At 39.4% G+C, this 144,179-nt stretch overlaps 1 protein-coding gene across 11 annotated transcripts; it reads left to right on the top strand.

Moving 5' to 3' along the window:
• Positions 1-59,184: 59,184 nt before the first annotated feature.
• SOCS5 (suppressor of cytokine signaling 5) lies at positions 59,185-122,665 on the top strand. Of its 11 annotated transcripts, none has more exons than XM_027113193.1 (3): positions 59,188-59,345; positions 89,878-89,973; positions 118,418-122,665. In XM_027113193.1, the coding sequence occupies exon 3, from the start codon at positions 118,430-118,432 to the stop codon at positions 120,038-120,040; it is 1,611 nt and encodes a 536-aa protein (XP_026968994.1). In that variant the 5' UTR covers positions 59,188-59,345; positions 89,878-89,973; positions 118,418-118,429; the 3' UTR covers positions 120,041-122,665. The 11 variants fall into 11 exon arrangements, 10 of the variants coding, with proteins under 10 accessions (XP_026969001.1, XP_026969000.1, XP_026968994.1 ...); XM_027113195.1 differs by lacking the exon at positions 59,188-59,345 and adding an exon at positions 59,375-59,395; XR_003434049.1 differs by lacking the exons at positions 59,188-59,345; positions 118,418-122,665 and adding exons at positions 59,481-59,683; positions 90,090-90,137.
• Positions 122,666-144,179: the final 21,514 nt, after the last annotated feature.

Raw genomic sequence — 144,179 nt, 5'->3', positions numbered from 1 at the left:
CCTTGGAAAAACAATGGAGGCAAAGATCGAGAAGATGCAAGAAATGTTTAACAAAACCTAGAAGAATTAAAGAACAGAGACAAACAATACAATAACTGAAATAAACTACACTAGAAAGAATCAATAGCAGAATAACTGAGGCAGAAGAACAGATAAGTGACCTGGAAGACAGAATGGTGAAATTCACTGCTGCAGAACAGAATAAAGAAAAAAAAAAGAAAAGAAATGAAGACAGCCTAAGAGACCTCTGGGACAACATTAAACGCACCAACATTCGCATTATAGGGGTCCCAGAAGAAGAAGAGAGAGAGAAAGGACCCGAGAAAATATTTGAAGAGATTATAGTCAAAAACTTCCCTAACATGGGAAAGGAAATAGCCACCCAAGTCCAGGAAGTGCAGAGAGTCCCATACAGGATAAACCAAGGAGAAACACGCCAAGACACATAGTAAACAAATTGGCAAAAATTAAAGACAAAGAAAAATTATTGAAAGCAGCAAGGGAAAAATGACAAATAACATACAAGGGAACTCCCGTAAGGTTAACAGCTGATTTCTCAGCAGAAACTCTACAAGCCAGAAGGAAGTGGCATGATATACTTAAAGTGATGAAAGGGAAGAACCTACAACCAAGATTACTCTAGCCGGCAAGGATCTCATTCAGATTCAATGGAGAAATCAAAAGCTTTACAGACAAGCAAAAGCTAAGCGAATTCAGCACCACCAAACCAGCTATACAACAAATGCTAAAGGAACTTCTCTAAGTGGGAAACATGAGAAGAAAAGGACCTACAAAAACAAACCCAAAACAATTAAGAAAGTGGTCATAGGAGTATACATATTGATAATTACCTTAAACGTGAATGGATTAAATGCTTCAACCAAAAGACCCAGGCTTGCTGAATGAATACAAAAACAAGACCTATATATATGCTGTGTACAAGAGACCCACTTCAGACCTAGAGACACATACAGACTGAAAGTGAGGGGGTGGAAAAAGATATTCCATGCAAATGGAAATCAAACGAAAGCTGGAGTAGCAATACTCATATCAGATAAACTAGACTTTAAAATAAAGAATGTTACAAGAGACAAGGAAGGACACTACATAATGATCAAGGGATCAATCCAAGAAGAAGATATAACAATTATAAATATATATGCACCCAACATAGGAGCACCTCAATACATAAGGCAACTGCTAACAGCTGTAAAATAGGAAATCGACAGTAACACAGTAATAGTGGGGGGCTTTAACACCTCACGTACACCAATGGATAGATCATGCAAAAGGAAAATAAGTAAGGAAACAGAAGATTTAAATGACAATAGACCAGATTTAATTGATATTTATAGGACATTCCATCCAAAAACAGCAGATTACACTTTCTTCTCAAGTGCGCACGGAACGTTCTCCAGGATAGATCACATCTTGGGTCACAAATCAAGCCTCAGAAAATTTAAGAAAATTTAAATCATATCAAGCATCTTGTTCTGATCACAATGCTGTGAGATTAGAAATGAATTACAGGGGGAAAAAACGTAAAAAACACAAACACATGGAGGCTAAACACTACATTACTAAATAACCAAGAGATCACTGAAGAAATTAGAGGAAATCAAAAAATACCTAGAGACAATTGAAAATGAAAACACGACAATCCAAAACCTATGAGATGCAGCAAAAGCAGTTCTAAGAGGGAAGTTTATAGCTATACAAGCCTACCTCAAGAAACAAATATCTCAAATAATCTAACCTTACACCCAACGGAACTAGAGAAAGAAGAACAAACAAAACCCAAAGTTAGCAGAAGGAAAGAAATCATAAAGATCAGAGCAGAAAGAAATGAAATAGAAACAAAGAAAACAATAGCAAAGATCAATAAAACTAAAAGCTGGTTCTTTGAGAAGGTAAACAAGATTGATAAACCATTAGCTAGACGCATCAAGAAAAAGAGGGAGAGGACTCAAATCAATAAAATTCGAAATGAAAAAGGAGAAATTACAACAGACACCACAGAAATACAAAGCATCCTAAGAGACTACTACAAGCAACTCTATGCCAATAAAGTGGACAACTTGGAAGAAATGGACAAATTCTTAGAAAGGTATAACCTTCCAAGACTGAAGCAGGAAGAAATAGAAAATATGAACAGACCAATCACAAGTCATGAAATTGAAACTGTGGTTAAAAATCTTCCAACAGGGCTTCCCTGGTGTTGCAGTGGTTGAGAGTCTGCCTGCCAATGCAGGGGACATGGGTTCGTGCCCTGGGCTGGGCAGATCCCACATGCTGCAGAGAGGCTAGGCCCGTGAGCCATGGCCGCTGAGCCTGCACGTCCGGAGCCTGTGTTCCGCAACGGGAGAGGCCACAACAGTGAGAGGCCCGCGTACCCCCCCCCCCAAAAATAAAGCTTCCAACAAACAAAAGTCCAGGACCAGGTGGCTTCACAGGTGAATTCTATCAAACATTTAGAGAAGAGCTAACACCCATCCTTCTCAAACTCTTCCAAAACATTGTGGAAGAAGGAACACTCCCAAACTCAGTCTATGAGGCCACCATCACCCTGATACCAAAACCAGACAAAGATACTAAAGAAAAGAAAATTACAGACCAATATCACTGATGTATATAGATGCAAAAATCCTCAACAAAATATTAGCAAGCAGAATCCAACAATACATTAAAGGATTACACACCATGATCAAGTGGGATTTATCCAAGGAATGCAAGGATTCTTCAGTATACGCAAATCAGTCAATGTGATACACCATATTAACAAATTGAAGGAGAAAAACAATATGATAGTCTCAATAGATGCAGAAAAAGCATTTGACAAAATTCAACACCCATTTATGATAAAAACTCTCCAGAAAGTGGGCATAGAGGGAACCTAACTCAACATAATAAAGGCCATATGACAAACCCACAGCCAACATCGTTCTCAATGGTGAAAAACTGAAACCATTTCCACTAGGATCAGGAACAAGACAAGGATGCCCACTCTCACCGCTATTATTCAACGTAGTTTTGGAAGTCCTAGCCTCAGCAATCAGAGAAGAAAAAGAAATAAAAGGGATCCAGATTGGAAAAGAAGAAGTAAAACTGTCACTGTTTGCAGATGACATGATACTATACATAGAGAATCCTAAAGATGCCACCAGAAAACTCCTAGAGGTAATCAATGAATTTGGTAAAGTTGCAGGATACAAGATTATTGCACAGAAATCTCTTGCATTCCTGTACACTAACGATGAAAAATCGGAAAGAGAAATTAAGGAAACACTTCCATTTACCACTGCAACAAAAAGAATAAAATACCTAGGAATAAACCTACCTAGGGAGACAAAAGACCTGTATGCAGAAAATTATAAGACACTGATGAAAGAAATTAAAGATGATACCAACAGATGGAGAGATATACTATGTTCTTGGATTGGAGGAATCAATATTGTGAAAATGACTATACTACCCAAAGCAATCTACAGATTCAATGCAATCCCTATCAAATTACCAATGGCATTTTTTACAAAACTAGAACAAAAAATCTTAAAATTTCTATGGAGACACAAAAGACCACGAATAGCCAAAGTGGTCTCAAGGGGAAAAAAATGGAGCTGGAGGAATCAGACTCCCTGACTTCAGACTATACTACAAAGTTACAGTAATCAAGCCAATATGATACTGGCACAAAAACAGAAACACAGATCAATGGAACAGGATAGAAAGCCCAGAGATAGACCCATACACCTATGGTCAACTTACCTATGAAAAAGGAGGCAAGGATATACAATGGAGAAAAGACAGTCTCTTCAATAAGTGGTGCTGGGAAAACTCGACAGCTACATGTAAAAGAATGAAATTAGAACACTCCCTAACACCATACACAAAAATAAACTCAAAATGGATTCGCGACCTAAATGTAAGACTGGACACTATAAAACTCTTAGGGGAAAGCGTAGGAAGAACACTCTTTGACATAAATCACAGCAAGATCTTTTTTGATCCACCTCCTAGAGTAATGGAAATAAAAACAAAAATAAACAAATGGGACCTAATGAAACTTAAAAGGTTTTGCACAGCAAAGGAAACCATAAACAAGACAAAAAGACAACTCTCAGAATGGGAGAAAATATTTGCAAACGAATCAACGGACAAAGGATTAATCTGCAAAATATATAAACAGCTCATGCAGCTCGATATTAAAAAAACAAACAACCCTATCCAAAAATGGGCAGAAGACCTAAATAGAGATTTCTCCAAAGAAGACATACAGATGGCCAAGAAGCACATGAAAAGCTGCTCAACATCACTAATTATTAGAGAAATGCAAATCAAAACTACAATGAGGTATCACCTCAGCACCAGTTAGAATGGGCTTCATCAGAGAATCTGCAAACAAATGCTGGAGAGGGTGTGGAGAAAAGGGAACCCTCTTGCACTGTTGGTGGGAATGTAAACTGATACAGCCACTATGGAGAACAGTATGGAGGTTCCTTAAAAAATTTAAAATAGAATTACCATATGATCCAGCAATCCCACTATTGGGTATATACCCAGAGAAAACCATAATTCAAAAAGACACACGCACCCCAATGTTCATTGCAGCACTATTTACAATAGCCAGGTCTTGGAAGCAACCTAAATGCCCATCGTCAGAAGAATGGATAAAGATGTGGTACATATATACAATGGAATATTACTCAGCCATAAAATGGAACAAAACTGGGTCATTTGTTGAGACGTGGATGGATCTAGAGACTGTCATACAGAGTGAAGTAAGTCAGAAAGAGAAAAACAAATATCGTATGTTAACGCATATATGTGGAACCTAGAAAAAATGGTACAGGTGAACCGGTTTGCAGGGCAGAAATTGAGACACAGATGTAGAGAACAAACGTATGGACACCAAGGGGGGAAAGCCGTGGGAGTGTGGGGGTGGTGGTGTGATGAATTGGGCGATTGGGATTGACATGTATACACTGATGTGTATAAAATTGATGACTAATAAGAACCTGCTGTATAAAAAAAAATTAAATTAAAATTTAAAAAATTTTTTTAAAAAACAAGCAGCCAATATATAAAACTTCAGTAAGATTTGAACAGTACAATTAACTAGCTTGATTTAATGGACACACAAAAGATCATCCCAATAACTGAATAATTTGTATTCTTAAGCATGCCAGGAACATTTATTAAAAAAAAATTAATCACGTACTAAGCCATAAGACAGGTCTCAACAATTTTCAGAAATTTGATATCAGAAAAACCAACCTTTAATCACAATACAATTAGGTTAGAAATCAACAGCAGAAAGATAATTTTTTAAAACTATACAGTCGGCCCTCTGTCTCCTTGGGTGCTACATCCATGAATTCAACCAACCACAGGTTGAAAATATTCCCCCCAAAATTTTTCAGAAATGTCTAAAAAGCAAACCTTACAGTTGCCATGTGCTGGCAACTATTTCGATAGCATTTACATTGTATTTTACAACTATTTACATAGCATTACATTATAGGCATTATAAATAATCTAGAGATGATTTGAAGTTTACAGGAGAGAAGATGTACATAGGTTATATGGAAATACTACACCATTTTATGTAAGGGACTTGAACATCTGTGAATTGTGGTGTGTGTGGGGGGGAGGGGTGTCCTGGAAACAGTTCCCTGCAGATATCAAAGGATGACTGTATTTGGAAATGTAAGACATACTTCTAAATAATTAATGAGTCTGAAAAATCATAGTGGAATTAGAATATACTTAAGATGAAATAATAATGAAAATATTTTATCAAAACTTGTGGGATACAGCTAAAGTGGAATTCAGAGGCTTTAATTGCTTATATGGGAAAAGAAAGTCTGACAATGAGCTAAGAATCGGACTGAAGTTAGAAGACAAATCCAAAGAAGGTAGGGAGAAGGAATTAATAAAAATAAGATCATAAATGAATCACATGTAAAACAGAGATACAGTAGAAAAAATGGAGCTCAAAAAGCAAAAAGTTCATTCTTTGTAAAAACTAGTAAAATTCTAAAACCTATAGCAAGACTGTTAAAGAAAAACATCAGGAATAGTCAATTTTAAGAATAAACAATGGAACATAATTATAGATAAAGCAAAGCAAAAAAAAAGAATATTATGGATGCTTTTGTGCCAGTATGAGTTGAAGAATATTAGATGAAGTGGATATTTTCTTATAAAAATAATAATGATTGACTCAAGAATAAACTAAAAAACCTGAAAGGTCCTATAATCACTAAAGAAATTTTATCAGAAGTCAAACATTAGAATGAGATGGTTTTACAGGTGAATTATACAAAAATTCAAATAACAAGTGATTCCAAACTTACACAGACTTTTTCAAACAAGAGAAAAAGTGGGAATACTCCTCAGCTCACTTATAAGGCTAGTATAACCTTGTTACCCAAATCAGGCAAGTACTGTAAAGAAAAGAAAATTACAGAGCATTATCAGTCATGAGCATAGATGGAAAATATTAGAAAACTAATTCAGCAATGCATAACAGTTGATAATATTATTTTGTGACCAATACGAGTTTATCCCAGGAATGCAAGACTGGCCAACATTTTTTAAAATCTATTAATTCATTACCCACATTAACAAATTAATGAAAAAAACTATGTGATTATTTTTTATAAAATCCAACAAACAATGAAAACTAGAATAGAAATTCCTTAACCTAGTAAAAGGTAACATCAAAAGCCCACAGCAAATATCCTATCAAGTATTAAATGCATTGACTTTAAAATTAGTAACAAGACAAGAATGCCTACTCTTACCACTTCTATTCAACATTGTACTAGAGATTCTAGCAATTGCAATAAAACAAGACAAAGAAGAAAAAAGGTATAGCGATCAGAAGGAAAAAGCAAAACTAATTGTTTGCAGTATTCCAGTATTTTGTGGATCCCAAAAGAATCCACAGCAAACTATTAGGCTGAATAAACAGTTTATCCAATTTACCACAAAGGAGATCAGTACACAAAAGTAGAATGCATTTAAGCATACCAGCAAAAAACAAAATGTAATTTTAAAATATACCCTGTATAATAGAAACCAAAAATATAAGAATAAATATAACAGAAGGTGTCCAAGTGCTTTGGAGAAAGTTATAAAATTTATTGAACAAGATAGAACTCACCAAGCTGATCATAAAATTTATATGGAAGAGCAAAGGGCCAAAAGACACTTTTAAAGAATAATAAATTGGAGGGTCTTGATATACCAAGCATCAAAGTTTTTCATAAAACTGAAGTAATAGGACTCTATTGTACCAACACAAAGACAGAAACAGAGAGACCAGGAGTCAATGAATACGTATATGGGAAGGTGGTATATGACACAAGTGGCATTGTAAATCAGTGGGGAAATTCTTCAGTAAATTCAAACTGGATCCCTGTACACAAAAGTCAAATCCAGAACTTAGACGTGAAAGGTAGTCCTGCTGTCCAGTATCAGAAAACAGTTTTCTAGATTTTGTCTGGTTTCTTAACTGTTTAGAGCAGTAAGGTAAGTTTGGTTCCTGGCAGTCCATCATGGTCATAAGTGGAAGTCAAGTGTAGTTTTGTAGAGTTTTCCTCTTCCCACACAGTCTGTTTCCTCCACGTTGCTTTTATGTTTGTTTAGGTCTCTGTCTTCCTTGTTAGTTTTCTTCAAATATCTGGCCTTTTTTTCTTTCTGCTTACTCTTAATAGTGTGGGGAGACTATTGGAAACTCTGCTTGTGTTGGTAGACAAGTTGACCATGAGTTTCATGTAAGGCAGAGGTTATCAATAGTAACACTACTGATGTTTTGGATTGGATAATCCTTTGTTGTGGGACGCTTTTCTTGTGCATTGTAGGTTATTTAGCAGCATCCCTAGCCTCTACCCACTAGATGCCAGAACCCCCAACCCTACCAAGTTTTGTGAAAATAAAAAATGTCTCCAGACATTGCCATATGCGTCTTAAGTTGAGAATCACTGATTTAGGGTGATTCTATCTAAGCTGTTTGCAAAGGGACTGTTGAAGTCAGTATATTTAGATACTTCTTTTTGAGGTGGCCATATTCTCCACAGAATAGTCCTCCAATTTCTCTTGCCTAAGGATAAAGTGGAAGAAAGCAGGAAGCCTTAGTATTCGATATACAGGCATTCACTTATTTTTCCTGTTTTAAGTACTTCATACCGACCCTCAACTGTGCCTGGTTTTCCTCCATCCAGAAACCATCTGTTTACCCATCTCTGGAGCCTGAATCTCTAGACTTTGGCCAGAGTGTGGGACGGGCAATCACCAGTGATGTGGAGTATGGGGAGGGGAGAAATCCAGGAAGCTACGTGATCCTCAAACAGCCTTCATTCAACCAGTCTTCCTTATTTCAACACCCTGTTTCACCCCACTTCCAGAGGCACCATCAATCCTTGAGTCTTTTGAGGATTCTGGAGTGCATATAGAATTTATTTTTATCTTTACTTAATGTCATTTACAATTTGGTCTTTCAAGTTTGCCAAGTCCATTACTATTTGCTTTCTACCCTCCAAAATTTGGTTCCTTTGGTATCCTCTTTCACTCTCTTTATCCTTAGGATTTATGCCACCCCCTTAAGCGCCTTTACTGTATTTTTATGTGAGGAGATTGAGCAGGATAAAAATTAGATATGTTTCATTCCACTGTCTTTATCCAGAAGCTTCAATTCCATATACTTTTGATAGTTGTCATGTTTCTAATTGTCACCAGACATTTACCCTTTGGAATGTGGGCCGTCAGGTGGAAGGGAACAGATACAGCCTTTATTTCCTTCCCCTCTTTCTATTTCTTATAGATAATATTATAATTGGGAGGTGGGAATGAAGAGAAAGATGTTAACAGAGGATATGAGAGATTAACTGATTGAAACGGAAGTTCATGTTGAAGGGTTATGGGAGATATGAATACAATAAATAGATAAGGTGGGACCAGATTATGAAGCCTACAATACTGATTTGAATATATCATATTGGATCCAGGAGGCAGTAGAAAAGCATTATGGACTTTTCATCTGAGAAGTGATTTGATGAAAGTAGGTTTTATAAATATTAATCTTAAGAGCTCAGATAACAGATGGACAAGAATAGGGAATGAGTAGAGGCAGAGGAGCTTTCCAGGAGACTGTGGCTGATATCCAGATAGAAGTGATAAACTAGGCCATAATGGGAGGGATGGGAATGGAAAGGACAGATTTAAAAGTCATTGACAAGGAAAATTTGATTGTATTTGTTACCTCCAACAGGTATAGAAGTTAAATAGATCACAGTTGAATGTACAGAATCTCATATTCATGGGTGGTAGATCTAAACACATTAAATAAAATGTTGGTGTGGCAGGAAATGTGCCTGTTAGAGCACCGCATGATTCAGTCATTGAGAAAAGGCCCAATCAAGACAGCTCAAGAAAAAGGAAAGGGAGGCTGTTGAGAATTCACAGAGGGGTCTCATTGGAATATAAACATTCCTGAAGAACAACCAGCCTTCTGGGACTGGAATGAAACAGAAACACTTTCTCTGTTTTACTTCGGCTTTTTCCATGAACACATCTTGTACAAGGCCCACAGATGGCTATTCTAATCCCTGAGGCCGTGTGACCTTTCTGGCTACATCTCTACCACCAACTGCTTCTTCCCTCTAGTCTTTCAGTTAAATTACTGAAAGAGAATTTGGACCCAGCTCCACCTTTCATTTTAGGGCACAAGTTACACATACCTGAGCAGCCAGCAGTGACAGAGGATAGGTTGGGGAAGGGGTGGTTACACAGTGATGTCCAGTCAACACAACCACAAACACAGCAGGCACATTGACCCACCCAGGTGAAAGAATTGTTTTAATGAATCTGAATTAGAAAGGAAACGGAAACTTTTTGGTGTATAACCTTACCTTTTAGAGTTGGTGTCAGCTACAGAATCCCCAAGCTACCTTACAAAGCCACCATGAGTGGTGGAAGTGTGAAAAGATTATAGGATTGGCTTAGTGTGCTTATTCCTTCTATGTAAGTAGTTTGCACTTCAGACTAAAAACTCTGTGAATCCAGCACACAGGTCTGCTGCCTGCGAGCCAACTGGCCTCTTTAACCAGACAATCCTCATCCAGGCTTCCTTATGTAATGTTTGTAGAAAAAGGGCACAGTTTGCTGACCAGTAGACCAATACACCGTCATCATGGCCCCACAGAAACTGGTCTGCTGTGGTGCTCCAACGAACTCATAATTTTTTCAAATGAGCTTATAATTTTTCCACATCTGTGCAGTTGTTCAAGATTAAGGGTCAGCAAACTATGATTCACAGGCTAGTTGCCTATTTTTGTATATAAAGTTTTATTGGAACACAGCTATGGCCATTCAGTAATAGATTGTCTATGGTTTCTTTTGTGTACAGTGGCAGAGTTGCAAACCTAAAATATTTACTACCTGGGTCTTTAAGAAAAACTTTGCTGACCCCTGTTCTAGATAGTTCTAGAAATGATCAGCATTTTGGGGAAAACCTTGGGTAGATATAAAAGACTAGCGGCTGCACAGTAGTGGTACAGTGTTTTCCCACACTGCTGCTTTTATTGTTTCTTAGCTCCTTAATCACTTCATGGACCACACTTAGGGCCAGAAGTCACTCAGACATCTCTCAAGATTGTCTTATTGGCCTAAACTCATTATTCTACGTTCATAGATTAAACTATTAAGTAATTTGATCTAGATGACTAAAGCAAATGTCTTTAGTCTGTTCTGATTATTTACCCTCAGATTTTATTTTCTTGCTACATTCACTCAGAATAATAGTATGTAATTATTTCCTGTGTGATCTGGAATGTCGGGGCCTCTTGCCAAATGCAGTCCTTTGATTTGTTTCCACAACATGGAGCTGGCCTTTAGTTGATGTGGTTGAGGTTCCCCAAACAGGATATTAATTTTCGCACAGCTGGAGAAACATAATCCTATTTCATGATTTAGTGGGCCAAAGATCCTTCTGCCTTCTCTCACTATCCTTCATTTATAAAATAAATGTTAATTTGGTTTCTTTGTGGATCGTTTGCAACACACCTGTATTTTCAAGGAACTCACCCCATACTCAGGTGAGCATACTCAGCTAAGGTAGCCCATTTGGAACAAATGAGCTTTGGCCAAGAGTTTAATGATAAAAATACATTGCTTGGGCTTCCCTGCTGGCGCCATGGTTGAGAGTCCACCTGCCGATGCAGGGGACACGGTTTCGTGCCCCGGTCCGGCAAAAGTTCTAATTTCGGTCTCTGGTGTCTCCTGCATGGTTTTGCCAACAAATTCTTCGCCTGAGATACAGCATCTTTCAAGTCAACTGCTATCCCTCTCCAAGAGGTGAGGGGGAGCAAGTTTGCGGCTGTCGCATTGTGAAGGACCCACCCCACCCCCACGCGTTCCTTCCCTAGGCTCCTGATTCAGCACAAATTGAGAAACAGGGAAATGGAACATTCTTGCCTAGGCTTGCAGCACTTAGCTCTTTTGAATGAGAAAAATTTGTGTTCATAATCACCAAATTTGAAATGTATGGCTACCGGAAATTCGGGCTGTTTCAGAGCCAGATCAGATGCTCCCTGAGCCCTCTCCCACAGCCTGTGGCCTGGCCTCTCAGTGTCTGCCCTGCCCCAGAGCCCTGGTGCTACTTCTCTCAAGTTCTACCTGTTCTTTCTTCTTCTACCCAGAAAGGCTTCTCTGACACCTCAAGGCTTGGCTAGGTGTCCTGCCTCAGTGTTTCACTACAACCTGCATTTTCCCCATCATAATATTGGCATTGCTCCTTCTGTCTTTCCATGGGCTCCACCCCATCCCCAACTAAATTATAAGATCTTGAAATCCAGCGACCATGTCTTTTCTGTTCAGCAAGACTCAGATAAATTCACCAAGACTAAAACAGGGTTGCTTGTTCCCCAGTGCATAGCCCAGCATAGGAATTCAATGATTATGAATGAACGAACGAACCGAACAAACTTCAGATCTACCTAGGGCAGGAACATCAGAATTAGAGGTACCTTTCCAACAGCCCCAGGGACAGGGAAGTTCCAGAGAGAGCCGTACCCCGCCTGGCAGTGCATAGCGCCTTCCCTTTCTTCCCATCACCACCCTTCCTCTCCCAACACCCAGTCTGAAGGCTGGAGAGCCTTCATGTACCACAGAGAGAGCTTTCATCCTTCACCCCATCCCTAGAAAAGATCCCTTTATTATTCAGCATTGTGTCTAAAAGTCATTTAGCTCCAGATGCAAGCACTGCAGAAAACATGAAGAACCTTAGAAAAACTGCACCACTGCTGGGGGTCTTATTTTAATTATTCTATAAAATTTCACTCTTTGCTTAGTGTCTGATTTCATTTGGGGCTGGTTTCCTCTCTTGCAGGCCCTGGACCCATGAAATCTGTATTAATTTGTATATGTGGCAGAATAGTATCAGCCAATCCCTTTCCCTGTGTTTAACCACCTCCTTTCTTCCCCTCACTCAGGAAGCTAGCCTAGTTTGTGCTTCTTACCCAGAGGAGGGATGTGATAGCTAGAAGCAGAGAAATGAGTATCTTCCTGGCTTTTGGTCTCAAAAGCTGCCCTTAGAAGAAGAAAAATTACACCATAGACAAAATACTTGGAGGAAAAGATAATAAGAGTAGAAAAGAGCTCCTGAGTCCTAGGGGGATGAATTCATGGGAAAATACCAAGGGCAAGAGACATTGCTAGGTCCTGTGTGCTACTCTACAGGCTCACCATGGAAAGGTGGCACAATCCCAGATGTTTGTATGGGGCCTGGGAATAGAGAAGATGTGTTCCTTACATCCTCAGTAGAGCCCCAGGAAGGTTGCAAGACCTCAGAGAAGAAGTGGGTGCATGGTGGGTCGCTGCTGAATGGGCTTTAGGCAGCAGAATTTTCCATGCCCCAGTGAGACATAAAGCATGTCTCCTTGTGCCCAAGACGATGCCAGAGAAATGGAGGGTGCCTCTGAACCTGAAGGGGTCATGCAACCAGGATAAAGGATGTCTCAATAACTACCAGTGTATTTGGTAGAATGACCTTGAGGACCAGATTCCTCACTCCCTCCACTCCCCCTCCCCCACTGCATACCTTGACACCTCATAAACCCCTCCCAGGAACTAGACACAATCCAGGGGAAAGGGGAGGTTGACATCTACAAATTCACTGAGATTATGTTACTGACAGTGCAAAGAAATGGAAGATTGAAATAAAAATTGGGTTATATTTCTTATATAAATTTGTGGATAAAGACATGTATCCACTGCTCGTATCTTATATTTAGGGATGACATTTCCCACAGAGGAGCAGTGCTCAATTAGCCACTAAAATGGCTTCTTAACAGGTTTCAAGGTTCTAGAAACCAAATGGTGAGTGTACTATCCAACATATGCCATGAAAGTAGAGCCAATAACAGGGGAAAGTTTCTCTCCTAATGGTAAGATGTCCGAATTCTCTGACCCAATCAATAAAGTCAAATGATCTGACAAGTGTAAAGACTGCATTTCAACATTGAAAAAACTGATTTTGCTTAAACTCAAGCTTAATATTAACTCTACTTTTAGTTTCAGCTGATTAAGAAAATACATAACAAAAGGCTAAGCTATATTCAGCAACACTGTAAGATAATTTCTTTTATTCATCATAAAAACACTTATGCATATTTGAGAAGTAATCCATATGGATGAGCACATTTTTCATTCAGTCTACAGACAGAACATGTACGTGGGTTTGCAGATCCTGTGAGGTAACTCTACCGCTCCCAGAGGTCTGAGGTCCACAAGTTGGGACCTGTTGGGCCAATTAATTTGAAATCAGTCTCATTTGGAAAATCCAAAATGTATGATGGTGATGCCTTACAAAAATATCTCTTTTAGTATTCCAGTCTGTGGACTCTGGCAGAAATAATAGATTTTTGCAAAACAGATCACTTTTTTTTTGGCTGCATGGAGTCTTCGTTGCTGCGAGGTGGCTTTCTCTAGCTGTGGCGAGCGGGGGCTACTCTTCGTTTCGGTGCACCGGCTTCTCATTGCAGTGGCTTCTCTTGTTGCGGAGCACAGGCTCTAGGCACATGGGCTTCAGTAGTTGTGGTGCGCAGGCTCAGTAGTTGTGGCACGCGGGTTCAGTAGTTGTGGCTCGTGGGCTCTAGAGCGCAGGCTCAGTGGTCGTGGCCCACGGGCTTAGTTGCTCCGCGGCATGTGGGATCTTCCCGGACCAGGGCTTGAACCTGTGTCCCCTGCATTGGCAGACGGATTCTTAACCACTGCGCCACCAGGGAAGTCCTGATCACTCTTTTTTGTTTGCAAAATCTTCATACCAGCTGAATCACAGCTTGCTTTTCACTTCTCGTAACACCTTGCAACATCGCAAAATATTTGCTGGAGTTTGGGAAGGGCGGCTACAGAATTAGTAAACTGAAAGGAAGCCTGCCTTCACTCCCACCCCTGTCAGCACCTTCTGTTCTAGCAGACCGAAAGGCAGCTTGAGAACTCTGATTGCTTCTCCAGATAAGGACAACTCTTGGCACCGTTGCCTGGGGCAAGAATGGAAGCAAAGGAAACATTAGGGAGTTGTGCAGGTGCCAGTACATAATACTGTCACTTCACAGAATGAAATTTATAACTGACTCCATGAAGGTAAATTGCTATGGCAACCAGCCTTCTCAACTTTTGTATCTGTAAGTGAAGACAATATGGGCCATTTCTATTTGGGAGTATATAATCTGGGTTTAATGAATAGCTACCATGCTCTAACTCCTAGTACTAGGCTCATATAATGCTAAACCAGGACGGGACCTTTGCAAGTATCTAGTTCACATCCCAGGTTTATAGACGGGGAACTGATACTCAGAGAAGTGATGCTACACAGCTAACATGTCTCAGACCTGAGCCCATGTTTCCTCACTTAGTTTTCTAGTGCCCTTTTCCTTTCACCATGCTGCCTTTCTGAATGGACTCACCCAACTTCCATGAGTGGATAAGAGAAATGGGACCACAGTTAGACATAGGGCCACCATCACTTCTTACTGAGATGTCAAATCAAGTATTATGGATATGCTGGTATCTAAGTATATAACTTTCTCCAGAGTTATGACAGATTCCATATTCCAACAATTTTCATTTAGCCAGCTGATACTAAAAGTAGAGTTAATATCATGCTTGTGTTTAAGCAAAATCTTTTTTTTCATTGTTGAAATGTAGTTTTCACACTTGTTAGATCATTTGACTTGATTATTGGGTCAGAGAATTTGGAAACCTTACCATTAGGAGAGAACGTTTCCCCCAGTTGTTGGCTCTACTTTCATGGCATATGCTGGACCACCAAAGGTACTAGGAGAAGACATAGCAGTGTGGGGAGGTAGGTAGTGACCTGAAGAGACTTGATCCAGTATTATGGTTCTATCATACATAGGTTAGCAAAGAATTAGAATGTACCAAAATTATATTGAACAGGTATAGTAGGTAAACTTCTTTTAGTGATTCAGAAAACATCCTTTAGGAATTTTCAAGGCCTAGTCACTTGAACGACAATTTCCATTGCATAAATACATGCAAAGGTGCTTTGGATACCACCACATGCTCGGTGGTATCAAAGCAACTGGTCCTTGGTTTACATCTTTAGAAGAAAGGGACAAGTTTACTTGCTGCCCATCTCTTTAAATGTGTTTTCTGTGGAGGTCAACCCTGACTTTCAGATCTATGACCACCCCAGTCATAGGAATCTTCCTGGCCTCTGAATTCCTAGTGCTATTATTATATAAATCATCCACGAGGCACTTAGGTACTTCAGTGTCTTATGTCCTGTATATGCGTGTCTTGTATCCCCTACTAGATTATAAACTCATCTGTGTTTGCTCAGCCCTCTGTGTGCAACACAGATGCTCAGTGAAGAACTACTGATGACTGATTGATACACTGTATATCATTTACTCCTTCCTCTGAATGCTACACATGCTGTTGGAGGCCAACAGTCCTGGGTTCAGAGCCTCATTATGTCACCTGCAAGGTGTGCTGGATAGTTTTCATGCAGGGTATTAGCTCCATCTAGTGGCTTACTGCTGCCTAAGCTTCCTCACAAAACTCTTCCCCTAGTACATTTATTTATTTATTTATTTATTTATTTATTTATTTATTTATTTATTTATATTTATGGCTGCTCGCTGGCTTTCTCTAGTTGCGGTGTTGCGGTGCGCGGGCTTCTCATTGCAGTGGCTTCTCTTGTTGTGGCACACGGGCTTCAGTAGCTGTGGCTCGTGGGCTCTAGAGCGCAGGCTCAGTAGTTGTGGCGCACGGGCTCAGTTGCTCCGCGGCATGTGGGATCTTCCCGGCCCAGGGCTCGAACCCGTGTCCCCTGCATCGGCAGGTGGATTCTTAACCACTGCGCCACCAGGGAAGCCCCCTTCCCCTAGTACGTTTGATGGTCGTTTGATTCATTCATGCAACAGCATTTATTGAATGCTTACCGTGTGCCGAGCATTGATTTGTCTGCTAAATCTACAGAACAGCGAACAAGATAGACACGGTCCCTGCCTTAAGGGGGTTCACGGTCAGATGGGAAAGACAGAAATTAAGTAATTTGTCAAGTAAATTTATGTTTTTACTTTTGTTTTTTAAATTTTTATTATTTTTAATTGAAGTATAGTTGATGTACAATATTATATGTTATAAGTGTACACTATAGTGATTCATAATTTTTAAAGGTTATACTCCATTTATAGTTATTATAAAATAATGGCTATATTCCCTGTGTTGTGTAATACATCCTTACAGCTTATTTTATACATGACAGTTTGTACCTCTTAATCCCCTCCCTCCTTCCCTCTCCATGCTGGTAACCACTAGTTTGTTCTTAATATCTGTGAGTCTACTTCTTTTTTGTTATATTCACTAGTATGTTGTATTTTTTAGATTCCAAGTAAATTTTGAGTTCAAATTGTGAAAAGCAGTATGAAGTACAGGATCCTGTGAGTTTGTAATAAGGCTTCCCTAGAGAAGTGACACTGAAGAGAAGTTGGCCAAGAAACAACATCAGGCAGGTATCAGGCACCCAGCAGCATCCCTCTGGAGACCTCAACTCCCATTTAGGCTCAGCATCCTGCCAGTCCATTGGGAGCTCCAACCTTGAGCTATGGCCTCTTTCATCAGTCATTTAGCATCTATCAGTCCACCCTATGCAAATCAGTTTACATACATCATCACTAATCTTCTCATATTATTCTTTTACAGACAATATTCAGAGAAGCTGTCATTCGCACAAAGATATAAATTGACATGTCAGAGACAGGATTCACATGCTGATCTTTCTGCCTCCAATGTCCATGTCCTTTCTTCTACTCATGCTGTCTTCCTAATGCCAAGCCCAGATCTCTTTATTCTGCTGCTTGCCTTCCACTAAAAGGAAATCATTAGGGGGAGTGTCTTAGGAAGAATGAAAACACGAAGGGAAAACAAAATAATAGCTTGGTGGGTCATGTGTGAAGGACATCTTACTGAGGGATCTGAATCACTCTTTGTCCCACCTTTTCTGCCTTGGTCTATGACTAAGCCTTTCTTTGGACCTCAGGTTTTGATAACTGCCCCAGCCTGACTTTCATGGGTATAACTTTCATGGCCTAACCTTCAGACCCTCCCAGTCTGGCCCATTTCTAAGATGACCAATCAACATGGTTTGCCAAGAAATGTCCCAGTTTTAAAGCTGCAAGTCCTGTGTTATAGGAGACCTCTTAGTCTTGGGCAAACCAGAATGGGTTGGTCACCCTATGCACCAAACAAACCTGCAGCCATTTTCTGATCCACTGAAGTTTAGCTCCTGGTTTTAAATCACAAGAGGGTAAAGAACATTACTGGGGAGACTTTCTTTACTTTTTTTATTTTTAATATTTATTTATTTATTTAGGCTGTGCTAGCTCTTAGTTACAGCATGCAGGCTTCTTAGTTGCGGCATGCAAACTCTTTAGTTGCGGCATGCATGCAGGATCTAGTTCCCCGACCAGGGATCGAACCCTGGCCCCCTGCACTGGGAGCACAGAGTCTTACCTGCTGGAACACTAGGGAAATCCTGGGAGACTTTCCTTCCTGATGGAGGAATCTCTCCAGTTTACTTTTCTAAAACACAATGATGGACCATAACTAACCAAGCCAGCAGAGCAGTGCCTGGCCCATAAGAATACATAAACTGTCACCATGGCATTCTCAGGAAGAGGAACTCACGTGTCACCCTGTACTGATCACTTCTATAGCTCAGTTTGCCCATCTTTGTACAGTGGAAATCAAAAGCCCTGTCAAAACTTTCATAAGAAACAGAACAGGCCATGATCAACAAGGAAATGGATAGTGGTTAGGAATGTGTGCTCTGGAATCAAACCACCTGTGTCACATCCAGCTCTGCCATTTAGATGTTCATTTGTTATTTCACAAACACTTATGGGCCAGGCACTGTGCGAGCACCTTACACATATCAGCTCACTTAATTCTCTTAATTCTCATAGCAGTCTTATCAGGTAGGTACTGTTATTCTTCCCATTTTACAGATGAGACCGAGGTGAGGCACAGAGAGGTTATTTAACTTGCTCAACTCGTACAAGGAGCCAGAACCTTGGGCTGGTTTGTTGACATCTCTGTTCCCCTAGTTCCCCCAGAAAAGTGGGGCTAATAAATTATGATACCTACTTCACTGGGTTGTTTTACAGATTAGGTGAGAAAATCTATGTAAAGCACTTAGCAAAGAGTCTAGAACATAGTAGGCTCGCCATACTTAAACACAAAGTATGTACTACTTAATTGGAGTGACAAAACACATATTATATGCTATAATTGTCAAAAACATAACCGGCCGTTAAAGAAAATGCCTAAATGAGTAAAGTAGTAAAAGTCTGGGGTGAGGCAGGATACATAAAATACCCTGAGCTTAGGAAAAGGAGGGCAGGCCTAAAGGTCTTATTTGCATGAGAGACAATTCTCCCATTTCTTTGGGGAGAACTGGCAAAGAGGACTGTAAGGATTGACAATTGGTCCCAAAGCTCCAGGCTTTACTTTCCTGAAAGAGGGACAATAAACAAGTCCTCAGTTCTGGGAAGAAGTTCTTGAAAGCCCCAGGTAGGAGAGCTGAGGTACCTGGAGAAGTCCACACCTGGGCCTGGGCTGGGCTGGCCAGGGAGGCCTGTACACGCAGCTTTTTCTGGCCTCTGGCTGTGGAAAGCCTGGGCAGGGGCAGGGCTCCAGCCCACATACCAGATTTCTACCATGACCTGCTTGCCAGTGTGAAGCCACTGTTGTCTTGGCATTATCTCCCTGGCTTCAACCATTTAGACTCCCGTCTTTGGCTCACAGAACTCAGCCCTCTCCTCTTCACCTGTTCTATTTTTGATTTGCTCCCCTGATTCCAGGGAAGACACATGCCCATCTGCCCCAAGCAGGGGGAACTTGAAGGCAGAGGGGATTTAGCAGGGATGGGTGAGGTAAGAGGAATACCTTTGATAAGAGACGTGGCAGCGTTACTCACAAATAGCTCTAGACTCCTGGCAGAGTCCTAGGAACTCGTCCGAGTTCTTCATCAGAGCGGGCGTTAAACTTCATTTCGGAAACCTAGTAAGAGTTGTAATTAGCACCACAGAGAGAACAAGAATCCTCCTCTGGGTTGAGTGACCAGGGCAGTAAGCATTGAATGGACATAGCTTGTCCAGTCAAGCTGTGGTCCCTTTCTTCTTCTCCTGCCTCTTAAAAAGTGGCTGGAGCTGTGGTCTTGGGCTCAGGGAATTCTTCCTGGCTGCACTGCTTTGCCTACAAATGGATTCTCCATCTCTCCTAAGCCCTTTTGGATAGATGACTGGATTGGATGGGATCGGATTTGCATTTCCATTTCTCCCCTGGATGTTGCCCTCTTCAAATCATTGGCACCCAGAATTGGCAGATTCCATTTCTCCCCCTTGTGTGAGTGCTACTCCCTGCCCAGAGTCAGTCCCTCAGGACCCCTGGTCTGTGTGGAGGATTTGGACGTTGGCTGCTGCAACCTTGGTGCCTGGCATTTCAACCTTGGTTTCTGCGGTCTTGGATTGTGGGTAGGAAGTTGCAGAGTGGAGCCACCACACGGCAGAGTGGGGCACAGCAATGAGGAGATTCTCCCACAATGATTTTTGTGGGAGGAAAGGAGCACCTGGGAACCCAGGTAGTGGAAGGCAATTGAGTTGTTGCCTACAAATTGATGTTGCCTGGGGAGACAGCTAAAGTTATCATGTGCCTCTAGGGTTCCTCTAGGAAAGCTTCCAAGAAGAGACTGCAATTGAGCTTCAATTGGGCTTGAAGGGTGGTCCACCCACATTGTGCATTCAGGTCTGCATTTCAGCTCCAAGTGTTGCAGGAAAAAGGAGCGTGAGAGGATGGTCACGTCCCAGGTCTCGGGTGAGTCCCTGGGATGGGCTGCCAAGTGAGGGTCCTTGGCTTTGCGCAGGAAAGACTTCAAGAGTGAGCCATAGTAAAGTGAAAACAGATTTATTCAGGGAGATACACACTCCATAGACAGAGTGTGGACTGTCTCAGAAGGCAGGAATCAGCCCCAGGGCATGAGGTCATCTGGGAAATTACGAGCAGCCCCGAGATGTGGGGTAGTTAGTTTTTATGGACCGGGTAATTTCATAGGCTAACAGGTGGGAGGAATATTTTAACTATCTTGAAGAAGGGGTGGGGATTTCCAGGAATTGGAGAATTGCCCACTTTTTTGGCCTTTTATGATCGGCCTCAGAACTGTCATGGCGCCTATGGGTGTGTCATTTAGCATGTGCTAATGCATTACAATGAGCGTATAATGAGCTTCAAGGTCTACTGGAAGTCGAGTCTTCTGCCATCTTGGATCTAATGCGTTCTAACCAGTTTTTGTCCTATCCTCTCAGATTTGAGGTGAACCTGTCTATGAAGTAAGGTGTGGACTTATTTTATTTTAGTTTATTGTGATTTTAAAGGGCAAGGAGGAGAAAATGCAGACTGAGGCAAGGAATGGGGAACTAGCATTTATTGAGCCCTTCGAGTGCTTGAGATGGCTGCCTCACACGCATTAACTTGTTCTTCCTCACAATGATCTTGGGAGGTGTTATTTATTCCATTTTACAGAGGAGGAAACAGAAGGTACTTTGTAGCACAAAGTACCACAGCTAGTAAACAGAGAAGCCAGTTGCTGATTTGCTCTTTATTTAGTGTAAAACTTAATGAAAATTTTCTGAATAATTCAGTCCTTTTTAAAAAAAAAAAAAGACTTCATGAAGCATGCCATCCAATGAGCTGTGTGACCTGGGACAAGTCAGTGAACCTCTCTGGGCTATAGTTTGAATTTCTATAAAATCAAGAGGCTATTCTGGAGTGATCTACCATCTAAGAGCTTTTGACCCAGTCTTTAATTACCCTTGTTCTCAAAGAAGGACTTCCTCTTGCCCAGCCCAGATCTCTCAAGACCCTAAATCGTACTAATAGGAAGTAAAGGATTAGTACTTATCAGGAGTACATCAGGAATTCACAACCGTTTTGGCTGGACAGCACTTGTACAGCTATGCTGTAACTCTCCTAAATCAGGACCTATGAATAGGCAGGAGGATGAAAAAATATAGTGAGTGCTGAAGGGTTTCTACCTCCCCTGGGTTTCTACCTCACCACTCTCCGACAGCCACTGCAGCCAGTATGCCTCAACTCTGCCGTTATTCCCTGTGCAGCACAGGTGCTCCCCCGCAGCTGGCCACCAGCATCACGGGAAGGGCCAATGCCTACCATGCTTTATCCCTGGGCAGGCCTAGCCAAGACACAGAGGCCGGATTGGCATGACCTCCCCTGCACCCTGGGAGAGCACTGTCCAGGTAGGGGAAATAAGATAATATTTATGAGAAACAATAAAATCTGCAGCAGCATGTGCACCTTGACATTCTAGGAGCCCTGAACTGAAAAGGCACTCCCTGACTCCCCGTGCAATTTGTCCTCACCTGGCCTCGGTGGGGAAGGGATCACATATACACACACATATGCGTGCATGCATGGACACACATGTACACATATGTATTTATATGCATGTGTGCATACCAGCTCTCTCCTTGGGGTTTGCTAAGCCTCTTACATGAAGCATCAACAGCCCTAGGAAACTGTACTTATGAACTCTAATTCGGCTGGAGCTTGCCAGCATTCCAGGGCCAAGTCAAGGCTTTTAAATAGCTGTGGACTAGATTCTGACCTCAGAGCACAGACTGGACAAAAAAGGGCCTAAAGATGCCAGGGAAGCCAAAGCCTACCTTTCTCACCATCCATGTCCCTCTCTCCTCGCCAGCCTCCCAAACCCACCCCGCAATACATACACCAAAAAAGCATTAAATCCCAGAATGAGCAATTGGGTATAAGAGAGACAGACACCAGTTGAAGCTTTGTGAGTGGGTGTAGCTGTGCCCAGTGCTCGATCCAGAGATGACCACCAGAGGCAGTGTTATAATTTAAGTCAAGTCGTCTTTGGCACCCGCCTGCATCTCACAGTTTAGCCTCTTTGTTCCCATCCCAGCCCTCCTCAGGCACCCCTCCAAGCTGCTCTGTGCAATTCAACTAAATTTATAGGACACTCCTCTGCTCGGCACTGTACTTTGAGGAATACAAAGTCATTCTGGTACTAGGTCTGTTGCAAGCTCTGTGACCTTGGGCTTCTCAAGTGACTGTGTTCTTGCTCCGCCTTAGAGAAACCGGCATGATGCAAGAAAGATGACAAGGAACTTGTACTTAGCGGAAAAGCCTAGGTTTCTCATCAAAAGACTGGCAAATAAACCCCTATCTGTATGTTTTAAGTTAAAGTAAGATGCTTAAGGCTTGTGTGTTTCCTTGTCTTATCTGCTTTAACCAATGTTTTCAAGTAACTGATCAACAGTAGTCCCATTTGCATTTGATGAGAGGATCTGCAATGATATCTTAATTCCTTTTTTTATTAACGTCTACAATTTGTAAGGGACTAAGGACGCACTGTGCTGGAACCAAAGGGAGGAGGTACTGGAGGGGTGGGGCAGGGTGGGGGGGTCTTGAGCCAGGATGATTGACAGGAGAAAGGATCAGGCTGGGGAAGGACACATGGACCCAGGTCTGGATGCAAGGCCAGAGTGGGGGGTCAGGGAGGAGATGGGGCTGGCTGGGGCACAGGAACTTGTAAGAGAGTAAACAGTAGGAAATAGAATTGGATAGGTAGAATAGGGAAGAGGGAAAAAAATTAGTATGCACTAATTAGTTTATCATATGATTTTGCATACTATATATAGTTTCATTTAATCCTAACATCCCTGGGAATAGGTGGACCTGGGGATGGTGTTTCCTCAGCCTCTAACAGGGTTCATCAATGAAACTAACTTACTTGCTTAATCTCAAACAGCTAATTAGTGGTAAAACCTACATTCTCATCCTCCATTTCCGTCTCCAGGTCCAAGGCTATTTATTTTCATTTTACCTCACCTACCAAGTTACTACCATGTTAACTTTCTAAAAATATTATATGAAATGGATTATATGTGCAAATGAATATAAATAATATACAAGTATTGTTTAAGAAAATTAAGTGCTTATGAACCCACCCCTCAACTTAAGTAATAAAATATTACCAATATTATTGAAGTCCCATATGCCCCTCTCTTCCCTTCCCACAATCCTGAAATGTGTGCCAGTGATACCTTTGTGCCTTATAATTTTACCACGTGTATTTGCTATGTCATTGCCATTTGCCCCTCCAGATCCATTCTTCAATCTTCTCCATCCTTCCTGGTGCCCCCTGAGGCTGCCCTGTATGGACTGTACCAGGAGGCTCCCTTGATCCCTGGCTTTCTGATGGGTTTGGCTAAAGTGAAGTGCTGACAGGAGATCAGAGGATGAGGAGAATGAGGTTGGGATATTAGCTCCCCTGCCCTTCCCTGCTGGGTCACCCATGATAAGTCGGTTGCATTCCTCTACCAAAGGCAGGCAGCCCTCCATACAGCTCCCTGCCCACCCCTGGCTCCTTCAAGCCTAGGGAGGGTGAAGCTTCTGGACTGTCTTGCCAGCCCCCAGGGCACTACACCATTGTTTGTGGTTACCCAAACCTAGTGTTTCTCAATCTTTTTTTTTTTTAATTTTCACACCTGCCCCCAACCACTACGTAGCCTTTTCAGATTTTTTTCCCTAATCTTCTTCCCCACCATGAAATTTTAATACCACAGACATACTATGTATCTATTTATGTACTATACATATCTCTGCCTTATACATGACAAGAATAATACTTTTTTGCCCTCAAGAATCAATTTTTGCCCCCTTGGGGATAATACTGGCCTCATTGAGAATGCATACCCAACTCACATTTTTTGTAAAGAGTGCCTTTAAGAAGCTTCATCAGCCACCCAGCTTGTGTGTGCCATCTCTTTCTTGCTAGAACACTGACTAGAACATACCTGTGTCCCTGAACAACATGTTTTTAGTTTTCCTGGGTTTTGATCTTTACATAAATGAAATGACATAGTGTATTTTTCTTGGTCTTGCTTTTCTGACTCAATATAGTTTGGGAGATTCATCCATATTGAGGTGTGTAGCTATCGTTCATTTTCACTGCCGTATAGTATTGCATTGAAAGGAACACATCAACATTTACATGTTCATTTAGTGTTGATGGATATTTGGGTTGCTTATTCTGAGCATGTGGCAAAAACATTCTTGTAAGTGTCTCCAGGTTTGGATATGGATATCCATGAATGTGGATGTGGATATAGGTATAGGCATAGATATAAACATAGATAGAGAGTATCTCGGGTACATACCTGGATGTAGTATTGCTCGTGGTAGGGTATGCCTATCTTAACCCTTAGTAGGAAATACCAACTTGTTTTCCTATACCTGTACCAGTGTACACTCACACTAATAAGGAGTTTTGGTTGCTCCACATTTTTTCCAGCATTTGTTTTTGTTAGACTTTAAAATTTTTGCTCATCTGGTGGGTATGAAATGCGTATCTCACTGTAGCATCTTGTCACTTGTTCATTAGCCATTTGTGTTTCCTTTTCTTTGAATGCCTGTTTATGTCTTTTGTCCATTTTTCTACTGGGGTGTTTCTCTTTCTTCTTTATTCATTGGTATCCTTTGTATATTCTGGACACTAATCCTTTGCCAGTTACATATGTTGCAAATATTTTCCCAGACTGACTGTGGCTTGTCTTTTCACTCTCTTTAAGGTGACTTCTGATGAATAGGAGTTTAAAATTGTAAGGTAGAAAAATGTATTAATCATTTCCTTAATGGTTTATGCCTTTCGTGACTTATTTGAGATACTCTTTCCTATCCTGAGTTCCTAAAATTATTCTGTAGTTTTTTAAAGATCTTTTAAATTATGCCTTTTACCTTTAAATTTTTATTCTGTCAGAAATTCGTTTTTGTACATAGTAGGGATCCAGTTTCCTTTTTTTCCTTATGTTAATAGAAACTAATTTTCCAGTCTCACTTACTGAATAGACTCTCATCTCCCTTGCCTACCTTTAGTACCTTCTCAGTCATATATTTATACATGTGTGGCTCTGTTTCTGGATTCTTTATTCTATTCTATTAGTCTATTAATATATCCCTGAACCAATAACACAGTTCTAATTTCTATAAGCTTAATAATAAGTCTTGATATCTGGTAGAGTAAGTCTCTTCTCTTCTTATCTATTCTTTGCTCTTGGCTCATCCCTGTAAAAATTTTTAAATGGTTTGTCAGCTTCTTAAAGGGACTTGTCGTGGGTAAAAGCAGGAGCAGGGAGCAGCATCTACATGCAGAGCAATGAGGACCACTTGGGGCAGAGTAGGTGATGAAAGGTGGTGCCAGTGACCAGGTCATATTTGAAATCCAGTAGCCAAGGCCTCTGGGAGCCAGAACAAGATCACCCAGTATGGGGAAGCTCAGCCAATGTCAAAAAGTGATACGAGGCTGTCTCTACTTATTTTTATTAACCCGGTGGCCCAGGGACATCATAAAGGTACTAAACCTCTGCCTTTGGGGAGGTTTATTAATGAACTGGAATTATTTATTCTGAAAAAAGAGAAAAACTAGGAGTGACTTAATTGTTGAATACTGTTCTAGGCCAAGGAGATAAGTGAAAATGGGAAAAGAGGCCAGAGTTGGGGATTCAGACTCATAGGGCTCAACTAATATCACAAGGAGACAAACCTAGCTGAACCCATAACACCCGCCTGTTTTCTTCCAAAAAGAATAGATGGTTCTGGTACAAATCCATGTCCATTTACTGGTATTTTTGTTTGTTTGATTGTTTGTTTAGACAGCACTGAGCATTTGCCATGGGCCTGCCTCTCTTCCAGGAACTTACCATGTAGTAATTTATTTAAATCCTGCCTACCCCAACCCAAATCAACTCAGAGTGTGTATCCAACTGATGATTTTCCTGTCGGTGTGCTCCCATGAGGAACAGACCACTGAGGGAAGCTGAAGAATTCTGTGTATAGACCTTCCAGAGCCACTCCTCAAGCCAGGCTTTTAAACATTTCCTAGTGATATTGTTTTGTGTGTGTGTGTGTGTGTGTGTGTGTGTTTGTTTGTTTGCAGTACGTGGGCCTCTCACTGTTGTGGCCTCTCCCGTTGCGGAGCACAGGCTCCGGACGCGCAGGCTCAGCGGCCATGGCTCACGGGCCCAGCCGCTCCGCGGCATGTGGGACCTTCCCGGACCGGGGCACGAACCCGTGTCCCCTGCATCGGCAGGCGGACTCTCAACCACTGCACCACCAGGGAAGCCCTAGTGATATTGTTTATTTGACTAAAGCCAGGTGTCAAGTTATGCAGTTTAAAAACAAAAAGAAACAGGATTGTGGTGACAACATTTTCTCTGTGGAAGCAGGCAGAAGGAAGGGGATGAGCAGGAAGACGGGTATTCTAGAACAGGCTGCCTGGAGCAGCCATCATACACTCCACAGAGACTGTATGAATAAGACCTAGCCCTCTGCTACAGGCCAGAAAGCCCACGGTATCAGATTCCAGGTATTGGTAACAAGCGTTTTCCAACAAGAAGGCAGCACCTCAAATCCTTTGTGGAGCAAGACAGGTTATAAATAGACCTATAAATTTTTTTAACTAGAAGGCAACAGGCTTAGCACAGCTATTCTTCCTTGCTGGTCCTCCTCCCTGTGCTGCTTTGCCTATTAAATCCCTGCTACCAGGCAGATCCACCTGCCTCTTAGCCAATCCGCTGCAGCAGCCTCAGGAGTGCTAGGCTGGAAACTGGCTTCTATTGACTCCAGGTTGTGACCTTGCTTGTGGAAAAGAGTAAATCTTCCTATCTTCTCTCTGGCTAATTGGGCAGGAGATAGAGGAGACGAGAATTTATGCTACAATTTGCCACCTGCTGACTAGAACACTAATGTATCCATTTCAGAGGCAGGCTCTGATTTTAGTGACAGGCTGAAGAGAAAAAGGATGTAGGCTGGGTTTCTGGAACATGTAGTGAAGACCTGCTCATAAAGCTTTTAACTACAAGATCCGAAGACTGGTATTTTACTGGTCAAGTTATATGTGGCTTGTGTTTTGTGTGTGTGTGTGAGAGAGAGAGAGAGAAACAGAGAGACTGATCTCATCTCTCCTAACAGATCCAAAGGCATCTGAGCATTCAGAGACTTAGAAATTATTTAGCGCAGGGCGTCTCAAACTTTGTTGTACATCAGAATCACCTAGGGCTTGTTAAACACTGATTGCTAGGTGCCGCCCTCAGCGTTTCTTTTTTTTAAAAATAAATTGATTTCTTTGTTTATTTCTTTTATTTATTGGCTGTGTTGGGTCTTGATTGCCGCACTCAGGCATTTTCTAGTTGTGGCGAGCAGGGGCTACTCTTCATTGCAGTGCATGGGCTTCCATTGCAGTGGCTTCTCTTGTTGCAGAGCACAGGTTCTAGGCGTGTGGGCTTCAGTTGTTGTGGCTCGTGGGCTCAGTAGTTGTGACTCGCGGACTCTAAAGCGCAGGCTCAGTAGGTGTGGCACACGGGCTTAGTTGCTCTGCGGCATGTGGGATCTTCCCTGACCAGGACTTGAACCTGTGTCCCCTGCATTGGCAGGTGGATCCTTAACCATTGCACCACCAGGGAAGTCTCCCACCTCCAGTGTTTCTGACTCAGTAGTTCTGGGTGGGGCCTGAGAATTTGCATTTCTCATAAGCTTCTTGGTGACACTGATGCTGCCAGTCTGAGGACCACACTTTGAAAACCACTGATTTAGCCCAATGTCCAGATCACAGATGAGGAAACCAAAGCCCAACAATTAATAAACGTATGTGTTTAAGGGCCCACAACTGATTATTAGCTAAAGTCGGACTAGAATAGAGACTCCTGACTCCTAATCTGGTGCTTTCCCCACGACTTCAGGCTGGTGCATGGTCAGAGTGCCATTCTAACAATAACCATGTTTTCCTTTATGGCTGAAGCCAGTCTCCACGTTGTTTCCTCTTCTGCTGCCCTCCCCAGCCCAACGTCACTGGTCCTGCTGGCTCAGTACATAAATAGCCCAGCCCAGCCCACTCACTCCACCATCCAGGGGGACTAAGAATCAGGTCCTGTTCCCAAAGCCTGGTGCCTACTCCTAAAGGCTGGTGCCTACTCACTCCCATAATAGCCTCACGGGTAAATGAGTGGAGATCTGAGGCCTCTGCAGTGACCATTGGTCATGCCTATTGGCCCCGAGTTACAGCTCTTCCTACATCCTCCATGTTCACCAGAGCTTTGACCTTGGTGTCTGACATTTAAGTCTTTTATCCTGCTTAGTAACTAAGTCCCCTTCTGAGGCTGGAGCTCTACTCTGAATGACCATCCAGCATTGGGGGACTATGCTTCTGTTGGTCTTCTTCCTGGGCTGGACTGTTGGCCTATTCCCAAACCTGGTGACTGGGTCCTACAGCCCGTGGGCAAACCTCCTACATGGTGTTTGCCCACCCAGAGGTCTTCTGGGCACTAATTGTCTCTTGAATTCCCCAGGGCTGTGCTCTGCCTGCCAGATTGGAAATCCCAGGCTTGACCTGGTATAAATCATTGCTGAGATTTTCATCAAGCTTGGGATGCTTGTCTACCTATCATGGGCCAGCTTCTCCATTGGATCAGTTCCCCAGCCCCATCTCACCCTAGCCACATTCCTTGGTTTGCCCAGTGAGATCCAGCACAAAGATGTCCCAAAGAGGGCAGGTGCTTCGAGTGGGTTTTCCCCAGCGTGGGGAAGGGATACACTGACCCATCCACGATGGTACCTTAGAGGCCTCTTTTCATTTGGAAGTGATGCTCCAGAGGCACAGTCTGAAAGCAGACAAAGAGTTGGCTAAATTATTCTGCATAAGGAATTGGTGGATACTGGAGGTGGTGGAGAGAATACAAAAGAGAGGACCCTGGAGAAGGTTGGAGTAGTTTGAGTGACACAGTAAGATGCTGTAACCTAGGGGGAAAGGAGCCAATAAGAGATTCCCTGTGTGGCATGACCAGAGGACTTATGCTGTTCAATTTTAATTTGTCTGCTGTGGGACAATATGAACTCTTCCCTGCTAAAAATCTGGATACACCTGTACAACTTTTGTGGTGGAGACGTGAAGAGTGAGAGAGCAAGACAGTGTAGAGAAACGTGCTCTGCTCCACTCGCCTCTGCTGAGACTCACGTGTAGCTAGCAGCACTGGATCTCGATTCTAGGCTGGAATCTGCTAGTTCCAGGTGGTCAACACTAGAGGGGTGAGCAGAAGCTAAAATTGGGTCTGGGAGAAGCAGGGAGGAGTCCTTGACACAGAAACAACCGCGGGTAGACTTAGGCAGGGACATGAAACATACCCCCTGTTTGCCAAACATACTGGAGGCTTTGAAGGCAACTCTTAGATGACTGTGCCGGGTTTTTCTGGGATTCATTGTCATTACACACTCACCATTTGAGAGAGCTGGCCTGATATGAGACACTCTAGAGTCTCTTAAATTTGGATCCAATTAACTTGGAATTTGTGTTCCCAGGGTCAGGGGTTTGGGTGAAATTATCTTTTTCTTGTCTGTGAAGAAACAAATCAGAAGTAGAGACAAGATGGTAGGAAACATGTTTAGCCTTTGTAAATTTAGTAATTCTTGGTTTATCGCCCTAGGGAAAAAAATTACAATAAATACATTGATAGTTAATGGGGGTTTACAGTTCTGGGGAAAATTGTTTTTAAAACCCTTGATCCTTTTTATACAATTTGATTTGAGGATAGTTCCAAACCTCTTCCTAGCCACTCCCTCTCCTGTAGAGAGTTGATTCCTTTGTTTCTCCCAAGCATACCTGGCATGGTGAGAAGACGCTATGGAAAGCCAGGTTGCCATTTTAAAGGCTCCCCCAAGCATCCTGGAATGGGACAAATTTTCTTTCTCGCGTCCAGGTAAGTGTCAATCATCAGGGCTGGAGTAGATTGTCAGGATGTGGCAGTGGGGATGAAAAGGGAGGCGAGGAAAAGGTTCTTGCTGAAACCATTCCCTTTCCTTCATTTGTTCCTAATCCAAGAGCTGCTGGAAAGTATCTCTCAGAGCACACCTTGGTTCTTTTCCTGAGAAATCCAAACTTGGAAGTGACTAGCAGGTCTAACTGTGCCTCTGTGGAATCTAAATTCTGGAAGGAGACAAAGAGAGTTCTGGAGGCCTCTGACTGAAGAGCCTAAAGGATTAAATCCAAGTCTCTTAACAGTCCCAAAAAGCTGTCAGGGTGCCTGGGCAGTGTGGAGCCAATCTGGACGATGCATTCCAGATGGTTTGCCTTCCTTCCTTGGGTTTGGGGCCAGTTGGAGCTCCCGGGCGGTCTCCCAAGGTAGACCCCCAGAGAGCACAGGGCAGCTGTCCAGATGGGAGGGACCAGGCTGAGGATCACTGTGGCAGGCTTGAAATTAGAGGGAAGGGCCCCCTCCTTTGTGCTGAGCATCTGGATATCATTTTTCAGGCTATTAAATAAACTAACTCTACTCTGCTAAATGCAGCCAATTCATTTTTTTCAAAAAGCACTTGGGGGCCAAGCAGTTGCCCCAGAAGGGATCCAAATAATTTGGGGCTATAGGATATGGTGAAGCTCAGAGAGGGGGCTCCAAAACTCTCTAACAGGCATCCAGCCACCACCCCCACTCCAACCTCCCAACTTCACCAGTTCACGGGCAATGACGCCACCAACTGCAAAGACTCAGGACCATGCCATGTCTTTGCAGTATATTTTACTTTTTGTTTTTGTGCAAAATGTATGAGGCAGATATAGAAGATTTTCTTCCATGTTGAAGGCTTTCTGATTAGGTTAATGAAAATAAGCAGGAGACAGATAGAAGGGTGGGGGCAGGGAGAGCATGTGAGAGAACAGAGAGAAGGAGCAGACTAGGTGAGCCACCACAAATTCTCGGTGGACTCCAAGGTCTGTGAATCGGCTCTAGCCATGACTGAATTTTCTACTGCAGAAAGAAGGCCTATTTGCCTATGGTCCTGTTGCAACCGTGTGCTTTGGCCGGCAACCTAAGGGCAGGCAGCTAAGAGCAACCCCCTCCCCAAGGGGCCTGGGGAGGGGACAGGAGGTGAAGAGTGAGCTTCTACCTATGAGTGTCCCAGGCTGGTTGGAAGAGAAGCGGTCCCTGCTCTGGGGAAATCCAGGCTAACGAGGCAGCAGGTCCCAACGCTGGGGAGCTTCTGGCTTACTAGAAAAGAGTAATCACAGAGCAGCATGCGATAAACAATTGCAAGGGAAGGAAATCCATAAATATTGAGGGGATACAGGGAAGGGGTGAGCAGAACAGTCTGCGATTATTTGGAAGGAGAAGTGTTGCTAACAGAGAAAACCCTTTCCAATCCAATAATAACCTTACACAGAGGAAGCAGAGGAAGCCCAGGCACAGATCCTGCCCAACCATCCCAATGTCTAGTCTGTTGCTTTTGGAACTGTGCTTTAGTCAAGCTATTCTGGATACATTTCCAGAGGGTAAGTATTAGAGAATTAAAATCTTACACACCCAATTAATCCCCGAAAGTCACCCTATTTGAGGAGTGGAAATGTCTTCTATATATATCTCCCAACTCTATGAACTACCTATGATGGCAGAAGCAGGTTTCCTAAAATTTTCAGCCTAGTCCATGTCGGAAGAGAGTGATGACATTCAGGACATAAATGTCTAAATATACATCATTATACATGAACAAGCCATGAGTAATCAAATACACAAATCTGTATACTCCAAACTTGTGGTGGCACACCACGATGTGATGTATCCACACACCCCTAACTCTTACACTTTGTCCTTAGGAATCAGTCAAGAGTATTGTTATCGCCATTATTTAGAGACCTCACTTGACCCTGGTCCTCCTGGATGCCTGCAAATCTCCAGCCCCGAGCCTCAGACCCTTGCCTCTCTTGACAGGGCTTTTCTAGGCTGCCAGACAGCTCCCTGTTGTATGTATAAGTTAATTTTGATCTCGTTCATGGCAGCTCTGCTGTGAAATGTCAGTCCTGTTAATAGCTCACCATCAGGCTCTGTGCTTATCTTCTCAGAGTCGTACCTCAGGACTAACCTTTACCTTCTTTTATGATACCAGAACATTGACAGACTCTCAAATGCCATAAATAATAATTTTCTGAAACTCATCCACCTTGTAACTGAAACACATCATGAGCACCAGCCAATCCTTCTGAAACAATATTGATGTAAGTGACAGGCACACAAGGAAATGATAGGTATTTTTGCCTCCAGATTCAAATGGAGTGTTTTGATATTGTTTCTCAGACCAGAAGACTTACATGGTGGAGAACTTTCCTGGACTGAATCTTTCTTGCTCACTTGAATATTAAGAGAAACTTTCTCAAGGGGTCCAGACAGTGTTGCTCTAATTATTTAAATGGAGCAACATTAGTTCTTGTCTTGTTCATACTTGGTAACCAGCGTTGCTCTTCTGCATGATGTTAATGTACTTTCCCACTATGGTTGGACCTCTGCCCTTGTGACTCCTGCTTCTCCACAATAGGTTGATGAGGGAGCCCGGGATTCCCCCAATCAGAGAAACCTGAGACGGGCCCCAAATCAGTTAGCCTAGGGAACAGAAGCAACGGGGGCAGGGCATTGCTACCCAGCCCCAATTCCATGGTCATCCCATCCTCATTTCTTTTCCTGGAGTTGCCATGAGCTCCACCTGAGGTAGAAGCTCTGGTGCGTGCTCAGGAAGGAGATGCCTGGGGAACTATTCCATGATGAAAACTGGACTCCTTAAGGCTCTGCTCCATAGAGGTTTGGTCTAGCTTTCCTAGGATAACTCATCCCACCAGAGGAAATGAGCTCATCTGGTCACTGACCTGACAGATGGCAATGATTTGGGTCCAGAGTGCCAAGGAAAACTCCCCAGAAGATTGCTGCTCCTCCCTGCGGCCTTAGTGGCAGTGCCACATGGATGGGTCTGTCTGCCTGGTAGCCTTCTCACACCCACAGAGTGTAAATACCAAGAGCAGCCACGTTCCTTGGGATCTGCATAGGGGATGCCTCTGAGGGCATCTGACCTGATTTGAGTCAGCAGAGGAGAATCTGTCAAGCCAGATCTCATTCGGGAAATGTGGAGCTGTTTTTAGACTCTGACCTGGTAGAGTCCATCCTGGAACCATGAGCTGAGGAAAATTGGCTGAAAGGAGTAAGACTCATTTAAGAAGCTGCGATGGAGGAACACCCATCCTGCCCTGGTGGCTGGCTGCCAAAGTAGATTGGCTCCAGGTAAGTCACTGGCAAAGAAAAGAATACTTCTTCCTGCTCTGCCTCAGTAAACTGTGCATGGATCATGAGCTGCTGGAGCAAGGGCACGCCATGGAATTGGAAGGGCACCAGGAGGGTTTTGCAGCCTGTACTCCTGGGGCTCAATGAATTCTTCCATCTGATCTCCTACTTCCAGGAGGCTTCCTCTCCCCGCTTCTCTCCAGGTACCGTGATAGGCCTTTCATTTGATATTGAACTGCTATTTCCATACCATCTCTGTCCATGCCTTCATCTAAGAGAATTTGTTGTGTTCTTGGCTGACCGGGGTGAATACAATCTGGGCTTTTTTTCCCCCAGTTTCTTTCACTTGTAACTGAGAAATGAGATTACCATGCAGTAAGTACTCTAGGAAGAAGGTACACATATTTGCTGTTACCAAGAGTATCTAAATCCATAGCAATTCGTGTTAGAGGGAAAGGCACAGCAGTTTTCCTTTTTCAAGAGTTTTCCCTCTGATTGTTCATTTTGTCCTTGTTACTCTTAGGACCTTGTAGGAACGAGTCAAATTACCTCCATTTGACAGCTGAGGACAATGCAGCTCCACAGTGACTTGTTTGAGGGAGTCCAGAGAATTGGTGACAAAACTGATGTCTGGTCCTGATTTCCATTCCAGGGTTCTTTTTACCAATCTTCCTTATTTCATTCATTCAGTGTAGCAACTGAAGTGAAAAATTGCCTACTACTTGACATGGTAGAAACAGGTTTGTAGTCTCATCTCCCACAGCCTGCCCACATAAACCATCTGTCCAGCCGCACCAAAATAGCATCGTGTTTCAGGCTCTGCACCTTTGCTCCTGCATGTCACTTGCTTGAACTGCCCTCCCCCAATTCTCTGCTTAATGAAACTTAACCATCCCTCAAGCCCAAGCTCAACTGCCCTCCCTTCTATATTGCTCTCCTGATTATAGCAGCAAGAAGTGGTTTTTCTTGCTTGGGATGGAGTTAATAAAAAAGGGGCAACTTTGATGCCATCATATACTGCCTTGGATTATAGCTTTTTGCAGGTGAATTTTATCTCCCCAAATAAACTGTGAGTCAAAAGGAGACAGAAATTTGTTTCACAGATCTTGTGTTCCCTAGAGAGTCTTGCATAGACTATAAGCTCAGTATTTACTGAATGAGCAAATGTGACATGGAGGAGGTTAAGTGGCTCCTCTACAGTTTCACGGTACTGAGACTTGAATTCAGAATTCCAGAAGCTGATCTCCATGTTCTTTCCACCAAGTCGTGCTGAAAACAATGCAGTTTTCACTATGATTAGCCTCTTTGCAGGTCAAAAATGGTTGAAAGTAGGCTATTTCATATTGGCTCAATCTAATACAATGCATATTGGGTTATTTTGAAAGAGCAGAATAGTTTAAATGATTGGGCTCAAAAGCTGAACTTCCTGGGCTGTTGGCTTGCATGAAATGAGCAGCCCTTTCCCAGGGATGCCACTTCCTTTCGTAAGTTTGAATTGATTCTCACCATGAGTCAATGTGGGAATAAAATATGGTGGTCATTAAGGTGCCTTCATGGGCCAAACAAAGAGGAGAATGAGAGAGTGACCCAGTGTTACCTTCTTTTGATCATCCATGCACTGTTTACAACTGAGCTGACTAAGCATGCTCTGCCCACAGTGGACCAGTTAATGTAGATACAGAAGTAACACAAAAATCCCTAATGGAATGCCAATCTAGTGACCATCTACGGCTACTGCAAATCATTTAAGTAAGAATCTTAAATTCAGCGGAATTTTTTGTCTCTCTTCTTTTTGTTTCATCTGAAGAGTTGAATTAAGGTTGGAACTCCAGGTATCATTCTGTAAATGAAATGTATACTCAGTCTGTATACTGAATCAATCTATATACTGAAATGGAATAAAATAGAGATAATTATGCTTACTTGGAACCTCTCAGGAAGCTGCTTGGGGAGGGAGACTCCCAAGGGAGTTACTCAAGTGACAGCAGAAGTGTGCTAACCTGCCTTCAGAGAGGGGTGGGGTGTGGTCGATGTAGAGCTCTTCTGCTGAGCAGAGGGTACAAGTTTGGGTCAGAACTAAATTTCTCAAGGCAGTAGAGAAGAGACAGATTCTATCCTCTTTCTCTTGTGGTTGTCAGGCTGTCTTTAAATAAATATTAAGCCCATATTTAAGATTATGTGTTTGAAGCAATACCAAATGGGCCCATTAAGGCAGCTGTCTGTCTTGGTCTAGCCTTGTTTATCGGCATCATTTTACTTATCAAAGGAAATAGACCACTCCTTGAGCAGTCACAGAAACCACAATGGAACGCAGGTATCTTAACCCAGTCTTGCATCCTCTGCATTAACATCCCATTGCTAATACCAATTCATTCCATTTGTTTATTTATTGATGACAATTATCTGCATTGCTCAAATGACTTCCTCATCCAAATTAAATATTAGGATATTAGGTCAACAACATCAGTTTTCTGAAGGCCATTCCTCTCTGAAGTACAAAAGAGAGTTAATAAACCAAGCAAAGACCAACAGCCTACTTCCTACCAGGCGCTGTGCTGGGCACTGGATGTCACAGTAGGTTAGATCCAGTTTGGTTTATTCAGAAGACAACTCTGGTAGACAAACCAAGGAATGTTTTTGTAGAAGGATAAAAATAGTCTTTAGTACATAATCTTTACAAAATTATAGACACACCCTAAGCAGCTCTTGCTTCCTTTAACAACTCATTGTGAATTCTTTATCCACGCAGTTACCTACGTTCCTATAGCATTTATTTTGCTCATGTCTCCAGTGCTTCTTGGTATGATGAATTTATAACTCAAAGACTAAAAGTAGAATTTCCTCTTACATGTTCTAAAATTACTCCCTTCAAAGTTCAATGGCTCCTTCTTCCCTTTAGTTTTAGTGATGGAAAATCTGGTGAATCATTCCTGATTACACAGTGTATAAACTTCATATTTTCATAAAATCTAATCATGTTTCTGTTCAGTCTTCTTTCCAAAGTGCTTCACCCCATTCAGTAAGTCAACAGTCCTCAAGTCATTTCTGAGACCTTTCTGGAACTTTTCTAGATCTTCATGTTTATATTGATGTGTATTGTTTCCAGGAGAGAAGGCAATAAGTTCTCGAGGTATAGACTACCACAGTTCTATATATATCCAGGTTGCTGTCTACATAGTTCTTTAGTAATAAACAGGTCAGTATTTCACACCACAGTTTGTCATTAATCCATGCTTCTTACCCAGATATTTCATTGCTATATAAATTTCCTTACTGCAAAAACAAACAAAACACCTCTACTGAAGCAAACACCTGTCTAGAACATTCCTTCAAAACTCCTTGTCTACTGCTACATTCTATTCCCTGATTTTGGTTTGCTGTGTACACTTAAGCACTCATCTATGTGCTCAAAATAAACAAACATGCAAAACAAAAGAAAACCAACATATCCTTCCTTTTCTCCTGCAAAATACAAATCAACAAACCCTCTCCTTATTCCCTACACATCCAAATTTTTCTCTTGACCATACTTCTACTCCCTCACTAAACTCCATTTTCTCTTCTGGCCCATAGGGGTTCTTTGTCATCTTTCTTTTTTTTTTTTCCACTGGATATATGTTGAAAACACAACAAAAAGAAAAGACTTCCCACTCTCCAACAAATGTGTAGCCAATGCAGCAGCGGGAAAGTAGGTCTCTTAGGCCAGATAAATTTTAGCGGTTAACAGTATCTTCTGTGCCTCGTACTTAAAAATACAGCTTTTGACATTTCATACTTCACAAACGTCAATTGTGAAACTTACATTTAGGTAATAATTAAATACTTTAAAACTAGACTCCACAACATTGCCTATGATTTAGCATGGCACCCTGTGTATAGGAAATGTATAGTAAATAATTGATGAGGGTTTACTCTGATAACTACATGAGAAATACCTCACTATCCTATAGGTTATACTTCTTACTGCAGATGTCTGGTGGTAGTTTAGTCAGCTCTATGAATGTTTTTGTTGGATGGATAGAAATCATGTGGTGAATTGATGAGGAATGGATGGAGTGTATGGGTTTTAAGTTTTTAGGAGGTAATATACCCTTTGGGACCTTCTAGATAGTTTGAGGGCTAGTACTCTGCAGAATTAACACAAATATGACAGCGATATATATTTAAGTAAATTAATTAGTTCTAGAAAATTATGCGTTTTAATGTTTCATTGGTGTATCTTCAAAAAAGGCAGCATTGTATCCATTCACTCAGGAAAAGCTTTTTTTAAAAAAGCTTATTAAAATTGGAAAATTGTCCAGGGTGTCTTTAATCTTTCACTGAACTGTCCACTCTAAGTACTTTTAGTCTAGGGAATCATCATTGCCCTCAAAACTTCCCAAAGAAAGCCTCTACTGAGTTTTTATCCTGAGTTTTCTAGTGACGGGTTCAATGCCAATAGCATGCATGGACATGTAAGTGGGATCTTCACCTTTACATACTCAGGCCGCTGAGCAGGTGGCATCATATTTCAGTATTGGGAGTGAACACAAAATTCACAGGGACAAATGTTGACCCAAGCATAAGAAGATTGTTGAGTCTAATATTCTAAAATATATAATTAGTCAATGACTAGGAACCCTTCCACACATCAGTCTGGAAAGATAGTCAAATACAGAATGTTTTCTTTTTCTTAAACGTCTGCACTAGTTAAGTAGACAATACTATGTCCGTTGCTAATTTTTGAGGCCTTGGACTCAATTTTACAGTATAGACATAAACAAAATATGAGGACAAAAGAAGCAATTTTTTTGAGAACATAATGAAAGCCCCTGTCAGAAGCTACATGTTGTTCATGAGAATCCTGTTGAAATAGAAGAATATAATAAAAACCAACTGTCCGTTCCTGCTGACTTACTTTTTGAAGAAAGCTGAAAAAACACAGACATATGACTTGTGATTTGAGAGATGCCCAAATAAACTCCTTCAACATATTTATATACAAATGACCCCACAGAGATCTTCAGTTTCTGCTTCAAAGATGCTATGGATTATGGAAGGATCCATGTGCACCTTCCTCCTGACTGGGCCTCTGAAAGGCAGTATGCTTCCCTGTCCTCCAGCTGCCTTATTCATCTCAGAGCAGTCCATAAAGATTCTATAAAAATTCTACAGAGTTGAAGATCCCACCAGCTCTTATTTACAAAGCTCTCTGATACCTATTCACAGACTTTTGGTTCAGAATGAAAATGCACAGGACGTACAGCCTCTTCCTAGAATATTCACTATTTTCCTTTTGCTATTTAAGAATAGGAAGTGTATTAATTTAAAGCAAATGTCCACAGAAAGCACATCATCCTCCAGGTAATTTGGTTATATCTACCAAATTTTAAAGCGAGGAGGGAATTCTGGGAAGATGGAGGAAGTGGTAGCATAGCTTTGAATGCCCCCGATCCCTTCCCCAAAACAAAGTAACTAGGTAGCAAAACTCAAAACCCTTGAAAATATTTACAGTAAAGCTAGGTGACAAAGTAGCTCCATGAATATCAAAATATCAATGAAAGGGGATAGCCAGCAGACCTGCATGTTATCAGCACCTGTGCAGGAGGAAGCAGAGAAATCCAAGAGAAACAGCGTATCCGAAAGATCTGGGGACAGGAAAGTTCAACAATAGCTGAGGGGTATTCACTGGAAAGCATTGTGGGCTCATGTGACAACAACCCTGAGTTCTTCAACAGAGAAATTGCATGGAAAAGAAACGTTTGGAAGGGAAAACTGCATATTTAAAGAGATTTAAAAGATACATCAAAAGTTTTTTTAATGGACAAAACTAAACTATCGTGTTTATGGATGCCACTTGGGTGGTAAAACCACAAAAAAATAGAAGGAAGTGATTTCTATAAAAGTCAGAATAGTGGTTATTTTCAGGGAGGGAGGGAGTTTTGATCACAGAGCATATGGAGGGCTTCTTTCGTTGCTGACAAAGGTCTGTTTCTTGATCTGGGTGATGGGTAAAGGGGCCTTGCCTTATAACAATCCATTAAGCTCTGCATTTACTTTGTTTGGTTTTCTGTATTTGTCTTTTATAATAAAAAGAGGCTTTAAAAATTTTAAATGCACATATCCTTTGTCCTAGCAATTCCACTGCGAGGGATTTGTCTATAAGATATACTCACCAAAGTATGCAAAGACAGGCATGCCCATTGCATTACTGTTTGAAATTGCCAAAAAGTTGGGGGTGGTGGGGGTGGAAATGAATGTCTGTTAGGTGGGAACTCTGAATAAATTATGATACAGCCAGCCATACGACAGAATACTATGCAGTCAAGAAAAAAAATGAGATAGGTCTGGTCTATGGGTTCCCAGACATATCATTAAGTTTTTAAAAGAGAGAGGTATACAACAATATTACTGTGATCCCTTGTGGGTAAATACACACAGAGACACACATTGTATTTGCATTTAAAATGTTTGGAAGAATAAGAAACTGTTAAATTCTTTACCTTTAAAGTTGAGGTGGGACTAGGGATGGAGTCAAAGGGTGAGAATTCACTTGTCATTTTATATGCTTTTATACTTTTCAAAAGTATGTATATATTTTACTTTTATAATTTTTAAAAAGCTGATACCTTGATTGCAGTCTTGTGAGAGGCCCTGAGTGGGAGAAACCAGCTAAGCTGTACCTGGATTCCTGACAGAAAGAAACTGTAAGATAATAAATATTGTTGTAAGCTCTCAGTTTGGGGATATTTGTTACACAGCAACATAGAATTAATACGGTTGACTAAATCCCATCCCTTTTGGACGTAGACCACCTAAGGAAAGACACTTGCCTTTGGGAGAATATCTGGCACATCGGGTGGATGTAGTAAAGTCATGATGGTTTGTTTTTTAGCAAATGTCCTCACCTGTGCCACTTTGTTTGGTTTCAACCCTTCCAGTGAGGTGACCTTATCTGTGAAGGCTTAGTTCAAAATGGGCTTTCTTTACAAATTCATTTTGTTTTCTGGCATTGAGTTTTTTCAATCTCATATTTTAAAAAAATAACTATTTTTTTATGTATTTTTGGCTGTGTTGGGTCTTCGTTGCTGCTCGCGTGCTTTCTCTAATTGCGGCGAGCGGGGGCTACTCTTCGTTGCGGTGCGTGGGCTTCTCATTGCAGTGGCTTCTCTTGTTGTGGAGCACGGGCGCTAGGCATGTGGGCTTCAGTAGTTGTGGCTCACAGGCTCTAGAGCGCAGGCTCAATAGTTGTGAGGCATGGGCTTTGTTGCTCCATGGCATGTGGGATCTTCCCGGACCAGGGCTCGAACCCATGTCCCCTGCATTTGCAGACAGATTCTTAACCACTACGCCACCAAGGAAGTCCCTCAATCTCATTTTTAATTTGAAAACTGCAATTTGAAAGTGATTTAGTTAAGAATCATCCCAGACTCCAATTTATTACTCTATACACTTATTATTTTCTGTCCTTGACTGCTTTTCTCCATTGTCTGCATTCTTCTACCTTTCTTTAAAGTTTTTCTTAATTCTTTCAGCTCTTGGATGGAGCATAAGAATCTACTTGAGTAAGATCTCATATTATTTCCACATTTCAACATTTTTTCTTTTCTTTTTCTGGCTGGAACTGCATTTTTAATATTATAGTCATTGCTCTGAAAGCTTGTGCATGATTTCCTTTTATTTCTCATTTAATTAAAAAAGAAGGAATAAATTCTACTTTAAGAGATAGACCATATGACCACATTTAGTAGTGGGAGAACAATATTTGCATTATTTTTTGCAGAATTGTCAGAATACTTGTTCTTTGAACAACATAAGGAATCCAGATTTAGGAGGCCTGAAATTAGAGGGGTGCTCTTCCCTCCTCTCCCCACCACGTCTCAGAATGGCAATTCCTCAGCTATATGGGAGAATTTAGAAAGATAAGTGGAAAGGGAAGATTTCTGAATACCGTTTTATGTTGTTTACCAAGTTCTGAGAAAGCCTATTTGGCATGAAACACAAAGGGATCCAAAGATTATTTTGACTGAATCAAGATTATAGGCTCTCTGGGACTTCCCTGGTGGTCCAGTGATAAAGAATCCGCCTTCCCAGGGAGACCAGCTCAGTGCTTTGTGACCACGTAGAGGGGTGGGATAGGGAGGGTGGGAGGGAGGGAGACGCAAGAGGGAAGAGATATGGGAACATATGTATATGTATAACTGATTCACTTTGTTATAAAGCAGAAACTAACACACCATTGTAAAGCAATTATACTCCAATAAAGATGTTAAAAAAAAAAAGAAAGAAGTGCAAGACAGACTCAGATAAGGGCTACATTAAAATATTCAATCCAGCCATGGAAAGACAGATGACAATATGCTGGTAGTATTTATCTCTGGTAGGATCATGTTTTATCTACACTTTGGTATATCATATATATACTTTATATTTTCCAGGATCCCTACCATGATTATGCATTACTTTAGGGAAAAATGTCTATTATTAAAGGCTATGACAGTCCAAAATGATGGTTCAGTTATGAATAAAACAGGACTCATGAATATAATATGTACTACAAAAACAAAAACAAAAACAATCCGCCTTCCAATGCAGGAGATGTGGGTTCGATCCCTGGTCAGGGAACTAAGATCCCACATGCTGCGGGGCAACTAAGCCTGCGGGCCACAACTACTGAGCTCGCGTGCCTCAATGACAGAGCCCGCGTGCCACAAACTACAGAGCCCACGTGCCCTGGAGCCCACGTGCCACAACTAGAGAGAGAAAACCTGCACACAACTAGAGAGAAACCCACGTGCCACAACTAGAGAGAAACCCGTGTGCCACAATGAAGAGCCCATGCCACAACGAAGGATCCCGCATGCCTCAACTAAGACCTGATGCAGCCAAAAAAATAAATTAATTTTAAAAAAATGAACAATGCATTAAAGACAGTTAAAGCATTAAAAAGAAAAGATTTTAGGCTCTCTAAGTTATAAATAATAATAATAACAAAACAAACAAAAAAATACATCACTTTTCCTTCTAAAATATTTAAAGACAGATGCACGCAATGTGAGGAAAATGGCCTTAGAAGAGCATAGCAATATATGTCTTCTACCACAAAAAAACACACATGAGATCATGTCAAATAAGAGATCAAAAAAGCTGGCAACCAATCCTGCAAGGTTTTTACTTGCACTAAGTATTTTACCCCGTTCTAAGTGTAGCACAGACCTGACATAGTAAACGTACTCTTCACCAATCAAACCACAGGGGCAACAACAACAAAGACATGCATAAAAAATTTGTTAAATTTTATTTTGTTCGTTTGTTTAATTAGCACATGGCCCCAGAGAAGCTAACCGAAGACTCAGTCCTCTAGCTCTGTGGTGTTACTCTAAGTTGCTCCTCAGGGCAATTCAGACATCAGATATGGTACTTGAAGAAGAAAGATACTCCTTTCCAACCTAGAAGAAAATATTCAAGGATTTGGGAGAGAGCATATGATATTTTGCAAGGTGCCACCAGTCTTTCTCAATAAAATATCACCAGTGAAAAAACATGGAGGCCAGAAAGGGCTGGTGAGGGAGAAGTATGACAAGGAGGGCTGGCAAGAGTAAACCCTTGGTGAATTCAACCCAAGGGAAAATACAGAGAGAGAACATAAGTGAGTATTTCTCAAAAGTTTTTCTCACCAAATTCCTTTCATTTTAGAGTTGAGGAAACTGAAACATGGGCATAATGACCAAAGGCATACAACTAGTAACTGACAGAGCTGGCTCTTTCTACTATATCACAGTGCCTCTTCACGTTCCTAATTTCCTACCTCTGTTCTATTCTAAATTGCCCTTGTTAATTGGCATTAAAGTCTCTGCACCTAGTGTTTTAGACATATTCAGAAACTTTTTTAAACACGTTGATTCATTCATTCAGGGCTGAATTATTTGTGACAGCAGTAACAACTCAACCCTGGGGCGTATCCAACAAGGTGAGGGATTCAGGAATCAATCATGTTGTGTTCCATTCTTCCAGGCTCTCGATATTTTCACAGAAGAGAAATCAGTTTCCTGAGAGTGCACAAGCCCCAAAAAGCCATCATAAGGGTGTCTGTGGAGAAAAGAAGGCAAAGTCCCATGGGTCCAGCCCTCCACAATCATCCTTAGAATGACCTTGGGGAACCTGATTCCTCCTTTGGCAAGGATGTATGTGGATTGGGTGATTTGGGAGAGGCAGGTTAACGAGCTATATGTATGTAGTTAAGTCTTTGGTCCTTCTTAGCATCAGCTGGCAAGACCATGTCCTTGTCGCACTGCCTCTGAGAGCCACTGCCTCTAGGCAGGGAGAGGAAGAGGGAGTGATATTGCCTCTAACTTTGAGAGTAACCATTACCGTGTCAGTGTGCAAATGACATGTTCCAACGGGCAGGGTAGGAGTGCACAGGATTGTCTACCTATCTTGTATATTATAGGCATGGTCTAATTCTTCCTCATATTCTTTCTTCTAATAATGAATTGTGAGAGAACAGGATGTACTGTTGTGCTTTATAATTCAGGAAGACAATACAGGTATTGGCTAACATTGACATGATCAGCTGCTTTTTAAATTTTTTTTTAAAGCCAGTCTGGCAGAAAAGCATTGGCCTATTGTGGGAGTTGCGTTGGCCCTTCCAACACTTTTCAGTCCAGTCCATCAATCAGCAGCAGAATTGCCAAGAGAACATATTACTACGCTGTAGCTCAAAAAGGTCTGTGGTTGTGAGTGGGTTGACTGGGAACAAAGTTATATCATTCCAGTTCTGATTGATTAATGCTGAAGTCCTTGCTAAATAATGATTACCAGTCCCAGTCTCCACAAATCATTCAGTGGTGAATAAGGACTAAGTTAAACAAACTTGGGCCTGTGAACACAGATTCTTCTTGCAGTGGGGGGCAGAGGTGTAGAGATGGTAGGAGAGGGGAGAGAAAAATCTAGATTTGACTGAATAAGCGAAGAAAAAACAACTGCAGTCTGGGTTCTCATGGCACCTTGGGCACTTCCCTTCCTCCTGCTGTTGCCTTGTCCCTATCTCTGCATTCGCCATTTCTCTGCAGTCAGATTACCTCCAAATGGTACCACCATAGTCACTGCCTTCTATCACCCTTGGCTCTTTCCTTACAGATGCCCATTACTAGCCAGATGGAGTTATTGCCTAGTCAAATGGTTTAAACCTCCCCTCTCTGAAGGCTTTTCTACCCAAATTCTCCAACTCCCCCCAATTCCTTCCAATTACTTGTTTCTAGCAAAGTACATTCCAAGTCATTCCCTTTGTCTCTTTCTCCCAATTTCTCTTCTTTTTCACTCCCATATCCAAGTATGCTCATGAGTGGAAAGATAGCATTCTTCTGCTTCGGTTAGATGGCCTTTTCAAAAATGCTTAGTGTATTTCCACCAATCCTGGACATGGAGTAGGTAGGGTATTAGAGTTGCAAGAATATTTTGGACAATATCAAATTTAAATATTGCTTTTCTGTTTGGGGTTCTTTGAGACATATCCAAACAATAATGGGGAAAATATTTTTTTCAGTTTTCTGTAAGCTCTGGTTGCTTCAGTGTCAGCAATCGCAAGTGCTGCTTCTTGCCAGCTTTCCATTTGGTAGAAGGTGCTTCCTAAAGATGAACTTCTGTGAAGTCAGAACCAGCATAGACTGAGCCAAATCACGATTAAAACGCTTGCTGGCTGCTCCTGTTGCCAGTATAGTTCTGTGTTTCCACTTGTTGGAAAGCTATCTGCCTATCAATGTTTACAAACGCCAGTACCTTTTGTTATAACAAACTCACAGTGTTCCTCTTCAAGAATGCCAGCATTCGTAATTTTTAAGCCTCCAACTTTGAAGAAATGGAAGCCTCTGAATTTCTCTGCATTTAAAAGTAGAAATGGTAATATTACATAGCTAGAAATTTCTGTAAAATGGATTGGCAATAATGTTATTTATGCTTTCAAAAATAGGGTTCTTCTAAATTTGTGCCTGTGTATCAGTCACAAGCTAATAAATTCTTTGACTTTAAACGACTTTCTTTCTTGTCCTAGAAATCCTGAATAATTGCTACGATGTAGACATTTACAGAAGTTTGACTTGAGACAAAATGTTTCAAAACTCAGGTAGATGTAAATTATAATTTATTACTGGCAGGAAAACACTTAGTTCCAACATCTCTGACTGGAAAATTTTTGAATTTTCTAGATATGACAAATAAAGATTTATGAGGTATGATTTCACAGAAGAAAAAGCATTTTGATGAAAACTTTTTTTGGTAGGTAAAATAGGAAATCACAAGAGTAACCAGGATGAACTTCAGTGGAAATCATCTGTGAACTTAATTGATCAAATGAAATCCATTAAACTCTGGGAAACTAAACATACATGTTTATTATTTAGTTTCTGGTATTGAGTCCTTTCCATTTCCCTACAGAGTTGTTTGTGGGATCTATTATTTGGAAAACATGCTATTTTAACTTGAGTTGTCAATAACTTGATCCTAGTAATTTGGTAGAAAGGGCATTAGATTAGGAACCAGATGGCCAGGGTTTCATTCTCACTCTGCTACTCACCGAGTTTGTGACTCTGGACATCTCTCTTCCATACTTTGGACCTCTGTCTTCTCATCTGTTCGACAATAAGAAAAAATACCTGATCTTGTTGCCTCTTAATGTTGTTGTGAGGATCAAAAAAGGTCCTAGTTGTTAAATCATTTTGAAACTATAAAGTGCTATATAATATAAGGCAGTCTACAGTCTACTCATTATCACCTCAGAATTCCTCTCAGATTACATTGCCTCAAATGCATTATTTAGCAAAAGCACAAACTTGGATACCATATGGAGTCCCTGTTGACACTGCAGATGTTGGTTAATTTTAGATTCTAAAAGAACAAAAGAACAGAAGCACCACCAAGCAAATTAGCCTCTCTTTAGCTTTTTCTTCGAAATCTCCTATTATACAAATACCAAACTAAAACTGGCATGCTAAATATTATAGAAAATTACATCATTTGAAGCATTGAAATTCTGTGTATCCAAGCCTTTTTGCAGTTTATTTTTGCAGGAGTTTATCCCCTTCAAAGCACATCACCAATGAATTTAATGCTATAAGATTAATTATGGTTATTTCTTTGAGGACCAAGTAAGAGGATTTTAATCTTAAACTTTAACCTCAAATAGCACAGAGACAGGGGAAACATAAAAGTTTCAGAAGAGTCACAAAAAGACATGCAATCCATTTTGGTGGTCATAGTCTCTCTTGAACTAATGGAAAACTGAACTAAGCTCAGCTAGCCTTGGGTTCTGATTCTGAAGGTTCGTATTTACGAGTGGGAATTTCCTTGTAGAACAGGTGTGACAGACTTGCACATACTCATGACAACTGCTTTTACAGCCTCATCAGTTTGGGAAGACCTGTTCTGCTCACGTGTGCCATCTGTAAGACATCTCTTTACATTTTGTCAAATCTGACTCCCTGCTTACACATGCACCAGCAAGAGGTGTTTTTGTAAAATATATAGATGGCATCTGTCTTTCTATCTCTTGTTTGTATACCACCCACTAACAAAAAATATCCTGGAACAAGCTGAGCATTCTGTAAGTGTCTTGAAATTATTTATATTATAAATATATAATGATTATGTATATATATATATATATATATATATATATATATATATATATAAAGGCCCAGTTGATATTCTAAACCTAGATTTTTACTTTTTATTTTAGAGGATAATCAATGTCCCCAAATTGTTCACTAAGTCTTAGTGCCTTGAGATATTGACAGACTATCATTTTAATTAGAAAAAATTTTCAAACTCAGGCCATAAATGTTTCACCTACAAGACACTTGCTCCTCTAAAAGAGGCAAAATTTTCAAAGTATGTTTCAACCTATCTTTTAGTGATTGGGTGGATACTATACGATATTTCAAAATATGCTCTCATGTGGATTAGAAACATTAAAAGCAAATCCAAAGAGTAGATTTTATGACACAGCTTATTATGGATGCAGTCTAGGCTGATTATTTTCGTATTAAGTATACTATTAATCACCTCCCTCTCCTGCCCATATGCTACCTCTTTTAGCACAAAATGCCTAACAAGACGGGTGCAACTTGATTCTACGTTACATAGTTCTGTCAAACTGGAACAAAATTTTAACTCCCCCAAGTATTTTCTCCTTGTGAAGGACTTTGGATTACTGCAGGTGATTACAGGCCTAAACCAGAAATGGATTCAAACAACTCTCATTCACTGCTGAAACTGAACTGGAACTGACCCCCAAAATAAATTGGCTTAATTCCCTATAAGAGGAATATGAATCAGGTTGCCATCTGTTCCCTTCTTTCTTTAACTTCACCAGTGGGCTGGGTTTAAACATAGAACTGGAGGAGTCTTTAGGGGAAGGGGAAGAGAATTCTGGTTTGGTGTCTAGACAGGTATGCTGCAAGGGTAGATTCACTCTAGATGCAAGAAGAAAGGAGTCTGTGTATTAGCTGGGGAAATCATGTAATTTGGCAAACCGTGGGAACAACGTGAGTTTAATTTGTCTAATTTTGTTTGAAGATGTTGCATCAACTAAAAATCCTTTGCTCTCCGGAGGTGAAAAACATAATCCAAAGTAGTTTAGTCAAAAAGGTAAATTTACTGGCTCGTGTAACTGAATAATTTAGAGTATCTGGTTCAGGTGAAGCTTGATCCAGGGCTCAAACAGTATGACCTAGGACTTGGTTTCTCTCTCTCCATTTCTCAATTCAGCATCTTCAACATTGACTCCATCCTTGGGCAATCTCTCACCTCGTGAACCCAATATGGATGCAAGCTGCTACTTACCTCTGGGTTCAAATCCAGAGCCAACTTTTCTAATAGATCTAGAATGGATCACTGTGACCAGGGGAATAGGATATACTGATGACCTAGACCAAGGTCACATGTTTCACCCCTGAGGCATGGGGGTAGAGATATTGCTATTCTCCCCAAGCCCTGAGAGTATGGAGGACCAGAGTCCCCAGAACAAAATTAGAGTATGGTCAGTAGAACTGATGTTCTCTATAAATACTCAGGGACCAGATGCACAAATAATTTTATCGAGTATTATTCCTCACTTAAGCAGGAATTCTGGCTATCTCCTAAAGACAGAGTCCAAGTCTTACCAACTGAAGAGAAAAAAGGAGAAGGTATGATTGACATTTCCTAATGTTCACATAGAAGAGTTAGTGCTTGATGAAAACTTGAAGGATAAATATTGCAAATAGAGAAACCAAAATATATGAGAAGGAATTTAAAAATTAATTAATTTAAAAACAAAAAAGGGGGGGGGGTGCGTAATGGCCAAAAGAGAGACTGTAGAATCCTCACGTGAGACATTTAAAAAATTGAAGATAGTTTCAGTTAGAGCTGGGACTAGATACTCTTCAGAGATATTGTACACTTCTAGTTCTACAATTTGTAGATTTTGTGATTTCTGAGGAAGAGAGCTTTAGAGCTAAGGAAAGCTTTCTAGATGGCTGTTCGCTGAAACTTGTCAATTTCATGGGTTTTTTTTTCTTTTAATACATTTATTTATTTATTTATTTTTGGCTGTGTTGGGTCTTCGTTGCTACACGCTTTCTCTAGTTGCTACACCCTTTCTCTAGTTGCGGCGAGTGGGGGCTACTCTTCGTTGCGGTACGCGGGCTTCTCATTGCGGTGGCTTCTCTGGTCGCGGAGCATGGGCTCTAGGTGTGCAGGCTTCAGTAGTTGTGGCACACGGGCTCAGTAGTTGTGGCTCGCAGGCTCTAGAGCGCAGGCTCAGTAGTCACAGCCCACGGGCTTAGTTGCTCTGTGGCATGTGGGATCTTCCTGGACCAGGGCTCGAACCCATGTCCCCTGCATTGGCAGGCGGATTCTTAACCACTGCACCACCATGGAAGTCCCTCATGGTTTGTTTTTAAATACTTCCTTTCATGCTACAATTAAAACGAACAAGCAAATTAACAAACCTCCCCACACATAAAATGGAACCAAAGAGAAGTTCTATGTGGAAAGATAATTTTATTTTCTAATAATGATAGTAATATGGACGGGCTATCTTCTTAAGATGTATACATATATTTTTTAAGTGGCAGCTCTCACTGACACGTTACTTGTACATATTTCTGCATCTGTATGTGCTCTCCTAAATATTTCATGTAAATTAAGTGCCCTAGGATTCTTCCATCCTGGTCTCATGTATCTGGAATCTAATAAATAAGAAAAAGTATGGGTGGTGGCTAGTGTAAAGACAGGATACTTACTTTACATGGCTCAGTTATAAAGCACATTTACCGAAGTCTACCCATTTCACCAAGGCATTAAACCTATTTTCCAAAAGCAACTATGGAAAACTGAAGAATTATAAAGAGAAATGTAAATGGGGTGCTAATAAAAAATGGCTGAAGGATATTTGACCCTGGGGCTAGGGTAGCACTAGAGCTGTTTGGGGCAGTGCATACCTTACAAGTTCTCAACTCCAAACCCATCAATCCCATCTGAGACTTCATTCTAGAGATGCTTCTATAGGTTGAATTAAGAAAACTCAAGTATTTTCTAGAGCTTAAAATTCATTAACTGGGGCATAATCAAGCTGAGTTTTATTCTCTTTTTTCTTCTTTTTTAAAACATTATGCCAGCTATTACTGGTTGCAGGAGAAAGATTAAATATTTAAAAAATTTCCTTTTTGGGGCTTCCCTAGTGGCACAGTGGTTAAGAATCCACCCGCCAGTGCAGGGGACACGGGTTCGAGCCCTGGTCCGGGAAGACCCCACATGCCACAGAGCAGCTAAGACCGTGCACCACAACTATTGAGCCTGCGCTCTAGAGCCTGCGAGCCACAACTACTGAAGCCTGCGTGCCACAACTACTGAAGCCCGCGCACCTAGAGCCTGTGCTCCGCAACAAGAAGCCACTGCAGTGAGAAGCCCCCGCACCGCAACAAACAGTAGCCCCCGCTCGCCGCAACTAGAGAAAGCCCGTGCACAGCAATGAAGACCCAATGCAGCCAAAAATGAACAAATAAATAAATTTATTTTAAAAAATTCCTTTTTGGAAAAAATACAAGGATATAATTTACAGGCCAACGAATGAGGAACTATTCTTAATGGAACGTGAGAGTTAATCCTTGGAAAGCTAAGGTTCTACTTTGGAAATCTAGTCATACCACCTTAGAATATTCCTTTAGAAGATTTTATTAAAGTGTTTGGGAGACTTCTGGGGATTTATCCTATGGATAAAGCTGCAGACATACGTGTCAGGTTATTCATCACAGCATTGTTTGTAACAAATAGCAAAGATTGTAAACAGCCCAAGTGTTCATCAATAGGGGAATGGGTAAATAAACTGTAGTGTAATGCTATGCAGCTGTTTAAAAGAATGAGGATGCTCTCTTAGTACTGATATGAAAGATCTCCAAGAGACGTTGTCAGAGGGAAAGCAAGATGCAGATCAGGAGATATAATATGCCACCTCTTATGTAAGAAGGGAGGAAGAGAAGAAAGAAGAATTGCTTGTATTTGTGTGAAGAAACACTGTAAGGACACATGGGAAAACAATATAAATAGTTATCTTGACCTATGAGGGTGGGTGGGCATGAAGAATGGGGTGGAAGAAGCAAGGTGGGAGGGAGACTTTTCACCATATACCTTTTAATTTTGTTTTGATTTTTGAAACATGTGAATATATCAGCTGGTCAAATATTAAAAATTAAATAAATACCAGAAAGAAAAAAGCTTGAGAAAAGTCATTCAGGAGTCATATGGTAACCTCATAAAAGTTCCAGTTACAATTACAATAAAAAGAAGAAGAAATCTGAATTCATCGTCAACCAAAGGTCTACTGTTGGCCTGGTACGAGTAGGTGGGTACAGCAGAAGCTCAGACCATACTGATTCCCATTCCTGTTAGCTGAGCACCTTGCTTCTGTCTAGCATCTTTAACCTACTGGCTGTTTTTCCATATCCTTCCTTCCTCTTCTCTTAAAAAAAAAAAATCCAAGATCCTGGAAGATGCTGCTGACAACTATGGAAAGTTATACATAAAGAGTTAAATTAAAGCTTTATCTAGAATGTGGATTGCTGCACATATTCACAAAAGCCAAGAAAGTGCCCATTATCTTCCCAAGAGAGTAGGCCTCCTGGTTCACTTAGCTGGACTAGACTAGGGGCCAATGCAGGGGACACGGGAGCTCCTTCCTGACACTCTCAGTGGAGACTAGGGGCTCCTTCCTGACACTCTCAGTGCAGAGCTCTGACATTGTGCTTAAAACATCCCACAGGGCTTCCCTGGTGGCGCAGTGGTTGAGAGTCCGCCTGCCGATGCAGGGGACACGGGTTCGTGCCCCGGTCCGGGAAGATCCCACATGCTGCAGAGTGGCTGGGCCTGTGAGCCATGGCTGCTGAGCTTGCGAGTCCGGAGCCTGTGCTCCGCAATGGGAGAGGCCACAACAGTGAGAGGCCCGCATACCACAAAAAAAAAAAAAAAAAAAAAAAAACATCCCACAGAAATCACCGGGGTAGGAGGCAGACCTCCCCACTAGCCTGGGTTTTTTGAGAGCAAGTACTGTGTCTTAGTGGGCTTTGTATTCTCAGAGCCTAACACAGCACCTCTGTAGGCACTGTGTCAACTCAGTAAACTGAACTTTTATCCACCTCACTGCTTAGCTCCTAATCCTAAGAGTCATCTTTAATGTCTTTCCCTCACTCACTGTCACTAAATCCATCAGTTAGACTGGTCAATTCTATCTGCCAAACATACACCCAAAGCTACTACTCTTTACAATCTTCAGGCTACCACCCTAATCCAGACCACCACCATCTCTAGTCTGGACCAAAATCACTAGGCTGCTTTCTGATCCTCTCTCCCATCGCCCCCAGAACACATTCTCCATATGTAGTTAGGGAGATCCTTTTAAAAAACAATCAAATCATATCATACTCCTGCTTAAAATCCTTCAGAGCTTTCTATTACAATTAGAATACAATTTAAACTCTTTACCCTGCCCTTCCAAGCCCTGTCTGCTTCTTTGACTTCACCTCCTACCACTACCCCTCCCTTCCTCCACACCATGTCGGCCTTCTTTCAGTTCCTCACATCTACTTTGCCTTCTCCTGTCTCAGGGCCTCTGTCTGTGCTCTTCCCTCTGCCTGGAAGGCTATTCCTCCTTCCTTCTGTAGGATTGTCTCCTCATTACTGATGCTCAAAGGCCACTTTCTCAGGGAGGCTTTTTCTGACCACTCCTGTTCCATCAGCCCCACCCTCAACGTTGTTCTATTTGTAGCACCTTTGACTCTACAGATTAACATCTTTATTTGTTGGTTTGTGCTTACTGTCCCCACTCTAATGTAAGTTCTGTGAAGGCTCTTGTTAGCCTCTGGATGACCAGTGCCTAGAACAGGGCTGGCATTTAATGGCTCTAAAAAGTTTTTGTTGAATAAAAATAAAGGCATTTAGGGCTTCCCTGGTGGTGCAGTGGTTGGGAGCCCGCCTGCCGATGCAGGGGACACAGGTTCGTGCCCCGGTCCGGGAAGATCCCACATGCAGCAGAGCGGCTGGGCCCGTGAGCCATGGCCGCTGAGCCTGCGCGTCCGGAGCCTGTGCTCTGCAACGGGAGAGGCCACAACAGTGAGAGGCCCGCATACCGCCAAAAAAAAAAAAAAAAAAGCATTTAAAATTAATCATGGATAGACTATATATTCCATTTCCTCAGAGACCTTTTGATGAAACTATTTAATTATAAAGGCAATAAACAATTATAAAAAGAAATGAGGATGTCATGATTAGCTTTTATATTGTACAAAGTAGGCTAAGAGAGTAAACGGAGAGAATATGATTCTGCAAGAAATGGTAACTTATGTCATAAACCAGTCTAGGCAACAGGCAGGTCTGAGCATTATGTTAGGTAGAAGGGATATAAAGATAACCAGATGCTGGTTTTGCACTCAAGGAGCTCACAATATATCAGAAGATACAGCTTTGTTATTATAGCTCTAATATCTGTATAGTGCAAATCACATTCACATTTATAATTATTTCATTTAATCACCAGAAGAGTCTTATGAGGGGGTTATTATTATGTGTTATCCCAATTTTATAGATGAAATAACTGAGGTTCAGAGAGGTTATGTGACTTGCCTCAGATGCACAGCAAGTGGTGAATGAGATTTTTAAGTTAGACCCAGATCTTCTGACTCAGCTCTCCTGTTCTATTTCACCACTCTGTCTGTTCAGTGTGATAAATGTATGTGCAGCATGCTGTGGGAGGTCAAGTGTAACAAACAGAAAGACTATTTTTATCTGGAGAGGTCTGAGAAGACTTTACCGAGGAAAGTCATATAAATGGGGCTGTGAAAGTTGGAGGAGTTTCCCGGTGGAGGAAGAGGCACATTTCAGACAGAGATCTGAGAAAATGCACAGAAAGATGAAAATGTATAGCATGCTTTATGTGGCAGGGAGCAGAGGAATCCAGGAGGGGAGGTTGGGACCGTACGGTGAAAGATTTTCAGTGCCACTTTGTATGCAGTTGGGCAGTCTCTGAACGTAGAGGTTTTAAACAGTCAGATCTGGGTTTTCAAAAGAAAATTAGAGTGGCAGGTCGGATGAATTGGATCATGAAGAAGCTAGTCAGGAGATTTTATGTTATCATGCAAGGGAGATGTGTCTGAATGAGGATACTGGAAATGGAAAGGACTGATTACAAAATGTTTGTGTGACGTAGAATCACTTTTTTGGGAGGTTGAAGAGAGGGAAGAGTGAAGATTATTTTTTAAATTTTCTAGCTTATATGACTCAGTAGATGACGACTACCTCAGCCAAATTGAAGAATACAGAAAAATGATTTGAGAAGGGAATTGGAAGTAGGAGATGGGGGTTTTCTTGTAGCTAAGATAAAGCACTTGCTTTATCTTTTCGTCCTGTTTGATTTGAGGTACCTGTGTGTAGTATCCAGGTAGATATGTCAAATAGGTAGCTAAAAGTATGGGCCTAGAATTTGAAAGCAAGGTTGAAGCTGGAAATCTAGATTTAGAGTAACCAAAATATAAGTTGTATTAAAATTCCAACTGCAAAAAGGGCACAAGGGAACTTTTTGGGGGTGATGTAAATTTTCTATTTCATGATTACAGTAGTGGTTACAAGCGTATATGTGTCTCAAAACAGATCAAACTGTACACTTTAAACAGGTTCATTTTATTGAATCTTAAACTCCTTGAAAAAAAAACCCACTAAAAATAGAAGTGAACTGCCTTGTACAACATAGTGCTAAATAGTTTTTAAAAATGTGTTAATCAATTGTTTTAGAAAAAATAAGAGAATGAGAAATTGTTCTACATACATCAGTTAAAAACAACTGATAAGCAGCAGAGAAAGCTGCCATGGTTCCAGTTGTTTCAGAAGCCAGTGCCCAATGTGCCAGTTTATGGGCCATTTGGGAGTTCTCCATTCGAAAACTTATTCCCTCCCCAAACCACCCTCTTCCATCCTCAGCCCACCCTTGTACCACCTGGGTTGACTTCCTCATTTGGAAGAACTGAGATAATAAATGTACTTGAAGAATATAATATGACTCATCGCTGAACAAGAAATCTTTCTCCTTATTGATTGATTTTAGGCTTATGGCCAATCTGGCCTCCTTGTTTGGCACCATTCCCTCAGCATCACTTCTGAATTGTCCTTTCAATGCTCAGCTTAAAATCTGTTTTGTTCAAAAAACCATTTTTAATTTGACAGAAGGAGGTGGTATCTGATACCTATATTCATCTCCCAGTGTGGACACATCTACCATGAGTATACAGTCACCAAATTTGCATATTTATGTTAGAATCTCAGTTCTGTCACTAAGTCTTTGAGACCTGGAAGAAAATAAGGACAATAAAACCCACCTTGCAGGGTGGTGTGGATCAAGTCAGTTAGCATATGTGAAAATGCCAAGTATGGCATTGAGTAGGCGCTCAATAAAAGGCAGATGCCTTGTCAAGCCTGACTATATTTGCTGAATTATTTAGTCTGTATTATAAGTTTCTTGAAAGTAAAAGCACTCTTTTCTGCACTCTGTACTCCCACCCTAACTAATACATCCTCTGGAGACATTGTAGAATGATGTTTAGAAAGCTGGCAGGTCAAGGATAAAGTTGAAAAAGATTTACACAATAAATATGTAGATGAGAAGAGATCATTGAGGGGACATGGAAAAAAGGAACTCCATTTAGAGGTGGTGGCAAGGTCTTTCTTTACATTTCCTCTTTCCATTCATTTAAAATTTTATCTTGCCAAAAAGAGGGGACAGAAGGTTTCATTTTGATGAGCGGAGCTGCAGGACTGTGTGCCAATACACCTGGTATTGATTCATGCCAGCTGGGAGAGGAGCTTGGCTTCTCTGTGTTTTACTACTGTGGTTTTCTGGGCTGGGCAGCTGGGTGCCTAATAATGATAAAAACCATAATAATACTTCATAATTACGCACCGCCCTTTGCCAGAACTTGGGTTTAATTACAATGACTATGACGGAACTGGCATCATCTCATTCCCTGTTGGGGTGCAATACCCAAGGGCCTGGAAATAGAGTCAAGTGGCAACTGCAATCCTTCTCCTGCAGAGCCTCTCCTGGCAATTCACCCAGAGTGCTCTGGGTTTGAAGCTCGTCATCAGAAACAAAGAATACTTTTAAATTGCCCACATGTACTGGGCACTGTCAAGTAAAGTAGTGCTTATGATGCAACTCCTGCGCGACATGGGGCACAGCATCATGGAATCCCAGGCCTGGAAGGGACCAACAGAGGTAATCTCATTCATTATTACCCTGCCCCCTGCCATGAGGCATAACTGCCTCTACACTCTAATAGATGAGCTCACTGACCTTCCACTCTGATTGAGCTGGAGATTCTTCTGTGGCAGCCTGATTCAGGGGTCAGGGGATTCACCAGTTCATTTCAACATGCATTTTGTGAGCACCTATTCTGAGCCAAGGCCCTGTGGAGGCATAAAAATGTATAAGGTGTGATCCCTGCCCTCAAAGTAGCTTATCTCCTAGTTGGGGGATTTGTATTAAGGCAGCTGTAACATATAGATAGGGGGAAGTCCTGGCAGATGAAAGGAAAGAAAATCACTCCAGTTGAAAGGATCAGGGCTATCTTTTCTTCAAGAATAAGAGGAAAGGATGAGAAGGTGTTGAGCAGGGTGGGGAGGCCGAGGGGCATGGGGGAGCGGGGCTGGGGAGATTGAGGTGAAGAGCTGGGCAACAACTTCGGGAGGTTCTTGCCGGTTTCCCTGTTTTTCTGGGGTGGGGGGAGATCTTTATAGCACATATCACCCCTGAATTATTTTTTTCCTTAAGAAATATAGCTTATTTATTTTATTTTTAAAATTTTTATTGAAGTATAGTTGTTTTACAATGTTGTGTTAGTTTCTTCTGTACAGCAAAGTGAATCAGCTATACATATACAAAAATCACCTCTTTTTTGGATTTCCTTCCCATTTAGGTCACCACAGTGCACTAAGTAGAGTTCCCTGTGCTATACAGTATGTTCTCATTAGTTATCTATTTTATATATAATATCAATAATGGGTATGTGTCAATCCCAATCTCCCGATTCCTCCCACCACCACCCCCTTACCCCCTTGGTATCCATACATTTGTTCTCTACATCTGTGTCTTTATTTCTGCTTTGCAAATTAAGATCATCTGTACCATTTTTCTAGATTCCACAAATATGCGTTAATATATGATATTTGTTTTTCTCTGACTTCACTCTGTACGATATTCTCTAGGTCCATCCACGTCTCTACAAATGACCCAATTTCGTTCCTCTTTATGGCTGAGTAATATTCCATTGTATATAGCACCACATTTTCTTTATCCATTCCTCTGTTGATGGACATTTAGGTTGCTTTCATGTCCTGGCTATTGTAAATAGTGCTGCTATGAGCACTGGGGTATCATCCCTTAATTATTTATTTGCTACTTTACTCATATATGCTTTGTCTCACCCTACTCAGGAACTTTGTCCCTTTTGTTTACCACTATATCCTGAGCACCTCAAAAAATGCCTGGCACATTGTAAAATGCTTAGTAAATACTGGGCTAATGAATAAATGGCCCAGGTGAGGCAGTGGCTGTAGAAATTGAGACAAAAGGCATTTAGTAAATATAATCAGCATGATGAAGTTCAAAGGGGTAGGGAAGTGTTACAGCTGTGAGGGAGTAGCCTGGAGGACTGCTGGCAGATTCTGGTGTGCTTAAGTGAATGAATGGTAATGTTATCAAAGAAGATAAAGAACAGATGGGAAGGAGCAGGTTTGCGGTCTTCTTAGTAGGTATTTGTGTTCTGATTTGGATATGTCAAGATTAGATTCAAGTGGAGATATCCAAAAGCACTGAGGTATGCAGATAGGGATCTCATTAAAGGTACACTCAGCCATCAAAATGGTTAGACCACCTAGTGTGCAGTAGAATGACTGTGCACCAACTGAGGATCAGATCCCGGGACTCTCTTAAAAAGCCAACACAGAACCGATTTATAAAGGTTAACTGAAGAGAAATACAATCTGAGGGTTTATGGTCTTAGGTAAACTGGGGTGAGGGGTACGTTGGGGAGGAGAAAAAGGATGTAGTCCATAGAATCAACTGCAAAAGAGATCATATAAGAACGAAAAAGTGATCCTTGAACTCGATCATATGGATGTCACTGGTAGCCTTAAGAGAAGCACTTTCAGTGGGTTAGTAAGGAGTATAATTTAGCCTGTACTGGAAGCATGAATTGAAATAGGATGAGAACTAGACAGGGTCTCATAGTCAACTTTGTTTTGTTCTGTCTGGAGGCGTTGTAATACGATCAGGGGTATGTCTAACACAGAAGTGTTGGGTAAATTTGTGAATGACGACAAGGCTTCTGTAAGGCCAGATGGCCTGTCCTGGCGTCTGCACAATGCCTCAACTACGCTTTTATTCTTTCAGCCATTTCTAGGGCGGGGGCCCTTCCATACAAAGTGCAAGCAAAAAGTGGGAGACACTCCTCCATCTGATCATTGAGTCACGTTTGTGACAGCTGGGAGTGGGGATGGGAATGCTTGAATTAAACGAAGTGCCCTGGTTCCCGTGGATCTTGGAATTTAGTAACAGGGAGGGTCCTTGCTGGAGGGAGCTAGGGAGACTCATTCACAGTTTCCGACCGGGCACTCACGCCCTCCATTCAACATTTTTCCTTTCCTTTTCCCTAACAGAGTTGAAACCAGGGACAAAGCTTTCCTGCTTCTCCCTCCTCAAGGTTGACCTTCCGCCCCCAAGCCCACCTCTGGACCTTCTCCGACCACGTGACCCTCTTCAGCCCCCGTGACTCGCCGCCGCCAACCCCTCCCCTCCGGCCGCAGCCCGCCTTATCCCGCCTCTCAAGCCCACGTGACCCCCTCTCTCCCACCTGACTGGCTCCTCCCTTTCCCCCGGGCCGGACCCGGCCGCCGTCGCAGCGGCCTGACTCCAAAATGGCAGCCGCGCACAGCGCGCACCCGAGCGGCCGGACCTCCCTGACTCCCGGGCCTCCCAGCTCTCGCTCCCTGCCTCCCTCCTTCGGCCCTCACCCACACGCCTTCGGATTGGCCGTTAGGAATCCCGCCCCTCCAGAGCCCCGTCTGCTATTGGTCACGGTAGGCTGCCCTTCAGAGAGGCGTGCCCCCGCCGCCCCCCGCCCCAGGAGGTATTTTCCATTCCGGTGGGGGTTGGGGGAGGGGGGGAGGGGAAAAGGGTGAAGAGGGGGAGGTGGCCGGGGAAAGGGGTGGGGGCTTGGCGGGGGCATCCGGCGGAGCTGGGGTCTCCGGACTCCGTCCGGAGGAAGCGAGACTGCGCCCGCTCGGGCAGTCGGAGGGAACGGGACGGGACCGGCGGGCGGGCGGGCGGACTCGCCCTCTCGGTGACTGCGCCGTCCGGGCCCGTCCTGCCTGGCCGCAGGTGCCCCTGGATGAGGCCGCCCCGCGCGCCCCGACCGGTGAGTGTCCCCGGTGGCCCGGCCCTTGAGTGCTCCCTGGCCCCCGCACAGCCGTTAGCGGCCGCCTCTTCGGCCCCCGGTGCTTGCGCCCGGCGCAGTCCGCCTCCGGCCGGCGCCTCCACACCCCGGGCGGAGGCAGCGCCGGCCCTCTGGCCGAGAAGAGGACGACGGGCGGGGGACGGCGGACCCGGGCCGCGAGCCCCGTGCAGACCGTGCGGCGCGTAGTGGGAGCTTGCGCTCAGTGGGCTCTTGATGCATTTCGTTGAATTGTTTTTCTGGTTGGAGGAACGTAGGGCCCCTAAGAGGAAGGGGGTCGCTCCGGGCTAGCCGGAGGGCGTTCGTGATCTGGGTCGTGGTGAATCGGGGGGGAGGTCACCGGAGACTGTGGGGCATTTGCGCGCGTTGCAGGGGAGGGGGCACCCGCCAAGTCACTTGGGGCTCTGAGGCTCCGATCCGGGGGTCCTCAAGGTCGACGAGAAGAGAGGTTCATCCGGAGATGATAGAGGGAACTGGGGAGCTTGGATGGGGGAAGTGACTGGAGCACCTCCGGAGTTTAACCCGAGGTGGAAAGGGATGCGCAGGCGGGCGCTGGAAGACCCTCTGCAACTACTTGGGGTCCTAAGATTCTTTGGTGCTGGGATTTGGGGATTCAAGCAGCTGAAGCGAAATGACTTTCTGGAGAGGGAGTTGCATTTAAAAAAGGATGCTCAGAAACAGTTTAAGCACACAACTTGCTTGGTTCTGAACTTTGAGAGGCCGGGGTATTGGAGTCACGAGGTGATTTCTGACATTTTCTTTCGGCATTCCAACCAAAAGGTGGACCTTGGCAGTTATCTTTTATTTTAAAAGGTATGTATGCGTTCGATGGTGTTATACCAGTTAGTAGTTTTGCTGGAAATTCTCAAACTGCACCTTGAAATTCTTGTAGCAGCTTCTCCATCTGCTGAAGATCCTTTCTTCAGGTCTCTCCATCCATAGCAGTGGCTTACTTCCAATTTAACATTTAGACTGGACTGTATTATTACAGTTTGCTACTGGCTTTTATTCTAGAAGATTAATAAGTAATTCACATGCTTTCTTTCCCTTGCTTTTAATTGTTTCTTTACAAGGTCATGCAATTTTAACTTTTTAAAGTGTTGGACTGGGAAGATGTTGGTAAGCTAGCAGCTCTAGAAAGCAGTATGCAAATTTGGGAATCTTAATGTCAGATGCTTAGTTTAATTTTAATAATCTTGTATTTGCATAATTCTCTTGAGAGTTGAGAACATAGAAAATGCATACCAGGGTTGGTCCACAGAATCCACCTCTGTGGCAGCCCACGGAGGTTCTTCATGTCACTGAGAAGAGGAAGCTAAGAATTGCACAGCTAGCTTTTTAATCTTTTCTTAATTATATATGTTATCTTACTAATTCCTCACAATTTACAAAATAAAAGCTTTTTTTTTAAAGGGAGCACTTAAACATGTATGAGAAAATTTTGTAGATTGTATTTTCCCTTTGCTGTAAAATGTAATTCATCAGAGAAAACATTTCTGCAAAAAGGTGTTAATATATTCAGTTGGCACCTTCTTAGTTCTTGAATAAATAATGGATAATTAAATTTTTTCTCCCTATTGTCCTTGAATTTTACTGTCCGTCTTTAGGGAGAATGTACTGGCACACAAAATAGTAGCCTAAAATATTGAAACCTAACACCTTTTAACATTATAATAGCTTTTACATTATGCACCTTCAGACTCATCTATGGCAAACCAGTGGTCAGGAAGGCTTTCTCCTATCACCTTTGTTTAGAATGGGCTGTTTTCTCCCATTGTAAAACTAAGGGAAAATAACGCTTAATGCCTGCAAAGTAGTGGTAATAACTAAACAGAATGAGAATGGGAAGCTTGGAAAAAAGATGTATGTGTATGAGTCACATTTCTTTTAGAGCTGGAAGAGTAGACCATGGATATGATTATGTTGCAGATCAGGAGACCGAGACCCAGACCAGTGGAAGGGACTAAAATTCTAGCTAGCGACGAGCCAGGATTGGTGGGCAGGTCTCTGAACTCTAGTCCAGGGTTTTTCTACTTTATGACATTCACATTGCTTATTTCTAAAGCATTCTAGTGCCAACTGTAAGTGGTTTTAGGATTATGGGTGATGTTGTTCCCTTCCAAGGATGGGGAAGTTTGGGTTGACTACTTTTATGCATGAAATGACATAAAGCAAGATGAGCTTTCATTGCACAGTTTAAAACAGTATGCTGCAGTGTTAGTGGAAGTGCTGATGTTCCCCTCTCATTGGGAAGAGACAAACTGTCATCTAGATTGAAGTATTAGATGAACTTCTTAGAGTAGGCTAGTGTGCTTTAAATTTTATGCTAAAAATTAATTGCTTAAAAATTTCTCAGAATTCAAAAGGCTCTGGTATTTTCAAGATAAATTATACAAAAATTATTATTTTAAGGAAGTGTGGGGTTTTGTTATGTTAAAAGGGATTTTGGTACCTTTGCAAAGAGCAGTAGTAGAATTACATGATACTTAGGAAAACATGATTTTGATCATAGTTGTAGGAAAGACTGGATTTGTATAATTAACATTATGATCCTTGGCAAGTTATTTAACCATTATGTACCTACGTTTCCTCACATGTAAAGTGAGGTTAATAAAAGTACCCACCTCAGTAGGGTATTGGTGAGGATTAAAAGTGTTTCCTTAGCACAGAGAAAGGGTGCAACAAATATTAGATATTATTTGTAATGTTCATTAGGTATGTACAGGTACTTGTATGCTAATTTGTTTCCTTGCTGTTAACGAAGTAACTTTGTGGCTACAGAAAATTCCCAGATAAATACATGATCAGTATTTATCATATTTATTTTATAAATAACAGTCTGCTTTAAGGGGCACTTAGTGCAAATGATGCCCTCATTTATTATTTTTTTTAGTCCTTACTCTGCTCACCTTGGACCTTGAATTAGGTGTACCTATCAAGGTAGAGTGAAGGTGGCTGTTTTTCTGAATGTCATTGGGAGACCCTGTTGCAGTTTCATTATTCTAGAATTAAAATGTTAATAATTGATTTGCAGATATTCTACTGAAAATACAGTGAGTTCTGGAGTCCTACTGATTAAACTTAGCTGAGGAAACCAGGTCTATTATTATTATAAGGTCTATTATTATTTGCAAACCCCTTCTCCCAATGGAACCTTGAGAAAATCACTGAACCTTGTTTTCTGTTAAATGAATATTTTGATGACTTCATTCATTAAACTGTTAGGTTTTAGTGATAAAATTTGCTTAGCTCCAATTTTGTAACGTTTCGTTCTTTTTGATTTGCTATAGTCCAGGCCTAGTTAGTCTCAAGAACATGTGGTTTAGCAAATGTGCTTTATGGTGACAGTGGTGAATTTCTTCTCCTGGATATTCTGGAGTTCTTCCTTATCAGGTTCTGCAGTTGATTTTATAGCAGCTCGTCTTCCGTTTACAGTCCTCTTAACTTTTATTCAGCCACGTTTTTGTGATCTTTCCTTCTCACAACATCTTTACCACCTGTACCTCCACGTAGCTTCTTACCAGCTGTCACACATGAGCTTACTTTTTTTTAGACCTTTTTTTTTTTAACATTAATTTCAGTTATTTTTAAAATGTATATCACATAATATTTAAAAATTGCCCTTATTTTTAGAGTTTCATTGAATTGAACCCATTTTACAGGTTTGAGATTAAAATCAGAAACAGGTTATAGCTCAAAAGCATCTTTATTATGCCAGTAGTTGCTTTTTCCTATTTTGTTTTAGATCTCAGGCAGGCATTTTGTTGGTGGTACTTCAGATGATAAATACGTCCCTTTACTCTGAAGTAATGCTAACCAGCAGAGCTAAGAGAGTTACATGGCACCATCAGAAGCTTCCAGTTATTTTTTTTCTTTCATTGATACAGAATTTTAATGTTTGAGAGTGACCAGCTCCTAATCTTCTTCTGATAAATTATTTTAATAAAGATTATGAAATTATTACAATTTGTTGGCCATTTTTGGCCTCATGACATGCTTTTAGGAATTCTGTAGAACTTAGACATGCAGACCTTTTCTTCACGTCTATTGCATAATCTAATTACGTGAATAAAATATTTAATTAAATGTGGTTTCAAAAGATACCGTAAATATCATGCTATAATAAAAACAACGAACCGTTGCTCAGTTTTTCATTAAGTTGATTTTCTTTATATATTTAAAAATAATAAACACATATATATGGAGTCTCAAAAAAAAATGGTTCTGAAGAACCTAGGGGCAGGACAGGAATGAAGACGCAGACATAGAGAATGGACTTGAGGACACGGGGAGGGGGAAGGGTAAGCTGGGACAAAGTGAGAGAGTGGCATGGACATATATACATGCTACCAAATGTAAAACAGTAGCTAGTGGGAAGCAGCCGCATAACACAGGGAGATCAGCTCAGTGCTTTGTGACCACCTAGAGGGGTGGGATAGGGAGGGTGGGAGGGAGGGAGATGCAAGAGGGAGGAGATATGGGGATATATGTATATATGTAGCTGATTCACTTTGTTATAAAGCAGAAAGTAACACACCATTGTAAAGCAATTATACTCCAATAAAGATGTTAAAAAAAATTATGGCTTATGAATTGCCTGTTAGTCATATTGAAAATTCATGGGTACATGGACTGAGTAGTACAGACCATGCAAACTACTTTCTTAGCTTCAATGTAGATGTTAGAGAGTGAGAGTTAGAGATGTTAGAGAGTGAGATAGTCTAAATTATATTTAGAGGCTGAGTTGTGACCCAGGAAGGGGATCCAGAAGTCATGGAGATAACTTCCTTGAAGGCATTTATTGTAGTTACTGGCTGGCTACAAAGTCCTAGGAAGAACATGTTGAGTGTTGTGGGACATGGTTCTGAAAACAAGAATGATGTTGTACATGAAAATAATTATAAAAGGGGTTACCATTTTTTGACTGTTATGTTCCAGGCCAGGTGATTTGCAATCATTCTTTGATTTAATTTTCTTAACAGTTCTGAAAGGTGGATGGCATTATCCAGTTTTATCAAAGAGGAAATTTGATTCAGGGAGGTTAAGTGACTTTCCCAAGTTGGCCAATATGTGGTACAATTGGGACGAAGGTCCTGATCTTTTGATTGTTAACCCTAAACATTTCCGGGATATTAGGAGGCAGCTTTGAAAACTTGTAATCGTTTAATTTAGAGTTTATGAAATGTTGTTTTACTTCTTTGCTGTGGCAACTTTGGATGTCATTACCACAAGAGGTAGTATCTAGATATTTTGAGAGGATTTAGAGACATTCCTTAAGTTCTTGATTGTTAAGGAAATCTAGGGATGTTTTGTGTACAGTCTTAAATGCAGTGCTGGCTGCCCATAAAATGTTTCTCCTGTTGCCTTTATAAAATGCTGGATCATTAATGGGCATTAATAAGGGTAACATTAACAAAGAAAATAGTTTTTGGTGGGAAAGACTACAGAGTAGACGTCCAGCGACCTGGGTTCTTCTACTGGTCTGAAAGACTGGTGTGAAAACATTAGGATAGCATTGAAACAGCCTTAACGTTCTTGCTCTGGGAGTACGGGAAGGCTGAGCTGTGTCTTAAGACATGAGCAGGTGAGGAGAGGTTGTAGAGTTGTAAGCAGAGGGAGTACCAGTGTGTTAGATGAATCACTGAGCTGTATTTTTTTGAACTGTAATTTCTTCAAATGTGAGTTAAAATATAAGAAAATATTTTACTTATAAGGGTAACTAATGTATTATATAGAAACTATTACACATATTTCGTATTTGTTGATTTTGGAATCCCCCAAAAATGAGGTTCTAAGAACCAAGTAAATGTGAAAGTGCTTTGTAAATTTTTAAGTGTTCTGCCAGTAAGAGGGATAGAGGAATACTGATATTCTTGTGAAGGATGGACAAAGAGGATGCTGTGAAAACTTAGGTAGCAGTACAAGAGGAGAAACAGCAGAAGTGGAAAGGTACAGAGAAAAGAGAAAAGTACAAGAGGAGAAACAGCAGAAGTGGAGAAGAGAGGTGTTAGAAGATGAAAGAAAGTATGTGAATAGATGGGCAGAAGATTGAGTTGTAGTTCTCTTTGTGCCTGTTGATCAAAAGGAGGGTTATAAGTCTGTAACTGAAAACTTTTAACATTAATTTATGGTAAGGAAAAAGCTTAGCAGGTAGTTGAAACATCTTATTCACTTCTCCATTTAGTCTACACTGACCATGTTAACTAAGGCTATGAAAATAGGCTAATTGAGAGTTGGCTGTATTGTCTGATTGTTTCCTCACTTCTGTATAGGTTTAGCTAATGGCTTTAAATTGTATGAGGGTGCTCATAAAAATAAAATAAGCTGCACTGAGTTACTGTTTATTCTAGATTTATTGAAAATAAAAGGGCATAGTGTGTTTAAGGAAAAGGGTGAGGTTTGATCTGTCAAAATGAGTGCAAAAGAAAATTAGGAAATCAGAGTAGAGCCAAGGTAGAATGGGAACAAAATGCCATAGTAGGAGTTAGATTTTTTGTTTTTTTGTTTGTTTGGGGTTTTTTTTTGCGGTACGCGGGCCTCTCACTGTTGTGGCCTCTCTCGTTGCGGAGCACAGGCTCCGGACGCGCAGACTCAGCGGCCATGGCTCACGGGCCCAGCCGCTCCGCGGCATGTGGGATCTTCCCGGACCGGGGCACGAATCCGCGTCCCCTGCATTGGCAGGCGGACTCTCAGCCACTGCGCCACCAGGGAAGCCCCGAGTTAGTATTTTTATTTTGTTTTATAGATGAGGAAGTGATACAAATAGTTTGGTCCTTTAAAAACTGATTATAGCTGTAATGAGTACAGGCTGGAGGAACAGAGAATTGAGACATTTATTCACCAAGGAATATGTATGGCAGGGTGAGTGAATGAGGCATTTTCTGTGGCCTCTGGTAGGGAAATCACAGTCAAGGATGCCATTTAAGGCTCTGCCCTAGTTCAGGAACGAGATTATGATGGTCTGAATTAAGGAATTTGTAGTAGGGATAGAAACAAGACCACTGATTTCAGAGATATTTAGGAGTTTAAGTCCTCCAGACTTGGTTAGTGTTTGGAGGTGATAGAAGTTGAAGACGAGTCTAAGGTTCCTGACTTGGCAGGAGAAAAATATGTGCAAGTTTGAGAGAAGGGGAATACTGAGTTTGCTTTCAGATAAGTAGTTACACTTTTTAGATAAGTAATAACAAGATATCAGTTGGAAATAACGGGTCTAGCTCAGGAACATGGTTAAGTTTATAGATGTGATTTGGAAGACATAACGTTTGTAGTTGAAAGTTTTGAAATTAGACAAGTAATGACCATAATTCCTAAATAATAATGCATGCAGAACAAAAAGTAACTGCCAGTACTGGCCCTAAGTTCGAGAGTGTAGACGTTTTAAAGTATGTATTTTAAATTTGCCCACCTCCAGTCAAACCCCCACCGCATAGCTTTATAAAGAATATATAGAAATATTTGCTGCCAGAAGTATTTTAGTGTCCTTGAAATAGTGTCCCGCATCCTGTCTGGCCATCAGCATAACAGGGAATTTGTAGACAAATGCACTTCCTTCTTCTTCACTTTAGTCTCTTTGGAATTCTCTTTGCTTCCTTGAGCTGGTGAGGTAGTCTGAACAGATTTTGAAGCCTGAAGGCTTTTTTCACCTTCTTTAAAATCTAGCCCAGATCAGCCCTATTCAACCATCTCTTTGCCTCTCTTTTTCTCCTACTCCTACAGCCCTATGGAGCTCAAGGCTCTGGCAAATAAAATGGCACTCCAGGAAAGAAAAGTAAAAACAGCACAAGAGAAAGAACCTTGAAGAGGACTGTAATCTTTTCAGTTCTCCCCCAAAGGTTCTACTCTCTAAGCCAGGGGATGGAGTTGGTGAGTCATTAAGAAGTGATGTCCAAATTCAGTAAAATAAATACATCTATTGGGAGCAAGGTCTTCAAGTGCTGAGGGAATTTGGAAAGAATCTGAGGTGGTTTAGCACTTAGTGGAAAAGATGAGTTTTTGGTTCAGTTTTAAAGGAGGTAGAAAGACAAGGCTGTGCAGCAAAAGGTAACAATAACATTATTAAAGAGGGAGGGAAAACAGTATGTACCAAGGAAGTAGAACATTAAGAAAAAACAAAGGAACTGGCGAACAGAACTCTTTATCTAAAATGCATGGTTTGGGATGGAGTTAATGAGAAATTAGGGTTGTTAAATGATTGAAGACTAAAATTTGGAGTTAGTACTCCTTGAACACATAGTAGAAAATTGAACATGAACAGAAGAGTATTGTAACATGATTTAAATAGCAATTAAGCAATTATGGAAGATGACAACTGTTATATATAGGTTATGATGTATATGGCAGTGATTAATTTATATACCACCCAAATCCCTTATATTTTCTCTTTTTGTTTTCTTATTATGTACTTCTATACCCGTAGTTATCAAACTTTCCTGGGCATAAAGATTATATGAAGCTCTTGTTTGAAATATAGATTCATCCATGTTACATGTAACAGTGTTTAGTTCCTTTCAGTTGCTGACTAGTGTTCCATTGTATGGATATACTGTATTTTGTTTATTATTATTGTGGAAAGGGTTGTTCTAGTTTTCAACTGTTATGAGGAAAGCTGCTATGAACATTCTTGTATAGGCTTTTTGTGACACATGTATTCTTTACTTGTGGGTGAATACCTAGAAGTGGAATTGCTGGGTATATGGGATAGGTGTGTTTAACATGAGAAATTAACAGAACAGTTTCCAAGGTGGGTTTACCATTTTACACTCCTACCAGCAGTGTTCCCTCTTCCTTTCTTTTAGGGAGGAGTTTGGGTGTAATTGATGTTCTTCCTTAAATGTTTGTAGACTTCACCAGTGAAGCCATCTGGACCTGGAGTTTTCTTCGTGGAAAGGTTCTTAATTAAGGATTCAGTTTTTAAAAGAATAGGTCTAAGACTGTTCAGATTTTCTGTTTCTTTTTGTGTCTGTTTTGGTAATTTGTGTCTTTCAAGGAATTTGTCCACTTCATCTAACTTGTCAAATTTATCAGCTTGAAAATAAATTATATATTTTATGAAACAGTATTTCCTTTTAATGTGAGTAGGATATGTACTGATGTTCCCTTTTATTCCTGGATATTGGATTCATTTTCTCCTTTTCCCTCCTGATTAGTGTAACTAGGGGTTATCAATTTCATCAGTCCTTTCATATAATCAACTTTTGGTTTTGTTGATTTTCTCTCTGGTTTATCTGTTTTCTATTTCATGATTTGAGCTCTTTTACTAATTCCTTACTTTCTCCATACTTGGGTTTAATTTGTTCTCCTTTTTCTAGCTTTTAAGGTGAAAGCTTAGGTCATTGATTTTTAATTTTTTAAAAAAATTATGAACACTTAAAGCTATACATTTTCATTATCATTATATTCAAAATAGTTCCTAATTTCTCTTATAATTTTTCTTTGATTCATGGGTTGTTTCAAAGAGTTTTGCCAAATAATTTCCCAATATTTGGAATTTTCCAGGTGTTTTGTTACTGTGTTTTCATTTAATGCCATTGTGATCAGAGAACAAACTCTTAATAATTTCAATCCATTTAAGCTTTTTTTATTGTTTTATGGCCCAACACGTGGTATATCTTGCTGAATGTTCAATGTGTACTTGAGAAGAATGTATGTTCTCCTGTTGCTGGGTGGAATGCTCTCTAAATGTCAATTAGGTTAGGTTGGTCTTTGTATATCTTCTATATTTTTACTACTTTTCTGCCTGCTTGTTCTATCAATTACTGAGAGAGCAGAGTTGAAGTTTTCACCTACAATTTTGGATTTCTCTGTTTCTCTTTTCAGTTCTATCAGATTTTGTTTCATGTTTCAAGCACTGTTAGAGCACTGTTAGGTGCATGCACATTTAGGATTGTTAAGTCTTGTTAATGAATTGGTCCCCATGTCATCATGAAATGTCCCTTTTTATTCCTGGTAATTTCCCTTGTTCTGAAGTCTCTGTGTCCTTTTGATTTTGTATGGTATATCTTCTTCCATCCTTTTACTTTTAACCTATCTGTATCGTTATATTTAAAGTGGGTTTCTTGTAAACAGCATGTAGTTGGGTCTTGCTTTTTTATCCAGTCTGACAATATCTCTTTTAATTTGGTGTGTTTACCAGCAATTGGCAAACTATGGCTGGCAGACCAAACTCTACCACTTGTTTATGTAAATAAAGTTTTATTGGGACATAGTCATGTTCATTCATTTACATATTGTTTGTGGTTGCTTTTGTGCTACAGGTGGCAAGGTTAAGTAGCTGGGACAGAGACCAAAGCATAAAATATTTTCTGGTTCTTTATAGAAAAAGGTTGCCTACCACTAGCTTAGACCATTTACACTTAATGGAATTAAGGTTGGATTAAAATGTACTATCTTACTATTTGTTTACTATTTGTTCTTTTTTCCTTGGTTTCCTTGTCTTCTTTTGGATGGATTATTCTTTATGGTTCCATTTTATTTTTTCTGTTGGTTTATAACATTTCTCTTAAAAAAATTTTTAGTGGTAGTCCTTCTAGTTAATTAATAACAGTCTGCCATCAAATAATATTATACCACTTCATGAGTAATGCAAGAATTGTACATAATGTTACAATTTCTCCTTCCCATGTTTTGTGCTTTTTTGTCATACATTTTGATATGTGTGTTTTAACCCTGTTGCTGATCTTTTTGTTTTTGTCAGGCAGTTACCTTTTAGAACAATTAAAAATGAGAAAAATGTCTTTCTTATTTGTCTCATTTTAATCACTTATTTAGATCTTCATTTCTTTGTGTAGATTCAAGTTTGTGTCTAATATCATATCCCTTTTGCTTGAAAAACTTCCTTTTATATTTCTTTTAGTGCAGCTTTCTCTCTCTTTCCCTCTGTCCCCACTTTGTCTCTCATTTTGCCTTCAGTTTTGGAAGTTATTGTTAGTAGTTACAGAATTGTAGGTTTTTGGGGTTTTTTTCCCCCTTTGAGCACCTTAAAATGTTATTCTCCATCTTCTCATTTGCATAGCTTCAGAACTCTGTGGTGATTTTTCTATTTGTTTCCCCATATGTAATATGTGTTTTCCCTTTGGCTGCTTTTATGATTTTTCTCTTTATCACTGGTTTTCAGCAACTTTATTATGATGCTCCTTGGTATGGTTTTATTTGTGTTTATTCTTGGGGTTTATTGAGCTTCTTAGATCTGTGGGTGTATTGTTTTCATCATATTTGTAAAATTTTTAGCCATCTAACTTCAAATTTTTGAATTCCCAAGTATTTTTCTCCTCAGACTCCAGTCCTGCATATGTTCATTCAGCCACTTAATATTAGTTCACAGATCACTGAAGTTCTCTCCATTTTTCTTCTAATCCCTTTTTCTTTTCTTTCAACATGAAAAGTTTGTTTCCCAGTCTTCAAGCACACTAATTTTTTTTTTTTTTTTTTTTTTGTGGTACGTGGGCCTCTCACTGTTGTGGCCTCTCCCGTTGCGAAGCACAGGGACGCGCAGGCTCAGCGGCCATGGCTCACGGGCCCAGCCGCTCCGCGCATGTGGGATCCTCCCAGACCAGGGCACAAACCCGGGTCCCCTGCATCGGCAGGCGGACTCTCAACCACTGCGCCACAAGGGAAGCCCCAAGCACACTAATTTAAAAAAATTCTCCTTTGTCTAATATGCTGTTATACCCATCAAGTTAAATTTTTATATCAGGTGTTATTTTTTTTTTAGTTCTAGAATTACTATTGATTTAAAAAAATAACTTCCACTTCTCTGTTAAGATTTTTTCTTTTTTTCATTATGTCCATGTTTTCCTTTAAGCCTTTGAACTCTTTTCTAATAGCTATTTTGAAGTCCTTGTATTAAAATTCTCTTTATCCCTACCACTCCTGGATCCTGATTATAGGTTACCATTTCTTATTTTTTCATACATCTGGTAATTTCTTTTGGGGTTATGGTGTTGAGTATTTGCCTTGTTTTTTTTTTTTTTTTTTTGTCTTTCCTTCTTGAGTATTAAGTTTTATTCTGGCAGGCAGTTGCTTTGTGGATCAGATTGATCTTTTGAGTTTTGTGTTCAGGGTTTTTTGGGCTTTGGTTTTGGGCAGTTCTAGAATAGCTTTCAGTTTAGGGCTAGTTTGGGCCCATTACTGAGGCATGCCCCTTCTTGTGTCTCACCTGATTGCCCCATGTGTTCATCAAGGTTTATTCATCCCAGCTGGTGGAAACTGAATGATCCTGGCCCTATGTGAACTCTGGAAGTTGTGAGGCTTAGAGCTCCCTGGTATTTGTTATTTTCTTGAAGTTTTTCTTTGTCTAGCCTCATAGATTTACATAACACACATACGCAGATTGGTGTTTAGCCAGAAACTCAGGGAGACCTCTTCTGTAGATTGTTGAGCGTTTCTGTTTAGTTTCTTCCTTTATGGTAATATGCCCTGCAAATTCTAGTCGTCTCAGACTCCACAAATTCTGAGCTCTGTCACCTCAACTCAGTAAGACTGTTGGCTCTGTTTGGGTTCCCACTCCTTTTGTTGTAGTTCCAAACAGAAAGGTGGGGCAATCTTTGGGTTCACCTCATTTCTTTCCCTTTTTTCAGAGGTCATATTTCCATACTGCCTGTTACCTAGTGTCTGAAAATAATTGTTTTATGTTTTGTCTAGTTTTCTACTTGTTTGTGTCAGGAAGACAATTCTGAACTTTGTTGGTCCCTTTTGCCTTCATTTTTGAAGGGTATTTATGCTGGATGTAGAAATTTAAGTTGGCAGTTCTTTTTTTTTTTTTTTCTTGTAGCACTTTAAAGTCATGATTTTAATATTCTCTCGTTTAAGTTGTTTCTGATGAGAAGTTAGTGGCCATTCTTACCATTGTTCACTTGTAATACATCTTTCCCCCCACCTCTGGCTGCTTTAAAGATTTTCTCTTTATCTTTGGTTTTCAGCAATTTTATTTATTCTAGGACTAGATTAGCCCTAATACCAAGGCATGGCCTTTCTGAGATCTCTATCAAATGCATGTCATGTTCATTGAGGTCTCTCTACTCTAGCTGCCAGGAATTTGAACAACTCCCAGGTAGTTGTTCAGCTCATGCTCCGTAGTTGTTCTTTCCCCAGATTTTGTTCTTTGACTCGCCTCATGCAGTTTTGCCTTGTGCATATGCAGCTTAGTCCCTAGGCAAAGGATTAGAAGATCTCTCTACAGGTTTTTGAAACTTTTTCTCTCCACAGCTCCCTTCTTTCTTGTATTCTGCTCCTTAAATTCCATGCCTTCAGTAGCCTCAGGCTTGGAGCTCTATTTTCTCAACTCAGTGCAATATCTGTGTTCTTTGGGGGTTCCCCTTCCCTGTGGCACAAGCAGAAAGCCAGGGTGTTCGTGAGTCTTTGTTTCCCTTCTCTCAGAAATCACAGTCCTATGCTGCCTGTTGTCCAGCATCCGAAAATTATACTTAATATATATTGCCCCATTTGATGGGCAATATGTATAAAATATTATTTTCAGATGTTGGACAACAGTCAACATAGGACTGCCTTTCACATCAGGAGGTCATAACTGGAAATGGAAGTGTAGAATTTCATTTTAATTTTTCTTCTTTTTAAAAACTTTTTTGCCTCACGGCTTGTGGGATCTTAGTTCCTGACCAGGGATTGAACCCAGGCCCTTGGCAGTGAAAGTGCAGAGTCCTAACCACTGGACCACTGGGGAATTCCCTAAAAACTTTTATAATTTTTGGTACAGTGTATCATACCTTTTAGAGTATGGCTTCATTAAAAAAATAATGCCAGGGCTTCCCTGGTGGCGCAGTGGTTGGGAGTCCGCCTGCCGATGCAGGGGACACGGGTTTGTGCCCTGGTCCGGGAAGATCCCACATGCCGCGGAGCGGCTGGACCTGTGAGCCATGGCCGCTGAGCCTGCGCGTCCGGAGCCTGTGCAACGGGAGAGGCCACAACAGTGAGAGGCCCGTGTACCGCAAAAAAAAAAAAAAAAAAGCCAGCTCATATTTTAATTTGCAAGCCATACAGAGAGCTACAAAGAAGAAAGTTCAAAAGAAAGAAAGAGAGAAAGCTCAATATCCCCAAACCCAGAGTTTACCATGGTTATCTTTATCATTTCAGATGTCATATTGCAAATATGCACATAGAAGAATAATTTATTTTTTAAATGGATTTATGCAGTTCATGCTATTTTTAATTAAAAGCACTTAAATTTAATTAACGGGGTAAATTTATTAAACAGAAGCAACACTGGAAAAATGGCTCAACCACGGATAAATGTTTATTTACTACAAGAGATATTTCCTAAAAGATTTTTCTCTAAGTTTATGAAATAAGATTACGGAAAAAGCCTAAGAGGTTAGAATCATTATGTCGTAGTTGGCATGCTTCAGTAGGTCTCTAATATAAAAAAGAATCACGTGTTGGCAAATACCTGCTGTTGGTAGGAGAATAAATTGGTACAAATTTCTAAATGGCTATTTTAGCTCAAGCTGCTATAACAAAATACCATAAGCTTATGGTATTATAAACAACAGGTGGCTTATAAACAACAGAATTTATTTCTTACAGTTCTGGAGCCTTGAAGTTCGAGATTGGGATGCCAGCATGGCTGGGTTCTGGTGAGTCCCCTCATCAGGGTTGCAGACTGCAGACTTCTTGTATCCTGAAATGGCAGAAAGAGAGCTAGCTAGCTCTCTGACTGCTTCTTATAAGGGCCCTAATCCCATTCATGAGGGCTCCATCCTCGTGGTCTAATTATCTCCCAAAGGCCCCACTTCCAAATACCATCACATTGGGGATTAGATTTCAATATATGAATTTTGGGGAGATACAGACATTCAGTCTATTACAATGGCAATTTGGCAATATTCAGAATCCTTAAAAATGTTCACATCCTTTGCCCCAAATTCCATTTTTAGGAATTTATTATAAGCAAATAAGAGGTGTGTACATTATGTGTACACATGAGTGTGTGTGTTATTCATTTCAGTGCTATTTATAATGTTTAAAAATTAGAAGCCTGTTAAATGATTAAATTATGATACAGCCATATAACCAAATACCATAAAAACATTATAAATTATGTTTTTAAAATTTTTTGTTTAGTATACTACTAATAAAAATAATTGGCAGGTGATAAAAATCATGAGCTTTAAGATGTTTAAGGGTATAAGGTATAAGAAAATATTCAAATATAGTAAATGAAAAAAGTAAGATGATATTTTGGAGTATCTTAAAAAGGATATATTTATTTAAAAAATAGGATGTGAAATAAAATATGCTAACTTTGAGTAGTTAAATTATGGGTTATTTTTCAATTATATACTGTTGAATATTTTTCACATTTTCTACAATAAGCATGTACTATGTTAAAATCATACAAAAAACGTAATTTTTAAAATTCTGATAAATTGAATGATTGGGAGGATGAGGGAAGAAGGATTTAAGTGATTGTAGTTTTTCTCATCTTAATCATATGCCTCTTCTCCATTTTTGCAGGTACTTTAGCTTGAACTTTATCTGTATAGATTTAGTGAAACAGGCATTTATTCTTATACTGTATACATAATATATATCCTAACCTTTTTCTAATTTAAGGCAATCTCCCATGTTTCACAGTTTAAAATTTGGGGTTTCTATCGAGCACTGCTTTGTACACTTGAAGAGGTGTAATATTGCTTTCTTTCCCTTTTCCATTTTTTTCCAGAGCTGTTTTTTTTAAGTTTTTGTCCTGCTTTCTCAGCCAGCTTTACTGCCCACCTCCTTGCAGATGTGGATGCCCTTACATTAAAGAAAGAAGTCGTAGTCTTTAGTTTTCTTAATGAAATATTACATTTGCTGTCTCAGTCCCTAGCATCTTAGGCATATGGAGTTGGTGCTCTTCAGGAACTCACGCTAGTGACTCAGCTTCACATTTTTTGCTATATATTGAACATGTTAGAAATCCAGTGGAGAAAGTTAATATTCTAAAGAAGAGACAAAGGAATGTTGTGGTTAATGAATAAAGAAATAGACATGTCCTCCAGGGAGGTATCATTTATACCAGACCTCAGAGAATGACCTTAATTTGAATAGTCTAGTGTCTATACCTCAGCAGTTACAGATCCAGAAAACTCATTTTGGTCAGGGGAACTGATTTCATGCTAAGCAAATTTACTGAAGACTCATATGCGAAACAAAGTTAATTTCTTAATTTATATTAAGAAATAATATCAAGCCATAATATTTTGATAGCCTACATCTTCATTGTAGGGCTACATCTACCAAAGGGATGTGAACAGTTGGGTCCAATAATCAGACTGTGTTTTCCTGAAGGCTCAGGCAGTACATTCTTCTTCGATTACCTTATTTTTAGTCTTTGTGAAGGGCTCTATAGCTGTGGGCAAATTTTTTAACCTCCCAAGTCTCAATCATCTCATCATTAAAATTGTGATAATAACTAGCTACTTCCTAGGCTTGTTGTGAGAACTAAATAAGATAATCTATGAAAAGTGACTAACCTAGTGCCTATCAGACAGTTGCCATTCAGTAATTGTTCAGATGATTTGTTGTCTTCTACTTCTAGATTTGAGGTCTGGGGGTTAAGAAAGGCACTCTTGTTCTTTTCTTTCCCTTTGCAGGCATTGCTGGGAACTCTATGGGGCTAAGTGGTGTTGAGGTACTAACACTACTTGATTTACAAGAATATTGTTCTGAGTGATAAAGTTTAACTTAATCTAGTGAAGAACTGTAATGAATCTTTGCATAGGTTATGTTTCACTGTGAGATCTAGCCATTTTAATATTTTGAGACTAAGGTAAGAATCATTCTTTTAAGGAATTCGGTAGTGTTTGCTTTTCCAATTTGACATTTGTAAAACAGCTTGCTATTTCTTGTAAAACAAACAAGTAAATTCCAGATAACAAATTTAATAAGCTGTTTTTACTCGTTGCTGACAACTTAGTAAGGTTCGTGCTCTGTAGTTAATATTTCTAATTTATTATATTCATAGATTGTAATGTTGTAAAGGACCTAATCCCTTTCCCTTTCCTTCAGATGAGCTTACTGAGGCCCAGAGAACCAGCCTGAAACTAAGCCAGACAGCTGATGCATCATAGCGGGTCCCTGGGACTGTGAGGTGCCAGTGCAGCTGGGCCCAGGACAGTGAGGCCCTTGATATAAGAGTTTGTACTCTGGAGGAGGCAAGGAGAGCGGCCAGCTCCTTCTTTTGGATGTCAGCATCCTTTCTTTCACATGGTTGTGAGAAGGCGGTATTGAATTCAAGCAGTGAGCTTGCCATAGTCCTGAGTGGCAGACATCCTAAGTGAGTCCCTTCTAGAAGGAGGCCCTGCTTGCCCCTCCTTCCTTGCTTAGCCAAATCCAAATCAGAGTGAATGAACAAATGTCCTTTTTGTGTCAGGTACCACGTCTACTAACTAGGCACTGTGGAGCAGTTGGGACTTACCTGAGAGGTTTTTTTTTTTTTTAATTTGTTTTATTTATTTTTGGCTGCGTTGGGTCTTCGTGCTGCACGTGGACTTTCTCTAGTTGTGTCGAGCGGGGGCTACTCTTCATTGCGGTGCACGGGCTTCTCATTGTGGTGGCTTCTCTTGTTGCAGAGCGTGGGATCTAGGCGTGCAGGCATCAGTAGTTGTGGCACACGGGCTTAGTTGCCCCATGGCATGTGGGATCTTCCCAGACCAGGGCTCGAACCCATGTCCCCTGCATTGGCAGGCGGATTCTTAACCACTGCGCCACCAGGGAAGTCCCTACCTGGGAGTTTTTAATGGCAGAGCTGAGACAGGTCTCTAGACTCCAGCACACTCTTCTTTTTGCCATATCCCTGTCCTCCTTACATCAGATGAATTTTTTTTTCTCTTCTGAATTACTGTTTGACTTATATGGGAGACTTGTTAAAGAATATTTTGACATCTGTTTAGATGTTATTCTCTAATTGTCCTACGTAGTACTTTCTTATTTACAGTTCTGGTTTCTCATTATCTCATGGGTGTGTATTATGTCCTCAGCTAAATCCTTGTGGACCTATACCGTTTTGATCTCTTTCCTGTGACCCTCAGGGCTTGGAATATTTTAAGCATTCAGTAAATTGTTGATCAATAAGTAAGTATTTGTTATCAATTTTTTAATTGCACCAGACCTTACATTTTAACATACTTTCAACTAGAGAAGGATCTGGATTTGCTACTTAAAGCTTGTAATCTCAGAAGATTTAAGATTGAAAATAGTTATAAAAGTGCTGTTGTCATTTGAAAGAAACTGAGTGCTCTCACAGATAACTAACTTCACATGCTTTAAGATCTAGGAAAAGTTAGGGACGGTGAGGTTGGTCACTTATTTAAATAAATGACTTGTGGTCATCCGGTGTGTTTTTGTTTTTTAAAATCACAATCTAACTTTTTTGGCAGCCATCAAAAAATATATATGGTTATAGAGAATAGCTGTCTTGAATTGTAATCCTCTGTGTGTGTTGGTGGACTAATTTGCTATGGGTTTATTTCTTGAGAAGAAAAAAAAAATTTCATGTCTCCTTAGGATAGTTTACAGAGGGATGCAGTTATGACCAGTCTTAGCATGTGGTCCCAGTCAGCAGTCTTTTTTTCCCCCCAGCTTTATTGAGGTATAATTGGTAAGTAAAAATTATACATATTTAAGGGATACAGTGTGACGATATGATACACATATACATTGTGAAATGATTACTGCAATCAAGCTAATTTATATATCCATCATCTCACATAGTTACCCTCTTTTGCGGGGGGGCTGAAAACATTCAGGATCTACCCTTTTTGCAGATTTCAAGTATACGATACAGTAGTATTAACTGTAGTCACCATGCCATACATTAGATCCCCATAAATTATTCATCTTATAACTGAAAGTTTGTGCCCTTTGACCAACATCTCCCTATTTCCCCCACCCCCAGGCCCCTGGCAATCACCATTCTACTCTGTTTTTATATATCTCACCTTTTCTTTATCCATCCTGTCAGCATTCTTAAAAGTGTATGTTTTTTATATCAAGGAGAATCAGATGAGAAAGATCTGGATAAACCGTTGTAAATCTATAATTGCTATTAGAAAAAATAAGGGACATACCATACTAATAATGGACAAAAATGTCATTTTTATTTCAAGGACCAAATGAATATCTAGTATGAATGTGGAATCTTTCTTTTGACTTGATATTATTTGTTGTGTCTCAAATTATCTTTCTTACATGGTGATGTTAAATATTTATCTTTAGTTGTTACTAGGTATTAACAACCTCTATGGTTGGTTGAGGGATGTAATTGTTTCTGAGTCTAGAATTTATACTTATGCCATATCTTTGTATAATTTTTAAAAATTTAAGTCTCCTGTCTGCTGTCTCTGCATGCTCCCATTTCACTGGTGTTCACATTTATTTTGAGCCTTAATTTGTAAATAACTAGAAAGTTCTAGGATAATTTATACTGTGTATTTTTTTTAAACAAGTTTTCATACTCAGAACAATGTTTTTTTTTTTTTTTTTGGCTGTGTTGGGTCTTCGTTAATGCGCGCAAGCTTTCTCTAGTTGCGGCGAGCAGGGGCTACTCTTCGTTACAGTGGCTTTTCTTGTTGCGGAGCACGGGCTCCAGGCACGCGGACTTCCGTAGTTGCAGCACATGGGCTCAGTAGTTGTGGCTCGCGGGCTGTAGAGCACAGGCTCAGTAGTTGTGGCACACAGGCTTAGTTGCTCTGCAGCATGTGGGATCTTCCCGGACCAGGGCTCAAATCCGTGTCCCCTGCATTGGCAGGCGGATGCTTAACCACTGCACCACCAGGGAAGTCTCTACGTATTTTTAAAAGCTTTAAAAACCTTTGATTAACATACAATAAAATTGACTTTTTTGGTGGGGAGGGCATATGGTTATTTAAATTTTACCTCGTATATAGATCCATGTAACCACCACCACAGTCAGGATACAAAACAGTTCCATCATGCCCCAGAACTCCCTCATGCTGTCCCTTTTTATCACACCCCAAACCTCTGGCTATCCCCTCTTAACCCCAATCACTGATGGTCATATAAATGGAATCATACAGTATGTATACTTTTGAGGCTGGATTCTTTCATTCGCAGTAATACTCTTGAAATTCATCCAAGCTATTGCATATATCAATAATTCTATTTTGTTGCTCAGTAGTATTCCATTGATAAACTGTACTACAGTTTGATTATCTGTTCACCTGTTGAAAAACATTTGGGTTATTTTCAGTTTGGGGCAATTATGAAAGAACTGTTATAAACACTTATGTACAGGTTTTTGTGTGAGCACAGATTTTCATTTCTGTAAGATAAATACCAAGGAGTGGGATTGCTGGGTCATATGATAAGTGTATATTTAACTTCATAAGGAACTTGCCAAACTTTTTCAGAATATATGTCCCATTTTGCCTTCCTACTTAGAATGTATGCAAGTTGTAGTTGCTCTGCATCTTCTCCAGCATTTGGCGTTACACTTTTTAAAAACAATTTTAGCTGTTATAATATCGTTATGCCTTTAATTTAGATTTCCCTAATAGCTAAAAATATTGACCACCTTTTAATGTAGTCAGTTGCCCTCCATCTAGCTCTTTGGTGCACTTTTTGTTCAAGTCTTTTACCCAGTTTTTAATCAGGGTCTATGTTTTCTTACTGTTGAGTTTTGAGAGTTCTTTACATATTCAGAATTCAAATCCTCTGTCACATATGCCATTTGTAAATATTTTCTCCCCGTCTTGTAGCTTGATATTCATTTTCTTGACAGTGTCTTTCACAAAGCAAAAGTTTTTAATTTTGAAGTCCAGTTTATAACTTTTTTCTTTTATGGATCATGCTTTTGGTGTCGTGTGTAAAACTTTGCCTAACCCAGGTCACTACAGTTTTATCCTGTAGATGCTAAAAGTTTTATAGCTTTGTATTTTACATTAAGATCTGTGATCCATTTTTAGTTAATTTCTGTATAAGGTGTGAGGTTTAGGTTATATTCTTGCCTATGGATGGCCATTTGTTACAACACTATTTTTGGAAAAGACTATCCTTCTTCTGTTAAATTGCCTTTGCAGACATCTTTGTCCAAAATCAGTTGCCATATTTGTGTGGATCTGTTTCTCAACTATAGTCCATTGATTTATGTGTCTGTTCTTTAACCCAATACTGTACCTTCTTAATTACTGTAGCTTTAGAGTAAATTTTAACATCAATTAGTATGATTCTTTCATTTTTATTCTTTTTAAGAATTATTTGGCTTTTTTAGTTCCTTTGCTGTTGTTTTTAGAACAAGTTTGTCTATATATACAAATATATCCTGGGGGGTGGTAGTTTGATCAGAACTGTGTTTAATCTACAGATTAAATGGGAAGAATTGACATCTTTACTATGCTGAGCTTCCAGTTCATGAATGTGATACGACTTTCCATTTATTTAGATCTTCTTTGATTTCTTTAATAGTGGTGTAGCTTTGGCATACAGCTCTTATACCTGTTCTATTAGATTTATACCTCTGTATTTCAAATTTTGGGGAGCTATTATAATGATATTTAAAATTTTTGGTTTCCACTTTTTCATTGCTAGTATTATATACGTGATTGATTTTTGTGTATTGACCTTATACTTTATGACTTTGTAATTTTACTTATTAGTTCTGGGAGATTTTGTGTAGATTCTTTGAGATTTTTATGTAGACAATCATGTTGTCTGCAAATAGGACTTATTTTTTTCTTTGTAATCTGTATGCTTTTTCTTCCCCCTTGCCTTCTCATACTTGCTAGGACTTTGAATACAGTGTTGAATAGAAGTGGTGAGAGTAGGTATCATTGACTTGTTCCCAATCATAGGGGGAATGTATTCAGTCTTTCACCATTAAGTATGATGTTAGCTGTAAGCATGTCCTTCCTTCTACTTGATTTGGGTTTACTTTGCTCTTCTTTTTTTCTAATTTAAGGTGGACACTTAAGATTATTGATTTGAGAATTTTCTTCTTTGATAATGTAAGCATTTAATGCTATAAATTGTCCCCTGAGCATTGCTTAACTGCATTGTACAAATTCTGATGTGTTTTAATTTTCTTTCAATTAAAAATATTTTCTAATTTTCCTTGAGATTTTCTCTCTGACCTGTGGATTATTTGTAAGGGCATCATTTAATTTCCCAAGTTTTAGAGGTTTTTCTGTTATCTGTTATTGATTTCTAGCTTAAATTCATTGTGGTCAGAGAACATATTTTGTGTTACTTAAGTTCTTTTAAATTTGCTAAGATTGTTTTATGACCCAGGATAAGGTCTGCCTTGATGAACATTCTCTGTGGACTTGAAGAGAAAGTTGTTGGGTGGAGTGTTCTACAAATGTCAGTTAGATCCAGTTGGTTGACAGTTTTGTTCAGTTCTCTATCCTTGTTGATTTTTTGTTTACTAATTAGATAGATTACTGAGATAAGCATGTTGAAGTCTCCAGCTGTAGTTAGAGATTTCTGTATTTTTCCTTCCAGTTCTGTCAGATTTCACTTCATGTATTTTGAAGCGCTGTTAGGTGCACACACATTTAGGATTATTATAATCTTCTTGGTGAACTGACCCTTTTATCATCATATAATGTCATTTTTTATGCCTGGTAATTTTCTTTGCTTTGAAGTTTACTTTATTTGGTATTAATATAGCTACTTCCCCTTTCTCTCTTTTTTTTTTTTTTTTTTTTTTTTGCGGTACGCAGGCCCCTCACTCTCGTGGCCTCTCCCGTTGCGGAGCACAGGCTCCGGACGCGCAGGCTCAGCGGCCATGGCTCACGAGCCCGGCCACTCCGCGGCATGTGGGATCTTCCCGGACTGGGGCACGAACCCGCGTCCCCTGCATCGGCAGGTGGACTCTCAGCCACTGCGCCACCGGGGAAGCCCCTCCACCTTTCTCTTGATTAGTATTTCTATGATATATCTTTCCCCATCCTTTTACTTCTAAACTACTTATATTATCATAGTTGAAATAAATTTCTTGTAGGTGGCATGTAATTGGATCTTATTTTTTAATCCATTTTCATAATCTTTGTCTTTTAATTGGTATGTTTAGGTGCTTTACATTTAATGTAACTGCTTATATATTTGGATTGAGTGCTACCATTTTATTGTTTGCTCTCTGTTCTTTTTGGTTTTTGTTTCTCTTTTTCCCCTTTCTGCCGTGCCTTCTTTTTGGTTATTTGAACAGCTTTTGGAGTTCCATTTAAATTTATCTTTTTTTTTTTTTTTTTTTTTTTACTATATCTCAATCTAGTGTTGGTGTGGGTGTGTGTGGTTGCTCTAGGGATTGTAATATACATATTTAAATTCTTATAGTCTACTTAGGATAAATATTTTCCCACTTAAGCGGGATGTAGAAATCTTAATACTATATATCTCTTTACCCCACTCTTTTTTTGTTGTGTTGTCATATAATGTCTACATACAGAGAAAACTCCATCAGACAATGTTACAGCTTTTACTTTTAACCACCAAACATTTTCAAGAATTCAAGAAGAGAAAAATAGTTTATTGTATTTACCCATATGGTTATTAATTCTTCTTTTTCATAATTCTTTCTCATTCCATTTTTCCCTTGGCATCATATCCCTTCTGCAGTTTAGTAATTCTGTTAGAGCTGATTTGCTTGTAGTGAATTTTCTTGGTTTTACCTTCACCTGAGAGTGTCTTTATTTTGCCTTCATTCCTGAAGGAAATTTTCACTGGATATAGAAATTCTGTGTTGATGGTCCTTTTCTTTCAGTCTTTTAAAAATATGCCATTTCCTTCTGAACTTAATGGTTCCTGGTGAGAAATGCACATCCATTCAAATTGCTCTTCCCTTATAAACACTGAATCACTTTTCTTTTTCTGTCTACTTTCAAATTTTTTCTTTGTTTTTATCAGTTTGACTTTTATGTGTCTGGGCATGGATTTCTTTTGTTTTTTGAATTTTATTTTACTTTTTTTTTATACAGTAGGTTCTTATTAGTCATCTATTTTATACATATTAGTGTATATATGTCAATCCCAATCTCCCAATTCATCCCACCACCCCTGCCCCCCCTGCCACTTTCGCCCCTTGGTGTCCATACGTTTGTTCTCTACATCTGTGTCTCTGTTTCTGCCCTGCAAACTGGTTCATCTGTACCATTTTTCTAGGTTCCACATATATGGGCATGGATTTCTTAGGGATTTATTCTGTTTGGGTTCTCTGAATTTCTCAAATCTATATATACATTGTGTCTTTTACCAAGTTTGGAAAGTTTTCAGGCATTATTTCCTCAAATACTTTTCTGCACTGCACTCTTTCACTTTCCTTTTAGGATGCCAGTGACTCCAGTGTTAGACCTTTTGATATCCCAGAGGTCCTTGAGGCTTTGTTCATTTTTTTTTCTCCTTGTTTTTCAGACTTGATAATTTCTATCCATCTGTCTTCAAGTTCACTGACTTTGTTTTGTCATCTCCATTTTGCTTATTGAGCTCATCCAGTGAATTATTTCAGCTGTATTTTTTATATCTAAAATTTACATTTGGTTCTATTTCTTTGCTGAGGCTTTTTTAAAGTCTTTTAAAGTATTAGGTTAATTATAAAAATTAGTACATGCTTGTTGTAAAATAAAGATATATGTAGAAGTATATGAAGTTTTAAAATCTCATTGTGTGGCTCTTACTATTAATGGCCATATAAATTGTTTTTACTTTTTGTCTATTGCAAACCAACATGCAAGTTTATATGTGTATATTTGTGTGCACACACTCCCACTTGTATGTCTATAGAGTAAATTTTAGAAGTAGAATTCTGGGTAGGCATCATTTTGAATACCCACAAAATAGTCCACATAACCTTTCCCCATTGAGGTGTAGTGTAAAGGTTATTTCTTGTTTTGCACTAGCATAAATTCTTGGAAAAAAATTTTTTTTTGATCAGAAAAGCTTTTCTTATGTTTTAGATTAGTTCAGTAAAATGGCTTCCCAGAACTAGAATTAGTAGATTAAAGGTTATGAACATGCTTAAAGTTTTTGGTAATTTGTAAACCGATGTTCCAAAGACTTGGTTGATTGACACTTGTAACTATGGAATTTAAGCTCAGGAATAAAGCCTTTGTGTTTCCACTACCAAAGAACAAGAGAGTATTGGCAATATGCAGAGACCTTCTATTCATTTCAAAAATGTTTGCCCTTCTTGGAGCATTTTTATAATAGCTGCTTTGAAGTCTGTCAGATACTTCCAACAACTGTGTCATCTCAATTGTTGATGTCTCTTTATTGTACCGTGCAAGTTGAGATTTTCCTGGTTCTTCATATGCCAAATAATTTTGGATTGCATACTGAAGTATTATGAGACCCTGGGTCTTGCTTAAATTCAGTGGTGAATGTTCATTTTTGCGTTTTAGCAGGCAGTGGACCCTGTTGGTTTAGGCTGCAGGTTGCAGCTAGCTTTCTGTGGGTTGTGATTTCAATATCAATTTGGTTTTCAGAGCCTGTAGTGCTTTGCTATTTGGATCTGTCCTGTGTGTACACTGCCCATTGGCCAGTTTGAGATAGGTGACTATTTTTTTCTTTGTTCAATTCGCAAAAGTTTTTGGTTTGCTATTTAGGATAAAGTCGATGCCATGTTCAGCTCTGGAGTGAGCCCAGGCGTTCATAAGCAACCTTATGGAGTCGTTTTTCTGAGTTCCTCCCACTCAGCTATTTCCCCTATACTTTCTACTTCCCTGGGAACTCCCCTTTTTAGTCCTCCAGCCAGAAAGCTTTGTCTAAGGTGCTCACTTCCTGTGATTGTGCCCACATGCAGGGACCAGGGGTAGGAGCACAGAGAGGGGGAAAAAAAGGTTAGGAGAGGGTTTTGCCCCACCCGCTTGAAACCACAGCTTCTGGGATTAGAGAGGATTTCCCTCCCTCAGACCTTTAGGTACCTGTGGGCCCCCTGTTGTTACTGCCTCCCTTTTCCTGCCGAAGCCTGAACTAAAGCACTTCACGTGAAACACTGTCTACATTGCTGCCCACTTCCAGGTTTCCCCCAGTTGATGTGGCAGGATACAAGAGGAAGAAAGTAAACCCACCCTTGGTTCCATGGCCCTTTGAATTCTGATCTTCTTCCCCAATCTACCTGTTATCATTTACTTTTTTTTTTTTTTTTTTTTTTTTTTTTTTTGCGGTACGCGGGCCTCTCATTGTTGTGGCCTCTTTCGTTGCGGAGCACAGGCTCTGGACGCGCAGGCTCAGCAGCCATGGCTCACGGGCCCAGCCGCTCCGCGGCACGTGGGATCCGCCCGGACCGGGGCATGAACCCGTGTCCCCTGCATCGGCAGGCGGACTCCCAACCACTGCGTCACCAGGGAAGCCCTACCATTTACTTTTTACAGTCTTTAAATAACTGCTCCGTACATTTTGTTTAGATTTGATAGCTGTATTCAGTCGGAGGGACAGGGTGGAGTGTTTTTACTTTATCTTAGCTGGCACTAGAAAGAACCCTGTATTGTGTACTTTTAAGAAGGGCATTATTTATTCAACCAACATATGTCCTTATCATATGAGTCCTCACCATGTGCTGGACACTTTAAATATATTATTTGTTTAATTCTCTGACAACTGTTCCCCTTTTAGACATGAGGAAATTGAGGAGTAAACTCTTAAACTAGGTCCAGAGGCACAGATAGTGACAGGCTGGGATTTGAACACAGGACCCAAGGTGTGTTCCCAGGACCAGCATCATCAGACCCACATGAGAACTTGCTAGAAATGCAAAATCTCTAACCCCGCCTCAGATCTACTAAATCAGAATTCTGGGAATGGGGCCCAGTAATTTGTTTTGATGAGCCTCTGTTAATCTGATATATGCTAAATTTGAGCACCACTTCTCTGTGCTGTAGGACTTAACAATACTATGTTTTAGTTTCTTAGCAGAACTTTAATATAAGAAACAGAAGTAGCTTTTCACCCTTGTTTGAGACATATGGTAGTACGTTGAGTGAGAACTAATTTTCTTACTCATGTCACTAACATATAGCTTTAAAATCACACTTTTCTATATTATTCAAGCTTATGGTAGTTTAAATACTATGAATTTTAAAAATGTAAATGTGTGTGTATGCAAAGAAATCAATTTAGATGTGGTTTTTGACCAATAAATCACTTAGCCTCTGGTAATTACTATGTTATATAATGCTCTGTATTTTAAATTTTAGGATATTATTACTGATTTCCCTCAATTTCAGGGTAGCTTTTGATACAGGTTTAGAATAATATTGGGTTGGAAAAAATGGCCCATATTTGCAGGATAGGTCCTATTTTGTGTAATTGTATTTTTTTCACAAAAGATTAAATGTATCGTTATAACTAAATTTAATTTGCATATTCTTGTAAGACATTTTTTTTTTTTTATTGAAGTATAGTTGATTTAAAATGTTGTGTTAGTTTCTGGTATACAGCAAAGTGATTCAGGTATACATAGCTATATATATTCTTTTTCACATTCTTTTCTATTATGGTTTATTACAAGATATTGAATATAGTTTCCTGTGCTCTACAGTACGACCTTGTTGTTTACTTATTTTATATATAGTAGTTTGTATTTGCTAATCGCGAACTCCTAATTTATCCCTCCCCACCTCCTTTCCCCTTTGGTAACCATAAGTTTGTTTTCTATGTATGTAAGTCTGTTTCTGTTTTATAAATAAGTTCATTTGTATCATATTTTAGATTCCACATGTAAGTGATATCATATGGTATTTGTCTTTGTCTGATTTCACTTAGTATGATAATCTCTAGGTCCATCCATGTTGCTGCAAATGGCATTATTTCATTCTTTTTTATGGCTAATTAGTATTCCATTGTGTGTGTGTGTGCGTGTGTGTGTGTATGCTACATCTTCTTTATCCATTTATCTGTTGATGGACATTTAGGTGGCTTCCATGTCTTGGCTATTGTGAATAAGTGCTGCTGTGAACATAGGGATGCATATATCTTTTTGAATTGTAGTTTTCTCTGGATATATGCCCCAGGAGTGGAATTGCTGGATCATATGGCAACTCTACTTTTATGTTTTTAGGGAACCTCCATACTGTTTTCCATAGTGGCTGCACCAATTTACATTCCCACCAACAGTGTAGGAGGGTTCCTTTTTCTCCACACCCTCTCCAGCATTCATTTGTAGACTTTTTAATCATGGCCATTCTGACCGGTGTGAGGTGATATCTCATTGTAGTTTTGATTTGCATTTCTCTAATAATTAGCAATGTTGAGCATCTTTTCATGTGCCTTTTGGCTATCTGTATGATAAGACATTTTAAATAAATTTACGAATCAGGAAAAAAAGTCTGTTAGAGCACATCTTCAGAATCTGTTTTTTTTTTTTAATTAGCTTACAATCCACATATACTTTGAGGTATGTAGATTAGTAGATTAGATTAGTAGGCATATGTAGATTAGTTATGGAGCATTTTCTTCTGTGATAATCTCTCCTCTTACTAATAGAGTAGCTGGCGGTTGGGGCAGAGAAGATATTCTTTATTGTAGAAATAGGTTGGTTTTTTTGTTTGTTTGTTTTGTTTTTTTTGCAGTACGCGGGCCTCTCCCTGCTGTGGCCTTTCCCGTTGCGGAGCACAGGCTCCGGACGCGCAGGCTCAGTGGCCATGGCTGACGGGCCCAGCCGCTCCGCGGCATGTGCGATCTTCCCGGACCGGGGCACGAACCCGTGTCCCCTGCATCGGCAGGCGGAGGACTCTCAACCACTGCGCCACCAGGGAAGCCCAAATACCAAGTTCTTACCATAGACTAGATGCTGTTCCGTTATTACTTAGTATGATAACCACTTGTGAAAAGAAACCATGGATGTAAGCATATAATAAAAATGTGTTATAATCAGATGGCCGTAGTTATACTGTAGTTCATGGACCTCATTTGCCTTAAAAGGCAGATTCTAATCTTTACCTAATCTAGAAATTACCAAATTATATGTATGCTTCCTCTTTTCTGTATTGTCCATATTCCTCTCCCATAACTCTCAGGACTCGTAATCTTTTCTTTGTGCCAGGTATTTCTTCTAGTCCTCGTCATTTACAGAAATAATCGTGTGCCTTTCTCTAATAGAAATAAGGCTTTCTTTTTCTTCCTGACCCTGTCCTCACCATACCATAATCCGTATTGCTTTGTTTTCTGACTGAGCCATTTGGCTCTTCTAGAATATGAAAGAATCACCAGTGAAGTCACAGTCATTTAATACAACCAAGTACAGGAATAAATCACCCTTTTTAATCATGGCATGTACGACCCTTTAGAGTCTTTCTTCCTGGCTTTTCAGGTTGCTTTTTCTTTTACTTCACTCCACCTATCCTGTACTTCAGCCATCTAAACCACTCCTCACCTTTGGAAAGCCAGATCCTGTCCTCTCTGTCTGCCTGAAACACCTTTCTCTACTCTACTCAGCAGGCAACTAATTCATTCTTTAAAACCTAGCTCAAAATCACCTTTTCTGTGAAACCTTCCCCGACCCTCTGCATTAGTTATGATTAGGTACAGTGACAAGTAACAGAACCTCCAAAATAACAATGGTCTAAAAACAAGAGAGAATTTATATCTCTCCTATAACAGTGGACTTTGCAGTGTGGGGCTGAAATGACAGCTCTGCTTCATGATGTCATTAGGGAAGTAATGTCTACCTCATGGCTTCAGAATCTCTCACATTTAACCCTTGTCCTCACCATCCAAAATGGAGCTATCTGTCTTATGCTCTATGATGTACAAGGGAACAAAAAAGGGACTAAGGGCATTTGAGAGCTATCTCTTAACATTTCCCTAAAGCTCCCAAATTATGTATCTGCTTGCATCTCATTGGCCTCAAGGAAGGCCTGGAAATAGTCTTTATTCTTGGTGGCTGTGTACCAGCTAATCGTATTATTATGGAAGAAGAACAGGTATGGAGTACAGCTAGTAGTGTGCCACACTTCCCCAGCTAGAGGTAGTTTCTTTGTGCTTTGTGTTCCCGACAGCACTCTAATTAATTAGTATTTAAGTTGTATTAGAATTCATTTGTCTTCTTCACCAGATTGTGGACTTCTAAAGGCATTCAGGAAAATTACAGCAAAAGTATCAGAGACAAAAGCAGGGAGTGATGTTTAAATACCTATGTGAACAAGGGAATTGCTTATATAGAGCTGATTTCTTAGACTTACATTTTTTTTTCTATTTTCTCCATTTTGTAGAGGGAAGTGGACACTGACAATAGTAGAGGGCATGGCTTCTCCTGTTCAATAATGCCTCAAAATTGATCACACAGAGAGAACACAGTTATTTAAAAGGTGATATATTCTCTGTATTATACTGTTTTTTTTTAAATTGTGGTAAAATATACATAAAAGTTACCATTGTAACCATTTTTTTTATTTTTTATTTTTATTTATTTATTTATTTGCAGTACGCGGGCCTCTCACTGTTGTGGCCTCTCCCGTTGCGGAGCACAGGCTCCGGATGCGCAGGCCCAGCGGCCATGGCTCACGGGCCCAGCCACTCCGTGGCACGTGGGATCTTCCCAGACCGGGGCACAAACCTGTGTCCCCTGCATTGGCAGGCGGACTCTCAACCACTGCGCCACCAAGGAAGCCCCATTGTAACCATTTTTAAGTGTACTGTTCTGTGGCATTAAGTTCATTCACACTGTTGTGCAACCATCACCACAATCCATCACCAGAACTTTTCTATCTTCCCTGAGATTCAGAACCCATTAAACACTAACTCCCTGTTACCCCCTTCCCCAAGCCCCTGGCAACCACCATTCTACTTTGTCTATGAATTTGACGACTCTAGAAATTTTATATAAGAGGAATCTGTATTTGCTCTTTTGTGACTGGCTTATTTCACTTAGAAGGTCTTCAAGGTTCATCGTGTTGTAGCATGTGTCAGAATTTCTTTCCTTTTTAAGGCTAAATATATTGTTATATATATGTACCACATTTTATTTGTCCTTTCATCTATCAGTGGACAATTGGATTGCTGTGTTACACTGTTGTTTTTGGTAAGATTTTTGTTTTCTAAAGATATTCTCCACACAAATAATGTCTTATTATAAGTTCACCACAACTACCCCCAGACACAAACCACATAATAACATATCTTTTTAAAAGGAAATTTAACAAAAATGCGAAGAAGATAAAAACAATCATCTATATTAGAAATTTATTTTTATAGGAAGTAATGCCCCCTCCCAATCACAGTTTCTGAAGTATAAACTAAAAAATAAAATTAAGTTATGAAAAACATTATCCTGGTGTCAAATCTGGAAAAAGGTACAAGAGTGGAATTAGAAGAAATATAGTAGTTTTTCACAAGAAAATATTAAATTTTGTTATATTTAAGAGTCTCTTGATGATATGATAGAGACACAAAGGAGAGTGCAACCTATGAATCCCTATTCTTTTGAAATATGGAAATTTTACCAGTGGACAGTGAGAAAGAAATGGCTATAGCTGTAGCCTGCTGGATTTGCTTTTATGATATTTCTCCAGCATTGAAGAGAAAAGGGTTATAAATGGTGGAGTAAGGAAAAGTAGCTCCATTTCTCTCACCTCACCTCCTTTGTTATCAGATGGGAGTTAGTTTAGTGACAATAATTATTGGATGTTTGATTGCTGGTAATGTGACTGATGCCTAGAAAATTCTGGGGTTTGGCCTCTATCCCACTGTATACATAGTCCAAATTGGTAGTTAAATTCTTACTAAAATTCTGAGTAAGCTTTCAAATAGTTACTTAAATAAAATGCATGTCCAGTGGTTTAAACTGGATCTCACAGATACTTTCCCATTGCAGCTGATTGTTTGGTCAGCTTGGCAAAATGGTGAGTCATACTTCTCTAGCCAGCCACAGACCAGCTGTTGATTTACTCAGTTACTTGAGCCAAGACCGAAGCACCAGAATAGAATAGAGCACCTTGGCTCTGATACCGATTTATCTTTTTCCTAAAAGTCTGGATGTAAATTTCCATCCTTCCCCTAGGTGTTTTGAGTTACAAGAAGCAGTCTAAGAGTTCTTTGTCTTTTAAATCTTTTAGTACTGTTGTAGCAATAAAATTGACATGCCTGAAAGGATCTGAGAAGAACAGAACACATTGTGGTGTTAGCTGTAAACTCTTTTAGGGAAATTAGAACTTGATGTAGACATTAAAAATAGAATTGAATGGTGGAGGACAAAGTAGTGGAGGTGTTTTAGAGCAAGAATTAAGTTTGGATATAAAATGAGGCCTAATTATGGATGGCAGTGAGTGAAGGTCAGCCACGAGAAGCTGTGTGTGACTGTTGAATGTTCCTGAAAGGAAATGAGTCTGGCGGTGTTAGGAGTTAGGAAGAGCGGAGAGACTAAGGTGTTGCAGAAATCCAGGAAAGTGGCAATAGAAATCTGGACAAGGTTATTGGCAGTGAAAGTGCAGAAAAAAAGGTAAATTTGAGAGCCATTCTGGGAAAAGAAACTATAATTGTGTCACATGGAAGAAGAGTAAAATAAAAAAATTTCTAAGAAATTCCGTGGTGTACTGATATCCCATTTTGGGGAGAACTCTTGAATTAACTTTAGATATGGTGAATTTGAGGTGCGATGGGGAATAGCCAAAATAAGACAGATTTTTTAGGCTATTAGTGGACTGAAAAGCGGGTGGAATGTGTGGACTAGACTTGTGCTTCTGGTACAAATCTAGCTGTACTCAAGGAGGTAAGAATTGGTCCTAGAAAATACCTGATTATAACAGTAAAGGCAAGAACATATGTTCTCATAGCTTCTGCATACCTGAAAAGCTCTTAAATAAGTTTTTTTTCCGCCCCCCATTACCTTTATTTCAACTGAAGGGATTAGGTTAGTTAAATAGGTGTAATTCATAAATTACATCCAGGACACTGAAGTTCTTCTCCCATACTATTGAATAAGAAAGTAGAATCTAGATTGCCTTACATAGAAAGATGCAGAACAGGGGCAAAAGAATTTAGATTCTTTCATAAAGAACAACATCTTAGAATAAATAGATATTGTGGCAGAATAATGGCATACCAAGGAGCATTATGTTCTTAAATATTATAAGTTAAGTTATTGAGTTAACTGTATTTACTTGCAGTGTAATTTGTAACATTTGAGTAATCTAGTGTGCAATTGAACGTTTTGTGTTTTTCTTTAGTGGAGCCTTTAGTTGGAGCTGCTGTGCCAAGTGTTTCTTTATGGCTTTCTCTCTCGGAGCAGCTCTTCGTATATGTAGCAAAATATTTAGAACCCTATGGAGTAAAGTAGAAAAGAAACTTGGCAAAAGAGTATTTCTCTTATAATTAGAAATTGTCTTAAGATACAATATGTTACAGCAATGATAAGGCTAATATATTAGAGAAATAATAGCTTAGTGTAGAGATGACTGGCATTTCGCTGAAGATACCTAAGGGGGTAGCGTTTCCCTAGTGCCCTAGTGCCTGCAACAAATACTGCTTACTTCTCACTCGAACCCGCGCCCCCTGCAGTGGAATCACGGAGTCTTAACCACTGGACCGCCAGGGAGGTCCCTGTTCTCTCTCGTGTACACTTCTTTTTTTGCTCTTTATTCCTTCTTTTTATGGTGAAATATAACATATATATAGCACAGTGAATAAAATAGAAAGGTACAGTTTAATGAGTAACTATAAAGCGTATTCACCACCCAGATCAAGAAACAGAACATTGCAAGTATACCAGAAGCCTGCTACGTGCCCCTTGCCAGTCAGACCCCACTTGTATGCATCCCGTCCTATCCTCCAGAAGTAACCATAGTCTCACTTCGGTGATAATCATTTCTTCCTTCTCTTTGAAGTTTATCACCAAGTATGTGTCCCTAAATGATGTAGTTTACTTTTGCCTCTTTTGTATACATATATACAGACATATGTATATATGTCAATACATAATCTTTTGTATCTGACTTATTTTTGTGCCATTTATCCATGTGGTGTGTGTGTATAACATTTTCATTTCTCTGATTATTTGCACACTGTTCCACTGTATGAATATGCCATAATATGTGTGTTCTGTTCCGTTTCCTAATATTGAAAAACTCAGCCTGTGACCATTCTTGTCTATTTTTCTTGGGGCACATGGGCACCAGTATTTCAGGAGTTTATACTTAGGAATGGAATTGCTGGATCATAGGGAATTCACATCTTCCAATTCACTGGATAGTACCAAAGTGTTTTCTAAAGTGGTTATTTATACTCACCCAAGCAGGACATGAGCATTCCTGTTGTTCTCCATTCTTGCCATCAGTTGGTATTGACACACTCAAGTGTTTTGGGCAGGAAAACTGTGTCTCTTATGATTTTATTAAGGAGGATGAGCCCCTTTTCATATTTGAACTTCTTTTTGTGAAGTGCCTGTTAAAAAGGTCTTTTATCCCCTTTTCTATTTGGTTATCAGTTTTTTCCTACTGATTTTTAGAAGTTCTTTATATTTTCTGGATATTAGTATTTTAGTCTCTAAACAATTTTGTGTATTGAGAATTTTGTTTCCTTCCCTGTGTTTTTGATGATTAGAGAAGCCTTTAATTTTAATGTCATATGACTTATTCTTTTCCTTACAGATGATACTTCTTTTTTCCTGTGAAAATTTGCAGATATTTTCTTAGATTTGTCCTAAGTACTTCATATCATTGATGCTATTGCAAATGGTATGTAATTTTACATTTTGTTTTGTTTGTTGCTGACAGGTAGGACCACAATAGATATTTTATATACTGATTTGTATCTACCAACGCTTCCACATTCTTGTTAATTCTAACAATTTTTTAGATAATTTTGAATCTTTTAAAATACACAATTATTTCATCTGAGAATAATGATAACTCTTTTTTTCAGACCTGTAGAGATGAATTTAAACAATGCCTTTTATTCCTTAACTTGCCTTATTCTGCTGATTAGGACCTCTATCACAATGTAGAATAGGAAGGATGATAATAGGTATCCTTTTCTTCTTCCAATCTCAGCATTTCTTCAAGGATAAGGTTAGCTGTCGTTTTTTGGAAATGCTCTTTATTTAAGTTAGGTAAGGTTACTTTTCAGTCTTAGTTTACTAAAAATTTTCATCAGAAATATATGTTGAATTTTATGAAATACTTTTCATTTTATTTTATTTTTTATTTCTTTTTTTTATGAAATACTTTTTCTACATCTAATGAGATTATCATGTATTTGTTGTTCTCAAACTATCAGTGTAATAAATTACATTAATTTTCTAATGTTAATTCAACCTTTCATTCCTAGGCTGTATCTAACTTGATCATTTTTATATACTATTGGATTCAGCTCGCTAATATTTTGTTTTAAAAAACTTGTATTTATATTCATGACTGAGATTAGCCTGTATTCTTTCTTCTCATAGTGTCCTTGTTAGGCTTTGCTATCAGGTATATTAGCCTAATAAAATAAGTTGGGGAATGTTTCCCTGTTCTGATCTCTGAAAGAGCTTGTGTAAGATTGGAATTTTTTTTTTTCCTTAAATAATGATAGAATTCACCAATGAAGTTATCTAGGCCTTGGGATTTTCTTTTTGGAAAGAATTTGACTACAGATACTTTAATGTTATTATATTTTATTTCCTGTGGACTCTTGTTCTCACTTACGATGTCTTCTGTATGCTTATATTTGACTGTGTCTAATGCTTTTTGTTTTTAAAATTACTTGTGGGTATTCTTTGAGGCCTAGAATGAAGTTGTCTTCCTTCAGAGAGGGTTTATATTTCCTTCTGCTATAAGATGTGTGTAGGTATCATTAGCCCAGAAACATTTTAAAAGAATTTCACAGTTTGAAGTTCCCTGGATTAGGAGTCCATGCAGACACAGACTGCAAACCCCTGCCCAGGCTGCTCAAACTTCTTAGGGACCTACATCCTGGATGTTCTATCCACCATTCTCTTTTTCTCCTGCTTCTCTCTGAGCTAAAGCAATCTTCCCTGCAATCTCCTGAGGGTGGGATTAGGCTTTAGATTCAGTTGTAGTTTACCTTTACCTGAGGTTATAGCCTTTTAGGATCCCAGTTTAATGTGGGGAAGAGTTCCCTTGCACTCTCTACCTTTTGAAGAATCTGTGTTTGAGAAATTTGTTGCCCTCATCCTGTGAGGCCAGTGAAACCAAAGACCTAATTTACGGAGCTCTATCTACAATTGCCCTCAGGACCAGAGTATCTTCAGGGAGTCCTATTACCTCTCTAGGTTCTAGTTGCTCCTAGTTTGTCTGGCAGTTTCCCACCATCTTGTCAGCTTTTTATTTTAAGGTGTTTTGGGTTTTTTTGTATCTAAGGACTTTTAATTGTTTTCAGTAGTTGGGTTGATCTAAAAAATCCTAGTCTGTCATTACTAGAAATTGTAGTTCCTCTTAATTTTTTTCCCCCACTTAGTCTTCTATTTCTTTTGTTGACTTCAGCCTCCATGTTAATGCCTTAGTTTCACAAACATTCATATATTGAGTATCTAATATGTATCAAGCATGACACAAAACAAAGTCCTTGCTTTCTTGAAGTTAACACTGTAGTGGATTCTGGATTGTGGGGAAAGTTGCAGCACCATTGGACAGCATTTTCCACACTGATTCACAGAGCATTGGTGACCTGTGAAATCCTAGTAAGGTTGCCATTGTCAAGTAAATTTGAGAAATAATGCCCAGGAGGATATCCTCTCTTAGAGAGCTAAGGCACTAACGTATTTGAACTGAAACCGTTATTTGTAGAATACCTCTTAATATCTCATTAGCATACTAGAATTCCAGGGAACATGATTTATGAAATGTTGGAGTAGGACTAATGTATTAAACATCTCTATATTATTTACATGTTGTCACAGAGCAATTTCAACTTCTGCTTTCCCATAGTCATGTCTAAGGGGAACATCTGCTGAGGGAGTAAACCAAGGCAGCTGTGCTCTGCATTCTGAACGACTTTCCTTACTTGGCCGTGGGTAGTTAGACTAGCATGGGTACCCAAATCAAAGATGCCAGACATAGGTCAGTCACTGGCCAACCAGAGAAAGTGCAGAAAGTGCTGAATTAAGTTCTCACAGATCTCATTGGTTGGTTAAAGAAATAGAGCTCCTGCTTTCAACTTTATGTCTAGATGTACTCCGGACTGACAAGTAAGGGAGAGTGGTGGTTTCTGTAAGGATACATGTGATGATGCGGGTCACAAAACTCACAAAAAGAAACATATTTGGCAGTTAAGCAGTGGAAGAAGCAGAATTTGAAAAGTCAAGAGAAAGAGATAGAAGGGACCTATGATGGACCAAGAATTAGCCAAAGGTATGGCAGGGTGGCAACTATGAGATAGAAAAAGAATCAGGCGGAGAAGCAGAGACCAGCTTGTGTATGAATTCTTGTTTCCCTTATCATCAAATTCATACTTACAATCAGTTCTCCTCCCCCACCACACACAGCTACATCTGCCAACCTGAGTGTCAGTACCCTGCCACCAGAAGAGACTGATACATAAGGAAAGAGTTGGATTCATAAGACTGATGTATGAGTTGAATTCATATCAGTATTGCTTTTTTGATTAACATTTTTATAACAATGGAATACCCACCATTCCTACCCCTGCTTTTTTCTTCTCTTTTTATTACATTTTGGAAACTCATCTTCTAAGCTCAGCTGTGCTAGCAGTGTTAATGTTGTATTGCGTCACATAATCTATTTCTGTTGGTTATCCTATAAATCGGGGGTCCCCAACCCCCGGTCCACGGACTAACACCGGTCCACGGCCCAATACCGGTCCGCAGCCCAATACCGGTCCGCGGCTTGTTAGGAACCAGGCCGCACAGCAGGAGGTGAGCGGCGGTGGGCGGGGCGGGGGGCGAGCCAAGCTTCATCTGCTGCTCCCCATCGCTCGCATTACCGCCTGAACCACCACCCCCCAACCCCCTCCGTGGAAAAATTGTCTTCACGAAACCAGTCCCTGGTGCCAGAAAGGTTGGGGACCGCTGCTATAAATAGTATCTCCATATACAAAAGAATGCACATTACTTACTCTTGGTACTCTTTGGCAAAGAATATTTCCTACTTCCCAATCCAATGTTATTTGCTACTGATCCCCAATACTGTTTGAGAATCACGTTGGCTTTAGTGGAGATCTCCATATTTGTTATTCCTTTCTCCACTGATTGTGTTCATCTGCCCCTCTAACCCCCATTTCTTTGTGTCTTTTTCCTCCACACTCTTCCCCCACCTTTTCTTTAAAAAGTTTTCTTAATACTTCATTATTTATTTCTTCTGCATTTTACACATAATTTGGGGTTTATAATATGAAATTAGATTGGTCTTTTTGAGGATCTACTTCCTTTTTATTTATTATTATTAGGTGTTTTTTTTTGCAGTACGCGGGCCTCTCACTGTTGTGGCCTCTCCCATTGCGGAGCACAGGCTCCGGATGCGCAGGCTCAGCGGCCATGGCTCACGGGCCCAGCCGCTCCGCGGCATGTGGGATCTTCCCGGACCGGGGCACGAACCCGTGTCCCCTGCATCGGCAGGCGGACTCTCAACCACTGCGCCACCAGGGAAGACCCTACTTCCTTTTTAAATAACATTTTTCCAGCCAGGAAATTCGTACATTTGAATGTAATGTCTTGGAAAGTACAGAAAAGAAAAAAGAAAAAATGAAATTACAATAATCAAAAACCACCCAAAATAACCACAGTAGTATTTCCTATCCATAAACTTTTTATTAAAATATGTTTATATGTATATGTTGAGGTCAATTTATATACTGTTTTATAACCATATTTATTTTATATCATGAATATTTCCAGAACATTAAATGCTCTAGAAACATGGTTTTAATGTCTATTATTCCAGTAAATGAAAGCACTACAATTTATTTAACCAATCCTCTATTAACTGAACAATACAGTTATTGCCAATTTTTTTCCTAATATTATGCCATGGTGAATATCTCTTGCATATAAACCTTTGTGTCTTTATCTGATTATTTTCTTGGAGTACACTCCTATTGTGAAACCTTGAGTCAAAAGGTATATACATCTTTTCAAAGTTTTGATACATAATACTATATAAAATTTCTTTCTTGAAATGCCATGTGGATTTATATCCTCACATCAATGTGTAAAAATACTAGCTTCACAATACCATGCTTAGGTACTACCATTAAGATGTAAAAGAGGGCTTCCCTGGTGGCGCAGTGGTTGAGAGTCCGCCTGCCGATGCAGGGGACACGGGTTCGTGCCCCGGTCCGGGAAGATCCCACATGCCGCGGAGCGGCTGGGCCCATGCGCCATGGCCGCTGAGCCTGCGCGTCCGGAGCCTGTGCTCCGCAATGGGAGAGGCCACAACAGTGAGAGGCCCGGGTACCGCAGGAAAAAAAAAAAACAAAAAATAAAAGAAATAAAAACAAACTTTGCCAAGTTGATAAGGGAAAAATCTTTTTTTTTTTTTTAACATCTTTATTGGGGTATAATTGCTTTACAATGGTGTGTTAGTTTCTGCTTTATAACAAAGTGAATCAGTTATACATATACATATGTTCCCATATCTCTTCCCTCTTGCGTCTCCCTCCCTCCCACCCTCCCTATCCCACCCCTCCAGGCTGTCACAAAGCACCGAGCCAATATCCCTGTGCCATGCGGCTGCTTCCCACTAGCTATCTACCTTACTACGTTTGTTAGTGTGTATATGTCCATGACTCTCTCTCTTGCCCTGTCGCAGCTCACCCTTCCCCCTTCCCATAACCTCAAGTCCGTTCTCTAGGATGTCTGCGTCTTTATTCCTGCCTTAACCCTAGGTTCTTCATGACATTTTTTTTTTCTTAAATTCCATATATATGTGTTAGCATACGGTATTTGTCTTTTTCTTTCTGACTTACTTCACTCTGTATGACAGACTCTAGGTCTATCCACCTCATTACAAATAGCTCAGTTTCGTTTCTTTTTATGGCTGAGTAATATTCCATTGTATATATGTGCCACATCTTCTTTATCCATTCATCCGATGATGGACACTTAGGTTGTTTCCATCTCCGGGCTATTGTAAATAGAGCTGCAATGAACATTTTGGTACATGACTCTTTTTGAATTTCGGTTTTCTCAGGGTATATGCCCAGTAGTGGGATTGCTGGGTCATATGGTAGTTCTATTTGTAGCTTTTTAAGGAACCTCCATACTGTTCTCCATAGTGGCTGAACCAATTCACATTCCCACCAGCAGTGCAAGAGTGTTCCCTTTTCTCCACACCCTCTCCAGCATTTATTGTTTCTAGATTTTTTGATGATGGCCATTCTGACTGGTGTGAGATGATATCTCATTGTAGTTTTGATTTGCATTTCTCTAATGATTAATGATGTTGAGCATTCTTTCATGTGTTTGTTGGCAGTCTGTATATCTTCTTTGGAGAAATGTCTATTTAGGTCTTCTGCCCATTTTTGGATTGGGTTGTTTGTTTTTTTGTTATTGAGCTGCATGAGCTGCTTGTAAATTTTGGAGATTAATCCTTTGTCCATTGATTCGTTTGCAAATATTTTCTCCCATTCTGAGGGTTGTCTTTTGGTCTTGTTTATGGTTTCCTTTGCTGTGCAGAAGCTTTGAAGTTTCATTAGGTCCCATTTGTTTATTTTTGTTTTTATTTCCATTACTCTAGGAGGTGGGTCAGAAAGGATCTTGCTGTGATTTATGTCATAGAGTGTTCTGCCTATGTTTTCCTCTAAGAGTTTGATAGTTTCTGGCCTTACATTTAGGTCTTTAATCCATTTTGAGCTTATTTTGGTGTATGGTGTTAGGGAGTGATCTAATCTCATACTTTTACATGTACTTGTCCAGTTTTCCCAGCACCACTTATTGAAGAGGCTGTCCTTTCTCCACTGTACATTCCTGCCACCTTTATCAAAGATAAGGTGTCCATATGTGCATGGGTTTATCTCTGGGCTTTCTATCCTGTTCCATTGATCTGTCTTTCTGTTTTTGTGCCAGTACCATACCGTCTTGATAACTGTAGCTTTGTAGTATAGTCTGAAGTCAGGGAGCCTGATTCCTCCAGTTCCTTTTTTCGTTCTCAAGATTGCTTTGGCTATTCGGGGTCTTTTGTGTTTCCATACAAATTGCAAAATTTTTTGTTCTAGTTCTGTGAAAAATGCCAGTGGTAGTTTGATAGGGATTGCATTGAATCTATAGATTGCTTTGGGTAGTAGAGTCATTTTCACAATGTTGATTCTTCCAATCCAAGAACATGGTATATCTCTCCATCTATTTGTATCATCTTTAATTTCTTTCATCAGTGTCTTATAATTTTCTGCATACAGGTCTTTTGTCTCCTTAGGTAGGTTTATTCCTAGATATTTTATTCTTTTTGTTGCCATGGTAAATGGGAGTGTTTTCTTGATTTCACTTTCAGATTTTTCATCTTTAGTATATAGGAATGCCAGAGATTTCTGTGCATTAATTTTGTATCCTGCCACTTTACCAAATTCATTGATTAGCTCTAGTAGTTTTCTGGTAGCATCTTTAGGATTCTCTATGTATAGGATCATGTCATCTGCAAACAGTGACAGCTTTACCTCTTCTTTTTCGATTTGGATTCCTTTTATTTCCTTTTCTTCTCTGATTGCTGTGGCTAAAACTTCCAAAACTATGTTGAATAAGAGTGGTGACAGCCCACGTGGTAAAAATAAAAAAAAAAAAAAAAAAAAGAGTGGTGAGAGTGGGCAACCTTGTCTTGTTCCTGATCTTAGTGGAAATGCTTTCAGTTTTTCACCATTGAGGATGATGTTTGCTGTGGGCTTGTCATATATGGCCTTTATTATGTTGAGGAAAGTTCCCTCTATGCCTACTTTCTGCAGGGTTTTTATCATAAATGGGTGTTGAATTTTGTCAAAAGCTTTCTCTGCATCTATTGAGATGATCATATGGTTTTTCTCCTTCAATTTGTTAATATGGTTTATCACATTGATAGATTTGCGTATATTGAAGAATCCTTGCATTCCTGGAATAAACCCCACTTGATCATGGTGTATGATCCTTTTAATGTGCTGTTGGATTCTGTTTGCTAGTATTTTGTTGAGGATTTTTGCATCTATGTTCATCAGTGATATTGGCCTGTAGTTTTCTTTCTTTGTGACATCCTTGTCTGGTTTTGGTATCAAGGTGATGGTGGCCTCGTAGAAGGAGTTTGGGAGTGTTCCTCCCTCTGCTATATTTTGGAAGAGTTTGAGAAGGATAGGTGTTAGCTCTTCTCTAAATGTTTGATAGAATTCGCCTGTGAAGCCATCTGGTCCTGGGCTTTTCTTTGTTGGAAGATTTTTAATCACAGTTTCGATTTCAGTGCTTGTGATTGGTCTGTTCATATTTTCTGTTTCTTCCTGATTCAGTCTTGGCAGGTTGTGCATTTCTAAGAATTTGTCCATTTCTTCCAGATTGTCCATTTTATTGGCATAGAGTTGCTTGTAGTAATCTCTCATGATCTCTTTTATTTCTGCAGTGTCAGTTGTTACCTCTCCTTTTTCATTTCTACTTCTATTGATTTGAGTCTTCTCCCTTTTTTTCTTGATGAGTCTGGCTAGTGGTTTATCAATTTTGTTTATCTTCTCAAAGAACCAGCTTTTAGTTTTATTGATCTTTGCTATTGTTTCATTTATTTCTGATCTGATTTTTATGATTTCTTTCCTTCTGCTAGCTTTGGGGTTTTTTTGTTCTTTCTCTAACTGCTTGAGGTGCAAGGTTAGGTTGTTTATTCTAGATGTTTCCTGCTTCTTAAGGTGGGCTTGTATTGCTATAAACTTCCCCCTTAGAACTGCTTTTGCTGCATCCCACAAGTTTTGGGTCGTTGTGTCTCCATTGTCATTTGTTTCTATGTATTTTTTGATTTCCTCTTTGATTTCTTCAGTGATCACTTCATTATTAAGTAGTGTATTGTTTAGCCTCCATGTGTTTGTATTTTTTACAGATCTTTTCCTGTAATTGATATCTAGTCTCATGGCGTTGTGGTCAGAAAAGATACTTGATACAATTTCAATTTTCTTAAATTTACCAAGGCTTGATTTGTGACCCAAGATATGATCTATCCTGGAGAATGTTCCATGAGCACTTGAGAAAAATGTGTATTCTGTTGTTTTTGGATGGAGTGTCCTATAAATATCAATTAAGTCCATCTTGTTTAATGTATCATTTAAAGCTTGTGTTTCCTTATTTATTTTCATTTTGGATGATCTGTCCATGGGTGAAAGGGAAAAATCTTATATCACACTTTAATCTAGATGTCTGATCAATACTAATGACCTTTTTCATATATTTATTGGCCAAGTGTTGTGATTTTTCTGTACATGTCCTTTGCTCTTTTCTATTTGAGGTGGTGTGTTTTATCTTCTTATAAATGTATTAACACTTGGTCATATGTTGAAAATTTTTTCCAACTCATCACTTGTCCTTTAATTTTGTTTATGGCATTTTTTGACATGTAAAAGTTTTAAATGTTCAGTCATTAAGTATTTTGATAATTTCGTTTTGGTCTCTTTCTTTAGCATGTTGTTTAAATAGACTTTCCCATCTCTTCTTTGAGAGGTTAAATGGTTTCTTATATTTACTTATTTATGTTGAGTCTGTTTTTACAATTCATTGAAATGCTCACCCATTCTTCTAATATTGGAAGATTTGAGATTACAAACTCTGAGATCCAGATGTATAGAGTTTTCTAGTTTCAGAAAATCTGTTAACTTTATTTTTACTCCCATCTACTTCCAAAAAGAAGGAAAAAAATTAATTAACAATAAACCTACACTTGGACATTTAGTATGATGATAATTGATTTAGACTTATGCAGGGGCATGTGAGGGATATCTCAAAGTCTGTCAGAAGTTTATAAACTAAGGCCTTCCATTTGGGTCTCCTGTTAGTAATAGCAGAGAGGAGGAGGAACAATCAGTTACATGTTTCACATTGTCTGCTTAAAGGAAACATATCAGTTTTCTTAAAAGAGAAATCTTGGCAGTGAAGTCAAAGATGAATTTTTTGTGTGGGTATTTATGTGAAGAATGATGTCTTGATACCACTTTTATAGAACATAGAATAATACAAGGCAGTTTATTTTATAAACTCTTAATAAAAGTTAAGGGCATAATATTAAGTTCTAATTATGGTAGAGTACTATGTCTGCAGGCAGTCAAAATAATACAAACCACACATGTGTCTTTCTGGTGAAGTAGTTTGATAAGGGGTAGAGCTTAGACAATCTCTGGTTAGATATTTCTTAAACTAGCTCTTTCAGCATAATAGTTGAGATTTTTAAAAATCAGATTTTGATTCATGTATATTTGTGATTTCTATTTAGAAATAGCAATTGTGGAATGATTCATACACATTAGGTCGACGTGTTTAACTGGAAAGTTTGACATTTTATTGTGAGAATTAGCCTACTATTTGAGAAGGTGGAGAATTATCTCATATAAGTGGGTTTCCAGAATTACCTGCCATCAGTTATACAATTTTTGCTTGCTACACTTCAAACAGTTATAATGTGAACAGTTTAATAGTAAATCTTACTTCATTTCAGATCTGACAGAATGTCTAAGAATTTTTTGTTTTTCATGAGGTACTGCTTCCTTCATTATCAAAGAATATTGAGAATTAAGTGTACTTTAAGCTGCTCAATTCATCTTTGAAACTATTTAAACTTACTTTATCTGTGAAATAACCCTCATTTTTAAGCTGTGTGTAAGGGAAGTAAATATATCTTAAACTGTGTAGGAAGGTTTTTTTTAAGGGAAAACAGGAAGGGGAAAGTTTGTGTTGACAGAACAGTATTGCTTTTATTAGTTTTCTTTTTTTTTGCAGCTGACACTAAACTTGCAGTGTTTATATTGAACATTAAATCAGCACCTGACTGAAACATGACTAGCTAGAGAGTTCAAGACTATTTAGATAACTCAGTATGTTGGACATTAGGGGATTATACTTTGATCAGACAGTAGTATGATTAGGAATCAGAGTTGTATCTGATGTGCTACCGCTAGACCTGAAATAACTTGAGTCTATTTGTGGAATGCTATGCTTATATTTTAAATTCTAATATTTAAAAAAGTCACAGATCGTTGAGGTTAATTAATTCAGTTGCTTGTAGAGGAAGGACTACCTGGGCTTGCCAGAGACAGAGGGTTGCTTATCCTCTTTAACATCTCCCATGAAAGACTGCTCACAACTCTCTTTTGCTTGTTTATTTACATTTTTAACTATTTGAAATATTAATTATTTTTCTAAGAGTTTCTTTGTTTTTATCTTCAGAAGGATTGAAGGGTGACCACTCAGAATTCTCCTTTTTAGAGAAAGACTCTTTATATACATAAAAACAACCCATTGGTTATGTTATTTTTCCAGGTGAGATGATTTCAGCTATATCTTTACATTCCTAAATTATAATACTGATAACTGTTGTTTTTGTTGCTCCTTTTGTGCTGAGTTCTTAATATGTAGAGGAAGCAGCCAGACATCGAGTCCCTTGACTTTTCTTAGCTGCTTGAAATTCTGGGATCAATTTTATGGCAGATGTTCTAGAGGGGAGTGAGAGTGGAGGAAGGTGCACTATTTAAGCAGCTGTTTCAAGTAATACATGCAAATGATGATGAAGACTGAACCTGGGAGAAGGGCAGTGGAGATAGAGAGGATGGGAGGACCTGATAGGGCTCTGGAGTGGACTGTAGACCCCATTTTTCCAGTTCACCACTGCCTAGGGGAAGTATAAAGGCAGTGGTAACTCTAGGATATCTAGCATATTTCTCCCCCTGCAGTTTGAATCTCCTCATCCTTCTGGAACATACAGAAGTTAGGGCTTTGGCTAAAGGCATTATTTTAAAGAAGTGTCCCATCAGCCTGTTTCCTTACCCTTTTAGGTCATGTTCTTTGTTGCATCCATTTTAATTTCAGTTTCCATATGTTTGTTTTTGGCATATAGATCTTGTATCCTGTAACCCTGCTGGGTTTTCTTTTCCTTTTTTTAAAAAATTTTTTTTAAGATTCCTTAGGGTTTTCTATGTGGACAATCATGTCATCTGAAAATGGGTCGTTTTGTTTCTTCCTTTCCTATCAGTTTTGCTTTTTTTTTTTTCTTGCCTTACTGTGATGGCTCTCGCTTCTCTTTTGACCCTAACCTCTTGCTCTGGACACAAGTGATTAGAAATCATAGTTGTTAGACAGATTGACTTTTGCCTGGAACAGAAGTCAGGGTTGCCTGGGTTGGTGCTTTTCTTATGCAGAGATTTTTAATTACTGATTCAAAATCTTTTAGAGTTATGGGCTTTGCTTTTTCATTTGTTTTTGAGTCAGTTTTGAAATTTTATGTTTTTCTAAAAATCTAGCCATCCGTTTTTAAAAAGCGTTTTAATTTATTGGCTTAAAGTTCTTCATCATGGTTTCTTTTAAATGTTCGCTCCTTTTTTAATGTCTTACATTGTGTATCCCTGTAGTTTGTGACCCTAGGCTATTATGCTTTCTAAGGTTTTTTAGTCTCTTGCTCTGGTCTGTGTACTGGCTCAAAGCACTTAACTTCTCTCTAAAGCCTCTGCCCCCACTGCCCTTTTCTCATTTGCAGTTTCCAAACTGCTAAGCACTTCTGCATGTAGTATCAGTAAATGTTAAAATGAATATATATTTTTATCATCTTTTTAGATTACCTGTTTTTCAACTTTTGATAGGTGAGGTTTTATTTCATTTCTGTTAACAAACTAAAGGCTTTTTGATTGTCCTATTTTTTTTTTTTTAAGGGCAGTTGCCTTTTTAAAAAATATTTATTTATTTACTTACTTATTTGGCTGTGTCGGGTCTTAGTTGTGGCACGTGGGATCTTCGTTGCGGCGTGTGGGCTTTACTCTAGCTGTGGTGTGGACTTTAGAGCACGCACGCTTAGTTGCCCCATGGCATGTGGGAGCTTCCCGGACCAGGGCTCGAACCTGCGTCCCCTGCATTGGAAGGCGGATTCTTAACCACTGGACCACCAGGGAAGTCCCTTATTGTCTCATTTTTAAAAAATAAAATACATAACATAAAACTGGGGTATATTGCTTGGAATTTCTGGTCTGTAATTTTGGTCAGAGTGCTTCTCTTGGAATTAGTTTTCTTAAATGGTTAAAAGGTATCCTGTTTTTCTTTACCTCTCCCAGTACTCCTCCCAAATATCTTTCTAAAGCATAGACTAATTTCAAGATGTTTAAAATTTCTTTTTACTTAGGCCGGTTTGAGGATCTAGATTAAAAAACAAAGGAAGTTGTCCTGATTATGTTTTTTCTTTCTTTCTTTCTTTCTTCGATTCATTACAAGCTGTCAAATTATTTGAAGACCTTGGCTTCTTCAGGCCTATAATCTGGCATAGAAGAGAGTAGTATACTTTAGTTTGTAAAGGAATGATAACTGTATTCTAAGTGGTTTTAGGTAAACAATAGAAGGAAAGTGTTACTATTTTAAAAAAATCATTTTAGTCCTTAGAGTCTTTGTATTTCTTGTGATACTAAACTACTAGAGTTACAAAATGGTTATCCTTCCTAGAGAAGGAAATGGTCCAGATTACAGCTGCTCACTTACCATTGGTAATTGAGTATACTTTGTAAATTATTAGCAGGATCACAGTGAGCTCATTGTTAAGCAGTCCCAAATCAGAGATTCTTTTCTGGGTTAAGGCTAACCAGTGTGGTAGCTTGATCCACTAGGTTTCTCAACTGAGAGTTGAGAGTTGCTTTGTTGGTCTTCGTTTCTTTCTAGTTCACCTTTTGGTCGTAAAGGAGATTTGTGTGCCTGTGTGTTGTGGGGTAGGGGTGGGGTTGATGCCCTGTGCTCTAGGGAACGTTACAGGCATTGCCGAGACAGCACTAATCACATACCGTTATGATGCTTAGTAGAAAGTTTTGCTTTTTGCTGCTATCACCAACATGTAGCTTCTGCTGCCCTGTGGATTGGTTGTATAACAGAAGCTACCATTTTTGAGCCCCTGTTATAGACTCAGCTGTACGTACCTTTATGTCGTGTTATCCTCTTAAAAAGCCTTGTAAGAGAGGGGTAGTGGTTCCTGTTTTTAGATGGAAAGGCTGAGGCTTAGATTTCACACAGCTAGTGAGTGCCTGAATTTGCTTTTAGGGCTCTCTGAAGCGAAAGCACATGTTCTTTGTGTTCCACCACAGTCTGCCAGTAACGCTGGCCAGATAAGAAACATTTCAATGAATAGTATGTTTGTTAGTATATTACATAAGATACTTTCTCCATAGAAAAGGAAGCATAGCTTAGGATTTTATGCCTCCCTAGTGTGCAGTATCTATATGGTCAAATTTAAATTGTGGTGGTGTTAAAGACTAAAAAGGAATTTTGAAGCAAAAAAATGAATAAGGATTATGTTCCTGGGCCTTGCCCAGTACTACACAGATTGGCTATGCTTAGTTCAGGTTGTAGATGAGCTATAGCTTCAACTGCTAAGGAACACTGAAATCCCTGTAATGTTTCCTAGGGAATAGTATAGAGGTTTAAATGATTAATAATAGAACTTGCAATCCCGCATGTGTTGTACATAGGAAAATACTGACATTTGTGGCATGTCCTAGAAGAAATGAAAGGGAGAATCATTTATAAAAAGAAAGAGAAGCTAAAGCTTTATGCTGATAGTACTGGTAACATTTTAAAAGTTCCTGTCTTTCTTTTGAGTGTCTCCTGGGAGCCAAAGGCTTTATAGATACGGTTTCTAATCCTCACATCCAACCCATGAGGTGGATATTGTTATCCTCATTTTATCAAGAGGGACACTGAGGTTCAGAAATATGAAGGACTGCATCAAAGTTCACAGCATTCGTAAGTGGTGAAGTTGGAATTCAGCCTCCTCCCTACCACACCCCCTCAACTGACTGCCTCTTGCCTATGCCCTTTTCATTATGTTGCCCCTAAGCAAAGTTCAGGCAGAATCACTACAGGGTTTAAGAATCTGGGATTTTGATGGTTCAGCGCGCCCTCCTGTATGACACTGGAAATTATTAGAATTGTGTGAGTAAAATTGAAGAAGCAGAGATGCAAATTTTAGATACTTTTTTTTTTTTAATCAGAAAAAGAAATAGCTCTTAAATTGTCTTTTTTGGGGGGGACAGTATTAATGCAGAGTCTTTATAACACTGTTACTCTTAATTTGATTTTATGTCCTTTTTCTTTTTTCTTCTTTTTTAAGATGTACTACTGTATTTCCCTTAATATAAAGAAAGAAATATAACAACTTCTTAAACTTTTTTCATCCCTTGAAATTAGGCATGTGGTTTCAAACATATTTTTTTGATAATTTTATTGTTTTTATTTTATTTTTTAACATCTTTATTGGAGCAAACGTATTCTTAGTTGACCATATAGTTGAAAGTAGTATTCTAGAAAAGAAGTGAAATTTAGTCATATAGATCCATTAGTTATAATAATATCAGAATATTTTTGAGTGGTATACAAGCCTACAGAAAGAGTTATGACTTTCATAGTAGATGATAGGCATAGAATATAGACACCAAAACATTCACAATAGGCCTGTGAATATACCCTTTGCTCTGGATTCTTTTGGTCAGAGTAATGTTTCACACATTGCAATTAAAATGGAGCAAGCCAGTAGTTTTCTTTTGAGTGTGCACGTGCTAGGTTTGTCAAATTGTAATATCAGTTTCATCCTTTAATGGAACATTTTGATAAACCACCAAATTGCCATACAGAAAAAAAATCCCCCAGATATTAATGTGCTATTTTCTAAATAGTCTAATTTTCAGTTTTGAATTCTTCTTTTACCTGAGAGCCTTTTATTTTCCTAGTGGGTATTTTTTGTTTAATATTTGGTTATTAATTCCCATTATGGTCAAAATGTGGCTGTATAATTTTTAAAATTTTATTGTGCAATGTATCGTGTACAGGAAAGAATGTGTAAAATTTTAAGTGACGTCTAAAGAATATTTAATAAGTAAAAATCATATAGCCTTTACCCAGCCAAACAAATAGGAAATTAACAGTGTTTTAGAAGCCTTCTGAGTGCCTCTCACTAATTCTATATCCCTCCCCACAAAGGTAACCATTTACCTGCTTTTTATATTCTTACTAGATATGTATACATATCTCAACAACATATTTTGGACTTTGCCTGTTTAAAAGATAAATTGATTCATAGTGTATATATCTTAATTTCGTATCTTTCTCTAAGCATTATATCTTTGAGATTCATATGTATAGATGCAAGTAACGGTAGTTTATCACCCCTGCTGTATAGTAATAGATTGTTTGAATATACACTCAGACTGATGAGGTTTCACTGGGATGTCTCAATGACAGTCTCAACTGCAGTGTTTCCTAAATTGAATTTATTAACTCTCTTCAACCCTTCACTTGCCAAAACTGCTCTATCGATTGTGTTTTCTGTCTCTGAAGTAGCATCTCTTTCCACCCATTTGCCCAAGCCGGAAACTCGTTTTTGACACCTCCTCCTCATTCCCCATTTCAAGGCAATCTTTAATCCTGCAGGTTTATCTTCTAAACATTTCAAATCTATCTCTATCTCCACTATCACCACCCTCGTGGAGTTCTTACCTGGACCTCTGTAGTAGTCTTTGTGCAGTATCAACATCCTTTCTTATGCTCTTACCGTGGATTATAGGCCTGCCTACCTCTTCCACTTCATCTTGGCACTCTTCCCTTCACTTGCTAGTCTATGTTAGCTTCAGCCATTGTTCATGCCATGCTTATTCCTCCTTCAGGACCTTTGCAAATGCTGCTGCCTCTACCTGTGGAACACTGTCCCTAATTCATTCTTACTCATCCTTTAGGACAAAATTTTAAAATACCACCTCCTCAGAGAGAAGTCTTCGTTGCTCACCATCCCTTAATCTAGATCATGACTCCCTGTTATCATTAGGACTTTGTACTACTCCCACCTGGCACGACTATAAAATTAATTAAATGATTATTAAGGAAGACCTCTCCTTCGATTCAGTCAGAGACAGTAGTCTACAGAGTCTAATAAAGCAAGAAATCATAAAAAGGGATGCGTGCCTTAAAATCTTTACTCTAAGAACAGGACTGCATGTTCATTTGTCAGTCTTGTTATCCAGGGACAAAGGCCTTTTCTCTGGGAGTAGGTCCCTTAGCTGCCAGTTCCATATTGTTTATCTTTCAGAAACCACACCCATAATATATCCTCTCAGATTTCCAGTTTGGGTTTTTTAAGTAGAACAAGAATTTAAGACTCTTCTGATACATTCTGAGTTTAGAATCCTTATGTATTTTTGCAATATTTGTTCCAATTTTTAAAACTATTTTCTTGCCTGTACCTAATTCAGCAACATAAGTATCTCACTTCTACTGAGTATTTCAAAGTCATTCAACTCAGTCTTCCCTACCCCCCCGCATTCTGTTAAGTTAATTAACAAATCACCTAATTACAATAATAAGTATAAATGGCATGAACAGGTCTGGAAGCGAAATAAAAGTATAACTTAGCTGATGGGAAGAAGTCTCCAAGTGTACTAGGTCGGTGGACTCCACGGTTTTTGAGTGCACATGTACATGGTCTACTGTATTGATATATTATCTATAGTGCAATACTGTAACTCTGAGGTTGAATTATGTGGCCATTTATTACCCACAAAACAGCAATTTTATATGGTTGAATATAATATTAAATAACAGTATAAAAGATAAACAGGCATCCAGTTGGATAATATAGATCATGTCACAGTAAAGTATGTAAATAATTTTAAAATAATTTTCTAAAAAAACTCCAGTGGTTCTCAGATTCTTTTAAGGGAGTATAGCTATGATAGCCATGCATCCCTGGATTTCTAGGTCAGTCTTTAATATTTAACATTGTATTATTTTTTCTAAAAATTATTGAAATGTCACCAAAATATCAATCAAAAATGGAATCTCCTGAACTGCCTCTTGTACCTGACTTTAGCACAGAAATACTTTAACCAGCCATGTGTCCCAGTTTTTGTACTGTAACTGAAGAGCTTTCTATTGGAAAGGTATTACCATGACTTAAGTAGTCTAGGTAGACTAAACAGTAGAGGAGGGATTTTAGTTGGGTCACATTCTTCCTCTTTATTCACTGTGGCATGCCATGTAGTCTTAAAACTTGTTGAATTTAATTTATTTCTAATAAAGTGTGGATCAAGTCCCATTGAAATGAACTGGGAACTATTTCAATTATTTTGTTTTGTGGAAATTTTGTAATAGATACTACTTGGTATTAAGAGGGCCATTGACTATGTATGGTCTTTACTGTTTTAATATATGTAAATTTTTGTAGTAATAGAATTTGACCTCTGATATTTCATAATTCTGATTTATAGCTTATCCTGTTAAGTATCATTTTTCAGCAAAAGCTGTTTTACTTACTACATTATTATAAAACCAATTTTAAGTTATGATTGTCCTTCAAGGAAGGAATGACTTTTTAGAAATTTGCTTTGGATAGTTTTAAGCATAACTCTGCAGGTATAGAAATGTGAAAGATGATGAACTTTCAATCTAGAATCAATACAATTGAAATTTAACACTTTTTTATAACCCTGTGTAACTTTATATAAAACCATAAAGTAATAGAGTTTTAATTTAGTTCTCAAAGGGTTTCAGCCAAACACATTCCCAAAAATTTAACAAGAAAACAAATAAAAGAACCTCAGACTGACATTGTAAATATTAATAAGATAGTTGAAATGCCTTCCTGATTCTTACATGGACTCTTCTGTGAATCACTATCAGTGATTTTCTTCCCAGTATTACAGCTGCCCACATAGCATTCCCCATCTTAGGAAAAATCCACTTTCTGTCCCCAAAGGGGTGTGGAAGCATAATAGTCTTTCTTTAAATTAGGGTATTTTGTCACGATGCAATCTAGCAGCAGTCTCCACGTTAGGAATAGAGAAACCACTAAATTTCATGCTCTGTCTGTGAAACTGAACCAAAGGCTTAGTGTTAGAAACTGCCTACTGTCACCTGGCAAGTACAAATGTTTTCTGCATGTCCCACTTGTTTATACAGCTTACAAAGAACTGTATATGGAAAAAGTGGTTTTAAGTTTGGTCGCTTTCTAAAATGGACGTTTTTTTAGGTATAATTTGCTTGTCAAAGAAATATCTTTAGATAGCTACAGAATTTATCTTATAAACACGGAGAAGAGAGATTTCTGTACTTTTTGAATATTGCTCTTTTAGTTTCTGCAGTGGTGTGGTTTATAATCTTACATACACTAGACCAAGGTCAACAGACTTTTTCTGTAAAGAGCCAGATAGAAAATACTTTAGGCTTTGTAGGCTACATGTGGTCTCTGTCGAACGTTCTTTGTGGGTTTTTTGTTTTTGTTTTTTTAATCCCTTTTAAAAATGTAAAAACCATTCTTCGCTGAGTCTATACAGAAATAGGCCACAGGCCAGATTTGCTTCTCGGTCTATAGCCTGCTGACCCCTTCTCTAGATCAGTACTGTCCAATAGAAATATAATTTGAACCATATATGTAATTTAAAATTTTCTAGTGGCCACATTTAAAAAGTTAAAAGCAGATGAAATTAATTTTAATTCTATATTTTACCAGATGTATGCAAACTATTGTTATTTCAATATGTGGCACTAGCCACATTTCAAGGACTCAGTAACCACATATATCAGACAGCACAGCTCTAGACCAGAGCTATTTAAAGTATGGACCATGAACTGGTGCCGGCCTACAGTTTGTTACCAGTTTATGACAGGTTAAGTATAGAAATTAAAGCAAGAATTTAAAATATTTTATAGCAATTTAACCGTTACTTTATATCTGTTCAATCTAATAAGAAACTTGGCACTTGTATTTCATATATCTTTTTTACATTTCTTTTTTTTTTTTTTTTGCGGTACGCGGGCCTCTCACTGTTGTGGCCTCTCCCGTTGTGGAGCACAGGCTCCAGACGCACAGGCTCAGCGGCCATGGCACGCGGGCCCAGCCGCTCCGCGGCATGTGGGATCTTCCTGGACCGGGGCACGAACCCGTGTCCCCTGCATCAGCAGGCGGACTCTCAACCACTGCGCCACCAGGGAAGCCCCTACACTTCATTTTTTAAGCAATTTATTATTATATCTTACAAAAGAATCAGTCTGTGAAGTTAAAAAGAAACTGGCTCTTCACTACATATAATTTAAGAGGCACTGTTCTAGACAGTTCCTCCTAAGATTCTGCAGGCCTCTTGGATACATGGCAAAAATAAAAAAAGGAAACAGTGATAAGATTGTGGTAGGTAGTTTATTTAGTACTATTCACATGCCACCAACCACTACAGAGCAGTGTCCTTTTACTTGTCTCTTTCACAGCTACCATTGGAGCCTCTGACCAGGCTACCCTAGGCCAGTGGCTTTTTTACACTGCTCTAGAATCACTCAGAGAGCTTATAAAAAATAGCAGTGTCCAGGCCCAACTCCCGGCCAGTTGAATCAGAATTTCTTGGGAGGGGGCCTGTGTACAGTTTAAAAAGCTGTATATTTTTCCAGTTACATCCAGGTGATTATATTTTACAGCCAGCATTATTATTGTATGGATTCCCTCATCCCAGAAAAATTTGCTCTTTCTCTGTTTGGAAGAAATCATTAATCTGGGTGGGGGATTTTCTGTGCAGGACCATTCACTCTCTTTAACAGCGAAAGGGGGACTTTCCAGTTAAATATGTCAGATTGAACTTTGGCATTTTATCTTTACGCCCTCCTAGAACCCCACTGAAATGAAAGGAATAAAAAAAATAGAAGGCATAAATCACAAGTAGAAAGCAAATGAGAGGAGACAGAAGTAGGCCTGATTGGTCAACAAGTTTTTGATAGAAGCAGGTTTGTAGAAATCAGCAGAACTGAGAAAGCTGATCTAAAAACCTGATGTTAAAAAGAAGCAACCCAGGGCTTCCCTGGTGGCGCAGTGGTTGAGAGTCCGCCTGCCGATGCAGGGGACACGGGTTCGTGTCCCGGTCTGGGAAGATCTACATGCCGCGGAGCGGCTGGGCCCGTGAGCCATGGCCGCTGAGCCTGTGCGTCTGGAGCCTGTGCTCCGCAACGGAGGGGCCACGGCAGTGAGAGGCCCGCGTACCGCAAAAAAAAAAAAAAAAAGAAGCAACCCAGTTTATGCTGCTGGCTCAGAAATTCAAGGAACTAGTTACCTCAGGAGGTAAGGGTGGAGTATGGAGCTGAAAACAGGAACGGTGGGAAGTCTGTGTATCAGTCTCCCATGTGTCCTCCTTCACCCTGAGCAGCCTGGAAACGATTGTTCCTTTACCTTGGATAAAACAAGAGGTTAGAGCTGGGAGAAGTTTAATCTAAGAAGTTATTTGTAACTGAAGGGATATCTTGTGAAAATAAGGACAACTTTTGAAAAACAGGGACTAAGCAGAAGTCTGAATGTTGAGGTTAAGACCTCACCATTCCCTTTTCCCTGTTCTCAGAGCGTGGCAGTCAGGTGTCTATGCCCCAGACAGGAGATTGGAGCATTTCTCTCTGGGATGAGCAGCCAGGAGACAAGGTTTAGAGATGCTAACTTCTGAGGATTCCCTAATAAAAAACCAACTCATTGTCTCATCACCTTGTAATAAAGCCAGTTGACAAGCACCGCCCACTCACCCCCACCTCCCCAAGTGGACAGAGCTTCTGATCAGCATGTCAGTGGTGATGCATCATCAGACACTTGCGGAAAGCCTCTGAAGTAAAAAACAGAGACCTAAAGATTTAAGGAGAAAAAAATAAGGTACTAAGAAGAAAGAGATAAAAATATTTAAAATGTTAAAAAAACATTTTACACTTTGTATCTGTAGAGAAATGAGATATTATATCCAAGAAGCTAGAATAGGATGCTATTAAAAAGAACATTCAGGACTTCCCTGGTGGCGCAGTGGTTAAGAATCTGCCTGCCAATGCAGGGGACACGAGTTCGAGCCCTGGTCCGGGAAGATCCCACATGCTGCGGAGCAACTAAGCCCATGCGCCACAACTACTGAGCCTGTGCTCTAGAGCCCGTGAGCCACAACTGCTGAGCCTGCGCACCACAACTACTGAAGCCCGCACGCCTAGAGCCCGTGCTCCGCAACAAGAGAAGCCACCACAATGAGAAGCCCGCGCACCGCAATGAAGAGTAACCCCCGCTCGCCACAACTAGAGAAAGCCTGCACGCAGAAACAAAGACCCAACGCAGCCAAAAGTAAATAAATAAATAAATCTATTATTTTAAAAAACATTCAGAGAACAAGAAAACGGTCTTGGAAATTAAAACTGTGATAGGAAGAATTGTAACTGCAAGAGAACTGTTAGAAAGTAATACCAAAGAAATCTACCAATAGAAAATGAAAAGAAATGCAATCCTGAAGATATATGATAATCAAAAGATGAATGAATCTAAGTGGTCGAGTGTCTAATGAAAAGGATTTGTCAGGAGGGAGGGAGGGAAGGTGGGGGAATAAAAGGACACTGAAAGGGCCTGGCACAACGAGTGTAGAAAAGGCCCCACACTAAGGAGAAAAAGAAGAGGTACAATTTTTCACGAAATAAAAACAGGTCACATACAGAAGACTGGGAATTGGTGTGATATTAGACTTTTCAACAGCCATGTTGAAGCCACTAGCCAACAGTAGAATAATGCCCTCAAAGTTTGGGGGGTAAGTTATTTCCATCACCCAATAGAATATTATCAACCAATAGCAATATGAACATGTTATCTAGAAACAATGAGGAAAATAGCAGCAAGAAACAGCTAACAGAAGTCGAAGTAATTTTCCTTGATTCCCTGGGAGTGGGAATCGGGAATGGAGAGGATGTTGCAGGCAATGCTCTTTTTTGTTATAAGCCTCGTCGTAGTATTTGACCTTTGGAACTACAAATGTATGAATTAGGTAAAAATAAAAAGCAACTCAAAGAAATGAGAAGGAAGCCAGGCTAGAAGGGACCAGGGTATCAGAAGAGTAGATCTACAAATTTTGGAGTCAACAGGAATGTAGCAGGAATTAGTCCTAAAAATAACAGGGCTATGAGTGAAATCTTAATATAAAAAAACAGTAAGTGATAACAACAGGCATGTTAAGTTCAAATGGTGTAAGCCTCAAAAAAGGCTTACAAAAAAATTTTTTTGCAAGGAGGAAGAGACAGAATGTTCTGACAGAGTTTAATAAGATTTAACAGTTCCATCTAACAGATTTTATTAGAATATATACCACTTAACAGTATGCTTTTAGTAAAGAAGAATCTGAAAGTACAATTTATGATTTTATAGACATAAATTCTCTATGTTGGCATTGTCACTAGTCCAAGAGCACTGTTAGTCCAAGAGCCCTTTCTGTAAGAAACTAAAGGGAAGATATGTAACTCATCTTAAGAAAGTTTATTCTTTATTTTTCTTGATCCTACTCAGCTTCTTGAAAAATGCAGGTATTTCTGACAAAGAGGATTAGTCAGTTATGGAAGGATCAGCTGTAATGACTCTCACCACTATAAGAAACAACTCAGATAGTTTTCCGATACTGATTTTAAACTGTGCAGAATAGTACCTAGTGACATAGTAATAGAAAAAGAACACTTTTTAAAAACTTCTGGCTGTCATGTTGTGACAAAACTAGTTGAATTTTAAGTTTAGGCTTTTCCATTTCATCTAATGTTGACTTTTAGGTTACTGAATGAGACAGTGTGCCTCTAAATGCTGTAGTCTTAAAATAACTCACTTATAAAGTGCCATAAACTGCTTTAGATTTTTTTTTTTTTTTTTTTTTTGGCAGTACGCGGGCCTCTCACTGCCGTGGCCTCTCCCGTTGCGGAGCACAGGCTCCGGACGCGCAGGCTCAGCGGCCATGGCTCACGGGCCCAGCCGCTCCGCGGCATGTGGGATCTTCCCGGACCGGGGCACAAACCCGTGTCCCCTGCATCGGCAGGTGGACTCCCAACCAATGCGCCACCAGGGAAGCCCTAGATTTTTTTTAAAGGAGTAAGAATAAAGATGCCAAATTGCATATTTTTTGTTTTTTATTTACTAAAGTATCATAACTTTTTTTCTATTACTGTTATTTTCAAGCTCTTCCAGGGTTAAGAATTGGGAAGCTTAAAGACATCTTCCATTTAAACCTAAATTTTATTTTATTTTCTCCTATTTTCCATTATACTCAAACTGCTTCTTCAAAATCATGGATAAAATTTGTTATGTCATAGGGCGAGGAGGGCAGATATGGAATTTTTACAGGTGATTGACCTGTAAGGTTTAGACTGCCAGATGAGTAGAGCGGCAGTTAGTTGGTAAGTGAAATTGGTAAGATTACTACTTAAAGGTTTTTGAACTAATGCATTACAGAAATGTGGCCCTGATTATCACTTTTGAGAAGTTGAATGCCGATACCTTTCAACAATACAGAACATACTTTCCCTTTGTAATATTTGAGGCAGTACCTAAATTATTCAAAGAAAGGAGACAGAAATCAATGTCATAATGAAATTAGGTCGATGCATAGGAAAAAAACAACCAGAGTTTAAGGGTTTGTTTCCTTTCCCCCAAGTTCTGAGTATTCTATCTGAAAGGACGTGGATAGCGAGGACTAGCTTGAATGATAGTGCCACAGAAGGGCCTGCTGGCCTTACAGCTGCCAGACACTGTAAGAGCCTCATCACCTTAGCAGGGCAATGTAAGCTGAATTTCTGACCAGAACCCCTGAAATTTCCAATCAGAAGAAGGGGGGTGGGTACTTACTGCCTTTTCTGTTTTCACACACAACTTTGATTAACTTATTTTCTCCTTTTCCTGTTTTTGTCTTTAGGTCTTATAATCAATGGATAAAGTGGGGAAAATGTGGAATAACTTCAAATACAGGTGTCAGAATCTCTTCAGTCATGAGGGAGGAAGCCGTAGTGAAAATGTGGATATGAACTCCAACAGATGTTTGTCTGTCAAAGACAAAAACATCAGTATAGGAGACTCAGCTCCTCAGCAACAAAGCAGTCCCTTAAGAGAAAATGTTGCCTTACAACTGGGGTTAAGCCCTTCAAAGAATTCTTCAAGGAGAAACCGAAACTGTGCCACTGAAATTCCTCAGATTGTTGAAATAAGCATTGAAAAGGATAATGACTCATGTGTCACCCCAGGAACAAGACTTGCAAGAAGAGATTCCTACTCTCGACATGCTCCTTGGGGTGGGAAGAAGAAACATTCCTGTTCTACAAAGACACAGAGTTCACTAGATACCGATAAAAAGTTTGGTAGAACTCGAAGTGGACTTCAAAGGAGAGAGAGGCGATATGGTGTAAGCTCTGTGCACGACATGGACAGCGTTTCCAGCAGAGCCGTAGGAAGTCGCTCTCTGAGACAGAGGTTGCAGGATACTGTGGGCTTGTGTTTTCCCATGAGAACTTACAACAAGCAGTCAAAGCCCCTCTTTTCTAATAAAAGAAAAATACACCTTTCTGAGTTAATGCTTGAGAAATGCCCTTTTCCTGCTGGCTCGGATTTGGCCCAAAAATGGCATTTGATTAAACAGCATACAGCCCCTGTGAGCCCACATTCTACATTTTTTGATACATTTGATCCATCCTTGGTTTCTACAGAAGATGAAGAAGATAGGCTTCGAGAGAGAAGGCGGCTTAGTATTGAAGAAGGGGTTGACCCCCCTCCCAACGCACAAATACATACGTTTGAAGCCACTGCACAGGTTAACCCGTTATATAAACTGGGACCAAAGTTAGCTCCTGGAATGACTGAAATAAATGGGGACAATTCTGCAATTCCACAAGCTAATTGTGACTCTGAAGAGGACACAACCACGCTGTGTTTGCAGTCACGGAGGCAGAAGCAACGTCAGGTATCTGGAGACAGCCATGCCCACGTTAGCAGACAGGGAGCTTGGAAAGTCCATACACAGATTGATTACATACACTGCCTCGTGCCGGATTTGCTTCAGATCACAGGTAATCCCTGTTACTGGGGAGTGATGGACCGTTACGAAGCAGAAGCCCTTCTGGAAGGGAAACCTGAAGGTACATTTTTGCTCAGGGACTCTGCACAGGAGGACTACCTCTTCTCTGTGAGCTTCCGTCGCTACAACAGATCCCTGCATGCCCGAATTGAACAGTGGAATCACAACTTTAGTTTTGATGCTCACGACCCGTGTGTGTTTCACTCCTCCACTGTAACAGGACTTTTGGAACATTACAAAGACCCCAGTTCTTGCATGTTTTTTGAACCATTGCTTACGATATCACTAAATAGGACTTTCCCTTTTAGCCTGCAGTACATCTGCCGTGCAGTCATCTGCAGATGCACTACGTATGATGGAATTGATGGGCTCCCTTTACCGTCAATGTTACAGGATTTTTTAAAAGAGTATCATTATAAACAAAAAGTTAGAGTTCGCTGGCTAGAACGAGAACCAGTCAAGGCAAAGTAAACCCTCCTGTCCCCAAAGGGCATTAACTAGATCTGCTTTTATGTGCATCGGGCAGTACACCTCTAGCAAGCACACATATCAGTGTTAGGTTTTTTTCAGTACAGTATGTAAGCTTAGTGTTAGTATTTGTCAGGTGCAATCTGCTGTTACTTACTCAGATAAACGTGGTGCCTATTGAGACAACAGAGGATACAGCTACAGGTGTTCGGTAAGGCTACAAAAACATTCTGCCGATTTAGCTGACAGTTTGGTTTTTAATGGCTGTAGTTAACTGAGTGAAGCAACTCTGGGGCATTTGCTATGAAGAATTCTATTTCTTACTGAAGAACAAATTATTAATATTGGATGAGTATTTCAACAGTGTGACTAATGTTTGAAATTATTATTTTTTCTAAGAATTTTTCTATAACCTTCCAAAAGTAGTGATGTTTGTAGTTACTATAAATCAAGCTTTGGAAGTCCAAAAAATAAAGACTGCCTTCCTTTTAGAAAAAAATGCAATTTTCTGGCCACAAGGGCATAGTGCAGTGCAGTTCACTTAAGTGTTGATATAGTTTATAGTCAGTCTCCTTTTCTCTTCTGCAAAAGGTACTGTTAAGTAAACCAGTTTTCTAAGTAGTAGTTCTTAAAATTTCAGACTTATGAAAAGTTGGTAGTAGAATTTTATTTAGAATTTTATTTAAGGCCTTAAGTATTCATTTTTTAATGAGTGCTTTAACATAACACATTGGGAATAGCTGCTGCAAAGTAGGCCTGCGTGTGATTTTTTTAAGGTGACATGTGCAGTCAAATCGCTGATTCATTAAAGTTGGATCTTTTTCTATGCCCGTGATGAGTTTGTGAACCATGAAGAAAATGAGACTAAACGATACCCAAACAAGTCAGATAATACTACAGTGGTTGCTGATTGTTGAGATTATTGTTAAACTGTAATTCATAATTTAGATGGCAGTATTTATCTCTTTGTTGTAAACTCTCATAGCTGAATTGCTTAAGTACAAGTTATAGAATTTCAGTGCACTTAATTTTTAATGGAAAAATCTTAAACCTAAATTGCTGATTTAAAAGGTACTGTACAACCATTGTGTCTGTAAATAACTTTACTTAGCACCTTTTTGTCACTTAGAATAGTATGCAATACTACTTGAGTGAGCTATTTTGGAAGTAATACCAAGTTCTAGTGTTTGCTTCTTAGTATTGGACTGAATTTACAGTTCCGTCCTGGACATTTTGCACTAAAGTAGTCGAATCCATTCTTCTGTCTTTTTGTTAACGTGCTCTGTACCACTGGTGAGTGCTCCTTAGTTTCCTTACCTGCTGCTACAGAAAGTTCTTTTACATCCCAATGGCTATCACCAAGGCCACAAAAAAGAAAAGCTATATTTGTATGCAACACTAACCCTTTGACTGCTAATGTATGTTTCTGCTTGCTGTGCCTTGTTACGGCTGCTTTTTTGTGCTAATAAAGTACGTTTGGTGTTCTCCTTGTATATCTGCTGTTTTATACATTTGCAACAATTTCTCTTGTAAATGGAATGGTTTGGGGTTTTTAAATAAGCATTACCTGACAACCTACTATAGTTAATGCAGAATTACTGAACAGTCTAATATTGACTTATTCCAACTAAGCTAACTCTAAATTTAATTCTATACATCTTTCCAATCATAATCACATATGCTGTGGAACAGTATCTATAGTTACTGCAAATTACTGTATAGTTTAGATTATAACAGAAAATGAACAGAGAAATACTGGCTAAACCTATTGATTTCTCTGCTTATAAGTGAAAGATTGAAACTATCGATGACATGTTATCATAAATGAATATCTATAGCCTCCCACTGCATCAGAAACAAGTTAAATGAAGTCTTGTAAACTAATAATACATCAGCACCATTTATTGGTTTGGGGACCATTTTAATTAACAACAAATGCCCAAAATGTAGAACTTTAACCAAAGACTTGTCCATTTTAAAGCAAAATGGGGATTGAAGGGACTTACAATTCCTGTTGTTTCTAATAGAAGTCCCTGAAGAACATATACCAAAGTGTTTGAGAACTTCATCCAAACCTACTTTAAAGCATTATGTGCAATTAAGTTGTTATGACATAATTACAGTGCATAATTGTTGGGTCCGTTTTCTTGAGCTTATAATGTACCTGGAAAATAAACCTCTTGGGGAAAAAAAGTTCATACTGATTATTGGAGAAAGACTATATATGCAAGCAAGATCTTATTTTAAAGAGGTAACTTGAAACTCCAAGAAAGCACTTGATGTTTTGTATGCTTGTAGCAAATTGATGTTTTAATTGTAGTTTTATAGAAAGTATTAATGCTTTTATGTATTTCAGAAATTTCATATGTTAAATGGAAATTGTTTTAAATGTGTAAATATTTGAGTTTATGTAAGCATGTATGTTACTGTGCTAAAAGTCACTTATGTTTCGGTTTGTGTGTAATATTAATATGCAACTTTTGGTTTAAAATTTTTTCTTAAACAATTAGTGGCTTACATTTTAAAAAAGAAAAATCACCAGCATGAAACTGCACCTAAGTCTATATTCACTGTGTCTTTTTCTGAATCCCGTTGTAGCCTGTCAACTAAATTTGTGTCTTCATGGTCTTTTTGAAGTGCGTTTTAATGAGAACTAGGAAATTCTTTAGAAGTTTAGACATTTCATAGTGAAGTAATTATAATTTAACCCGAGGAAAGATTGCTCTGATTCATATCCACTCTCATTCTTACGTTCACTTATTCATTCATTCACACTCCCTATATACATATGCATATATATACATATATATATTTATGCTGTTACTAATTTCAACATTAATATTGCCATCTGATTCAAAATCATGTAAAGGCCTTATTCTATATATATATATATATATATACTATCCTTGTACCATTCATACTTGATTATCTGCACCTGAAGTTTAGTCTTACAACTATAATCTTGTTTGTAATACCGTCACCTTAAAAAGAGAAAGCATTCATTAGTATTTTCTTTACTGGCTAAACACAGTAAAAAAAATTCTGAAGAAACAGCTTGGTTTAAATATAGTTACTAAGAGTCATAATTAAATTTATACTTTTTAGACAAAAATTGAGCCCAAGTAATCATACTCCACAAACTGATCTGTGTTCCTATGGTCCATGAGAAGGTTTATATAAGATTTATAGTGGCTTGAACTATAAAAATTGATACTTGAATTCTAAGCTTCATTTTGACAAAATTCAAAGTTTATGAACATTTTTATTTGACATTTTGACCTGGTTGCTATTCATTTTCCATCCTAAGCTTCCTTTGCTCCATGGCACTAAATACAAGTTTGGTAAGTTTTATTGAGATTGATGTTAGATCCCTTATTTTTGTAGCAAAGAAAGTTCTAAAGTTCCTTTTTGGTAGAGGCAAAGAGTCTAGAGTGAGTCAGAACTCTCCTAGGAAAGATGCAGAGCCTATATCTATCTCTGGGAGTGTGTTACCACCACAGATCATACCAGTTCCTTCATTTATTCTGTACCGCAACACATAACAGTTTTACCTAGATGAAATTAGGTAAACATGCACACTAAAGGTGAGAAACGTTTCCAAAGGGGGCAGTGCTGCTTGGTGCATAAAAACTACATATCTATGAGGCTCAGGTTTTGTTTCATATTTTTGCAACAGCCAATAGAGAACACAGTCTTTTATAATGTGGTATATTTCTAAGGAGATTTGGGGTGGGATTTCTGTGGGAGGTGGTTGGTTGTTGTTTTGGAGGGTGGGGCATGGAGGGATTGTCCTTTCAAAGTAGGGATCAGTTGGAACAACTGTTTCCATGCCCAGGAAGCGTGATTGAATATAGACTCATTTCAGCCATTCATTCAACAAATATTCATTGAAGACCCATGTGCCAGTCACCATTTTAGGTGATGGGTATATATTGGGTATATATTAGGTGATGGGTATATATTAGGTGGGTATATATTAGGTGATGGGTATATATTGGGTTACAAGACAAAGTTACAGGGTCACCGGAGAACACTGACCTTGAGTGATGAGAAGATGATCACCAAGATCAAAGAAAAGAGTATTTTAATGAAAGAAACAAAACTAAAGATCTCAAAGCAGGAGTGAGCTTTTATACTGAAAGAGAGAATGCCAGTAAGACAAGTCCAGTGAGTGTGGTGAGGAATGGTGGGTGATAAGTTTGTAGAGATTGGCAAGGGCCTGATCACTTGGGACTACGGGCCCAAAGTAAGGAATCTAAATTTTATTCTGAGTCTGATGGTAAGCAAGGGAGTGACATGGTCTGCTTTATATCCCTTTAATAGATGGAGAACAAGCTATAGTGGGGCAAAATTAAGGTGACTGTTGCGGTTTCCTAAGTGCAAGATGGTGACAACCTGGACTGGAGTGGTAGTCATAGGGAGGCGTTTTTTGGTGGAAAAACCTGACAGGATTTGGTGATGGGTTAGATGTGAAGAAGAAAGAAGAAATCAAAGATGAGTCCGATTTTGAGCAAAGGATGGTGATGCTGAGATTTCAGAACAACAGTGGAAGAGCAAATTGGAGGGTTGAAATCAAATCTTGCCTTGGATATGTTGAGATTTGAGATTCCTATTATCTCAATGGAGACAGACATTGGGTAGACAGATGTATGAATGTAGAGTTAAGGGAAAAAAGTAAAATACGGGGAGTTGCTATATGGATAATATTTAAAACTATAGGACAGGATGGTGACAGCTAGGGATTTTGCAGGGGGTTAAGTATTTCTTCGGGGGAAGTAATTATGGCGGCATTTATCTTAGTTTGTCGATTCAAGATTCTGTATCATTGAAAGCCATCTACTTTCAATAGAGGACTTGCCATTCAAAAAGTTTTAAAATACTGGAATCATAAGCCTTGCACTCAGTTTTAAAACTTCATCCATGTCAAATTGGTTGTCATGTTTTCTATGTCAAGTTGGCTTGTGTATCTTTTTTAGTACAAATTTTTATATGAGAAATGCAAGTTTATTATGGAATACTTAGAAAATACTGAAGATTATAAAGAAGCAGGACCATGGAAAAGTCCATATTATCATTTTCTCTACCATCACCAATCCCGACCCTGACCCTCTCAACTCCCATTTTGTAATCTTCCAGAGGTAACTGCTATTAACATTTATTATATTCCCTTCCACTATTTTTAATGCATTTCTAACAATTAGAAGATGAAAGCTTATGCAACATGGATACAGATAGATGACAACATACCAAGGGAGGAAGAGAGTTATAGGCCTTGAATCACTTTTAGAGAGTATACTCAGATGTGCTCCAAATTTACTTTTTACCTGATTCAGTGTGGACCTAGGTTTCTTGAGACTTTTAAGACAGGTCACTGAATGGATAGAGTAACGGACACTGCTAAGGCCCAGTCACTGAAGGTTTCCTGAAATAAAATTTCAGTAGAAGATGAGAACCCTCATCTCATAGAACTTTTAAACTAACGGGGACAGAGGCAAATATATAAATGTGTAATGACGAGAATATATGAAAATAAGCAAAAAGTAATTGAGCAAAAACTGGTTGCGTGCTTGATAAGGAAAAACACAAAAGTGACCCACGTGGAGGCCCGGTGATTCGGTGCCTTAGATTTGTTTCATCACAAGAACGTTTAAGAAATTGACTTAGTGGATGATGGAGCAGTCAGGTGTGGAAGTGTAGCGGTAACAACTGATGAGGGCAGGGTGTGGTAGAAGAATTTGTTGAGTGTAGCATTTGAGTATACTAGACTGAAGAGTCTGAATTTATCTAGGTTCATAAGCAAGGTAGAATTAGAAATTCTGCCAGCAGCTGTAAAATGGATTATGACCAGGAGAGACTGGAGAAAGGACGCCCTGTGAAATTTGCCTGGGTCAGATTGATAGCACTGGAATTAAGCTGAGGAGCACATCAGAAAGAAACCACACAAGGGGAAAAAAAAATAGCACCAAAAATTTGGGGTAAGGAAAACAAGCAGTCTGCTTGCCTAGAAGATTGTTAGTTAACTATGTCATAATTTCTCCAAATTCAAGCAAATAATAAGAAAGCCAAGCTAGTATCTCCCATTTAATATGAATATGTATCCTCTCTATTTTTAAATAAAACTAAATATGTGTAGTATATTTTTGAAAGGCACATTTTTAATGCAAAAAAGTAATATTTAAATAAGGAAAACTTCATCACTCTTAGCTATACTTACATAGAGAAATTAGGAAAACTATGTCAAATCTGAACATCAAAACTTTTTTTCAACCTGACAAAAATGCTGAGAACAGGTGGCAAAATAAGATTTAAGAGGGTGTTACTGAATTTAACCCCCCAAATGCTATTGTGATTGATGTATTTTTTTCTCATTCTTAATTTGAGTGAGTGAAGCCTGCACTGAGTTTTTACTTAGTAGTCAGTCTTACATTTAGAAATGTATAGTATTACTGCCTGATATTTCTTCCTCTAAGTATTTACTAAGCATCCCTCTATAACTGGAAACCCAAGATTTTAGATTTTAGGAAACCCAAGATTTTTTTAAACTTAATATAACTTTATCATTACACTGAATGGTATAATACTTTCTCATCTGTCTTAAAATACAATTATGCACTTAATCCTACTTTTTTTGCTTCTATTTTTAAGATGAATTATTTTAAATTTATAGTGATTTTTGTAAACATTTTAATATATTTTTAAAAATTGAACTGGAATAATTTAAAGCTTTTGTCATCTAATTTTATAAATATTTTTTAGGTATCCTTGGGTGTAATACAGGCAGTATGGAATTTTAATGACATTATAGGAATAGAGAAAAATTTTGGTATACAGTAGTAGTTACAATACTGTGAATGATAAAATCTGTAAATTATATTTTTAAAATACTGTCTTTTAGCAATTTTTATCCAAATAGTAACAGGATTAGAAAACTAAAATTAATTTCTAAAATTTGGCTATGCTAAGTTTCTCATCTTTCAAGTAGATAATCTTAGAGGCAGTATAGTTTATTGGTGAAGTGAACAAAATAAACGTTAAGGGCCTACATTTGATCTATGAATTCTGCCAGAGGCCGAGTGATGTACCTAAAATAATCCTAGAGGGAAAGCTGCCAGAATAGCTTCCTGGCCCAGCAAACCAACCATATATAACCTGATGCAGCAGACGGATTATTATGTAATACATAAGATTTACCTGAGCTGCTGTGTTCTAATCCTCTACTTGTCTTTGATACGTGACTTAGAGGTGTTAAGTACTTGTCCAAGGTCACAGGAAGAGTCAATGTTGGAGCTAGGTTTTAAACACGGGTTGAGGCCAGAACCTAAGCTCTTATCAATGATACTTTAATTTTTGGATCCTAATTTTCTTAGCCAAGTTCATATCTCTTCCAATGCTCTGTCCCTTACTTTCACCTCAAGGGGACAATAGATTTTCAACAACTGATAAAAACAGATTCTAAACCGTTGATAAAAGTGTTGAAACAACAGGCCTCTAGAGTTTCCTTAATTCATATTCTCCAGTTCATTATCTAGGGAGTCACCCACATATTTCTCCAACTTTTTCTAGCACTGCTTTTCCCCTTGCTCACTTCTCTGCTGTCATGCTGGCCTTCATATGATGGCTCCAGCACTCCAGTATCGTTCCCACCTCAGAGCTTTTGCACCTGTTGCTCCCTCCTGAAATTCTCAACCTTTCCTCTCTTCCATGTAGCAAGATAGGTTCTTTTCATTCTTTATCTCTTAAGCTTAAATGTCACCTCCTCAGAGAAACCTGATTATGCCATTTATAGGAGATCTCCCCCATATTATTCTCTGTCTCTGCCCTGCTTTTGTTTTCTTCATAGATTTTATTACAAAAACCTTGCAAATATGTTATTCATTTGGGTTTGGGTTTTGACTTTACCTCTTGAGAAACTCAGAAGAGAGACCACCTCTACCTTGTTTGCTATTTTATCCTCAATGCCTAGCAGAGTACTAACCCAGGGTAGATTATTAATATTTGTTAAGTGAGTGAATGAATTAATCATCCTCTTGTATATATTTATCCACTTTACTGACAAATATATCATGAAAACCTTATTGCATGTCCTCCTAAAATCTAGATTTCTAAGAGGGAAGTTTATAGTGATACAAAGCTTACCTCAGGAAACAAGAGAAATCTCAAACAAGAGAAATCCCATAGCCACCTCTAAACACACCCTTTGACATGGCCCTGCCTACCAGAGGGACAAGACCCAGCTCCACCCAGCAGTGGGCAGGTGCCAGTTGCTCCCACCAGGAAGCCTGCACAAGCCCCTGGACCAACCTCACCTACCAGGGGGACAGACAGCAGAAATGAGAGGAGCTACAATCCAGCAGCCTGAGGAATGGAGGCCACAAACACAGAAAGTTAGACAAAATGAGACGGCAGAGAAATGATATGTTCCAGACGAAGGAACAAGATGAAACTCCAGAAGAATAACTAAGTGAAGTGGAGATAGGCAATCTTCCTGAAAAAGAATTCAGAGTAATGATAGTAAAGATGATCCAAGATCTTGGAAAAAGAATGGAGGCACAAACCAAGATGATACATGACATGTTTAACAAAGAGCTAGAAGATTTAAAGAACAACAGAGATGAATTATACAATTGAAACAAAAAATGCACTAGAAGGAGTCAATAGCAGGATAAATGGGGCAGAAGAATGAATAAGTGAGCTGGAAGACAGACTGGTGGCAATCACTGCTGCAGAATAGAATAAAGAAAAAAGAATGAAAAGACATGAGGACAGGGACTTCCCTCATGGCTCAGTGGTTAAGAATCTGCCTGCCATTGCAGGGGACACAGGTTCTATCCCTGGTCTGGGAAGGTCCCACATGCTGTGGAGCAACTAAGCCGGTGCACCACAGCTCCTGATCCTGCACTCTAGAGCCCACGAGCCACAACTACTGAGCCCACAACTACTGAAGCCTGCATGCCTAGAGCCCTTGCTCTGCAACGAGAAGCCACTGCAATGAGAAGCCAGCACACCGCAATGTAGAGTAGCCGCTTCTCACTGCAACTAGAGAAAGCCTGCACGCAGCAATGAAGACCCAATGCAGCCAAAAATAAATTAAATTAAAAAAAAAAAAAGAAATGAAGACAGCCTCATAGACCTCTTAGACAACATTAAATGCACCAACATTTGCATTCTAGGGGTCCCAGAAGGAGATGAGAGAGAGAAAGGGCCTGAGAAGATATTTGAAGAGATAATAGCTGAAAACTTCCCTAACATGAGAAAGGAAACACTCAAGTCCAGGAAGCACAGAGAGTCCCATACAGGATGAACCCAAGGAGGGACATGGTGAGACACATATTAATCAAATTGACAAAAATTAAAGACAAAGAATATTAAAGGCAACAATAGAAAAGCAACAAATAACATACAAGGGAATCCCCATAAGGTTATCAGCTGATTTTTCAGCTCAAATTCTGCAGGCCAGAAGGGAGTGGCACGATATATTTAAAGGATGAAAGGGAAGAACCTACAACCAAGAATACTCTTCCCAGCAAGGCTCTCGTTCAGATTCAATGGAGAAATCAAAAGCTTTACAGACAAGAAAAAGCTAAGAGAATTCAGCACCACCAAACCAGCTATACAACAAATGCTAAAGGAACTTCTCTAGATGGAAAAGAAAAGGCCACAACTAGAAACAAGAAAATTATGAATGGGAAAGCTCATTGGTAAATGGCACAAAAGACAAAAAGGCACAGGAGACAAAACACCTGTACTCTGAAAACTATAGGATGCTGAAGAAAGAAATCAAAGATAACACAGATAGAAAAATATACCATGTTCTTGGATTGGAAGAATCAATATTGTCAAAATGACTATACTACCCAAGGCAATCTACAGATTCAATGCAATCCCTAACAAATTAATAATGGCATTTTTCACAGAACCAGAACAAAAATTTTCTAAATTTATATGGAAACACAAAAGACCCTGAATAGCCAAAGCAATGCTAAGAAAGAAAACCAGAGCTGGAGGAATCAGGCTCCCTGACTTCAGACTACACTACAAAGCTACAGTAATCAAAGCAGTATGGTACTGGCACAAAAACAGAAATATAGATCAATGGAACAGGGTAGAAAGCCCAGAAATAAACTCATGTGCCTATGGTCAATTATTCTATGACAAAGGAGACAAGAATATACAATGGAGAAAAGTCTCTTCTATAAGTGCTGCTGGGAACACTGGACAGCTACATGTAAAAGAACGAAATTTGAACATTCTCTAACACCATACATAAGAATAAACTCAAAATAGGTTAAAGACCTAAATATAAGATGAGATACTATAAAACTCTTAGAGGAAAACATAGGCAGAACACTCTGTGACATAAATCACAGCAATATCTTTTTGGATCCACCTCCTAGAGTAATGAAAATAAAAACAAAAATAAACATGGAATCTAATTAAACTTAAAAGCTTTTGCACAGCAAAGGGAAGCATAAACAAAGCAAAAAAACAACCCACAGAATGGGAGAAAATATATGCAAATGATGAAACTGACAAGACATTAATCTCCAAAATATACAAATAGCTCATGCAGCTCAATAGCAAAAAACAAACAACCCAATCAAAAAATGGGCAGAATATCTAAATAGACATTTCTCCAAAGAAGACATACAGATGGCAAAAAGTGCATTAAAAGATGTTCAACATCACTAATTATTAGAGAAATGCAAACCAAAACTACAATGAGGTATCACCTTACACCAGTCAGAATGACCATCGTCAAAAAGTCTACAAACAATAAATGCTGGAGAGGGTGTGGGGAAAAGGGAACCCTCTTGCACTGTTGGTGGGAATGTAAATTGGTACAACCACTATGGAGGACAGTATGGGTGTTCCTTAAAAAACTAAAAATAGAACTACCACATTATCCAGCAATCCCACTCCTGGGCATATATCGAGAGAAAACCATACTTTGAAAAGATACATGCACCCCAATGTTCATTACAGCACTACTTACAATAGCCAAGACATAGAAGCAACCTAAATGTTCATCAACAGAAGAATGGATGAATAAGATGTGGTACCTTTATACAATGGAATATTACTCAGCCATAAAAAAAGAATGAAATAATGCCATTTGCAGCAACATGGATGGACCCAGAAATTATACTAAGTGAAGTAAGATAGACAAAGACAAATATTATATGATATCACTTATAAGTGGAATCTTAAAAAAAGGATACACATGAACTTATTTAAAAAACAGAAACAGACTCACAGACTTCGAAAACAAACTTATGCTTATCAAAGGAGAAAGGTGGGAGTGAGGGATAAATCAGGAGTTTGGGATTAACATATACACATTACTATATATAAAATAATCAACAAGGACCTTCTTTATAGCACAAGGAGCTCTACTCAATATTCCGTAATAACCTATATGGGGGAAAAACACCTAAAAAAGAATGGATATATGCATATGTATATAACTGAGTCACTTTGCTGTATATCTGAAATTAACACTACATTGTAAATCAACTATACTCCAAAATAAAATAAAAACTGAATTTAAAAAACAGTGTTAAAAAGAAGCATGTAAAAAAAAATCATACGATTATCTCAATAGATGCAGAAAAAAGCTTTTGATAAAATTCAACATCCATTTATGATAAAAACTCTCCAGAAAGTGGGCATAGAGGGAACATACCTCAACATAATAAAGGCCACAAACCCACAGCTAACATCATACTCAATGATAGAAAAACTGAAAGTATTCCCTTTAAGATCAGGAACAAGACAAGGATACCCACTCTCACCACTTTTATTCAACATAGTTTTGGAAGTCCTAGCCACAGCAATCAGAAAAGAAAAAGAAATAAAAGAAATCCAAATTGGAAAGGAAGAAGTAAAACTGTCATTGTTTGCAGATGACATGATACTATACATAGAAAATCCTAAAGATGCTACCAGAAAACTATTAGAGCTCATTAATGAATTCGGTAAAGTTGCAGGATACAAAATTAATACACAGAAATATCTTGCATTTCTATACACTAACAACAAAAGATCAGAAAGTGAAATTAAGGAAACAAGCCCATTTACCACCACATCAAAAAGGATAAAATACCTAGGAATAAACTTACCTAAGGAGGCAAAAGACCATACTCTGAAAACTTTAAGATGCTGATGAAAGAAATTGAAGACGACACAAACAGTTGGAAAGATATACTGTGTTCTTGGGTTGGAACAACAATATTGTTAAAATGACCATACTGTCCAAGGCAATATACAGATTCAATGCAATCCCTATCAAATTAACAATGGTATTTTTCACAGAACCAGAACGAAAAATTTCTAAATTTGTATGGAAACACAAAAGACGCCGAATAGACAAAACCATCTTGAGAAAGAAAAATGGAGATGGAAGAATCACATGCCCTGACTTCAGACTATACTACAAAGCTACAGTAATCAAAACAGTATGGTACTGGCACAAAAACAGACACATAGATCAGTGGATCAGGATGGAAAGCCCAGAAATAAACCGACACACTTATGGTTAATTAATCTATGACAAAGGGAGCAAGAATATACAATGGAGAAAAGACAGTCTCTTGTATAAGTGGTACTGGGAAAACGGAACAGCTACATGTAAAAGAATGAAATTTAAACATTCTCTAATACTACATACAAAAAATAAAATGGATTAAAGACCTAAATGTAAGCCCAGATGCTATAAAACTCCTAGAGGAAAACATAGGCAGAACACTCTTTGACATAAATCACAGCAATATTTTTTTGAATCTGTCTCCTAGAGTAATGGAAACAAAAGCAAAAATAAACAAATCGGATCTTATTAAACTTAAAAGCTTTTGCACAACAAAGAGAACCATAAACAAAATGAAAAGACAACCTACAGAATGGGAAAAAATATTTGCAAACGATGCGACCGAGATTAATTTCCAAAATATGCAAACAGCTCATACAGCTCAATGTCAAAAAAATATATAACTCAATCAAAAAATGGAAGAAGACCAGAAGAGACATTTTTCCAAAGAAGATATACAGATGGCCAATAGGCACATGAAAAGATGCTCATCACTGTTAATTATTAGAGAAATGCAAATCTAAACTACAATGAGGTATCACCTCACATCAGTCAGAATGGGTATCATCAAAAAGTCTATAAATAACAAACGCTGGAGAGGGTGTGGAGAAAAGGGAACACTCTTGCACTGTTGGTAGGAATGTAAATGGGTACAGCCACTATGGAGAACAGTATGGAGGTTCCTTAAAAAACTAAAAATAGAGTTACCATATGATCCAGCCTGGGCGTATATCTGGAAAAGAAGAAAAATCTAACTTGAATAGATAAATGTATCCCATTGTTCATAGCAGCACTATTTACAATAGCCAAGAGATGGAAGCAACCTAAATGTCCATCAACAGATGACTGGATAAAGAATATGTGAGATATATATATATATATATATATGTGTGTGTGTGTGTGTGTGTGTGTAATGGAATATTACTTAGCCTTAAAAAGAATGAAATAATGCCATTTGGAGCAACATGGATGGACCTAGAGACGATCATACTAAGTAAAGTAAGTCAGACAGAGAAAGACAAATATCATATGATACCACTTATATGTGGAATTTTTAAAAAATGATACAAATGAACCTACTTACAAAACAGAAATAGAATCACAGACATAGAGAACAGACTTGTGGTTACCAAAGGGGAAAGTGAGGGTAGGGATAAATTAGGAACTTGGGATTAACAGATACACACTACTAACACTACTACGTATTAAATAGATAGAAAATAAAGACCTATGGTATAGCATAGGGAACTATATTCAATATCTTGTAACAACCTATAATGGAAAAGAATCTGAAAAAGAATAGATATAGATACAGATGTATAAATGAATCACTTTGCTGTACACCAGAAACATTGTAAATCAACTATACTTCAATTAAAAAATACAAAAGAGGGCTTCCCTGGTGGCACAGTGGTTGGGAGTTCGCCTGCCAATGCAGAGGACACGGGTTCGTGGCCCGGTCCGGGATGATCCCACATGCCGCGGAGCGGCTGGGCCCGTGAGCCGTGGCCACTGAGCCTGCGCGTCTGGAGCCTGTGCTCCGCAACGGGAGAGGCCACAACAGCGAGAGGCCCGCGTACCGCAAAAAAAAAAATACAAAAGAAAAAAAAGAGAGAGAGAGACAAGGAGGTAACTAATATGATGGCCCTCCTGTGGTGAATGGGGAGACCCATGGATAATACACAGAATAAATGAATGCTGGAAACACTAAGGCAATAGTCTTAAGTAGCTGGAGGTAACTATACCTGTGAAACTACAGGCCCTAAGTTATATGTTACTGAAAGTTATCTTTTTTAAAAAATGGAAGACAATACCCTTGAAGAAACATTGTATGAGATTTTATGAGATTTTAGGGAGTTGGGATATGATGGGGTTAGAAGACTTGGGTTCAGGTTCGGAGGCCACCACTCATGTCACCTTGGTCAAATCACAGTTTCTCTTGGCTTTTGTTTCTTCTCATGGTGAAGGAAATATCTGTGCATTTCACAGAATCACATTTTGGAAATTATCTCAAATAAGAAATGACAGAAGAAGCACCAACCATTAATTTTCAGAATGCTGGCCTTTGGGAAAATGAACATTTCGTAATATGTGGCTTAATGTAAGACAGAGAAGATTTTACCTAAAATAATTTTTTAACTAAGAAAGAAGTTCTTTATATAATGTTTTTCTTCTGAAGAGCTCAAGTTTATTTCATAGCTGTGTAGCTGTTCTCGGACTGCCGGGGTTGTGCTTCCACTCAGCTACCTACTAACTGGAAAGTTTCTTAACCCTTCTCAGGCTCAGTTTCTTCATCTCGGGCTCATCTATCTACCCTATTGCGGTGTGGAAATATATTCAATAATCCTTAAGAAGTACATATCACAGTGCCTGGCACATAGTAAGTGCTCAGTAAATATTGTTACTGGTTTTTTATCCTTCCATCCATCATTGATTTCATTAGCAGACATGTAGAACTGTAATCTAGACCTTCTGATCTAGACCTTTTCTGTTAAAGGCTTGACTAAAATGTGAATTCAGCCAGTAGTTCTCTTATATACTGGTTTAATATGGTTAAATATGGAGTTTTATTGAAGGACATAATCAAAATGTTGAAACATTATCTCTAAATCTCAGAAAATTACTGGGGAGCAGGTAGGATAAAGCAAACCATAATTCTACCCAAATTTTTATTTCATTGCTTATAAGATGTAAGATGTTTTTGTTTTCCATAAAGCAAAAGATTTTATTTTTGGAATTGATAGAAGTATAGTTATTATGAATTTAGTTCATGTTCTCACATCCCAGTAGAAATGTGGCAATACACATAGAAAAGTTTCAGGAATTATTTTTCTCCAAATGCACCATTTTATTTTATAACCTTGGCTATGACTATAGGGCCAGGAAACACACACACACACACACACACACACACACACACACACAACACACACACACACGGCATAGGCATTGCTACAGGAAGCCATAAGATCTGTTGTAGCCATCTTGTACCACCAATACAGATTACAACAGTGTCATCCTGTGAGAAATCCACATTGCTATCGATTGCTGCCTGAGACTTTAAAAACCAATGTGGCTCCTTTCATGATTGAGATTTCTAGGAAAATCCCCTAGTTTCACTTTTCATCTAATTTGTTTGTCCCCTCCCCACTTTACACGCTGAATCATTGCTATTCGTTCTTGTGGGCTTTGTGAGGGCAGAGACCACACTACCACATTCCCAGGTGTATCCCTAGTGCCCAGCCCACTTCATGGCTCATGGCAGGCACTCAGTAAATATTTGTTCAAAGAGTAGATTAATCTTCAAATATTAAGAAATTTAAGTATCTATTTTGCCTACATTTAAAAAGCATAAAACACAATGTTTTGCCCTAACACTTAAATCTCTTCAATTTGAAGGAATTAAAGAACAAGATAGCATTGTGTAACTGCTAGCTTTACCTTGTCTTATGTCAGAAATGTTAATAAAATCATTGTACTTTATTCTAACCTTATGACTTAATTAGCTGACTGCCTTATAGTTAAAAGTCTCTTAATTTTGAAATTGAGACTTAACCTTTTTAGGCCTATTGCATCTTTCTGCTGGTTATATAACTCCTTTAAACCATAAAGAGATTGCATTCACATCTTTTGATTCTAGAACTGCTGGAGGTTTAGAAGACGTCAGTTTTGCCTTGAGGTTGCAGTGCCTACCATTCGTTGAGAAGTGAGGCTCAGAGGACCTGCAGTGTATCAGTTAAAGGAGGAAAGTGCTTCCACCTAATTAACAGCAAGTATTTCTGGAAAGAGAGACAAGAGACGGTGGGATGTAGGTAAAGGCCACAGAGCTGTCCCTCCTGAATGTGTCTATCTACGCTGGATGGATATCAGAGTGGTACTTTCATTCTCTAAGGCAAAATGTTTAGACTCTTGGGACCGACGCCGGAGCAGTTTCTACTGGAACGTTCTCAAAACTATATGACACTTTAAGGCAGCAGTCTGCAACCTTTTTGGCAGCAGGGACCGGTTTTGTGGAAGACAATTTCTCCGTGGGGCAGGGGGGCAGTGGTGGATGGTTCAGGCGGTCATGCGAGCGATGGGGGGCAGCAGAGGAAGCTTCACTCGCTCCCCCACCACTCACCTACTGCTGTGCGGCCCGGTGCACGGCTGGGTACCGCTCTGTGGCCCGGGGGTTGGGGACTCCTGCTTTAAGGAATGTCTCTGAACGCCACCATACAGATCAAGCCAAAGAAAGCACTGTTTTGATTTTAATGGTTTGTGACTTCTGGTGCGTGTCCTGTCCTTGGGTCCTGGCCACTGTGACACTGTGTGCTCTTCACTGCAGAGGTGTGTGTTTCTCCAGGTCTGTCAGCATGGGAAGGAAGGTCAGGGTGAAGGAAGGGTATCCTGAAACAAACCACTTTGACCATATCATTCAATTGAAGCCCAGTTCTACCTTAAGTCATTTGATTCTTCTTTGAGTTCAAGAAAGCTAATAATACCATAATCATACCAGAAACATTTTGAGGAGAGAATAGTTCCAATCTCTTTGGGTGATTCTAGGACCTTCAGGTTAAAAACTTGATATTATTTGATCCTATGATTATTTTATTATGTTATTAAATGAGAGGATAATATTGAATGACCCAAAATATATTTAATTTGAAAGTTTTGGTTAACTATATTAAGTGTTTTAAAATAGTAACTGTCTGGCAGGAATAAAAGATGCAGACATAGAGAATGGACTTGAGGACACGGGGAGGGGGAAGGGTAAGCTGGGACAAAGTGAGAGAGTGGCATGGACATATAGACACTACCAAATGTAAAATAGATAGCTAGTGGGAAGCAGCCGCATAGCACAGGGAGATCAGCTCGGTGCTTTGTAAACACCTAGAGGAGTGGGACAGGGAGGGTGGGAGGGAGATGTAAGAGGACGACGGGACATTATGGGGATATAAGTATACATATAGCTGATTCACTGTGTTATACAGCAGAAACTAATACAACAGTGTAAAGCAATTATACTCCAATAAAGATGTTAAAAAAAAAAGTAACTGTCTGGATCTCCCAAACTCACATCTTGGAAAAAGAATATCTCCATGCCTACCAGGAGTCTCTCTGTCCAATAAATGACTCCTTCAAGAAATGATATGGCCCCCACCCTCACAATAGGTCTGTTCTAGTCCCTACCAGACCCTCAGGAGTGGCAGTTGTGTGGCCTTTTACTTGTGTCTATGTTCTTTTGTCTCTTTCTGGAATTAGAACCACTTCCTTCCTCTAACTGATGCACACCTCATGTCACTTGAGCCCATTGCCCTGATAATCCTAGGTTCCCATCAGTTTAGGGCAGCAGTTCTCAAACTTTTTGGTCTCAAGACTCCATTACACTCTATAAAACTATTGATGGCTCCTCAGAACTTTTATTTGTTGATTTATCAATATTTACCATTTTAGAAATTAAAACAGAAATTAAAATATGTATTTATTTCTTTTAAAAATCCATTATACATTAACATTTTTTGAAAAATAACATATTTTGAAGAAATTTAGTAAGAAGAGCAGTATAATTTTAAGTTTTGAAAGTCTCTTTAACATCTGGCTTGATAGAAAATATTCTTATCTGCCTCTGCATTCAATCTGTTGCAATATGTTGCTCTGGTTAAAGAATATGAAGATATGTAGTTGGAATAGGAAAGGAGTATTTTAATAGCCTTTTCAAATAATTGTGGCTGTTCTTCAATAATACTAGAGCAAAACTCAGCAGATCATAGTTTCTTAAAGGCTGGTTACAAAGCAGAGTCTGAAACTGTATCAATGAACTTTTAAAATTTATTACATTAAAATCCAATGGTCTGGACTTCCCTGGTGGCGCAGTGGTTAAGAATCCGCCTGCCAATGCAGGGGACACAGGTTTGATCCCTGGTCTGGGAGGATCCCACATGCCGCGGAGCAACTAAGCCCATGCACCACAACTACTGAGCCTGCACACTAGAGCCTGCGAGCCACAACTACTGAGCCCGTGTGCCACAACTACTGAAGCCCACGCTCCTAGAGCTCATGCTCCACAACAAGAGAAGCCACTGTGGTGATAAGCCTACACACTGCAGGGAAGAGTAGCCCCTGCTCGCCGCAACTACAGAAAGCCCGTGCACAGCAACGAAGTCCCAGTGTAGCCAAAAAACAAAACAAAACAAAACCAATGGTCCAATGGTCTATCTTGCACTCTGAATGAGTTTTGTAGCATCATGCATTGGTTATTTAAAAAATATTCGTTCACTGATTTATGCAGTTCTTCCAAACATTTACTCACTTTAATATATAATATCCAAAAAATCACATTTGATAATAGCACCCCAATCTCATCTGTAAGTATTGGGCAACTCATAATATTTGATACAAGTTTTCCAAAATTCTAATTTTTGATTGAAAGCTCAAATTTTATCATTAGCAACAAATACTTTCAATTATTTACCTTGAAATGACATTTTCAAGAAAACGTCTAAAAGATAAAGTCTGGGGCTTCCCTGGTGGCACAGTGGTTAAGAATCCACCTGCCAATGCAGAGAACACCGGTTCAGGCCCTGGTCCGGGAAGATCCCACATGCCGCGGAGCAACCAAGCCCGTGTACCACAACTACTGAGCCTGTGCTCTAGAGCCTGCCAGCCACAACTACTGAGCCCACATGCCACAACTACTGAAGCCTGTGTGCCTACAGCCTGTGCTCCGCAACAAAAGAAGCCACCGCAATGAGAAGCCCATGCATCACAACAAAGAGTAGCCCCCGCTCGCTGCAACTAGAGAAAGCCTGTGCATAGCAACGAAGACCCAACACAGCCATAAATAAATAAATATTTTTTAAAAAAAGATAAAGTCTGAATAACCACAGCTTGTCAGTCATTCTTTCAAGTAAAAATGGTGTTCCATTAAAAAGTGGCTAGTTCAGCTTGAAATTCAGTCACACAAGTGCTTTTCATGGAAACAATTTACTTCGAGACACAGCAGAATGCTTTTGTGCACTTCCTATTTTGTCATGCATAATATTAAAAAGATGTGTACTCAAGAGTTGAAATTGAATAAAACATCCTTTCTACTGCTTCATCAAGGACTTTCTTAGGTGGAGCTGGCTCTTTACGTTTTGACAGTGCATAGCAGTAAAGAATAAAATAACTCCAGAAAGTGAGTCTTATCTCTTGTTTTTAAGCCAACAATCCATCCTTAAAGATAATAAAAGTGTCCTATAGATATTTCTATTGATTGATTGACTAACTGATTGCCATGCTACATGGCTTACGGGATCTTAGCTCCTCGACCAGGAACTGAACCCGGGCCATGGCAGTGAAAGCGCCAAGTCCTAACCACGGGACCACCATGGAATTCCCTATTACTTTTTATTTAGAATAAAATAATGAATTCTAAAGAAACCATATGAGACTTAAATTTCTTAATTTGAAAAGTTTTTGAAAAAATTTTAAATATTATTGCAACAACAACAAAGTATACTTATTTCTTGTTGAGCTTCCAAATGTATGCAAGGAAAACTTCAGGATTTCAAAACAATACATTGGACAATGTTATACAAATTATAGCAGGTGTAAGGAAAGATAGTAAGAACATTGTCCAACTATTATGAACAAACTGAGCTAATCTCTGAAAATGCACATATTTATACGCTAAACCTAACACCTTAGAAAATTCTAGAATACACAAAGCACATCTTCCATTATTTGCCAGAACAATGATGTCATCATACACCATGTGGCCTCTGGAAAACTCCACTATATACTTGTGAGAGAATGAAAGTGAAAAAAGCAAATAATGTCTTAGCATTTTTATAAATTACTTTTGACCTCACAGACCTCCTGGAAGATCTCAGAGCCCTCAGAACCCCCCAGACTACACTCTAGGGAGCCATCAGTTTTTAATGCATTTAAATTATCTTAAATATGCCAAGGGGGTGAGGTATGCTACTTTTTCTTTATTTGATGCACCTTAAAAAGCCTAAATTGGATTTTAGGATTTACTGATGCCTTGAATGAAATAATCACTGGTTCCCAAGGTTAACAGTCCAAGAGCCACGGATTCAAACTTGGATCCAGCAACTCCTTCCACCTTTGCAGTATGAATCTGGAAGCCTAGTCAGTTCTGGTAAAGAAGCTAGAAATAGCTATTTGATAAATTTATGAATTTAAATTCCCACATGCTAATCCTCCAGATCCCTTCATAATCACTAATTTTCCTTCAAATAGGAAACTGAAGCAGCTAGAAATGTTTGTATATGGTTGGAATTTAATCACTTTATATTTTGAACATTCCTTCTGAAAGAAATTTCCTTCAATTCAATACAAAATACATGAGTACCATGCACCCAATACTAACTAGGCACTTCAGGGAATAAAACAGGTACATACTCCTCCTCCTCAATTAATTTTTACAAATACTTACTGCATGAAACAAAGGATGTATAGTTAAATGTTGCCTCAGATGTAGGTTATGAGCACTAAGAATAGAGATTTGGGGATTTCACAGAGAAGGTGAGGGATAGAGACAGGGTGGAGGCCCATTCCAGGGGATTCATGGTTTGGACTAAGGAACTGAAGCTGGAAGCTGGAGCCAAGCCTGAGCGATTGGAGGTCATTGGGACTGTAAATATTTGCACACAGCCACATCCAGAGCTGGAGAGATGAAGGGAAAGGACTGGAATAGTTCTTTCTTCTTCTCCCTCCTACCCTCCAATTGCCTTTAGTTGACCCAGGAGGATAGAAAGTAAACCAAGGGACATGGGGGAGGAGGCAACTCCAGAGTAAGTCATAGCCAAAAGAGGCTGTCAAAATAAAACGACCCGAGAGCATCAGGACACCATTGTCCGTGGTAGACCAGATGCACTGCTTAGATCTCCATCCCAGAAGGGACCTGCTACCCATCTACAGGAAGCACTGGCAGTCAGCCTCCAACTGTCAGCTCCTTCAGGTTCAGCCTCAGCCACAAAGAGCCACTTCGCTGCAAAAAGCTCCCATGCTCAAGGTCATACCCTTCTCAGGGCAGTTTGCATACATTAACAGAGAGGCAGGGATGTAAAGGCATAGCCATCCTAGACGACTCTGCAGAATGGTATTTGCTCCAAAGCTCCCTGCTGGATTAGCTGAGGCCTTGCTGCAGTTCAGCTTCTCCTTCTGACCCATGCTTCTTTCTGCTTCTTCTCACAGGTGGGATCCCTAAGAATATCTTGCACTCCAAATTCTGCCCCAGTATCTGATTGTGGAGAATCTAATCTGTGACATTCTCTCATCCAGAGCAGAATATATATATATATATATGCATGTGTATGTCTATGTGTACACATTTATGTATATGTACATATGCCTATGTACACATATAATATTTATTAATTACTTTCTCCATTCAAAAGTACACTGCCTACAAATTAGCACCAAATTGTGTTTTCAACCTATATTCTAAATATAGTTATTTCCCCCTAATGAAAACCTTTGTTGCCAAAAAATTTTTATAATGGCAAAATTGTTTATTTTTCCCACTAATCCCTATGTAATTTTTGACCATTTTGGAGATACTAACATCCTAAATGTGCACCATTTGTTCAGAACAGTAGGGCAAGATGTAAACATATACAATCAACTAGTTTACTGGTAATTGTAGGCATTAGCTGCAACTTACATATGACACAGCTATGAATGTTGGTACCAGTCTCTCAAAACTTGACTGGGAGATGGGATAATGTTTATTTTTTATTTTACTTTTTATGTTTGGCCACGCTTCCCGCCTCGTGGGATCTTAGTTCCCTGACCAAGGATCGAACCTGCACCCTTGGCAGTGAAAGCACGGAGTCCTAACTACTGGACCACCAGGGAATTCTCAAGAGATAATGTTTATTTAGAACAGGACATCCAGCAGTTATACTCAGCTTCAGATCCCTGCACCTAGCGTTATTGTTTTGGCCTCCGTAATATTAATCATAAGTAAGAGTAATTCTTGGTAAGAATGGAAAATATTCCAGTTGTTACTTCAAAAATATGATATCTGGAAGACTGAAAGTCACTTTCTCAGCAGTGCCTGGTGTCAGCCTTAGTTTTGACACCTCTATTTAGTAGCACACTCCGTCCTTTACATTCGTGTGCAGTGCAGAGGACCAGGGTCTGATTGAACTGGATCTGTTTGCAGGAAACTCAAGCAAGGTCAAGCCTTTTCTGAAAGACCTTCCATCAAAGGAGTTGGACTAGAGGATCCCTAAGGTTCTTTTTCTAACATCCCAGGTCCCAAGTTCTGTGTTATGTTGACACATGGGTTATTTTGAGTCCTGAGAAGCAGATTAAACTATGATTTAAAATGTTTATTTTAGGCAAGGCTTTTTATATAAAACAACGACAAGCAAATGTGACACCCCTAAAATTCGTCATGAGAAATAGGTGTTCCTTTTGTGAAGCCCAGGTGGGAGGGCAGCCCTGGGCTGGACTGGAAGCCCAGTAGAGGCATCTTCAGCGTTCTTCCCACGTCTCCTCTCTGTGCCCTGCCTGGTGACTCAGGCCTGCCTCTCACCATCCTGCCGCTCTCACCACAGCTCCTGGATATCTTCTACAGTCGCTGCTCCACTGACTCCCCAGGGCCACAGAATGCAATCCGGATCCCACAGGCTGGCATACAGGACCTCTGTGGGGTGACCACTGGCCACCTTTCTACCTGCCCCCGAGCCTCTCTCCCACCTATGCACTCTGTCTCTAGCTGCTCTGGAGCCCTCGAGACACGAACACATCGCTCACTCTCTTAGCTCTGCCTTTGTGCCCGCTGTTCCTCTTTGTCGTCACACCGCCCTTCCCTCTGTCCACCCAGCCCCATTTGCCTGGCAAAGCCCTGCTTAACCCCCTGCCCCGTTACCTCCCTCCGTTTTTCCCTCTGACTCCTCCCACCTGCTCTGGATTTCCTTTCTACTCTGTTCATAACGCCATTACAACCAGGTGTTTTGCATTAGAGACCATTAATTTTTCACACCAGACACCTCACTTGAATGTGAATGCCTGAGGAGCAAGGGCAGCATCTGCTTCACCTTTGCGTCACCAGCGCTGTCACAGTGCCTGATACACAGCGGGCCTCAGTCACTGCTGCACATAGAAAACTGAATTAACGGCCTCCGGCCACCACAGCCCCCGCCCAGCTCTGCTGAGAGAACTGGTTTTGTCTTGTTTTGTTTGCTTACATTAATTCTTTCCTTCTGGCCAAAGCACCTCCAACAAATGGGAGAAGTCTAGACAGTGACTTTCGGACAAATCATATGCCAACTCCAATGCCCAGCATCTAATAAGCAAGTACTAATACTTCACTGAATTAATGACTAGGGCCCCCATCAATAGGCAACGCTATGCCTTTCTTTGCTAACCCAGTGGTAACTCAATTTCAGGCTAGCGGGAAGAGATATGGCGGGGGGAGAAGTAGGCCTCTCAATGCCCTCAAGTCATGGCATATGGGGGTTACTGCAGTCGAAATGTTTTGTGTCCCCCCCACCCCTGGCAAATTCCTACGTTGAGATCTAACCCGCAAGTTGATGGTATTAGGAGGTGGGGCCTTTACGA

The sequence above is a fragment of the Aethalodelphis obliquidens genome, unplaced genomic scaffold (assembly GCF_003676395.1).
Source record: "Aethalodelphis obliquidens isolate GAN/ISIS:26980383/991018 unplaced genomic scaffold, ASM367639v1 scaffold12, whole genome shotgun sequence".
Lineage (NCBI taxonomy): Eukaryota > Metazoa > Chordata > Mammalia > Artiodactyla > Delphinidae > Aethalodelphis > Aethalodelphis obliquidens.
This window is presented reverse-complemented; position numbering and strand designations above follow the sequence as displayed.

Coding starts and splice junctions, on each gene's coding strand:
- SOCS5 (XM_027113200.1), top strand. CDS start 118,430: ATGGATAAAGTGGGGAAAATGTGGAATAACTTCAAATACAGGTGTCAG.